Source organism: Rhodamnia argentea, chromosome 8 (assembly GCF_020921035.1).
Source record: "Rhodamnia argentea isolate NSW1041297 chromosome 8, ASM2092103v1, whole genome shotgun sequence".
NCBI classification, from domain to species: Eukaryota; Viridiplantae; Streptophyta; class Magnoliopsida; order Myrtales; family Myrtaceae; genus Rhodamnia; species Rhodamnia argentea.
The window spans coordinates 2,188,252-2,306,725 of record NC_063157.1 but is presented as its reverse complement, the minus strand read 5'-3'; the positions used below and the strand labels follow the sequence as shown (position 1 = coordinate 2,306,725).

The window sequence follows — 118,474 nt, the reverse complement described above, 5'->3', positions numbered from 1 at the left end:
AAGTCCACATTCGCTCAATTTTACATCATCAATCAGATTTTGCAGCCGGACGACGTCGAAGGTGCCATCTTCGTGTATGAATTGTACAGAAAGAGAGTCATCTAAGGGGAATACGAGAATAACTTATATGAGCGAGTTATGCAAGTACTTGAAGAAGGCGTAAAATCAAGTAATTGTTGAGGTTGATGTCTTGTATTCTGTTATTCAAGAGATTATGAGGCGGTTCCGAAAGGCCTCCTGCGATCGGACAGCACGGGGGTCCCGCTCTATATTATGAGTCATCTAGAAGGATTTCTATGGAAAAATTAAATATTTTAGGCTATGTGGGCAATTTTGTAATTTGTGCCATGTAGGGTTTCGCTATATATGTTTAGGGCGAAACAGGTCTCTATGATATAGAGAGGGTGTGAGAAAGAGCGGCAGTACACTTTTCTACGTTTTTAGTGAAACAGATCTCATCTCCCCGTGGACGTAGGTAGGCGGAACAACTCCGCTACCGAACCACGTAAATTCTTGTGTTGTGTGAATTTCCATTTCTTTCTTGCATCGTTGATAGGATCGAATTTAGATATTCGACAGTAATTACCCATGAGGATCGATCGAATGAGCGAGAGCGAGATACCGAGGAGACAGACTACGGAGATCGAGACACCGTGGGAGCGAATGATTCTCACCGGCTATGGGAAGTCACGGGAGCGATGAAAGCAGTCAAGCGCTTGAAGACTAGAGAGTGGAGTTCAAACCCTAAATGTTCATACCACATTTCGGCCGGCGCCGCTTTTTTCAGTTATTCAAAAAGCAAGGGTAGAAGGCGTTCAACATTATTAGTATAAAAATGATCCGCGAAATGGATTGGGTACACAAATTGTGTGACAAAGCTGATCCTTTTGCTTAATTGTTCAAAATATGAATCTCGGTTGTAATGAATATACACATTGTCGCCAATTGCTTTAATTGTCGAGTAACAGGGAACGTTTATGAAGTCAAACTTTAGTTGAATGAAGTATGACTACATTTCAACTCTCAACTGGTACAATCAAACCTTCGAAATATGATTCGAATCATGAGTGATACTCATTAGTATTGTCCTTAAACTCAGATTCCAAGATAAATGGATCTACTATTTCAAAATGGACCATTTCTTCTCTTGTCTACTGCAACCCGATTATTTTCTTAATTAAAATAAACTGCTTCTTTGACCGTCAGACACATTGGAAAAACGGAGAATCGATCATACGGGTTCCTCTACAACAACTTCCCGACGGCGCATATCGGAAAGCTGGTGTGTCGAGTCACGTGACAAAATCGTGCTGTTGTCACGTGGTTATCACGTGACAAGCAGAGAGGTTAAAAGGGACTGCGACGGCTGCTATTGTTATAGCAAAGTCCTTCCATCTTCAACTTCCATGGCAGATCGTGGATTACGCTCGACAAGTCTAACTAATAGTCATGTATAACACAGCAAATCAGAATAAGGACGTAAAGCATATGAGCATCAAGATGCCATCAACAAGCGAAAAGGCACAGTGAGTACGAATGGCAGGGAGAAGCTCTTATGGCGGTGATAATGTCTGCAGCTTCCACGAGAGAAAGAGCTAGGAAAGGAGAGAGAGAAAGAGAGAGAGGACGTGGTGAACCGTGTACAAAAGATGGTATTTTCGTTTATCTCCATCGTCTGATCAATTGCTGATCAACAAGTGCTTCCAGGCACTTGCTAAATATTTAAATGAAGAAAGATGGTTACTTTCAATGCTCTCTCAATTATGTACAGTAAATGCAGTAAAAATGGTTAACAAATATCTTCTCTACGCTTCTCAACAGGACCCTTTTTATTAATTTGCACACTTCCATTAAAATTCTTGAAAAAAAAAAATTCTTAATCACGCCCCTCATATTGACTACAATTTTTTCTTTTTCTATTTTTTTTATCTCGCCCCTTAGTATAAAAGTCTACATCCATCACATCCGACATACGCGACACCGTGTTCCCGACACGGCAAGTATTTGATCGGAAGCTTAATAAGCACGTCTAGAAAAACAAAATAGAGCGCTGAACCACGCCGAAACCGGAATCCACCAAGACTTGGTGAAATTTTCCATCCGGTTGGCCCCATGCTTGGCCATTTTTGTGAAAACAGATGATCTTCAGAAGAATCAGAACCATTCAAGGATAGACCGCGCCGTGGGCTGCTCAATGTCCATCCATCCTCTTACCTTGTCATCCTTACATAAATCGAAATAACCTTGCACATGCTTAGGAGCTAAATCACCACTCCTCTCGACTGCTCGTGCTAAGTCTGTCTTACTAACGCAAAATGACATTTTAAAAATAATAATAAGTCTACGTGGGCTGCCATGTGGACTTATACACTTTAAAATAATGTCATGTGGACTTCTATACTTTAAAATAAATTAAAATAAATCAAACTCAAGTTTAAAAATTGGCTAAAAATAAATTCGTTTAAAATATAAATTGTACTTAAAATAAATTTAAATTTAAAAAAAAAAACCTTAATTTTTTTTTAAAAGGAGAAGACCTTACTAGGCGGCGAGGGATGTAAGACCTACAGCCTAGCCGCCTATCTGCAACTTTTTTTTTTTAAAGTTTTATTTTATTTTGTTAATTTTTAACTGAATTTTTCAGTTCCAAATTTTAGGTTTTTATTTATTTTAATAAAATAATTAAGTTTGTATTTTTATTTTTAATATTGTTTTTTTAATTTTTACCTTTTTTAGTTGCTGATTGGACCTCACCGAAGCCGTATCGGCTTGAAATATTAGTAAAATAATGTCGCATTAGATTTCTAGCGGATCAAATCGAACTTGGAACTAAAATGAGTTTTTTTCAATAACTTAGTACTTAATTGATCCGAATGAAACTTTTAGCACCAAAGCAATTTTCATACATAACTTTTGGCCTAATAGTGTCCTTTTCCCTTCACTAACATTCAATGCCATCACTAATCACAAATAAAACACACTAGCAATGGAATTCAAGAAATCATACCTTCAAACATCACAGGAAGCTGAAACAGCATCCGGACCTTAATTCTTGCATTCAAGGTTGCAGACGTGGCAACTCCACATTCCTAGGGCCCTGAACCTCTCTCGTTTGAGATGCATTTAAGGTTGCAGACGTGGGCATTGTCGTCTGTGGAGATTTCTTGCAGTCCGATGAGTGTGTCCGATTAAAGTGCTAAAAAAACACGTCGCCATCTGGAGGAGGGGGGACACCCAGTTCCAATCACTACTCACAACGCACCATCCGTAATTTCATACTAATGAAGAAAATAAGAATATGTTATTATTTTTTCAAAAGTTCAGATGTCATATTGCACTTGTTGTAAATGTTTAAGGGACCACATTACATATGTTATGTCATTATTCTCTTAAAAGTTCTCACTGATTTTTTTTTTTCTTGGGAGAACGAGAATTAGGGTTAAGCAGGCTATATCACGAGTCCAATCCACCCACGATTCGTACAGCACCGTGGGATGGGTCTTGGCAATAGGGGTGATCGGTTCCCGGTCCGGTTCGATTCCCCTCAAGAATCGAGAACCGGACCGGTGGTTCCGGTTCTCAATTTTTCGGAATCGGACCACCGGTCCGGTCCAGCTTCCCGGCGGTTCCATTGAATTGAACACATGCCAAAAAAAAAAAATGTACCATTCTTGGACGGTCTCAATCTAGAAAATATAGAGACTGGACATTAAAAAATTTCGAGTTCATTTAAGGCAAAATTGAGAACTTTTTGCAAGATTGTTTCCAAAATGCATATGGGATTCAAGCAAAAACGTTCTCCCTTTAGATCAAAAACGGCCCGGGAACCGACTGAGGCAAGATCGAGATGGGGATTTTGTTTGGAGACTAAAAAGGCAAGATCGAGAAAACTCCATGCGCATGAAGTTTTCTTGATCAAAATATAAATAAATAAAAAAAATTGATCGGTCCGGTCCGGTCCGGTCCTGGCGGACCCTAGAACCGGGAACCGGACTGCTCCCTCTAGAACAAGGAAACCAGACCATCGGTCCCAGTTCGGGTGGTCCGATTTGCGCACCCCTACTTGACAAGGCTAAAGTAAAGCCCGACCTCGACCGAAGCTAGCCGTCCTCAAAATCTCATCTAGAGGACCTTTCCGCAGAATAAAGTACGTGTATCTCGTCTACTTGAGTAGACACTCGAGCTTTAGCAAGCGCAAGAAGGAAGAGAAGACAACTTCTGCTCTAGCAGCTAATATTTTTGGCTCGAAGTCACCGCGTACTTGGTCTTGAGCACTCACGTTGGAACGCAAGATTCAGAGCGGAGAAGATTAAAGTGGAAAGAATGATGAGGGGTGGTGACTGGTGAGGGCAACACCATTGTTGTGGACTAGGCAGAGAGAATGCAAATGCCGATTCGGAAGCGAAATGCATTCTGCTGGGGCCAGCCATCTTGTTCCTCGCGGAGGTCGGTGTGAAGAGCACAGCAGGGGAGAAAGTGACGCTTCTTCGTACGTGAAGCAAGCGCCGTCATCGTCCTTGGTGCTTTACTCTGCCCCCAACCATAATGGGCTCCTCGATTTCTGCGATTGTCTCCTCCAACGGTGCTGCTCAGTTGAACAATAAGGAGACGTCCACTCCCGCACCATCGTCTCCGCCACTTCCGGCTCCGCAAAGGGTTTGATAAAACGCCCGCCCAGTGTAAGTCAGATTTTCTTTTGTGGAACTCGATCTTCAGAGCTTATATCTCTCATAGGCATCGCGAAGAAGCTTGGGAGCTCTATGTTAGTATGTATATGTATGTGGGAAGCAAAGACAAATGAAAGATGCTAGTCAATTGTTCTTAGAAATGGACTTCTCCAATTACATCGAATGCAGAGTCTGGAATATGCAACTAGGCTTTTGAATCATTCTCCTAGCTCAAGAAATCAGATAGATGTTCATTGGTGAGGCCTAATGCGATTAGTTGGAGTGCTGTCATTGATGCATTTGCTGCTGCGGGGAGAGGGAGCCAGTCTTTGGAACTCTACAGACAAATGCAGCTTGCCAACATCGCTGGGAATGCTGTGACCGTTTCTAGTGCCTCATCAGTTTGTGCAGAGTTGGGGCACTAAATCTTGCTAGGAAAGTCCATGGCCATTAATCACAACCTCCTAGTGGCGGGCAGCTTGATCACAATGTGCATGAGATGTGGAAGCCATAATGAGGGGACCCTGGGGAGCAAGAAACTTCATGTCAACGACTTAATCTCTTGGAACCCAATGATTGCAGGGTGTGGAATGCACAGTTTAGGAAAAGATGCTGGGAGATATTTTTTGGAATGGTTGAAGCTGGATGTAAGCCAGATGAGGCCAGTTTTGTTGCTGTTCTTTCTGCTTGTAGTCATGCAGGGGTTGTTGTCGAGGGTCGAAATCTTTATGATCAAATGACTAGATAGTTTTGAATTGAGCCGGAGATGGAGCACTATGCATGTGTTGTCAATATGTCGAACTGATCTGGTTCCTTGCAGGAAGCTAGAGAGAAAGCAAAACCCATGCCATTGACACCTAATGCTTGTGTTTTGGGAGCTCTTCTTAATGCTTTGTAGGATATATAGAGATACCAATTTTGCGGAGGCAAATGCCTCGCACGGTTTTCAGCCAGAATTCAGAAACTATAGGAAGCTATATGCTTCTCTCTCTCATTATGCTGCTAATGTCCAGTGGGATGATTCTGCCCAAGTGCGGATTTCTGCCAAGGAGAAGGGTTTGAAGAAACTCCCAGGCCAGAGTTGGATTGAATTGAATAAAAAAGTCTCTATGTTTTCATCCAGGAGTGCCATGCAGTTGGGTATGGAGGATGTTTATGGCATTCTTGAAGGATTGACTTTTCAAATGGGAGCAGAAGACATTATTCCTGCATATTAATTAAGGACGAGCAGTAATACAAAGCTGATGATGCTTACTTAGTCTCTGTTCATGGAATTGCTAATTTCTTGACCCATATGGCCAACAGATTATTGGAAATTCGTCTGGAGTCTTTAACAGATTTAGCTGGAAGAAGACAAGAAAGGTTTCAATAACTAAACTCAGAATTCTATTCATCTAAACTCAGAATTCTACTCATCGTTTAGATGCTTCTCATGACCAGCAGTGATTGGTCTGTGGAAAAGGTTTCTCTGTACCGAGCTAACTGAGCATACAGTTCTGGTCACCTGTGATATCACTGTTATTGACCCTTAAAATCTAATTGAAAGTTTCAGCCGCATTGCTGCCTCATACTTTGGCAAGTCATGCTTGTCTTGGCCTTCTTGTTCTCTCGTGTTTATATTCTTCTCCGATCCTGCACGCTCTGCAATTTGTTCCAATTTGTTGCTGTTCCCCCTTTGAAACTCTTGCGGATCATGCATTCTGCATAACTTTGAATTGCTTTGCTCGATTCTCTGCACTGAATAATCGAGTTCATTTTGAGCACGTTTCAGTTACTGCGGTACCAGACAATGGTGATTTCACTTCTCTAGAGATTGCAAAGAACTTTGATTTCGCCTACTGTTATCATCTTCTTGGACGAAGTAGCCCTTTTATGCTTGGTGGAATTGATTGTTCCAGGCATTACTGCGTTAGTGTCCGAGCGTGTTTGTTTGTAAATTGGGAAATGTTCATGAGTGCCGCTAGGCAATTGCTGGGCTTTGCATTACCAGGCACGACACCTTGACTTTCTTCAGAGTCTGATTACTCTCCCTCAAGCACGTTGTTTGTCGTGGCTTGATTGCTTTTGGCTCTTAGAGGAAAGTGGCGTTTGATGCAATACCTATGCAAATTAGCAGACATCAGAGGCGATTGACGCAAATAAACTGGACAACTTTTAGGCAGCTTACTGTGGGCAGGTAGATAAATTCTTAGGCATTACTTGTGCTAGCGAAATTTGGGAGCTCCACCGAAGGTTTCTTTTTTTTCTCTTGGGAGGCACACGTCTTGTGTGATTGTCTCAGTGGTCATTGCTTTCTAATGCTGATTGCTAACTCCTTACCATTTTGCTGTTTGCCCGAAACTTAAGTGCACCTGTTAGTTTCTCGAATTTCTTACATTTCTAATTGATGAGGGCTTGAAATAAACTTGCTGTTGCCAATTGCTAGGCTGCCTGTCCATGCAACTTAGCCTGCTTGTTGTTCGGTACATGATATTCCCTGGAGAATGAAATTTACCCGCCCCCTAATGTTCAAGCTGAAGAATGGACAGCAGTAAAGCGATTGTTTTAGATGTAATGTGACGTTGTCCGTTCCTTGTTAGGTGGGAAGCTCAAGGATATTTTAAGCCACACTTTGATCGAGGTACTGGTCCTTTTGTCGTTTCAATCCCACCGCCTAATGTGACCGGTTTGCTGCACATGGGGCGTGCAATGTTTGTGACACTAGAGGTTGTCACTGCTTTTCTATTAGTTGTTGTTTGTTGATTGAGTATTCGTTGGGTATGCTAATCAGGCGAGACTTGCCCTCCACTTGCATTGATTTGACCGAAGCAAAATCATGGCATTTTCAATTTTATCTTATTTGCTTATAATATGTTCCAACCGTGGGTTTTGCTCATTGCTGCTCATACTCATATGAGGAGCCAAAATTTTGGCTTTTTGTCTTATAGTTCATATCACTTTGAATTTGTCGATTTAATACGAGAAAATAGAAAAGCTGACTATGATATAGTGGCTAAATTGCTTTTATGACTGACGTGTTTAGGATATCATGGTTACGTACCACCGGATGAAGACAGAACACTTTGGGTTCCTGGAACTGATCATGCCGAATCGCTATCCAAGTATGTCCCCAAGAATCTCCACGTCGGCAAGAGGATATTGCTGATGACATCTATGATCTCTTTTCCGTCAATATGCCATATTAGCCTTATCATCTTTGAATTTTAGTTAATTTCGAGACGATCCAAGTTCACATGGATATTCAAACTCATTTGCCAATTGGCTTTGGTACTATTGCAGTTGGTAGTTGAAAGAATGCTTGCATCTGAAGGAATAAAGAGGGCCGACTAGTGTAGTGGTGAGTTCACCAAATGTGTTTGGAGATGGAAAGTGAAGTATTTATGCTTTTTCGACTGGTATCTTCATGTTTTCGACCACCCAAAAAAAAAAAAAAAACCACACACACACACACTAGTTTCTTCTTGTTTAAAGGATTGCTTCTACTAAGAATTGCTATCGGTTTGTCTTTTCTTCAATTGATTAATTGCTCAGCAATCACTTACAATGATCGTATTTATGAGTTTGATAGAAGAATGTAAGCGATGACATTTACTAGCACAAGAAGAAGATAACAGGATTAGCTAACCTGGCAGCTAACGGGGAGTTTCTGTCCTTGGTCTTTGTGGATCTTGGTCAAGCTAATGTGTGAAACATTCCAAGTAGAAGTGTGGTCAAAAGACTGACACTCGAAGGAGTTAACGGGCACCTGCATAAGTGGTCGAGAATGTGTCTCATTTGACACGCCGTGCAAAACCTTACCAACTGTTGATATGTAACACTTATGGCTTGTTTATTTTAGTTGTTAAGGGATCTTGGTTTTATAGTGCTACATGTAACTAGTTAAAGGGGGAGTAGCTGGTCTTCGAAACTCCCTTTGCCCTAGCTTTCCAATTGAGAAGCTTAATCGATTAAGTGGAGGAGGATAAGTGTTGACAAGCACATCAATGAAGCTTGCAAACAAGAAAGATGAGATACTTTAACATCCTATCATGTGCAAAATGGATGGAGAATGACAATTCTAGTTGAAGAATCAGGAGTAGGACGAGGACGCTAAATTGTATTTCCAATGGCATGTGGCTTTGGCATCATGCTACAAATCCCAATAAAAAAGTTTTAGGTTACTTGGTGGAAGAGGATACACGCGTATAATTTCAGAATATAAACAGTCGACATGCTTTGACATTTGGATGTACGCCATGACTCTATCGTACCAGAAATTTCCTTGCGTCAAAAGAATTTACTGTTCTTTAAATTGATTGTAATGCCTCCCATGGAACCTCATTTAATCATTTTCACTCCATGGTTGTGAGACAAAAACTACTATTTTTGACAACTTTTAACTGTGGTGGTAGCCTGCATTTGCTATTTTCATAATTCAGCATTGCATTTTCCGTAATACTTAGAGATGAAGATGGGATCATGCGATTTCCATTTCATCTGTTTGAAGCCTATCTATGGCCAGCAAAAGTAACGGTGGACCTAGTTGGTGTTAAAATTAGTCAGTGTTCTGCGATTGGTAGTCCTGTTGTTGTTGTAGATGTTCTCTTCAAGCACCAATGCTGACATTAATGACGTGCACTTTTTCTATAGTTAAATTTTTATCACATCTTCCCGTAAGCAATTTTTTTACATCCTCGGGGGAACCATAACGAAGCAGATCAAGAGGCCCGGTGCCTCGTGTGATTAGTCCAGAGAACGCTTCACCCTTCACGAGCGGCTAAGTTGTAAGGCAGTTTTTAACCAAGTAGAATCGAAAGAGAGAAAAGTTCTGGATGCTTTTCTATGCTTGCTCATATCCTATGTAAACTATATGAGGTGTTAAGCTATGATGTTTGAGATGTGAATGAAAGTCCTTCTATAGTTGTTCTCTTATAACTCGTATTCTAAAGTACCGTCCTTCATAACATAACAATGGAATTATGTTATGACGTAATCACTGAACTGCAACAGAATTTCTCTTAAGTGCACTGAGTCCAGTTCAAATTATTGTGCGTTTCCCAATGTGATACTTATAGGAAACTGGCAACAAAAGATGATAAACTCAATAATAAACTGATGCAGATTGAAGTATACTTGTAGTAGTAGAAAGTTCTTTTTACCTGATGCCTCGACCGAGATAGATGATTCCTCAATAGGGTGCTTCAACCAGGTTAAACGATAGGCTCCCGGGTGGATGCTCTCCTCAATATCCATGATATTCAATTCTTGCTGAAAGTGAGGGCCATTACATCTGTTTCCATCTAATTCTTTTGCTCCTTGGTTAATCAGGTTCGCGCCCACGTTTTGATTTCTTTATTCTCAGGAAACTTGTCTCAAAAGCGTGTGTGTCAGTTTGTCCTAAGAAATCCAGCCAAGCAAAGAGAAATCAATATTCCAGCTATTGAAATGCAAAAAAAGGAAAAAAAAAAAGAAAGAAATATATATAATGCAGGTGAAAAGATCAGGCAGCAGCCCCAAAGCAGCAACCAATGTATAAAGTATTTTCTCTACTGAGGAGTTTTTATCTTTCTCCTATCTCTCGTGTTTGTCTCTTAGGCAGGTTCTCATACTTAAGAAGCAGCACCACCATCTCTCTCAACCCCTGCATAAAAACACATGTAAAGCGACGAAGACGAACACATTCTACAGCAGAAGAATTTTAAAAGTAAACTACCTCATAAGTTTCCGCATTTCATGATGCCCCAAAAGCAAAAACAGAACACATTCTCCAACAAGTTATTAGCTCCATCCGCTGCTTCCTGATAATTTTAATAGATAGCAAAAAATCAAAATATTGATAGTCTCAAACTGGCAAGCAAATCTTCTTTCCTTTCCTTTTTTGTTGTGTTAGTGTGCATGTGTTTGGGGTGGAGGGATGATGACATGGCATTTTAGTAACAATAATGTTGTTTGCACTACTAAACATCTTTCAAGATATTGCTATCGCACCAGAGCAGAAATTGCTCGGTTGACAATGTACTCAGTCTCCGTCATAAATTGACTCCACAATAATTTGCACTGAAGAGGTGTGATCAATGTCTCTGATGAAGGAACCTGCAATTAAACTGTGAATAAGTGCTCTCAGAGCAATAATACATTCTATGCAGTTTGAGGTCTGTACATTGGCCTATTTCTGCACAGCTGCAGCATCAATCAATAATCTGACATGTTTTTTTTTATTAGCACACGTAATCCAATTTTCACAAGTGCGGCAGATAACATTAATACTAGTATGCCCAATCGGGCCTAAACTCTTCCATCAATTTTCATGAGACAAAAGAAGGTGCAGATCTATATTAACTGAATCAGCACAATAAAAGCAAAACTCACCCCTTCCCATGTGCTTAAAGCCAAGGGATCTACTGTTGTAATGCTCCGGTCAGTGGCATTAGGCTTGGTGCTCAGCAACGCAGACAAACTTCTCTCGATGTTATCTGTCGCATCATCCAAACGCACTGCCGCCATCACTGACAGCAACTCTAATGACTGCAAGTGTCATTGAACCATTTCAGTATAAGATCCACAAGCAAGCAAAGAGAAGAAACATGCAAAATATTTGCCGCATATAAATTTTCCATACTTCCAAATGAGCAAGTTTTGTTGTTGCTCGAATTTCTTCTATCCCTGTCCAAACTCTTGGCATATTGCCAGCTTCATGGTTGAAAACTGTTACAAACCTGGATAGAAAATGAAGCACATAAGGATATGAAGAGGTATTGGATCCAACCGACGAGTAAATCACAAACTTAAAGAGAGTGCCTACCGGTCCCTCATGCAGATGAGGACTCTTCCAGCTTTTTCCCTGGCTTTCGCTTCAACCACACTCCTTGCATAATTTTGCATACCCGAAAGCACTGTTTTCTTCCTCTGTTCATCCATCTGGATATCAGAAAGGGCGCCAGAAAAAAACCCAGTTACTTCCGATTCGATCGCATCCGAAAGAATTCTCCTGATAGTCGACCAGGTTTCCCTCTTAGCTTCATCCAAAACAGCTTCCACTGATCCAGACAAAGCTTTATTCAGGTTTGCCTGCAAAAACATAATATAGTTTGTGCAGATCCCATCTGCCACCATTAAGTGAAAGGGGAAGAAACCCTAGAATCTCGAGAGAAGAAGAAATATCTCTGTTCATTATGCTACCTCATATGCTTTTGTCCGCTCAGAGAGCTTGGCAGCAAGGACTGAAGCAACATGGGCATCAATGTCACGCCAAAGCTTCTCCCGTACCCCAGATGTATCCCATTTGGCTTGTTCAATTAAGGCATCTGTTAAAAGTATGATATGAAACTTATCCATGCAGTCGATGGTAAAATTCCTCTAATAACAAGTCAAAAGTAAAGCATGGCATAAACCTACAAATAGTTTCCCAAATGCCCAGAGTGTTATTTACCAACAAGACCATATTTTCACATCAGCCTCCAGTCTCAGACACAAACCTTCATTTTTGACAGATAGAAGTAAAACAACTAATAGGCCACCAAGGGAGTGCAAATGTAGTAGAAGAATCAAAGAACCTAAAAGAGCTTAGTTACAAAACAAAGCACGACGACAAACCTTCATTCTTGGCCTACTTTTACAGAGCATTAAGTTTACAACACTAGGCCAGACAAAGGCATGACAAGTTCCCGTACCTGCGCATCCTTTGTCAAATAGAGTCATATAACACTGAGTGCATTCATGAGCAGCCACAAAAAACCCTTTCCCTTCATTCAAAGCCTTATCAAATGCTTCCTTGAACATGTGTAGATTTTCACACACAATGTGTCCAAGCATAGATTGGAAAGCTGGTCGTACAAGCTGACGATTCACACAAAACACAATAAGCAACATATGATAAGTTAACAGACGGTCTCCCTGTGTAAGCTAACCTCAAATGAAAGCATCATGACCGAAATAAAAATGTGTCAAAAGGGAAAAGTATTTCCACGTTCCAAGCAGCTTGAAGTGGTAAGTCATACGACCGAAAAATGATGCACTTTCAACAAGGTAAAATGTCCAATAAATGCTTACTTGAAGTAAATTTTCTTCAAGCGGCCCCCGCATCGAAGATCTAACATTCTCGTCATAATATGCAACCTCCCGGTCATACCTAATAAGCAGCACAAGAACCTTGATAAATAAAACGTGCTAAAAGGGATAGACAAATTTCTAACCCAACAGAACATAATCTTCGCCCACAAATAAAACAAGGAAACATCGCGCACATAGCAGGGTCCATAGCTATGACCAAATTAAGCTAAGCCGTCAGCTAGGCAACTGCTACAATGTAACTAGCCATTACTCTCCTACTATCAGGAAAACTGATCAGTTAAACGCGAAGATGATTGCTCAAAAGCAACCATTGAACAACCAGCTGAAATAATACTCAGATTGTGAATGAAGGGGGCCATTTCCAAACTGATCACTTGAACAGAATAGCAATCTCTCATCTACACAGGCTAGACCTGAACAGCTATATCTCACCTACTCAGGCTAGACCTCAACAACCAGATAGTATATATATATCACAGAAACAAACTTGTACAACGTAAAATTAAACAATATGTACTTCAAAAAAAAAAGCCGAGGAATCCTTTGTGTTCGCTCTTTAAAAAATGCACTTGTTCGGAGAAAAGAAAATGCTCCTAATGGCCCCACTTCATGTGAGCCAGGAAAAACTTAAAGAAACAACATTCACATAAGTAAGAACATGAAGCCGATTGCGCTGGATAACCTTAATGTACTTGCATTATTTAACAAACATAAAATCCAGTTGCTGCACCACCAAATGGAGTTCATCAGACAAAATTACTTATCTTACCCTGATAAACAAGCCTCAAGAATTGAACTAAGTTTCTTTCCAAAACCGGGAACTGGTACCGACTGCACAGCTTCTTCAATCAAACGCCAATCCTAACATGTTCGGAGGAGTTCGCCCAATCTTAATATGCGTAAAGATAAAATGCATCCGCTTGCATTTCAAAATAGCAAAACAGACGAGCAAGTTCAATGTCCAGCAAGAACCAGATCGATACCTCATTTTCAGTAAAACTGGAATATATTTCGTGGGCAGTTTCTTCACATAGTACGGTAGCAACCATGACCTTAACATGGATAGCATGATGCGTACATTAGCATTCTCATTATCAACAATATATCCAGTTGCCTTTCCATTAATTAACTCTCACATTGGGTGCAGGCAAGTCAAGGTCCTCATTTTCCTTAATGACCTTCCACAACTGCTGAGTACTCAAAGAAAATCCCGAACCAGGAACTACTCCCTTTCGATCTCCTACGAGCCCACCAGTTGCGCTAGGATGGAAGAACCGCTGTCTAAGGCTGGCCACCTTTTCGTCCAAGGGAATTCAACCACATGCAAAAAAATCAATACAGATAAAAGGCATAATCCATTCGGAAACCAATGCTCCAAATTCCACAAAAGAGCAAAGGAAGATGAAATGGAGTATAACATCAACATCAACATCACCTTTATCCCAAACTAGTTGGGTTCGGCGATCGATAAACCCAAAAATCAATAAAGTAAAAGCAAGACCGATTGAGAGAAAAGAAATAGTTATATAACAATAAATATATAAAAATAAAAATATATAGGAAAAAAAGACTAAAAAGGACAGTTTGGAACGTAGGACTTCTACCCCTCCACAATGGTAATTGCTTCCCTCCACTCCGTCCTAAGACAAACCGTACGTCAATCTTTTTCCCACTTCATTGAATCTTGTTTTACGACTTTCCCCCAGGTAAGTTTCAGCCGACCTCTTCCTTTCTTCATGTCATGCTCTCAATAACAAATTTCTGTTCTTAGCGGAGCATCTAACGATTATAAGAAAGAGTGAAATATAAGAAATAGCTGTCAATAACGAGAGGCATTTCCACAAATACTCCAAAACTTATCACTTATTAGGACTAAAGTTTTGTCTTAAACAATACTCAATAGCCGATTCGTTCTTTTTTCTTTTCATTTTTTTCATGAAAGAGCAAACCTGCTCTCTTAAAGAACATATCCATCTATTGGGTTTTATGGGACTATGGGAGTACTGTGGTCCACCAATGTAGGCTATCCCAGTCCTTTACCAAAGAAATAACTGCACTTGGCAGTTACTTGGAAGAAAACATCAAAGGAAAGTTACTTGGCAGTTTCGCACGTCTGTTCAATATGAGAAGAAGGCATGAAGTTTTCTTCTACGATGAAAGAAAAACCAGAAAAATGCTTCTCTCTCAACCGTCGTGAAGGAAAGGGCGCCCACTGCAGCATTTAAAAATATTGTCCAAACACAACAACAAAGCCAACATAAAAACTGGGCAATCGTACTCAATATCCAAATATTCTTCCATGTGATGCAAGGTAGGTATACCTCCTCTTTAAATTGCTCTTCCTCCCATTCATAACTAGAAAGAGCGACAACCTCAACCTGGAAAGCAGAAAAGAGTCATCAGGATGAACTTCATTATGACAATTAGAGGCAAAAACAAATTATAGAGAGGAACACATACAAGCATGGAACCACCTACATTAAAAAATTCACTGAGAGGAGTTTCCGCGTGCGCTTGTGGCTTAGGAACTGTGTCCCATATCTGCAGGCAAATACTAAATGAAACCAGGAAAAAACCTTACAAAGTCGATTTTTCAACAGGAAATGCAATAGCCCTCACCTTCTGCACACGCTCTCTCAATATAGGTTCCATTGTTTCCAGAGGAATCTGGATAAAAAGTAAAACCAGAGCGCATGTAAAGAGAATCAATTCAGATCGGTGAAACTTACCAGATGCAGCCAAAACAAGCAGATAAAAACCATCACAATCCAAAATGAAAACATGATTAAGTAGAGGTACCAACCCCTTCTTGATCCCGTATTACAAACACTAGAGTTGTTTTCCGAGAACTAAACAACTGCATCATGGCCTTCAAGAAGAGTCACAAATCATTGTTAACTCTTAGAACTTAACATTTAGCTTGTCCTAAACGCAAGAAGACAAGATATACCTGGAACACAGTTTCCAGAAGAGGCCAGTTGGCAGCTTGGTAAAGGCTAACTTCATGACACCACCTATGAAAACGATGCTTAAGGGGGCACTAGGAAAATACAAAAGCAACAACCTCGTAGAGAACATTGCAGAAACGGTATCTCACTAGAGCAAAGCAAAAGACTCACATGTTTATGAGCACTGTATCGGAGGCAGCAAAAGCGAAAAGAGCACTCTGCTTTTCAAAAGCAGTATCATCCTGAATAAAGATGAGACCGGTTAAGAAGCTGAGAGAATGCTAATTGTAAATTTCAACGAGCGTAAGCTACACAGAAATCGATCTTCTGGGTTAGTAAGATGGGCCAAGACATACAAATGTGGAAAAGGAAGATAAGATAATACGGGAGGTACCAAATAGAACTTATGGATGAAGCTAAGTCGCTGAACATGGACAAAATAAGCTATTATATCCCCATGTAAAATCATCTAGGAAATGTACTACTCACTTCTCTTTCCATTCCATCACTCCCCTCCAAGTCCATAACCAGAGTACACGGTTCAATGCCGGCAGCTTTGGCCAGCCACACACCTGTGGTGGTCCGGAACCTGGAAAAATTACGAAACTGGTTTTAGACTCTGGTAACCCAAATCCTTCATTAGAGAGAGTGAGCTACCAGATGGTTTATAGACATGCCTCCCTTGGGAGGCATCCATCTCTCTAAAGTTGGTGCCGAAGAGTTGGTTTAACAAGGTGCTCTTCCCTGTCAAACATGAAACAGGACAATAGAATAAGTTTGGCGCTTACAAAAACTTTTGATGTAGTCAATGTTATAGGGAAAAAAAGTACACACCGCTGCTCTGAGGACCCATTATGGACACTACGTTGTAAGAAAGGCCACATTCGCTCACGTTGAGATCATCGATCAGATTCTGTAGTGCCACGATGTCGAATGTCCCGTCGCCGTGTATGATTTGGGTAGGAGGAGAGCTATCTGAGGAATACACAGACGAGTTTGACACGCCAGCAAAGCATCGGAGGCATGGGATTCAAGAAAATACCGGTTGCTGATGGCTTGAATGATCGAGGGAGGCCCTCGGAAGCAGTCGAAGAGGAGGATGGAGCACCTGATTGAGAAGAAGCGTTGTGAAGAGCGAGTTCAGCAATACGAGTAACCTGATTAAACTCGAATCAAGCGACGATACTTGAAGAATCGAGCAATTACCCATGAAGATCGATGGAGATCGAGAGAGAGAGTGTGCGTGTGCGTGTGGGGAGCGAGCGAGGGCGCGAGGGAGTGTTTGAACGAGGGAGGAAAAGAAGCACAATGCGGCGGCGGATATGCCCATGGTATTTTTCATGGCATTCGAAATTAAGGAAAATAAAAATCCTTCCAAAATGAGATATCATCTGTTTTAAGCTAGGAAATTAGTTATCCAAAGTGATTCGACTCAAAGACATGGGGATCTCCACCCATCGATCGCGGACATTCTCGATCGCCACCTCCTCGAGCACTGCCTTCGACGCCGATTCTGATTGATTGGCATAAAGGCCAATCAAACGGATACATTCGTCTACGGAAACAACCAATCGAATGAAGAGTCGGTTCGAGAAATGCGACCTACTCGTGCAATGCGATTAAAACTCAAGACAGTCTAAATCGCCCGAGAAATTCATTAATGAAATTCAACCATGACTAGCCTAATTAATCTCTAATTGTCCTCCTAAGCTACACGTCAAAAGTTCGAATGCGTAAGTCATGCAATTAGGGCATAGAAAGCAATCAATAACTAAGAGCATAAGCATTAATTAGGTCCTTATTTATGAAAATGAGAACATTTGAGGTCCTTTTTTAAAATTTTTCCTAAAAAAAAGGCCCAAATGTCGCTCAGATTGGGCTTATTTAACACATTAATATTACTTTTAATTTTTAATTTTTATTTAATATTCGATGAGCCCAGTCCACACGAAACCCAAAACTATAAAATAACCAAAAGAAGGCCCAAACCCAAAACTATAAATAAACGAACGGAGCCCAAGTGAAAAAAGCTTTAATCTAAACACGCTTCAAAAGAGAGCAAATGCATTAAATGAGCAAGTGGATTAGAACCTTATCTGAACACACTTAAAGAAAGAAAGAGTAGATGCTTTAAATGAGTAAGTGGGATTAGGCAGAGAAAATTCCCATGCTCTTCATTGGTACGGTACTACGGATAGTGGGTAGTTAGTACTGAGTGGAACCGGGGTGATCCCCCCTTCCCCCAGAAAGCGACTTCGACGTGTTTGTCAGCACACTTTAATAAAGCGCCGACGTCAGACCAAGGACCGCAAGAGTACGACAATGCCCACGTTTACAACCTTGAATCCATCTCAAGTGGGGGAGGTTCATCCGGTGAACGAATATCACTCCACTGGTCAATCTCCTCCCCCACAAGAAATCGACCCCGATGGAAATACTGGGTCAGGCTTCATCGGTACTTAGTTTATATGCTCCTCTGAGAATCCATCAGAAAAGCAAACATTTACGCTACACGCAGAGCCTACAAGAGCCCCTCCAACTTCCTCTGACTTCTCCATCTGGGCGACAGCGAAGCAACAATGCTTGCAGCTTCAATCCATCAACCCGATCCATCTCCGGGTACGCCGAGTTCGCCTTCAACTTCCGTTTTTCTTGTGCTTTTTCGATGGTTTGATGGGCCGGAATCTTGAAAAAAAAAAAAAATTTCTGTGGGTGATTCTGTGTTTTGTGGCGAACCCCTTTTCAGATGCGCAGGCTCAAGAGCACTTGCTCGTCGTGGACGTGGACGACAACGTCAAGGATGACCGGGCCAAGTTCGAGATCCGAGGCCTGACCAAGGTTTCCGATGCTGAGGTCCCCATCCTGAGCGGGATCAACCTGGAGATCCCGCAAGGGAAGGTCGTGGGCATCATCGGGCCGAGCGGGAGTGGCAAGTCCACGCTCCTGAGGGCCCTGAACCGGCTGTGGGAGCCGCCGTCCGGCACCGTGTTCTTGGATGGCGAGGACATTAAGAATCTCGACGTGCTCAGCCTTCGGCGGAAAGTCGGGATGCTGTTTCAGCTTCCTGTGATGTTTGAAGGTATAATTTTGTGGAATTCCATTGCTGGTGTGTTGTATTTGTGACTAGTGATGGCATCGAATGTTAGTGGAGGAAAGAGTGAGAAAGTTGTAGTTTTTTTTGTTTCCTCTGCCTTCTCGGTGTTGTGAGGGATTCGGAAAGTTGAAGTCGATTCATTCATGTCATTCAGGATTTTGATTATCATTCTTTCAACATGTTGAGATTGATTGATAAAATTGGTATACAAATTGACATGGTAACTTGACTTCCTTCCGGAAATCATCAAGTGTTTCCTGGCCTGCATTTTGAAGTGATCATCTGTGAATCAAGGGATAGAAAAAAGGCCACACATGTATTATTTCCCAGGTGACTGTTGCTGTTTATATCAGGCGTTCTTGGTGTTGCTACTGGAAGAAAATCGGAGAGTTTCTACATCAATATAATTCAGACTTGTTATTGAGAACTATGATCTTAACAGGATAAATAGAGTTTGCTTTTGATGTAACTTTCTGCATTGAATAGTATTCTCTGCCTATAAGAATTCACAATCGAAACCAAAACGACTAGTTTGGCTGTCGTTGTGACGGGAGATTAATGTCAAAAGTGTTTGTCCCATCCTTTCTGTTTTGCCTTTTTGGATAAGCTTAAACACTGCAAATCCTTCACATGACTTCTAGGATTTGCAGCTCTCAAATGAGGGAAAATTAGAAGTTAAGAGGTGAATCCAATTGAGGCTCAACTAATCTATGCTGTTGCTGGTTCAACTTGTTATTTTTTTCTGGTCCTAAACAACATGCAAAAAAGAACCCAAAGTCCTCTATATGATTCAGAGGCATATTGATTCTATCTAGTACTCTTAATTTTATGCGAATGTGGTCGAGTGGTGTCAATCCAAGAGCAGAGATGGTATTTCCTCAACTGCATAGAGTTCTTAAATTACTTGATTTCGTCTTACTGATGTGAATTGAATATCTGTGGAGCGGAAGCTAATCTGTCTTTGGTGGTCATTTTTTGCCATGTTCCCATTCAGTAACACTACAAAGTCTTGTCTATTGCATCCCAAGTTAGCAATGTGAATTAGAATTCTTCTGGCTTACATTAGGTCTCTCGCTAAATTAATTTATGTCGACTTGAGACCTTCTGTGCACCGAAGCTTTATGGGCTTGAAAGGTGATGGTTCTTTATTCTTTTGGTGTTGGAGGGGTTCTCATTTTTAGGAAGAATAAAGCTAGACAACAGACAAATGCCAGATGAATAGATCTAGTGGATTAAGTGAAGACCAATTGTAGACGTACAATTCCATCGATATGATTCTTCTAGAATCGCGTTTTTATGCCGTGCCACTGTCTTAATATTCTCGAAAGCTTACATCAAGCCGCAAACTTTCAGGCACAGTTGCGGATAACGTCAGATATGGACCACAACTGAGGGGGAAGAAGCTGAGCGACGGTGAAGTGTACAAGTTGCTGAACCTTGCCGACCTCGATTCCTCTCTCTTCAGCAGAGGCGGCTCAGAGCTCTCTGTTGGCCAGGCCCAGAGAGTGGCACTCGCAAGGACACTAGCTAACGAACCCGAGGTGAGCCAGCATTTCCCATCTTGTCCATCGAAAGATCATGCATACTCTCATTGTCGATAACTAAAGGTGCTTTCTTCTCAAAAAAGGTTCTTCTGCTGGACGAGCCGACGAGCGCGTTGGACCCAATTTCAACCCAAAACATCGAGGACGTGATAGTGAAGCTGAAGAAGACTCGAGGATTGACTACCATAATAGTTTCGCACAGCATCAAGCAAATTCAGAGGATTGCCGACATAGTTTGCCTCCTAGTGAGCGGTGAGCTGGTCGAAGTTTTAACTCCCGATCGACTCTCTGAAGCCAAGCATCCCATGGCACAGAGATTCCTTCAACTCAGCAACTGATGTTTCCTGTTTCCGACGTATCCCATGGCGAACAAATCATCCAATGCAGATTCAGCATTCTACTTTCTGTGATTGGAGGTCGGTAGACTCGAAAAAGCTCGCTTTATGGAACTTGGTGGTGTAACTAAGTCGTCGTATTCTCAGTCTTGATTCTCTTTAATGTCATAAAGAGTTGTGGAATGCAAGGAAGATTGCGTGAAGTCGATTGACAGCCACTCGCGGATATGTTTGTCGCCCTCTCGGTTCAGGGAGGCGCTAATGTTCATCTTGCCGGACAGAGTCCTCGTGAGCACACAAAAGGAAGTGCATCCTGATCTGATGTAGCGTGCAATTCACAATAGTCGATGGGCCCTGAACTTGGGCTTGGAACCAAGCCCCGGCCCATTCTGACATCCTTTGTTCTTGAACGTCCATTCAAATACCCGAAAATGTAATTAGGATTCGATAATTAAGATTGCGTGAAGGTCCATTGTCCTTTCCTCTTCTAGGCTACTGCTCTGGCACTCGTCGAGGCGGACTCTGTCGACTGAGGCTCAAAGGTGGCCGTCATGCCTGTACAATTTCGGCGGCGTTGAGGCTGAAGCCATCAACTACAGAAATAGTGCACAGCGCTTCGTCAAGGTGGCCACAGCAAACACGAGTTGTGAGCTCATCAAGGACGCTCTTGCGAGGAAGCCGCAATTGAGGCAGGAGAGGGCGCGGAGGATGGTCCTCCAAGGCGTAGTGGGAGGAAGAAGGAAGAAGAAAAGAAAAAAAATGTTAACATAGACAAAGAAAGGAAGGGAAAAAAAAGAAAGGAAGAAGGAAAAAAAAATAAACAAAAAGGATTTTGGACGAAAGTGCCCCAGATCATATTAAGATTTACCTTTCGACCAAAAAATGCATATTAAAATTTAACTAGTAATTAAGCATGGGGCCTTATTTGAGACCAAATTTGTCGTTTCATACCTTTACTTGAGATAAGGTACACTATCCTTAGTTGAAATTTTCCCTAATTCAAAGTCTAGCATTATCATAACTAGCATCATTCTGCATTAAGGCTACATTTGGTTTGGCATTTTGGGAAAGCCTTCGAGGAAATGCTAAGACTTTATGTTAAATGATTTTTTTTCGAAATGAAAATAGTGTTTGATAGAGTATAATTGAAAAGTGCCTTAGTAATCAACTTTAGTCTAAATGTTGTTTGGGAAAAATTAGACATGTAAAATATTTTATGTATTTCATTTTAAATAGACCTATCAAAATGGGTTCTAAACCCATATAATAATCAACAAGCATTTAAATGGGTAATAAATGGGTCATAACAAACTTAGCAGACCAATATAAATGGGTTATAAATTGATCCATTATGAACCCATTTATAATCCACCTAAACAGCCAATTCAAAGGTTTCTATCCTTTTTTTGACTTTTTTTTCTTTCTTTTTCTCTTTTTTTTTCTTCTTTCACTTATCTTTTTACATTTTTTTTTTTTTTTGCTTTCTTTTTCCTTACGAAGCCGGCTAGGGTTGTCCCGTCGGCCGGTTGCCAATCACCTGCCGCTGTCAATTTATTATGTGGTTGTATTGGTCTATGATCTACACCTCTGAACCTTTAAACCAAGCACCACCATCGCTTGTTCTTCCCGTGGCTTTCCTCCTCCCCCTTTTCTTTTGATACATGCGATTCTCTCAACTCGAGGTGTTCGAGATTGGGACGGTTCGCCGTCAAATTCGGTGTTCTAATTGGCGAGAGAATGAATCAAAGCGTTTTGAATCGGGATCGTGCATGGTGCGACTATTCGTCGATTTTCTCTCCAAGTTGAACTGGGCATTCATCTAAAGAATGAGGGAGAGCAAAATAACAAAATAAAAAGAAAGTGAACGAGGAGAAGAAATAATTATTTTCCAATATCACCCTCTTGTTAGTGGAAAACCTGGAGCAAGCTCCTAGCATGACTCCCAGCGTGGATGGCTACTATACCAGCCTACCAAGTAGTCGTCTACCGAAGTCTACCTAGGGTCTACCTTCCCCGCCTACCGCCCCTAAGTTCCTTCCGAATGTTTTTCTTCTCTAGAGAGAGGGAATACATAAATAACTTACTGGGACATCACTCTACCATATCAGGGAGTACCTTCCCCTGTCTCTCTTTAAACCTTTTAAAGTCTTGCTTAGGACCTATTTTCCAATACTCCTACAAAGAGAGCTCTATGAAGGATCATATCAACCATGAACGATCTAATCTTTTCAAGAGTCATTGTACAATGATCTTCCTACGATCTCGAAAGTTAGTTCACAAGTACACGAGGAGATCCGAACCCGCTATGGCGGAGATGAGTCGTAGATGTTGGTTGAAGAGGGGCGGGCGGGTGGGCGGCGGAGGTGGGGGGCCCTCGCCCATGACATTGGACGTTGCCTATGGTTAGCAACCGCTGGGCGGCCGTCGCTGATCTTAGAAGAAAGAAAAGAAAAAAAATTAAAAGAAAAGAAATTACAAAAACTCGAATAAAACAAATAAAATCACATTTTTAAAAGAAATAAAAAGAAGAAAATTTATATTTTTATTTAAAATTAAATGTATAAAAGTATATGGGATGGGTCGGGTATGGGTCAAAAAATTCATACTATGCATAAATGAATCATAATGGGTCATTGGGTTAATTTGGGTCGGACTATTTATTACCCAACCCACCCATTTGTCAAGTGTAATTTTAAACAAAACAAATAAAAAAAATTACTTGTAACCACTAGATGCCGATAAATCGGATCTAGCGTCAGCGATTGTCGCTAAGATCGCACTACCTCAAGCAATCTCAATGAGGCCCGCTAGGGGTCATGCTACCTCATCCTTGGCGAGGCTCGGCATGGGGGCATGCGGGGGTAAACCAGAATTTCGAAAGTTTAGCGACGGTAAAGTAGCATTCCAAAAACGCTTAAAATCCAAGAACTTGCATTAGGCCAAGGGCATTCAAAGGAGTTTGGAAATGCCAAAAGCTCTAAAAAAAAAAGACAATTCCGAAATTTTAGAGCTCCAAAGGCACCATAACATAAGTAGGCGGACATGAGCATTTTGATTCCATTTCTTTTACAGCGTTAAACGGTACGGCGAGAAATGAGAAACCGAATGGAATCCGCCCCCACCGACACAGGCTTAAAGCCATCTCCACACTACAAAAAATTCATCAAACGCGTCGGACGGCGAAATCGAAGGTCGCACTTTCGAAAGTGACGATCCATTCGGACATCCAGCTTGTCGCGTTCCCATGCCACGCGTACGCCAATCATTGGACGTCTCCCCGAAAAATCACCATTCCAGTTTTTCAATAAATAATCCAAAACAGAAGATATAAAATAATAAAAGGTATCCAGAAATAAAGATAATCTTACCAACCTTTTTTTTTTACAATTTAAGAGAAAATCAATTTTTTTCCGTATATTTGGGCAAAGTGAACGAGACTCGAGGGCAAGATAAGAACAAATGCAATCGAGAACAAATCAATCTTTCAATCAGCCAGCTGTTTTCCCCCGCACAACCAAGAAGCAAGAACTAAGCTCCAAATCAGAACCCAAAAGGCAAAATATAAAAGACAAAACTTCTATTTACTCATTCAGTGCCCATTTTCCTTTCTCCTAACACCATCAATCGCCACGTCACCAACCACAAAAATGCACACACACAAAATAAATAAAAATGAACATCGTTTTTGGACAAGTTTTATATTCTGAGAAAAATATAACCACAGTAAACTTTTTTACTCTCCTAAAGCGTCCAGTGCCAGATCCTGACCCTCGTATCCACCTTGCACTTCGCGTTCCCCGTCGCCGCCGGCGTCCCGGCGGCCGGAGCGGTCGCCCTGATTCCGACGCATGTGACTCGGATTCCGAGTCTCGGCGTCTTCAGGCCTCCGATCTTCACCTTCACCTTCGTGTCCAGCCTGATCTTCAAAGCCAGCCCGTTCTTGCTCTTCAGACCCGACTTCAGCGAGCTCGCGGAACTGCTGTCCACTTCCTTGCCGTTGCTCCCGATCGACGCCTTCAGCACCGTCGTGTTCTTCTTCCCGTGCACGAAGGACGGGATCGTCGCGTCGCCCAAGGGGACGTCGCCGTCCCCGCCGAGGACCAAGACCGAAATCGGGCTGTAGATGTATACGAGCTTGCTGTTGGGGTTTCGTGCGGAGACTGTGAGGTCGAACTTGGAGTTGACAGTGGAGGACGAGGAGGTGACGTTTATGTAGGAGACCTTGAAGGAGGTGACGGTGAAAGTCGGGAGGTGAGGGCGGTAGAGGACGTAGAAGACGGCGGCGGCGACCGCAATTAGGAAGAGGAGGACGAGGAAGGCGACGGTGGTCCAGAGGCAGCACCGGCAGCAGCGGCCGCGGCGGTGGCTCCTCTTCTCAGGCTGGGGGCGGTAGGTGGAGCGGGCGGCGCCGCCGTAGAGCTGGCCTTTGGTGGTGGGGAACGAGCCGTTGGCCGTGGCGCCCGCGCCGTTGGCGGCGGTGGGTTTGGTGGAGGAGAAGACTCTGTCGGTCATGGCGTTTGAGAGAGAGAGAGGGGGGATGACGATCTCAAAAGAATGTGATTGGGAAGGAGACAAGAGGGAGGTAGAGGGAGAGAGAGGGAGAGATATAGCTGTAACCAGTGAGAAGGATTATACTTCACTCGACCAAGAGAGCGCGTGTAGACGCGTTGGCGTTTTCGTTTGGTGGATTCCTGCAATTTCAGAATTTTTTTTTTGTATATTCAGGGACGGAATGTATATGGTAAAAATAAAATTATAGGCACGGCTCATTTCACTTTTGTTTGTACTGCCAAAAATTTAATTCTCCCTGTAGAAATTATCTCCATAATCATACGGACGCATGGCGTTGAGTCAGCATTTTTCTTTCATGACGAAAGACTGTATCAACGGCCGGAACATTCCTTCAATAATGCCTAATTTAGCTAAATTTAAAAGCGGGCGGCATATTCGTAACTCGCCAATCGAACACGTGACGGGCGAAGGAAAGCTCGACCAACCCGTAAGATCAAAAAGAAAAATCAAGGTAAACTGTGAAGAACCTAAATAGTAATAATTAAGAAATCATTGCAAGTCCAAGTACAAAATTGGAAGAGAAGTCTCGATCTTTTTCCTTACCCCCGACGATGACTCTAATCTCAATTGGTTCCAACTCGGATGCTGATGAATTCGAAGGCTGTAAGCACCATTATATAAGCAAAACAAGGCACTAGATTGAGTGGATCAAGAGCGAATTTAGTTTGGTTTTCAAGATTAGAAGAAGACCCAACATTTTTTTTTTAATCAGCTTTGATTGCAGTCAAAGTCAAAAGGGTATTCGATTCAACGTCCCCAAGTCCTACCTCGAGCTATTGATAACCGACCCGTTTCCGGCAACAGAGCAATTACCTAACACCCGCCCCTAAGTTCGATTTAGGGCAAACGAGCGTGCATTTTCGGACCAAAACGTGCCTAAGTGTCCTAAGGCTTGTACTTTGCAGCATTAAGAATGTGGTAGCGGTGTGGAAGGTTTGATCTGCAATGGTCTACAAGTCAGAATCGTACTCGGAGTTACGTCATTTCCCACTTCGTGCCTAATGAATAACGGGCCTCGTAGATAGTAGAGTCTAGAGACAGCTTTATTGGAAGTGTAATCTAATGGCTAACCACCAAGATGGGTTGGTCAGGCGACAAAAGGGTCAATCTGCCTTCTGTAAGATCACAGGATTCCATTCACGAACCTCAAAAACGAGTCGGGCTGCGTTGTTAGCTGTTCGTGCGCAGAGATCTTCTTATAAATGCCGCGCAACTGCGCAAGCCAATTTCGGGACTTTTAAATTGCGGGCAGTGAGCAGTGAGCAACTAATATGGACTAAATTGAAGATGTTAAGTATTATACTTCCAGTACATAAACTAAATTGAACATATATCAAAAGTTCAGAAATCACATTGAACAAATTAAAAGTTTAGATACGACATTATATATTGAATTAAAGTTTAGGCATCAAATTGAATAAATTTAGAGTTTCAGGGATCACATTATATATTAATCAAATTTCAAAGATCATTTACTTCATTTAATTAATTTATTTGTTTCGCACATAGAAGACGGAAGATGATTACGGGGTGGGGGATGGTAACGCAACGAAGTTGCAATTGGGGAAATGCAGATTTGGGGCGAAAGGGAGGCAACATGTCACCCGGTGCACCTAATTTCCGAGTGGGAGTGGGACCCCTCAACTCTCTTTCTCTCTCTCTCTGTCTCTCTCGAGACACCAGCTGGTGACCATAAAACACGTGTGAAAGTGACGAGCGACCTTCCATCCTCATGAAGTGGGAAGCAGGCCCACGTCCTCCGCCTTTTGCATGGCCCTGTGGTGGGGGATCCCACAACTCGCTCGATCACCGCCGTACACCTGTCCTCCACGTCACACCCCCCGCCCGCATCGCACGTTTCAAAATCCGTGTCGGCTCCGCGGCCAAAGCGCAAGTAATGATCAATGATGGGGCTCTGAATTTTGTAGCGGCCAAAAGCGGGGACGGCGACGGCGACGGCGACGGCTGTCAATCGTCCCGTATCGGATTACGAGGATTGACGCCGGACGTACTCTACGGACTGGTTTTTGTACAGCGGTTTCAAAATTGAACTCCTAAACACTTTTTCCGTGGCCAAATTTCCTTAAAAAAAATCTCAATTTTAGGTCAAATCTCAAATTTATCCCGAATTTTACTTTTTACCTTAGAAAAAACTCTCAACTTTAGGTTCAATCCCAAATCTAACCCAAACTTTTTTTCGAATCGAAAAAAAACCATTAACTTTATTTCCAGTTTCAAATTTACCTCGAATTTTTTTGTCTAAAAAAAATCACCGATTTTAACTCTAATCTCAAATTTACTTTGTTATCCCTCTATCCAAAAACTGTCGTTAATCATCCTTAATTTTCATATTCTAGTATGGTTTTATTTTGGAGAATTTCTTTACCGGGATAAATTTAATATCTACGCGAAAATGTCACGTCACTCCATATGCATAGCCCCATTATTTTGCTAATGTGATTTTTTTTTATCAAAGTGAAAATGTCACGTCAAATTGGGAATGGACCACGGGGTAGATTTGAAAATACATTGAAAATTTATGGTTTTTTTTTAAGACAAAGCAAAATTCAGAATAGATTTGGGACTATATCTAAAGTTTGGAATTTTTTCGAGACAAAAAAAAAATTCGGGGGCAAATTTAAGACTGGACCTAAAGTTTAAGGTTTTTTACGAGATTAAAAAAAGTTTTAGATAAATTTGAGACTCAACTTAAAGTTGAGGTTTTTTGGGGAATTAAGCCCTTTCTCCATCCTCAAAGCTGCTCACTGAGTTTATAATGTTGCTGCATTACAAAAAGTATTAGTGCATGTTTCACTGTAAATCGAGATTGGTCCGAAAATGGCACAAATAATCTTTAAATTTTTATTAAATATATAATGTGACCCTAAATTTTTAATTTATTCAATATGATCTCTAGAGTTTTTGGATAATACTGAACATTTTCATACGATTCAAAGATTAAACTGAACATGTATCATAAGTCAAGGGATCACATTGAACAAATTAAAAGTTCAAGAACGAAATTGCGCATTGGGAAAAAGGACATCGAATAAAATTAAAAGTTCAAAAATCACATTGCATATTAAATCAGAGTTCAAAAGACAATTCTTGCAATTATTCCTAATCAAAAAGTTGATCTTTGGTATTTTATTAAATGGATTAAGTAGCCACTCGGATGGAATTCGAATTTGCGTAGCAAGGACAAAGGACAATGTAGCGTGAAGGAAAGAAGAACGCAAGTACTGGGAAAATGGAAATATATATTGATAAACTGAGAACACATGAGGAATTTCAGTTGATGCCGTAGATGCTTTTACAACAATTACATCATGTCGCCTTTTATAAACTGCAAAACATAACCGCTCATAAGCAGTTAATGCTCGGATGAGACCTCAACCGCACGCCCATATCTTCATATGTCATGATCGAACGTTGCCCTCGTCGAGGCGGTTGCAGCTCCATAAGTGCCGCTGGACTCAACCGCCAACCGGCATCTTTGTCTTCGGTCGGCATTTTCACTTCATCTCCTCCTTTTATTTCCCTGCAACGTTAGCCATGTATTGATTTTGTTGAAATTGTTGTTGTTGTTGTCCCACATTAATTGTAAATGAGTCCCATGTGCTTTTTTTATTTATGTAGTCTCCCTTTACCTATTAGCTTAATCTTTTAGAACAGTTGATTATGGTCCCATCAAATCTAACATGGTATCGAACCCAGCGTTATCTATTGTCGCGAATGTGCATTCACCCCCCATTAATCAATTTTCAATTCGATTTGCATGTGAGAAGGGATGTCGAAATTGTTATTGTTGTCCCATATCAATTATAAATAGGTCCTGTATACTCTTTATATCAATACGATCTTCCTTCACCTGTTAACTTAATCTTTTGGATTGAACTTACTAATAGATTTGATCATCCAATTAATGTGTTCGTCAACCATTTACTCATCGTGCACCGGTAACTGTTTTTTAATACCATCGAGAAGTGCTTCCGCTGTCAACAACTTGCCGATAACCACGTGGAACTTAACACCGAACTCTGTACTCAGTCGAATCGGTGTAATGTCGATTTCAAGATACTTTTTCGATTATTTTGTTGGCGGAAACACCGTAAATAGCGGATACATCACTTCATGGCACAGCGCAATCCAGCCACGGTTCACCCACCGATATAGCAAACAGGCCCCCTCGAGGAGGAAAGGAAAGAAAAGACAACTGTATATCTGAAAATGGTTGTCGGGGTCTGTAGTGCGCTCGTGCACGCAAGGATTACGAGTGAGGCGGAGCTAGTGGAGTGTCATGTCATTTCATCTTCATCCTAAGAAAATTACAACACGTTCGGATAATTTGTTTAGGAAAACCAAGTAATCTAATCTAATAAGGGAAATAATAGAAGTGACAAAATTAGTCTAGAATCCATATTTTAGTTTATCCCATGACTCTTGTTATTTCACTTTTGACCCTTAATAAAAGAACGAAGTCGAATTATTTAGGACCCTCGTAGTATGAATCGTTGGTCGAAATATCTTATCTATCTACTTCATCATTCTTCTTGCTTCATGTATAGTTCACATCCAACTGATATATGGGTATGTGCGACTCTTGAAAGTATGTATGTTCGTTGGTATGTTTTTTCTAAGGGATAATGACGCAAATAGTCCTTGAACTTTGGTGCACGCTCAATTTAATTCTTGCATGACATCTAATGTCGTCCTTCCATTAACTAGCTTGGCTTCTAATCTGGTATATTTGAAAGGTGGACAAAAAGAAGTTATAAGTAGATTATCCACGTAAGATAATCAGCTCAGACTAGAATATAATAATCCTTATAATTTACTTCATTTCGTCAATTTGGAAAAATGATTGTTCATATTATTGCGAATAATCTACATGTAGCGCTATAGTTTTGTCCAATGTGCAAACGTACCAGATTGAAAGCCAAATCATCAAATCCCGTTAACTTGAATTGATGGAAGGATTATTCATTGGATATTTTCATAAAGTTCGTAAACTAGATTAAACATTTATCAAAATTTTAAGGACCAAATTGAACAAATTAAAAGCCCAAGGACAATATTGCATATTGAACCAAAGTTCGAGGACCATTCGTGTCATTTTCCCTCTTACAAAAGAGAATTTTGTGGGAGAAAGAAAGAGAACATGGATGGTCTAAATGAATTCCTTTGACAAATAATATAGATTATCAAGAAAATCGTTTAACATCATATTAATTGTCATCCAAATTATTGATTTTCAAGATTGAATTTTTTTTTTCTCTATCATAAAGAGCGTAGGAAAGGGTAGGTATCGGTAACAACCTCCATATGTTCCCCACACTTGCTAAAGAATGTACGGTTTGAGGTATAACTACTTTGCACAACTCGCATTTAAAAATTTGAGGTGGGCGAACCCACCATTGCATCCTGACCGAGATGGTAGCAGTCAGGAAAATCTCTTTGTACAATCGCATATGTCTTGGTTAAACAATGAAGCACGAGCTATTCAAGGATTCCATGCAACGTAAATTGAACTCGTGAAAGACGGGCAATTCACTTTGCCCCCTAAATCAACATCTTGATGGTTTTAAGACGGAATGTGTTCGGTTGGTAGGCTGTAGAGCAAGTCTAATTCTCGAGGAGACTTTCTTTTGGTGCGTTACGATAAGAAAAAAAGCAAAACAAATAATGATATGCGTCGCCGAAATCAACGAGGGATTGACTTGATTTACTTTTTTTAATTAGGTAAGGGGGATTGACTCTATTTTTTTAGTTAAGAGGGATTGACCCTTCTTTTTTCATTTTGTTGCAGGTAAGAGAAATTAACCTTATAGGCTTCGTTTGTTTTACGTAAAATAATTTTAAGAAAAATATTTTCCGAATTTTTCGGCATTTGGTTCGCAAAAAAAAAAGCCGGTCAAGGAAAATATTTTCTGCCCATGAAAAAAACTCCTTAAAAAAAATGGAGAAAAAGTTTTCTTCTTTTTAAGAAAACAAAAATATTTTCGTCATCTTTTCTTCCTCTTTTTTTTTAATTATTTATTCTTTGTTTTTCATTTTTATTTATTGTTTAAAATTTGATTTTTCTTTTTCTTTTTTATTTTATTTTTTTCCCTTCATCTTTGGCTGGTCACCTTCCACGACCACTGCCGGCAATCGGTCACAGGTGATCGTGCCACATAGAAAGGCCCGCACACGTCACCCACCTCCCTCACCCCCTTGTCCTCGGTCCCTTTCGGCATCCCCTTCCTCATCAACTTCCCCGGCCAAGGCCACCGTGTCAAGGGCAAGCTCTTCTCCATCTCACCCCGCGGACTTGTCGGAGTCGACTAGCTGGAGGGCATCGGACGGGACCACAACGAGCGTTTGCTGATAAAGGTGGAGAGCGATGGCGACTTGGTGGAGATTGAGGCGTATTTTGCCCACGCTAGCTTCGGGAAGGGGCTGTGGCGGAGCAGAGGGGAGGCGGGTATGAGCGAGTACATGGGCGATTGCGCCGGCGAGTACGTGAAGAGGTCAGAGAGGCTGAAAGGTTGGAGCTTTGTGGTGGCTGTGAGAGAGCTCGTGTCTTCTCTTTTGATTGAGGTCTGATTTCGGTGATTATGTTTTGGTTAATTCCTTTTCCATTGCATATTGCTCTCATTTTTGTGAAGTCTTCATGCTGATTTTTTTCCTTCTTTGCCCTCTTGGCAACACGTGAATAGTGTTAAGATTTTACGTGAATAGTGTTAAAATTCGACGCACAATCGCAATGAAGTAAAATTTAAAAGCGAGAAAGAGAAATTGAGACATGAGATTTTATCCCGGTTCACCCTTAAACTTATACTACATTTAGCAGAAAATTTCACTATAATTAACACCTCACACCTCTCGTTACATCACTCAATTACAAGTGAAAAAAAAATATGAGCTTAAATCGTAAAAAGGAAATATGAACTACACCCCAACACATAGGAATGATTTATGTTAGTTTTTTTTTTTTTTTTTTTGCTGCTTAACAAATTTATCCCAGCTTGAACTCTGTAACTTTGGATTCTCATATCATAAGGTCGGGAGGTGAAAAAGTAGCTAGCGAGGCTCGGCCGAAGGAATATAGTGAGCTCGAGCCTCGCCACCTGATGGCATGGTTCGACGGCCGGTTGCCACGGTCGATCGCCGACCAAAGAAGAAAGGGAAAAGAAAATAAAATTAAATTAAAAAAAATAAAGGAGAAAAAGGATAAATAAAAAATAAAAAATTGACTTCTTTTAAAAATAAAAAAATAAAAGGCGTGTATGGTGGAAATTGATTTTTCTTACCAAATGGCGGAAAATATTTTCCAGTTCTTTTTCAGATTTCAGCCAAACACATGAAAATATCGTTATTTTCTTGAAAAAGGACTTTATGGAAAACATTTTCAGAAACGCCTCATTTTTCGCGAAACAAACGGAGCCTTAGTGCAAAAGATTTGGAGTTGCGTTGATTATCTGTTAATGATACAAGTTGTATTCCACTAATAGCCAATCTTTCTGCAATTTCGTTTCTTTTTCTTTTTCTCTTTTTGTTTTTTTTTAATCTTCCAATGGAGATGTTATCACTTATCACTTATATCTGTATATGCTGACACCATAAATGAAAAATTAAATTAAAAAAGTCAACATTCCGGTCCAATGGGGCCCCGAATTCGACCCGCATGTGAACCCACGAAATGGCCACAATCCGCCCAATCTCATCAGCGATCGACGACCACACGGGAAAGAAGATTTGCGAAGAAGAGGCTTTTTGAAGATCCTGCATCAATTTCCCTGTGAAACTTACTCTTCCGGCTCAGGCCCAAGAACCATCAGATCCATCCCCATCTAATGCCTCGAGGTCAACGCCCATTACACATTTTTTTTTAATTAAAAAAAGTCAACAACCAAACCAATGGGCCCCGAATTCGACCCGCATGTGAACCCCAGGCCGCCCAATCTCATCAGCGGGCGACGACCACACAGGAAAGAAGATTTGCGAGAAGAGGCTTTTTGAAGATCTTTCTGAGGTGTGCTCAATTTGAAACTTGATTTTAAATTTACAAGGGCGAACATGTAATTCCGCTTCCCAATCATTCTTTCTTATTAAAAAGTACAATAAGTAATTTTCCACACTAAGTTTTAAGGGCAAACAAATTTGAATATTCTACCCTCGCGAAATTTCGAAAAATAAAATACTAATTTCGGTGCTAGTAAATTATGAAAACTCTTTGAAGGACTTTGCACCTCAATAGTCTACCTACATGATTTTGAGATTGTTTAAGGTATTCGATGCTGAATAATAACTGAATGATGAACTGGATAAGAAAAGCCAAAATGACGAAATTACTCTCAATTATATGCCAGGTTCTAAAATCGATCGGAAAAATACTCGTATAAGAAATTATTTGCTCAATGTTATTTATTAAAACAAATAACGCCGATTCAAATTCAAGTTTGAGCTTTCACAAGAATCAATTCCGAGATGTTGATGATTATAATTAAGAGAGTACAATCTTAAAAATAGCCGTGACAATATGATGAAACAAATCAGACTATTATTGTTTTTTTTTTGTCAGAAAGTCTATTATTGTTCGGTAGACGAAAAAAAAAATAATGCGTTTCTTGATTACGGAACTATACTAATTTCCCTAGGTGATATTGTCCTAGAGAGCTCTGGAAAGCAGAGGAGGTTGAAATGCGACTTACCTCTGAGAGATCCTTTCCGTCTCCTCTCCTTCTTCGTTCTCTCTCTCTCTATCTCTCCCGATCGATCTCCATCTTGGCCGACTGAATCTCGCTAGGCTTCCTCATTCGATCGTCGGATCAACTTGCATCCATCAATCAAAGTGTTTTAGTTCTAAGCGTTATGATAAGCCAAATAGTTTTGCCCCCTAAAACAAACACCAGAGTTGTATTCCGCTCTTCTCGAAGGTCATGATGCAATTGTTTAGCCCTCGGAAAACAACTCTGCTGTTTGTCATACGGGATAAAACAAGGGCTGGTACCTGTTCTTAATCACGTTTTCATTTTGGACAGTGACGGTTTTTTATCTGCTCGTTTCGGTTGCATCTGGTAAGTTTTACCGATCTGAGTCGATTTTTTTTTTTTTTTCCTTGAAATGCTCTCTGGTTTTTCTTTTTATCCAGACTCCTATGGAAAATCTCGAACCTGTCTTGAGAGCAGATGTGCAGAAGATGAGGGTTGTTGCACTTTCTTTGTAGAATCGACACTGCCAAGTAGTTCCTGGTTTCATTTTAGTATTCTCCTGCAGATACGGGACAAAGTGTTCCTAAGCCACAAGCAGTAAGCACACAAGGAAACTCCTCTCAGTGATTTTGTCAATGTAGGTGCTTCGATGCTCGTATGAGTTTCTCTCAATGATTTGCTTTCGCCTCTAATTGTGGAAATGAAGCTCATCCTGATGACCCTGTCCTGCTGTACAGGTTGAGGTTGTTGCTCTTTCTCGTTATGAAGAGAAGGAAGAGCAATTTTTAAGAGCAGGTGGGTGAAGTCATTAGCATGGATGTTATGTTTGTAAAGGGCATGGATCTTTCACCGATAGCCAAATGAATGAGGGGTATTCCTTCACATGCAACCTGCGATCTATCTCTTGAAAGACACGTTAGGTTTCGGTCCAGCCAAGAGCTCTCCCTTTCATGGGTGTCACGCTAATTTGCAATTTTCTCTTTTGCCAGCATAAGATGATACGTATGTCGAGATTAGGCTAAGGCTCTTCTTGTTTCGCGAAAATCATTTTCCGGCGTTTGAAATGCTTAGGAAAATAAATTAACTAGAAATGCTTTTTTTTTTCCAACTAAAGTGTAAATTCAGGAAAATGATTTCCGAAAACATGATTAGGTAGCAGCGCGTGGATCAGAAACTTTGCGTTTGGGCATGAGAACCCTAATGCTCATTCTCGGGCTCTTGGCAGTAGAGGTAGGTCTCGGCGCCCGGGCCCGAGTCCGTCTAGGCTGCACCTGGGTCCATCTAGGTCGGGCCCAGGATACCGCATGCCCAAGATGACAAGCTTGGGTCCATGGAGGCTAAATATCTTCAAAAAAATCTATTTTTCTAAGTTCTTCTTTTCTTTCTTCTCCCTTTCATGATGATTTTTTAATTAAATCCATTAGTTTAAACAACATAGCAAGTCCCTTGGTGAGACACTTTTACATACAACATGTAAGACATTATAGGAGTATCTAGAATACACTAAAAACAAAGACGTGAAAAAGTTACGTAAATTGAGTGATCTTGATATATTCTTGTAAATACCTTATAAGGATTTGATTCGATGAGGACGGAGAGTGATCGTCGAGGCTAGATGGCTCAAACAAGGAGCGATTGATGATAGGTTTTTAAGATGGCGAAGGGGACATGATCAATCCATTTTCCGAGTTGGATCCAGATCGATGCACACCCCAAAAAATTATGATGTATCGTCGTATCTCATCTTTTTGAGGTTTGCTCGATGGAAACTTGACTTTCACTTCATGAATATTTGCAAGGGCTACCATGTAATTCCGCTTCCCAATCATTGTTTCTTACTAGAAAGTACAATATGTAATTTTCCCACGCTAAGTTTTAAGGGTAAACACATTTAAAAGCTTTTTAAAATACTTTTTTTTTTTTGGGTAAAGAGCTTTTTAAAATACTTTATTCTCACGAAATTTCAAAAAACAATATGCAAGATCTCAATTCCAGTAAATCATGAGAAAGTTTTGAAGGACTGTGCGGCTTGAAATACCATCTATGTTCAAGGTATTCGACATCACATAATAATTCAATATTGAGAGGGCATATCAACCAAATATTATCAACCAATTATAGAGCTATTGGTTTTGAAAGTTTTGGAATGTTTTCTTTAGAATTTTGGAGTATATTTCCTTTCTTTTGGGAGTAGATCTTCTGGAACGTATTCTTAGGTTATAAATACCCGCCTAAGCTTAATGTAAAATCCTTACCCGTCTCTCGTTGGTATCATCGGATCAACCCGATGGGTAATCGCTCGAGCCTTGCTCTTCACAATGCATCTTTTCAATATGATTCGAAGTATCTTATTCGAATAGTGTCTTGTGTCACTTTTTTGGAATCTCCGAATTGTTGGGTTTAATCGGGTATTCTTGTAACTGATGTTTGCTAATTTGCACGTGTTTCCTCGGATAATAACTTTGGTGGACGTTGTTCCACTCAAATTATTGATGAAGATGGGACATTCAGGTAACGCTCCAAAAAAAGTATTTATATTCCCAAAGTATTCTGAAAATATGTTTCTTTTCCGAAAGTGTTCTCGGAACACTTTGGGAACAGAAACGCGTATAATAAAAAAATGTTCTCAAAGTGTTCCGAGAACACTTTTGAGAAATAGAAACACTTTTGGAGCAGAAATAAGAAATAAGCAAGGGACAATTGCTCGCAGGTTTAAAAGATCATGCAAGGGGCGTGGTTGAAGTGGAAGCTGGAAGATTCCTCATATGCACGGAGGACCGGTAGGCAAATTCTTTAAGTTTGTGATTTACTCGTCGGTTGGATTCAATCCCTCTTGATATCCTCATGTGCTTCATTTTTTATCCGGGTTTGCAACATTGTTCAGCCATGATGCTGACTCTATGCCAAGAGTTTGGACTGTGGAGGAAGAAAAGTTGCTGTCTGTAATGGCGGCATTGTGTTTGGATGATGGGATAGATTACATGGAGTTCATGGCGTTGCTGTACACCAAGCCTATGGTGAGTTCTACTTTTATCGTGCTGATTCAATTAACGTAGATCTGCAATTTCTTTTGTTTCTTATTAAAATTTGTGGAAGAGTTTAGACCCCGCTGTCCATACTAGTTTCAATGTTATCATCTGCACTTGTGAAAATTGGATTATCTGTACTAAAAAAAGATGTCAGATTACTGATTGATGCTGCTCTATCTGAAAGTAATGCAGAAATAAGTCAATGTACAGCCCACAAACTGCATAGAAATATTATTGCAGTAGATATCCAAGGCTTTGGTCATTTGCTGCTGGAGCTATTTGAACCAAAGCCCATTCTAGACGAACATCTACGAAGTTCTTTCGCCGCTGGCGCCATTTGATTATTTACGCTCTTCTTTTGGGATTACCAGGAAGCGAACCGGTGGTGCAACTGGTTGACAATTGTTGTGTGTGTTCTTAAGGGGCTCAACAAGATTAGGGCACTTCTTAGGTATTTTACTTGTGCAATTATTTCTGTGTCCGCTATGTTTATCTTCGTTGGCTTTTGCTTGACAAGCGCGTTGGTTTATGTAGGGGTCAAGATAGGCGAGGAGCGTTAGAGTGATCATGCTGCTGCTTGCGTTAGAGTGATCGTGCTGCTGCTTCATCCTTTACAGAGGGAGAAAGACGTGCATGCATAAAACTTGATTTTCCCACGTTTGTAGTTTCTAAGCTGATCAAGTAACTGATATGGTTTTCACGGTCCAAAATATCAGCCAAAAAATCTGATGCACTGATTAGGTATCAAGCAAATCTCTTTGATAGAAGCAACCAAAACGTGCCATGAGAAGTTCAAGTGTTGCAAGAGAGAATGCGAGACTTGAATTTATCCAGCTCAGGCAGAACTTCTTCCTCAGGTCTCCAGTTCAAATCGATCATCCGCCATTTCTGCAGTAAACAAGCATATACGACAGTTCGAGATAACTTATGCTGACCGCTAGCATGGACTTAGTCTTTCTATGTGGATATATATCCTTATCTCAGAACAAAAGTACCGACCGTCACAAGCACAAAGAGTCTATTGTGAAGCGGTCACAGTGAAATGTGAATGAAGCTGGCAACATGCTTTTGAGGGTAAAACCAATGGTTTGCATGAATTGGAAGGTGTAAAAGTGAAACTACCTGCGGCCTACCACCTCCACCAGCACTTCCCACCATCATAAGAAACACTGACAATTGTCCAATGTCAGTCAACAACCTTGTCCCCAATAAGCAATGACAACATCAATTAAAGGTCAGAGTTGGACGAAATTTCGTCCTATCCAGTACCATGTACTCTGTTTGATGATTGAGAGCTGATAAGCTGCTAATCCAACTACTTACCGTAATCGAACATGATTGATGATTGACCGTCCCCAATAAGCAATGAGTTATATTTGTATGTTTTTATATATTGTCTGGATGGAGGATGTCGGGCGATTTTGCTTTTGATTTTATTTGAATTGGGGTTGATGGTCCAGTTCTCGTAGCAAGTTGGGGGGTGTCTGCATAATTTACCCAAATATGAGGGGCATTTGTGTCCGACAATAAAATAAAATAAAAAGGCTCTCAAAATTAACATTGAAAAGCTCTTGGGTGAGAGAGGGAGGGGAAGATACGCACTTATAATTCTTAACCGTAAAATACTTGCATAAATAGCTATATTAAATAAGAATTGTCTTTATATGATTTCTAATGAGATAAAAAAGAAAGAAAGAGGAAATTGTAAGGAATTCGTCAGAATATTTTAAATGGAGTTCGCTGGAGAATGAACTCCGGGAAGGTAGAGTAGAAATTAGTATGATAAAGAGATTATACGAGACAAATTTAAATAGATGAGGTAATTTACGAAATCAGCCTCAATTCTGGAGGCTGATTTTGAATTTTGCTTCATGTTGGGCATTTATTTTAAACCTACTTTACTTGAGCACAATCTTTGTTGGCACATGAGTTTAGCGACACGGCCCATCAGAGATATTGGGCCCCTACACCACCAATTCTAACGGGCTTTATCTTGGTGGGTTCCCCACCGATACATGTCCAATTTGGTCGCTGGCCCATGTGGGGGGCTACATTCGACTCAATGCTCATCACCAGGGCATTTGAGCCCACCTCTCTTTTGACAACTGCCTCCAACATCCTAGTCTCGAACGTCCCTTGTTTTTTTTTTTTACTTATTTTTATGTATTTTTATTGTAAGCTAAAATTAGAAGACAAAACTTTAAGAAAGTGATCGCGTAGCCCGGCAGAATCTCATACGTAGACCCACACATCATCGTCGCTTGTTTTGCACAAAAAAACTCATTAATTGGGTGATCGCATGGACATTTGATTTGCAACTTCTAAGATTGATTTGATTTGCAATCAAGAAAGAATAAGGTGTTTTCAATCATTGCCGATTCTTGTTATAATTCTATCTTCTAATTTTAACTTATAAGAAAAACACATAAAAGTAAAAAGAAAAAAATGGGGATGGTCATAAGTCGACCGTCCCCTAATTCTGACGGTGGGGACGGTCAGCTTAGCAAAGTCCAAATCCAAATCACTCAACATCATCCATCCAAATTAACATAAACAATGTATTCATATAAGTTATAGTGCCATATCAAGATTCAAACTCGGTCACAAAATCGGGGTCATCTCTTGCGAGTTAACTTGAGGTTCGATTATGGTAGTAGTTAGCTTAGCATCTTATTTAGCTCTCGATCAAGACGCACTTGAAGCAGCGTACTAACAAACTGCTAAGAAAAGTTCTCACTAAACTTGTCGTGTTTAGTGAGAACAATCAAAAGGACCTGGTAAAGTGAACTGAATAGCACCTTCTAAATATAAACACGCCATGCACCAAAGTTTTAGAAGTCAGAATACAATCGGTCGTTACCAATCTGCTCTTGCATACATTTAGTGCAAGTAGCTGGTCTAAGCCGATCCTGTCATCCATTTTCAGATGAACGTGGACACCAATAGTGCTCTTGGTAGGATATCGCTAATACCGGGAGACAATCCGAGGCGGAGCGGCGGAAGAAGCGGAGAGGCCCGGCGAGATTTGAGGGGAGGAGAGAGAGGCAAGGAGCGTCAGAGTGAGGGTGGCGGTACCGCTTCGCCGTCAACGGAGGGAGAGAGAAGAGCACATATAAAGTCTCGTTTTTCTCGGTTTGGGTTGACAATGGGTTCATTACTTAACCCACTAAAACCCATATTGTTTTGACATTTTTTCTTTGGAACCCCTTTTGATCTGTATCATAAGCTTAAGATAACACATTTATAATCTATATAGCATCGACACGACACGCGACACGATACGACACTTGATTTATAAAGAAAAATGGAGAATTCCGACACGTTGGGACACGTTGTATACAAAATGTATATTCTTCTATATACATGATAGATTATCATGCATATATAAAAACATTAGCGGTAAGTTTTTTTTTCTTTTTCTTCTGTTAGGGATTCACGATTATTTTTTTTTTTTTACTTGCTGGGTATATAACTTAAGCATATATATTTTTAATAAATTTACATTTCGACTCCTAATTTATTGAAAATGCTTAAAATTAATCTCGTGCGTATCAAAATGGCGTGTCGAGATGCTAGACTCGCGTGTTGCCGGCGTATCCGGAACGCCGATCACGTGTCGGTCACATGTCGGGAAGTGTCGGACACGACATAAAAACCTCCGAAGAATGTCGGCGCTACATAATTGATAACTTATTTTCATAAATATGAGTTAATACTTTAAGAGTCCTATTCTGTCAACACTTTTGCATAAACTCACCTAACCTACCTCGCTTGGGTCAAATGGTGGGGGACAACACATACGACTTGTTTAGGATCATTGAAAAATATTTAATTATTTTGGGAATGTTTTTTTTTTGTTTAATTTACCAAAAATGAGTTGGCTGCTTATTGTCTTCATGTCGTCCAAGAGATTGGTCTGGCTTTGAAATGACACATGACGTGACACGTCCGAAATCATTACATCATTTCTTATAAATCAATTAGGCGTAGTTATTTTTTAATTGACTGGATTTAATCCGAATAACGTGACGAGTAGCTTGCACTTGCCTTAATGACGTCATAATTGCCACGTGAATCTCCTTTGTGAAGGGGGGAACATGATTGCATCTCGATGTAATTCTTCCTCCAAGGTGGACAAAAAGGAGAAAAAGATATGAATGATAATCACGTCGAGAAGACAAAACGAAAGCAGACGATGGGGTTTTTCTTCTTTTTCTAAACTCTTTTACCTTTTCTTAATGGCACCAGAAAGGAAAAAAAAAAAAAATCGCTGCTTGTTGGAATAATATTTGCCTAACTCTTTGTTTTATTCTTCTTCTTCTTCTTTGGCTTCCCAACCTAACTCAATAATGTCGGTCTCAAAAAAAAAAAAAAAAAAAACCTAACTCAATAATGTCACACTTTCCTAGGACTACTGCAAAGATCTTTGCCCCCTAAAATTTTCCAGATCTTGATTTGACTAATGTGTGTGAGAGGGGTCTACAACATATCCTCAACATCCGTAGCTTCATTGAATTAATGTCCATGTGGGTCATTTGGTCCATACTATGTTATAGTAGGTGATGATTTTGTACGAGTAAATGATTGATTTTGTGTTGGATGTTGCATTTAATGGTTGCTTGAATGGGTTCATAGCTGCAATAAGCTAGAAGACGACTCGGTGAATTTACCTGGATGAGCTAGAGGAAAAAGAAGATAAAGAAGTAAAGCAAAAGCACCCATGAGAAAAGGACATCGCGTTGAGGAGCTAAGTTAGCTGACCAATCATATCCAAACGTTGAAAAGCAATCTTAGATCCCAGCATTCAATGGGGGGAGGATAGCTGATCTTTAATTAAGTAATGCAAAAAGTGCAGCTCATAATAAACTTTAGGGAATCATGCCTGAATCAGCTGAAAAGAGGCCAAGCAAATCAGACGTTGCACTGTTGAACCATTTGGGAGAGTTAAAGAATGTACGATATGAATTTGAAGACAACCGATTCGATATTTGAATCGCTCGTTGAGATTTTCACTTATATCTTACTTGAATTATGAGATGAATAGAATACTTTGTGGCTCGAGATTTATCTCGTCCAAAGGGGAAGAACGTCGCAATGTGGCCAAAGTCGAGAAATCAAATACTCGGCTTCGATAACTTCCGAGCCTAAACACGAAGACCCGACTACTTATAGGTACATAAAACATCCAAAATCAAGCAGTCAAAATAGTAGGAATCATGTGAAAAACACTGTCCCCACCAAGAATGTTCTTGTGAGCCCTTTTTGAGGCTTGTGCTGTCTTCTTTCTGCCTGATCAGTTGGTTCATCACGCTTCACTTTAGCCACGCATGTGAAAAGAAACCACACCATCAGGCATCAAGGACCTCCTTTTTTCTTTCTTGGTTCTTTCCTAAGTTCGACTATTATTATCTTCGTCGGTGTCTAGCTTCCAGACCTCTGCACATTTTAACAGAGCTCATAAGTTTGAAGAGAAAGAAGCAGTTGGCGCTTTTCTTTTAGCCACCTAACCACCTCTTCTTTTCTACTAAAAGAATCTTCTTCTTCTTCTCTACCCATTGCTTCTGTGATACTAAATGTGGGTCTTCTGCGTTTGCCAACACTCAGGTGTGATTCCTGTCACTTTGAGCAATACCCATGATTTGGTTCTTTGAAATGTTCCAGTTTCCAATACTTCCTCTTCACTTCTTTTTCTTTACTTTGAAGCTGGACACTCTTCTTGAACTGAGCTGAGCGATAAAAAAAAAAAAAATGGGTATGCTAATGCAGTTGATTTTCATGCTGATGGGAGTACTTGTGCTCTGCAATTTGCTGTCGGTTCACGGATCTGCAGGTAATGGTTTTGTTGATTGTGATCTTTGTCTCAATGTGCATTGAGATTGAACTTTGCATGATCCCATCGTGTTACCAATTGGATCAGATGCAGATCCCGGTAAAATTGTGTGTGTGAGCTGAGATTGAGCATTATCTAAATTGTCTATGCCTGAAGCTCACATTGTACCTCCTAATGGTTAGAATCACTCCCCGTGTGTAGGAAGCTAAATGTGGCTAAGCACACTGATAAATTGACAGAATTGGCTTGATATGGTGAAAATTAGAAGATTGGCTTAATATGGTGACTCAATGTTCTGCTTCAGAGAGTTCCACGCTGTTGCTGTATGGTTGAGTTTGCAGTTTGCTTCCACTGTCCCGTGACTCCATTATCATTTCAAACAAGAATGTGATTAGAAGTTAGAACTGCATCAAGAGAAACAAGTTAATGAAGAGCTATAGTATGATCATCGGAAAATGCAGCTTCAGCCATAGTTTATCAGTTGCTGTCTTATGAAATTCCGAGGCGATCCAAACTTTCTATACTTTTCTAAGAAATCGTGTATGACATATGTGCCATTAGTTGCAACCATCCATCACGAAATACCCCCTTCATCATCTTACTTACTGTTCCTTGTTTTTCTCCCATAAATATCTGTTGACTATGCAAAAAATATTCACACTTACCTTAATGATCTTTCGGTTGGATCTGCTCTACCATTCTCACAGACAATGCCTTCTTTCCGGTGGCTAGTCCTCTTACCAGCAGCGTGCAAAGACACAGGAAGCCAGTTGATTCACACTCAAACAGGCCATGGCATGTTCCAGCATTTATGCACGAACCACCAACCAAATGTAAGTTCAGAAGAAAATTATAAGCCAGAACGTGCAACATTTTATCATGACGAATTGATCTTCATGTGCCGCTGACCGTCAATAACTAAGACTTGAATCCTACTGTAGCACCTATTTTGCCGAAGGTCATGAAGCCTTCAAGTATTGCAGTTGCACCTTCTGTATCATCTTTCCAAGGGCCTGTGAATAAATGGATACACGACTATGCACATGCTCCTTCAGTATCATCTCATAGGCATCATCACCATGTCAGAAACCACTTCAAAGACTCTGCTCCACAGAGTACTCCGTTTCCACGGCATGTATACCACCGAACAGGTTGATTCCGACTTTGTAAGGTTGGCTTTTCAATGGATCATGTATACTTTAGTCGTTTTGGGTTTTATTTATTCTTTTGGCAAATCTTTTGTGATGTAGGCCCTTCTATTTCGCCAGTTCAATCTCCATTCCCTACTTCTAGAAGATCACATTCACCAGCGCCTGCACCATCACCCGCAATTCTGTCAAGTCAGTCTGATAGTATGTGAAGACAACCTTTTGCCCAGTTCTTGTGTTGGATTCGTCTGATATATGTCAATTATCCTAATGACTACCGTGATATGACCCTGTTTGATTTCTTGAAGAGCCTACTATTCCACCAAAACTCTCCCCTTTTGGATCAGCGGAGAAAATGAAGACTCCACCACCAAGGCCACTTCTGACATTACCTCCTCCACCTCCTAATGAAGGTACATAATATTGCTCCTTACATTAGACTTCATGCAGCGATAATTAGACTTGTTGCATAATTAGTTTCTTTGTTGTCGAGAAAGAACTGTAAAGCTGATTGTATTCTGCATCTGATGCTGCGTAGATTGCGCATCAGCAATATGCACAGACCCGTTAACGTACACGCCTCCTGGAACTCCCTGTGGCTGTGTGTGGCCAATTCAGGTGAAACTTCAGCTAGCAGTCGCGCTATACACATTCTTCCCTTTGGTTACAGAGCTTGCCAAGGAAATTGCTGTCAGTCTGTCCTTAGATCATAGCCAAGTGCGCATAATGGGAGCGAATTCAGCCAGTCCACAACTAGAAAAAACTACAGTTTTGATTAATTTGGTGCCCCGAGGGGCAAAATTCAGTAATGATTCTGCAGTGGCAATCTATCGAAAATTCATCCACAAGCAGGTTCAGATGGAGGCATCACTGTTCGGTGATTATGAAGTTCTCTATGTTGGCTATCCAGGTATTGTCATTGTGATGTCAGAATTTCTTGAGACCATATCAGGAAGATATGTTAATGCATATTCCTTCCTTCACATTTTACTCTCCTTTAGAATTTTCATGTACTTTTAGCTTGGTATACTGTACGGCTCAAGTATAACTTCTTTGAAGAATACAGCGTTTTCAAAAGTCTTTATTGTATCTCAGAGTATAGGTAGCAGTAGCACACATTGCTAAAATACGATAATAGGAAGTTGATCTTCTTCGGACACTTATTGTGGTTTTTTTCCAACCATGTCTCCACAGGTCTTCCACCTTCGCCACCTTCTAGCATCAGTACCACCGACAGTTCACCGTACACGGACAATGAGGACAAAGGCCCGGTGACAAAACCATTAGGAGTTAATGTGCCTAAGAGGAAAAGAGATGGCCCTAGTAGAAGCACGATTGCTGTACTTTGTCTATCATCTTTCATGGTATTAATCGTGTGTGCAGCAATCACGTGGATACTACTGAGAAAGTGCGAAGCTCGTCATCATCAATCTAAAAAGTCCCCACAGCCTCTCTCCCCAGCTAAACCTTCAGGTTCTACATTCTGCAGATTCTCAGCGTCGAGGCTTCACTTTTATTCTCATTGTTTTAAAAAAAAAACCAAAAAAAAGGTTCCTCCTCAATGCAGTGAAATTTAAAACTATAAACAAACGCATTGTTAATATACATTAATACATTCAGGACAATATTGCATATTGTGTTGCTTGGCAGTTGCTAGCAAAAAATTTCAGTCTTACCACTGTTTTCCCTCATTCTTCCCTTGACTGACCATGCATCTTCTTCTGAGATGTGTGGCATCTCATAATTTCTTCCCATCATAAACTTTCCACGTCCTCAGCAGGTTCTACTAAGCGTGTGATGCAGAGAAGTGTGTCCAAGTCGGCATCAACATCGTTCCGCTCTAATGGAATCTTATGTGCCGGATCTGCCAGAACATTCAGCTCAAACGACATCGAGAGATTCACCCACAACTTCGATTCTTCAAGAGTACTCGGAGAAGGCGGTTTCGGGATAGTCTATAGAGGCGTATTAGGCGACGGAGAGGAGGTGGCAGTGAAGGTTCTGAAGAGGGATGATCATCACGGAAGCCGTGAGTTCTTGTCAGAAGTGGAAATGCTGAGCCGTCTCCACCACAGAAACCTAGTCAAGCTAATCGGCATATGCATGGAAGAACACATCCGCTGCGTTGTGTATGAACTCATACCGAATGGAAGTGTTGATTCCCATTTACATGGTACATAGAACAAGTCTTTATATGCTTCAAACACAAAAGTTGACTGGTTGAAGTTGAACTACTTTTCTAATTGGCATTATGTTGTGGTTAGGCTGTGACAAGGAGAATGATCCGCTTGACTGGGGCGCTAGAATGAAGATCGCGCTTGGTGCGGCTCGAGGTTTGGCCTACCTGCATGAAGACTCGAGCCCTCGTGTTATACATCGAGATTTCAAGTCCAGCAACATCTTGTTGGAGCCTGACTTCACACCAAGAGTGTCTGACTTCGGATTGGCTAGAGCTGCAATGGATGAGGGGATCAACAGACAAGTTTCTACCCATGTCATGGGGACTTTTGGGTATGAAAATTTTCGCTTAAGTTCATGTTTTAACATACTGTCGAATAATTGCTAGTGAAAAGAAGATGACTTTAAAATAACTTATCGTACTAACTTACCTCTATCGCTTCCTAAGGAAACACAGCTATTAATCGAATATGACAAAAATGTCTGCAAAAATTTCTCAAATAGAAGTAGATGATTGCGTAGTTTGTCATATCTCACCTTGGTAAAGTTAAATCTCTACGGTGTCATCTTTCCAGCTACTTGGCACCAGAATATGCAATGACGGGTCATCTTCTAGTCAAAAGTGATGTTTATAGCTACGGGGTAGTCCTCCTCGAACTTTTAACCGGGAGGAAGCCGGTAGATCTATCGCAACCCCCTGGCCAAGAGAATCTCGTTTCCTGGGCCCGGCCGCTCCTCACTGACAGGGAGGGCTTGCAAACAATCATTGACCCATCTGTGAGATCGAGCATGTCGTTTGATAGTGTGGCCAAGGTGGCAGCAATAGCTTCAATGTGCGTGCAACCGGAGGCATCGCACCGTCCATTCATGGGTGAAGTGGTACAAGCCTTGAAGCTAGTTATTAACGAGTTTGATGAGACGAAGGAGCTAAGTCTTGGAAGTTGCATAGGCCAAGAATCCTCCAGTTGTGTTGATGGCAAAATCAGCAAAGTTCCGCATGAATTTGTTGAAGCTTTATTAACAGGCGACAGTACACCAGCAAAAGATTCTAACCATCTAGAGCAAATGGGAAGCTTCCGAGCATCAACTGGGATTGAGGATGAAGAGACCGGGTACGCTGCGAGGCATTGTAGCTCCGGCCCGTTGAGAATGGGAAAGAGAAGGCAATTTTGGCAGAGACTCAAGAGCTTATCCAGACGTAGCTTGAGCGAACATGAATTTGCCGTGAAGTTATGGCCAGATACATTTTGATTTAAGACCACGTAAGCTCACATTCGCACCTTTGACATTCTTGTTTTGTAATGAACATGACCAGGGGATATGTTGTTGCTAGAGTAACCTAGATTACCCAATTTCCGGATTTCGATTTTGATTTGGCAGGACAAAAGTATCGAACTCGGGATGCTCTCTCCTTGGCCACCATGCCTTTCGCCCCTAGACCCTTTTTGAAACCATGCACAAACGTAAATGAACTAAGCCAAGCTGCATTTTGTTGCTAGGAACCATATCATCTTGCTCCAAAGAAGACTGGCTTATATGGAAGCGCCTGTCGACCCTTGCGCAGAGGTGGCAAACAGGCCGTCGCTTGTGGCTGGACAAGAATCGTTGGCCAACTGAGCCAACCCCCTAGCAACTGATATCGCTCTCCACAGTTCTGAATCTAAATAAAAAAAACCCTTCTCATTCTTTAAATGCGATTCGAGCATCTTAATAGTTTGATCTCAAATGGAATAGTCATTTTTTGGTTCTCCACACGAGCACAATTCGAGTGTCTCGGTGGCTTGATCTCGAATCTATTTGATTCTTTTTTTTTAACGAAGAACTAGGATTTAGGGGCCTTGAAGGCTTGATCTTAAATGGGACATGGTCGTGGACTTGATGATCTAAAAGCTTGGTGAACTCTTGAGAACATGTATATGACGCGAGGGAAAGTGTTGTCTGAAAGAAGAAGAAAAAAAAGTGATAGGGGAAGGAAATGGACCACGTTTTGCTTTTTCATTGTGCAATTGATGTGCCAAAAAAAAAAACCATATTTTCTTTAAGTTTTAAAAGCTGGGAAGATTTAAAATACAACTTTACATATTATTCATTGACAGAGATTTCAAGTTTTCGAAATTGATAACTTTTTCACACGTATATGTGACGTGGACAACTTGGTAATAGCCTGAATTTTGTAACGAGAGGTGCGATATGCTGATATAGTAAAATTTTCTATTGGACATAGCTCTAGTTAAAAAGTGAAAGGGATAAAATCTCGTTTCTCAATTTTTCTCTTTCTTGCTTTTTTTACTTCGCTGCGATTATACACGATGTTCGATTCCTTGCACCAAACCAAACCCAAGCCTGAAGACATGGTAAGTGTAAGCATGGGCCACAAATTTTTTGCAGAACTCCATCCAAAAAGAAGCTTCAACAACAAATGAAATTATATCATCTTGTATTTACATGTAAGGAGATTGAAACCACAATCTTGAATAGAAAGTATACCCAAGCTCGTACTTGCTCCCGATGAACTTCGATAACCCAAAGCTCTTGTCGGCGCGGTCGCCCACCCCTCGGCCTCTGCATCTGCCTCGCTCCCTTTCGGGATCGCCGCCCCGTTCGGCTTCACTGTCCCCTCAGCCTTTGCTTCGTTGGTGATGGCAGCGCCGTCTGCTTGACGGAAGCCGGAGCAGCAAAATGTGAGAGAAAGAACGACAATCCAGCGCAAACACCAAACCACAAAGGCAAAGGGGTGGAAGACGAAGACCTAGGGGGAGTGAAACCGTTGCTTGCTATCTCTGGCTGGAGAACGTGTGAGAGAGAAATGAATTTTGTCGTTTTAAGGAGGCAACGGGGAACGAGAAGAGAAGAGTGTGATTCGACGTCGTTTTGTAACGGTCCGACCGACTTGGGTCCGCTCCAATTGGGTTGGCTTGGGCCCCGATTGAGTCGGATTCGGCTGCGTAAGTGAATAGCCTTGTCCGAAGCCGCCCAAAATTCGGCCCGCTCGAACCTAGGGTGCATTTGTTTAAAAGAAAATTCAAGACTTGGAAAATACTTGCATAAAAATGATTAATTATCGACAACAATTGATACATTATTATTTTCTTGAGTGATGAAAATATTTTTTATTCATTTAATTTTTATAAGCGACGCAAGCGATTATTTTTCCAAAATATGTTTTCCAAATCTTGAGTTCTCTGTAAAACAAGTGCACCCTAGTCACAATCGCATTGAAATTGTTTTAACAAATATTAGGCCTCAGTTAATCTCACATCGTCTTTGTCATCGAATGCGAAATTCAATGGCAATATACAGTGTACTGAGATTATATGGCTTCTAAGATGTTTATCAATCTTGTTTGTAGAGCAATTCTCAGTAAGAATGGCACGTCCGTTGTGAATGCTAAAGTTTAGCATCTACGTCCACTGAGTTGAAAAGCCAGCCCATCAAAGAAATATGTCCCAGGCTCACAGGGTCCTTGCCGGCATATATGTTGTAGAATAGCGGGTGAGTCATGTACAATATTTAGCCCGATGCATCTCTAGGTGTGGCTATTGTCGACGAATTGCAGCGGCCAGAAGTGAGCCACTTTCCTGTGCCCCTCCGCGAGGAAGCGGCCGCTCCCCATTTGTGTCGATCTATGGTGACTGCATGGCCCTGTATTACACGCCTTGTACTTGCAGCCACCAAATTGGCATCGCTTCATCCTGAAAGCGACCGCGGGATTTATCGGCGGGTTAAGATTAGTCCCTCTTAAGATTCAAGTCCTCTACAGAGTGGATATGAGTTTGACAGACATACACTACAATTATCAATGCTCTCGTAACCTTTCCGAGTAACGCCAACAAAGACAGTACAGCCACTGCTGAACATTTGCAATGCCAGTTCCCTTTTGACAAGGTACTAACAAGGGGACTTGCTATAACTGTATCATTAGCACTTACCATCACAAGTGCAGTGCCTGGGACGGAAATCCAGGACCCTCATAGTAGAAGTGGACTCCATATATACTTGTCCTCATCGATGTACAAATCATAGCGTTCAGGCCTTGTCACATACTTCACGACACTCTGCATCTCTCCCGTTATAACCGGCATTGATGAACTTAAGATTGCGGAAGAACGACGATTTTTGAAAGCCTTCAGAATGAAAATGGTCATTGCCCATTTGCGTTGCCATATGGTGACCATCTGGTTCTGTATTGATTATCTCCCCACCCCTAAATTATTCCAAAACCACCTCCGTATAGAGAAGTGAATATTTCTCCGGGCCAGCATCCCAAATCGACATTGGCGAAGCACAGCCACCAATCCCGATTGTCTTGATTCCACAATTTTTCTTTTGCCAAGTTTGTGTCCTGAATCTTGCAAGTTTTGAAATTATTAAGAACTCAGCATCATTGAGGTCCAAACGACTTAGATCCTATAGTTTTGGTAGTTTTCAATTTTCAGGAGCTTCTATATCTATTGCAACTGAACATACGGTCCCAAAATAAATACAGAAAACTCCTATTTATAAAGAGGATGGGAGGAGCTTTGATGGATTCCTCCTTTTCGACCAACATACTTTGATATGAATAAAAATCAAATCCATTTCAAATTTAAATGGGTGAATGTCAATTTAATTTAGCTCATCCAATTAACGGATATCTTCATCCAAGTTTAATTGTCCTACAATGAGTACATAACCTGATTTGACTGGAGAATTACACTCAAAAGAGGAAAATTGCAGGATATTGAAATATCTATGCAGAAATTTGTAATTGACCTAAGAGAACTGTGTAATTGGCCCAGAATTTTCGATGTTTACAAGTACATCCAGCCAACTACATAAAAAATAAGTCATGTTAGTGAAGAACGTAATCTAAAGTACCTTCTCTAATTTATCTTTTTTTCGTTTTCATGTTTAAGCTCAATAACGGGTCAAATATTGATATACTCTTTCTTTGTTAGTTTCTAAACATTGAAACACAATGTCAATAAGATACACAAATTGAGAGATAACAGGGTATGATTGAAAATACTCTCTAATACATCCTTCTTTTCAAGTTTAAGCTTAACAAGAGATAAAATCTTTACGTTCCACATAGGACATGGTGAAGTGTCACGTACCAATCACATAGACGAAGCATGCACTGCCTGCACATGGTCCATATATGAGACGAACTTGCGCGCACGTTGTTCTGAGCTCCATGAAACAAAAGCTCCCCTGCATTTTTATCCTTCTTGACAATCAATCACAGATGAGATTACCTTACACACACACATTCGCATTTTACGCCATCTTTTGAAAACGAAATTCAAGCACGCAGAATGCTCGCACAAATAATGTCTACGAGACTCACAATGGAGCATGATGAAATGAATAAAGATGAAAATGAGAAGCTATTACATGTTCTTTCTTTCTGGTCCATTATAATGAGTAGCGTCTCTGTGATACAAAACTGCACTCGTAGTCTTCAAACCAGCACGACCCTATCAAAGCCCCAAACGAGAAATGGAAGCAAAGAAAAATCGAAAACGAGAAATGCATCACTGCAACTTATCCATAGATTAATATCACGAGATTTAACTGGTGAATGGGGCTTGTTGCGAGACGCACAACCTCCTCCAAGCGGCACTCTCGACAAAAATCAATGCCATTCAATGATCGCAGTAAATATTCTTCGAGCATTCCATGCGATGCCTACCATTCTGGGAGTAGATTACAAGAATCTTCGATCTAACGCTAGTTACTCCAGCAGGACGACTTCCCGCCTACTCTTCTTTAGAAGGACTTGAATACTCAGCTTCTCGCTCTGACGTTACGTCGGAAGAAGCAGTGGAAGAAAAACCACTCGATGATCCAACTCCATTGCGGAAGCCCTTCGATGCGATAGCAGGATTCCCGTGAGGATTATTTGATGCAGGTACTTGCCCTTCTTCTGCCAGTCTTTTGAGAAGGTTCATAATAGTGGGAACGAACTTGCTTGACAAGGATATGAGCCCAGGAAGCTGCGACAGAGAAACCCAGTAAGACATCAGAGCCTAAGACAACCTTGGGAATCAACAAAAGCAAAAAGTATACCAATCTCTTTATCATAATGACATTAGTCAATCGAAGATAACAATGAGAGCCACGATCATTAGTGCATGCCAAAAATTGATGATTGGATATCATCCCTTTCCCGAACCTTTCAACTTGCAAGGGCCTAAGCATCCAATTTACATTACAACCCACTGATTGCAATCTCATGACTACCAGAGTTTTAACTCCCGATAATCCAAAATCACATGGCAGAAAAATAATCAAACTGAACTGTTAATACTTACAGCGCCATGACGGAATTCGCCTGATACGTCAAGCTGCACCCATAGCGCTTTAACGAGTAAAAAGCCAACAAAAATTACGGCCAAATAGAAAGGATTTCTGCAGCCGAAAAATATAGACTTTTGTCAAGCAAAAGCAAGAAAGATACCCATATTGCACCAAAGCAGAATTGCAGAAGTAAAATACCTAAGAAGTGTCATAAATTCATTGAACCCCAAAACAACTAACGCGACAATTGCCCACGGAGGTGGCAACCAGTTGTTGTTACGCCTGTTTGCTTCCTGATAATTCCAAAGGGAGAGCAAATAATCAAATAGCTCAGAGAAAGAACTTCGGAGATGTTCGTCTACGACGGTAAGCTGACCACACAGCATTTGAGTGAAATTCTTCAAATACACTAGTTACTCAACATAAGCAAGTACTTCTTTCTTTCGTGGAATTGAAAGTATTTCTCAGCGCTCTATCATTTCTTATATAAAGTCTCAAACTTGGATTCGATAGTCTTCTTTCTTTTTCTGTTCTTTTCTTTTTTGTTGTGTTGGTGGATGCATGTTGGGGTGGGGATGATGACATGGCATTTTAAGAACAATAATGACATTTGCACTACTAAACATATTTTAAGATATAGGTATCATGCCTGAGAAGAAATTGCTTGAGTGACTGTGTGCTCAGTCTCCGTCTTAAATTGCCTCCACAACGATTTGCACTGAACAGGTGTGATCAGTGTTTTTGATGTAGGAATCTGCAATTAAACAGTGAATAAGTGCTCCCAACAAATGAAAGACTATCATATATCGAGTTAAAAGGAGCAATAATATGTACTATGCAGTTCGTGGGCTGTACATTGGCTTATTTCTGCATTACCATCAGACAGTTGCAGCAACAATCAGTGATCTGACATCTTTTTTGGGCACAGATAATCCAATTTTCACAAGTGCAGATGATGACATTAAAACTAGCATGGACAATGGGGACTAAACTCTTCCATCCATTTTCATAAGAGAGAAAAGAAATTGAAACTCTGCAAACTAGTATGGCAATGGGGCCTAAAATCTTCCATCCATTTTTCATAAGAGACGAAATAAATTGAAAATCTGCATTAATTGAATCAGCATGATAAAAGCAAAGCTCACCTCTTCCCATTTGCTGGAAGCCAAGGGATCTACTGTTGTAATGCTCCTGTCAGTGGCATTAGGCTTGATGTCCAGCAAAGCAACGGTCAAAGTTTTCTCGATGTTGTCTTTCTCATTATCCAAACGCACTGCCGCCATTACAGACAGCAGCTTTAATGACTGCAAGTGGTCATTGAATCATTTCAATAAAAGATCCACAAGCAAGCAACATGGGAAACATGTAAAAAAATTTGCCGCATATAAATTTTGCATACTGCGGAACGAGCAAGTTTTGTGATTGCTCCAATATCTTCCTTCCCTGTCCAAACTCTTGGCATAGATTCAGCATCATAGCTGAACAATGTTGTAAACCTAGATAGAAAATGAAGCACATAAAGATATCATAAGATACTGAATCTAACTGACGAGTAAATCACAAACTTAAATAGTGTGTCTACCGGTCCTTCATGTGTGTGAGGACTCTTCCAGCCATTTCCCTTGCTTTCGCTTCAACCAAGCCCCTTGCATGATCTTTTATAGCTGCTAGCATTTTTTCCTTGATCTGTTCATCCAGGGAGAAACCAGAAAGGGCACCAGAGAACCCAGTTACAGCCGATTCGGTCTCACGCAATAGAATTTTCCTGATAGATGACCAGGTTTCATTATTAGCTCCATCCAAAAGAGCTTCCACTGGTCCAGACAATGCTTCATTCAGTTTTGCCTGTAAAAACATAACATAGTTTGTGCAGATCCCATCAACCACCATTAAGTGAAAGGCGAAGGAAACCCTCTCTGTAGAAAGAGAAGCTCTAGCACAGAAGAAATATCTCTGTCCATTATGCTACCTCATATGCTTTTGTAAGCTCAGAGAGCTTGGCATCACGGACAGAAGCAACATGGGCATCAATGTCACGCAGCAGCTTCTCCCGTACTCTAGATGTATCCCATTTGGCTTGTGCAATTATAGCATCTGTTCAAAGTATGGTACGAAACTTATCCATAAAGTCAGTGGTAAATCCCTCTAATAACAAGTCAAAAGTAAAGTATGGCATGAACCTACAAAAAGTTCCCTAAATGTGCAGAGTGTTATTTACCAACAAGACTATTTTTTCACATCAGCCTCCAGTCCCAGACACAAACCTTCATTTCTGATAGATATAAGTAAAACAACTAACAGGCCACCAAGGGAATGCAAGTGCACATACAAAAAGAGTCAAAGAACCAAAAAAGAGCTTAGTTACAAGACAAAGCACGAATACAAACCTTAATTCTCGGCATACTTTTTCAGAACATTAACTTTACAACAATAGGCCAAAACAAGGCATTACAAGTTGCCATACCTGCGCATCCTTTGTCAAATAGAGCCATATAAAACTGAGTGCAGTCATGAGCAGCCACAAAAAACCCTTCTCCTCCACTCAAAGCCTTATCAAATGCTTCCTTGAACTTATTTAGAGTTTCACACCGAATATGTCCAAGAATAGATTGGAAAGCTGGTTGTACAAGCTGACGACACACGAAAAATGCGATAAGCAACATATCATAAGATATCCTCAACAGACAATCTCTTTGTGTAAGCTAACTTCAAATGAAAACATCATGACTGAAATAAAGTGTGTCAAAAAGGAAAAACATTTCCATATTCCAAGCAGCTTGAAGTGGAAGTCATACAATACAACCCAAAGAATGATGCGCTTTAAACAAGGAAAAACGTCCGATAACTTCTTACTTGAAGTAATCTTTCTTCAAGCTGCTTCCGCTTCGAAGATCTAACACTCTCATCAAAATATACAGCCTCTGTATCATACCTAATAAGGAGCACAAGAAACTCTTCATAAATAAAATCTACTTAATAGTGATAGACAAATTTCTAGCAATGACAAAACATAATCTTCACCCAAAAATAACAGAACAGTTCTATAGCTATGGCCAAATTAAGCTAAGCCCTCAGCCAGGCAACTGCTACACTGTGGCCATTACTCTCCTACTATCAGGAAAACAGATCAATCAAACGAGAAGATGATTGCTCAAAAGCAACCATTAAACAACCAGTTGAAATAATACTCAGATTGTGAATGAAGGAGGCCATTTCCAAACTGGAATGATCACTTGAACAGATTAACCATATCTCATCTACACAGGCTAGACCTCAGCAGCTATATCTCATCTACTCCGGCTAGACCTCAACAACCAGAGAGTAGATATATCACAGAAGTAAACTTGTACAACCTAAAATTAAACAATAATAAACATAAAATTCAGTTGCTGCACCACCAACTGGAATGCATCAGATAAAATTACTTATCTTACCCTGATAAACAAGCCTCAAGAATTGAACTAAGTTTCTTTCCGAAATCAGGAACTGGTCCCGACTGCACAGCCTCTTCAATCAAACACCAATCCTAACATGTTCGGAAGAGTTCACCCGATCTTAATATGTGTAATATAAAATGCATCTGCCTGCATTTCAAAATAGCAAAACAGCCAAGCGAGTTTAATGCCCAGCAAGAACCAGATCAATACCTCATTTTCAGTAAAACTGGAATATTTTTCATGGGCAATTTCTTCACATCGTACGGTAGCAACCATGACCTTCACATGGATAGCATGAAGTGTACATTAGCATATTATCAACAATATATCCAATTGCCTTCCAATTAATTAACTCTCACCTTGTGTGCAGGCAAGTCAAGGTCCTTATTCTCCTTAATGACCTTCCACATCTGCTGAGCACTAAAAGAAAATCCTGAAGCAGGAACTACTCCCCTTCGATCTCCTGCGAGCCCACCAGGTGCAATGGAATGGAAGAACCGCTGTCTAAGGCTGGCCACCTTTTCGTCCAAGGAAATTCAACCATATCGAAAAAAAATTAGTAAAGATAAAAGGTATAATCTATTTGGCAGCAAATGCTCCAAATTCCTCAAAAGAGCAAAAGAAGAAAAAATGGAAACATATCACGTCTCCATCTACAATTGATTAAATGGGAACAAAAGAGTAGTGAAAATCGCCAAACTCAAAAAGGATGATTGAGCAATGATAAGCCCCAAAAATATAAGAAATAGCTGTCAATGATGAGTGGCATTTCCAAAGATAATCCAAAACTCACGCAAATGAGGACCAAAGTTTTGTTAAACAGTACTCAAGTATAGGATTTAGGTGAAGGAAAGGGCGCCCACTGCAGCATTTAAAAATCTTCTCCAAACACCGACATAAAATTGGCAATTGTACTCAAGATCCAAATATGCTTCCATATGATGCAAGGTAGAGGTATGTGTACCTGCTCTTTAAATTGCTCTTCCTTCTCTTCATAACTAGAAAGAGCAACAACCTCAACCTGGACAGCGAAGAGAGTCATTAGGAGGAGCTTCAGTATGACAATTAGAGGCAAAGAAAATTATAGAGAGGAACTGATACAAGCATGGAACCACCTACATTAAAAAACTCACTGAGAGGAGTTTCCTTGTGTGCTTTTGGCTTAGGAACACTGTCCCATATCTGCAGGAAAATACTAAATGAAACCAGGAGACACCTTAAAAGTCGATTTTCAACAGGAAATGCAATAACCCTCACCTTCTGCACATCTTCTCTCAACACAGGTTCTAGATTTTCCAGAGGAGTCTGTATAAAAAGAAAAACCAGAGAGCATATAAAAAAAATTAACTCAGATCGGTAAAACTTAACAGATGCAGCCAAAACAAGCAGATAAAAACCATCACAATCCAAAATGAAAACATGATTAAAGTATAGGTACCAACCTTTGTTTTATCCCGTATGACAAACAACAAAGTTGTTTTCCGAGGACTAAACAATCGCATCATGACCTTCAAGAAGAGTCACAATTTATCATTAACTCTTAGAACATAACATTTAGCTTATCTTAACCCAAGAATATAAGATATACCTGGAATACAGTTTTCAGAAGAGGCTTGTTGGCAGCTTGTTCTCGGCCAATATCATGACACCACCTATGTAAAAGATGCTTAAAAGGGTACTAGGAAAATACTAAAATGACAACCTCGTAGATAACATTGCAGAAACAATATCTCGCTAGAGCAAAGCAAAAGCCTCACATGTTTATGAGCACTATATCGGAGACAGCCAAAGCGAAAAGAGCACTCTGCTTTTCAAAAGCAGTATCATCCTGAATAAAAATGACACCAGTTAGGAAGCTGCGAGAATTCTAATTGCTGCTTATTCAAACCAAGTGTAAATCAGGTGAGTTTAATGAGCATAAGCTACACATAAATCAATCTTCTGGGTTAGTAAGATGGGTAAAGAGATGCCAAAGAGGAATAGAAAGATAAGATAATACAGCAGCTACCCGATGCACAAATTAATGTTTCCACATGTACAAAAAATAGAATTTATGATTCCTTGTGGATAAAAATGAGTAGTTGAACATGGACAAAATAAGCTGTTATATCTCCATGTAAAGTCATCTAATAAGTGTACCTCTCCTCTTTCTCTTCCATCAGTTCCCTCCAAGTCCATAACCAGAGTACACGGTTCAATGCCAGCACCTTTTGCGAGCCATATACCTTTGGTGGTTTGGGACCTGGGAAAATACAAAACTGGTTTTAGACTTTCTTAATTCAAATCCTTCATTAAAGTGAGCTAACAGTTGGTTTCTAGACATGCCTTCCTTTAAATGCATCCATCTCCCTAAAGTTGGTGCCAAATAGATGATTCAACAGTGTACTCTTCCCTGTCAGATATCATGAACAACAATAGAGTAAGTTTGAAACACTTGTGAAGACAAAAGAAAAGATACGTGAAGATGAAAACAAAAACGTAATTTTCCCCGTGGTGCCCTGAAGGTGATGGTTCTGCTGAAAGTACAAATTTAAGTAGAAGAACGGTGAACCAATGGGTTAGAATGAATTTGAGCAACTTGACATATCACATAATACATAAAAGAGAGGCAACGGTTCCCAGGAAAATTGTTCCTTTCACGAACATTTGACAGCCCTTACCAAACTTTAGGTTTAATCTACATTTAGCAAAAGAAGCAAAGTCCAAAGCAAATTATTGGGAGTAAATACACACCACTACTCTGAGGACCCATGATGGAGACAACAGCGTATGAAAGGCCACATTCCCTCAAATTGACCTCCTTGATGAAATTTTCCAGTCCATCGGCAATGAATGTTCCATCTCCATCAATAAGTTGAGTAGAACAACATTGACCAGAATTATCTGAGGAAACAGATGTCCAAATCAGCAAGTCGACAATAGAATGACATGATAAACGTATACACTGTGCCCAGAGTAGACAAGACGAAACTTACAACTCGTGATCGAGAACGAAAACCTCAGATCCTACATATCGCAAAAGTATCTAATTGGCGAGAAGTACTCGAGAGGTTGATTTCATTCTTTCAACAGTTTTATTAAGAACGCATTTCTCAAGGGAGTGAATTAATCCTAGTCAATATTTCAAAACATGGCTGTCAACAATAATCCAGAATCCATCATTGTAGTGCTTGGGACATGATTATATCGATATCCTGTTACACGAACACCTTCTGAGGGAGATAATTCATGTCATCAGCTCCCTTTGCAACATCTACAAAAAGGGTCCTAGCGAAGAAACTTCTTTATCTTCACAGTTACTCTTATAACCTCAAATAACTAAAGCCCTCTAACTACCGGTTTTCAAGACTGAAACAACCGTTGAGGAAAATGAAGCCTTAAACTTTTCAGCTCAGAGACGATCAAGATCCGAAATAGAGAGGAAATAGTAATGCCGCGCGATAGCATCAGGATCATAATCGAAGGCACACCCAAGCTGTTATATATTGGCCATTAGGTGAAAAAAAAAAAAAACCAACAGATGCATTAATTCGACATTACAAGCGAAGAAATTTAAGACCAAACAACAGTTACGAGAATACCTAATTAAACCTAAAACCAACGGCAATTCAGAGATTCCAAAAGCAACAAAAGATGCTATTGCAATCAGATACTTCGATCGTGAGAAGAAAGCAGTGCGAAGAGCGAGTTCAACACAGGAGCAAATGATCGGAGGCGTCGGATTCGAGCAAAATACCCATTGGCGACGGATCGAGCACGGGTGATCCGGCGATTGAACGAGGGAGCCCTCGCGAGATTCGGTCGGCGAAGATGGAGATCGATCGATCGGTCTATCGAAAGAGGGAGAAAGCGAAGAACGTCGGAGAAACAGTGAAAGGATCTCAGAGCTGCGTCGTATTTCAACCTCCTCTGCTCTCCAGAAAAGTAGACTCGACTGATGCTTTTGATGGGAGATTAACAGCACGGTAAAAGAAATTAGAATATTCCAGTAATAAAGTAACAAATTTTTTTTTTTTTGGTCGGTAAAAAAAGGGGGAGCTTCATTGGCACTAAGTAATTTTTGCCGTTCGAAATTTTAGCTCGTAATTAATTTATGTGAAATATCGAACTTGATTTTGGGATGGAGTGATTTGTTTTATCAAAAAAAAAAAATTTTGATTGACTCGAAGGTGAGTGTACAGAATATATTTGAGGGTAATTTCGTCATTTTAACTTTTCGTGTACCATATACTGAATACCTTAAACCATCTCAATATCACGTGGATGGTCCTACAAAACTTTTTCATAATTTGCAGGAATTGAAATTTCGCGAGAGTAGAGTATTTTGAAAAGCTTTAGAACGTGTCTACCCTAAAAACTTAGCGAGGAAAATTACTTATTGTGCTTTTTAGCAAGAAAGAATGATTGGGAAGCAAAATTACATTGTAGCCCATCCAAATTTTCATAAAGCGAAAATTAAGTTTCTATTCTACCCAAAAAAAAAAACTAAAGTTTCTATCGAGCAAGACTCACAAATGATAGTGAGGATACAATGATATATTGTAATCTATAAGGGTGTGCATGGCTTCCATTAAATTCGAAAATGGGATCCAACCGAACAATTTTTGATGGTTCTCGATTCCAAATTTTCAGAATAGAGAGTAACCGATCAAGTTCTCGATTTCCAAGAAAGAATTGGACGAATTGAACGGAATCGGCGAATCTGATCGGATCGAACCGGCAACCGACCTTACAGCATATTTATTCAATAAGGGCAAAAAGTACATATTATCCGTGAAAGTGATCTCTTCTTTTACTAATAATTTATCGTGAATAGTAATTTCATCTCATATTGAGATATTTAAAAGAAATAACACCACCGATTTTGGAATGAATAGGGTCGATTTCCAATTTCATATATCCATTAATCAGTCGTGTCCGCTCCGCTTTCCATCTCGAAACCCATTACTCCATATAATTTCTTCAGGACAAGGACGAGAAAGTCGAGAAAAATGAATGAATAAATAGCCGATTAGAGGAACCCCAAGCGTGGAGCATGGGCATCATCCTAAGTCTCGATGGAGTGGCTTGCACGTGAGCACTTTGGTAACGTGCCCATGTGACTCCTGTATTTCGTTATCTTCCCGTAGATAGATCGCGTAAGTTTTCTTACCAATTCATAAGTAGGGCTTTAATCCCGCAACGACATTAGCAAATTGTACCCTGTTTCGAATGACTTTTTTGTCTTTTTTTCCTTTTCGCATAATTTTTTTCCATGTGATGTTCTATTTACGTCTAAACTCTTGAGACTCATATCACATTCGTCCATCGACCCAAAATTTCAAAAAATATATATATTTATTTTGATTGAGTGTAAGTAAACAAACCTATATTAGAGAAAATGAAACGAATTGTGCTTGAATTTTTACTTTGTTCAATGTGGCATTTGAACTTCAATCCAATGTGAAATGTATTTTCTGAACTTTTAATTTGTTCAATACGATCGTTGAACTTCGATCTGATATTAGATGTGATCCCTAAACTTTTAAATATTTTTTATACGGTTTAGAGACCGTATTTGACATTTATCAATAGTTCGTGGATCACGCTGAATAAATTAGAAGTTTAGGGATGTCACCGCATATTGGGTCAAAATCAAAGGATGACATTGTTTAAATTAAAAGCTGACGTTAAATATTAGACCAAAATTTAGTAAAGAATTGTGCTATTGTCCATTCTGATTAAGTGTGAGTAAACAAGCCCTTAATTACTTATCAACCCCCCGAGTCAACTCAACTTTACGGGAGGTTTTTTTATTTTACCCGCAGAAGTGAATGGAGAAAGCAAGTCAAGTTGGATGGCTTGAATGATTTTCATTGGGTCGGTGACGACTCAAGCTGCCAAGCACGCGCAAGTCCCCAAAATTCCTCGTTAAAGCAAATTCATCATTAGCACAAATCACCATTTTTTTTATAAGCAATTTCCCATATAATTCCTATTCGGACACGTTTGAAAATGTGCATTAACCTTTTGATTAGCGTGATTATAACTTTGAACAATTACCGGCCGGCCGATTAAGTCTCGACTATTTAGCTGCAGGCGTTTTCGATTAAGTCCTGAATTTATCTTAAAGCATGATTTAGTCTCCGAAAAAGTCGCACTTGACTTGCCATATTAAATTTCAGAATCAACTATAAACGAAAATATTTAGGATTTTAATTTACTAAAAAGAAAACCGATGGACCCGACTCGATCGATGTGCAGAGTTGTCGTCGCACCTGCCCCGTCCCACCTTTTTTAACAAGCCGCTCGCCGCCGACTCCCGTCCAGTGGGCCCATCTCAGCCGTCCATCTACTTTATTTTCTTCGAAATTGATGCAAAAAAAAAGAAAAGGACGGTGTGATGCGATCCCGCCGGCCATAGAGTCACGGCGTCTCCACTTTTCAGCGCGTGGACCAAACGACTCGATCCTCGCCGTCCACGGCGCATCTCCTCCCCCCCACAGCAGGTGCTTTTTGATTCAAAGCGGATCCCACACGTGTGCTCTTTTTTTCCAATTTTCTTTGTCTGTTTTTCCTTTTAAATTTAATTCTTCACTGCCTATTTAATAACGAAAATAAGTCGAGACATTCCAAGCGCCCATCTCTGTCGGCGATTTAATTCCTCGTTCAAAAGTCGGCGAATAAATGAAGAATCGAGAGCTGTATAAAGTAAAGAATACTATGGATTAGCGTATGGTATTATATAAAGTAAATCAGTCCAATTATCGTATGGACAAAGACAGATTAAGACCACATTTTTTACCCGTTACGCTTGAAGTTGAGGTGGACAACTCTTGTCCCATGAGGTCCGCGTGGTCCTAACAACTTTACCAGAAAAAGGTTAAAATTAATTAGGATGCATTCGGCATAGTTTTGTCAATCGATTTCACCCTACAAAGATTCTAATTTTTTTTCCTTAAAATGCATGTGTTTGGCAAAAGGTTTTGAAAGCTCATTTGTGACTTGTGGTTTCCTCCCAGGATACCTTCAGTCAAGCATTGGCATTCTGGCTTTCTGGGAGCGTTGAAGGGTAAGTTGATGCGTTTTCACTAGTTCCCATCTTTAGCCCAGTTCAATAATTGTACTTTTAATTTCATACCTTTCTTTTTTTAACGCAAAATCCTCGCTCTACTGAAAAAATCCACGAACGCGGACCATCGCCGAGGTCAAGTGTCGTCTAAGGTCGACGGTCGCGGGTCGGTCAAGCGAGATCTAGAGGATCGAGGGTTGCGCCTACGCTTGCCAATGTCTCGAGATTCGGCTCACCGATATTCCACGCTTCGACATCTAAAGCTCGGCAGCCCGTCGCTTGGGGGTGAACTATGCTCACCTCTAGTCCAAATTTGGCTCGACGAGGTTGCAGAGGAAGTGGCTGAATTCCCGCGACGCTGGCGTCGAGGACTTTGCGGATCTGCGAGTCTGCGACTCCATGCTGGGCAATCGTCGCCGGAGCTTTCGGCTTTACTTGTCACTGTTGCAATTTTGTCTTTTGTTTTCATCCTAAAGTTGTTAATTGCAAACACTGTTTGCATTTCGCCCAAAAAAAAAAAAAAAAACCTTTACCATGCACTGTGTTCCGCAAATGACAAAAAGAGGGGGACGAAAGGATGACGCTAATGTTTGAATTAATAATCACTTATGGCAAGCTTATTAATTAATTAACAGCTAGTTGGCTAGTTGCTACTACCGAAGGTCTTTTCAATAGACAGCCTGCTGCCATGTCTAATTGGTATTCGGGCTTGGGCCATCATCGGACCGTATTATTTGGCCTACATTGTATTTTCATAGCTTAAATCGCCGACTTATGCTTTCTTTGCGGTCAAAAGAATAAGAAGAAGAAGAAGAAGAAGAAGAAGAAGAGCTAGATAGAGAAAAAGGAATAAACGGTGAAGAATGTGGACTGGGGAATGTCACTATACATGGTAAATTGTGGGTGTGACCGATTTATAGTTCTAATAGTCAATTGGACGGATTAGGACAACATTTTGAGATGCGAAATTTGACCCGAGTAAATTTATCAAAGCTAGTCGCGCTACATAAATTTGTCCAATCGGCTCCACTTAGCCATACAAGTTTAGGAAAGCAAAACTTTAGAATAATTTTAAGTCACGAGCAAGTTTGGAAGGGTCTTTGAGAGCAACATAAGCACTTGACCCGTCCCACTTTCTGTGATTTGAAATGGCAAAAAATGTGGATATATATTGCATGAATTTTATTGTATCATATCACATGTATAGAGTTAAAACAAGAATTGAGACCACGCTTGCTCTTGTTTGGGATTCGACGCATAATCAAATCAAATCAAAACGTAAAGCAAGAAAGATAAATCGATACACGAGATTTTATCCCAATTTACCCTTAAACTAGGGCTACGTCCAATAGATGATTTCACTATAATTAGTATATCGGACTTCTCGTTACATCACTCAATTACAAGCGAACAAGAGTATATCTATCAATAGTCATTCATGAGCCTAAACCCAAACTATTAATAAAAAATTACGGGCTTAAATCGTAAAATGAGGCGGCCTCGCCGGGGCGGCTCTCTTGGACCCCCACCAACTTAGCGTAGAGCGGGAACCCGTGTGCTTTTCTGTTGCATGAAAGTATGAACCACACAACTACGGCTCTCGGCACATAACACTTTAACTTGCCTCTAAAATTGACACGTGACATGATTGTGCCACATGGCCATCATTCAATCAATTAGCACTAGCTTGTCTTAATCTAACCTTCTATCACTTGTTATACTTGAATTTAACGTTGAATAAAAATGTATATTCAAACTTTTTGTTAAATATATTCGACCAATGAAAGTATACGATAATAATACTCAACGCTTCTACCGAAATTGAGAGTTTCCACTCCAGGGGTCTATTTTGGGGGGCCCAGTCACCTATGCCCACCAAGTTTTTTCTTACGTAACTTTTTTTTTTCCCTTGTAGATTTAAACTAGTCATTCGAACCTTACTCATTGGCCTACGCTATATCATCATGGCAACAAAGAAACTGATCTGAACCACTCAATAAGGCGGTCCATGACAATTTTTCAAGATCAGGATGCGAACTCAATGAGATAGAGAGAGAGGTGTGGGGGGTGAATGCTGAATAGTGTTGGGGGTTGAGTGAGGCAAGTCTCGAGAATGTTAGATTTCGAGGATGAAAAATAGTCGAAAGAAAGACGTGGAGGAATGGCAGTCTCTAAACAAGAGAAAAATGATATAGATATTTGAGATGCAAGCGAGAGTTGCGTTAAAAAATTTTTTCTGCTGGAGTACTCATGTCGTTTGGACTTTGAAGTAGGTCATATATTATAGTTAGCCCGTAACGTATTTGTTTAAACTCTCGAGTTAAACGCGGGTCCGACTGAATATGTCGAAAGGTTCGGACGTGGACTTTTTATCGATGATTCCATTGAGTGAAAGATATCGAGCTTTTGCTGAGCGTTCCCAATATAGATAGTGCAAGGAGAGAAAAGAAGCCAGATAGGCGAGAGACGTGTACGCTAATTGGACTAGCTGAGCTTAAGTTTTGCTTAGGCATCATTCATCTTAGAGATCTTTGAAGAACCCCGAAAGCGGGAAAAACAGATTCTAAGGAATCAAAAAAATTGAAAAATTAGACCTATGTCCAACGGATCACACCTACTAAGAAAAAGCATTTTGTTTTAGTTGGACCCGTAGTGATAGAGTAAAAATAAAACATAATAAACTTGCCTTATTAAAGTGAAACTCATGGCTAAAGTAAAAAAGTGAAATTGATATGTGGGCCCTATCTGGGCTTGAAATCTCTTGCGCAGGATGTGCCTAAGAATAAATTGGGCCCGCATAAAATAGAAAGCACCCCCTCTAAGCGGACCTACTTTATCGATCGGTCCTTAGGGTAGCCAAGCGAAGAGGGTGGAACTCCACGGTGGACATTGCGAGGTACCATCCACAAAGTCATCGTGACATCCACAGCAACATCGTATACCTTGTCTCCCTTTCGACTCGCCTGTATCGATCGATCGATCTCTGGTTCGAATACTTGTCTTTGCTTCCTCTTCTAGTTCACAAAAAATGAGAACCTCCAAATTTTGGTCAAAAGTGTCGGACAAAACTTTATCGGTAGCGGATTTCTTCATTGGACCCTAATCCAGTGGCGACCGATTCATGGGACTTGGGCCAGAACCGGGGATAAGCCTTCTGTCTGGACCCAGGCATGGATTCTAACAGAAATCACGGCCGTCGATGTGCGGGCCCACTGATCGAGCCCACGTAGATCCGGGTGCGGACGAAGGAATGTGGTCGGAACGAAGTGGTGGGTGTTCAGGTCACCGTCATCCATTTTGCCACTTCGCACACTCACTGTCCCGTTGAAGAGAGGCGGGAAAAGAGAAACAGAGAGCGGGAGATGAAGGAGAGAGGGAAAGGGACGGGGAGATCGGTGGACGAGAGGTACACGCAGTGGAAGTCGCTCGTCCCCGTCCTCTACGACTGGCTCGCCAACCACAACCTCGTCTGGCCCTCTCTCTCCTGCAGGTTGCTTTCTCTCTCTCTCCCTCTCCCCTAGGGTTTTTCGGCCGCTTCTTGGTTTTTTTTTTTTTTAGCTCCTGTCGTTTGGCATTGTCGTCTGCTTCACTTGTTTAGGAAGTGTAAATGGGTACTGTGTTTCAACCTCGGAGCCGCTTGATAATTCCTGCTCTCTCGTTTCGGCTGATGAACGTAGGTTGGCCCTAGCTGAGACAGTCTCCCGTTCCCACTTCACTTGGTTTCCGGGTTTTCCTCATTTGCAGTTCATGACCTAAGTGTGGACACGTGCACATTGGTCCCATGGCGGCGACTGACAGCTACTGTCCCAACTAAACATTTGTGCTGGGTTATGCATTTAGTCTTGTTTAAGAACCGAGCGTTTCGTTCTCGTCTTTTCCCATCGTGTCCTTCCCACATCTTCTCGGGTCCATCCCTTCTAGACAGATATTTTCTTTACCATGAGATGTGTATTTGCCTGGGGTTTGGAAGCTGGGAGATATCTCTAATGTGAATCATCACGGCACTGAATTAAGCCCCGTATATAATCTATCAGCACATGAATTTTAGTCGCTACATCGGAAGGTTTCATGAGAATTGGGAGAAAAATTGTAAAGCAGGACTTTGGGTAGTGCGATTGCTAGGTCATAATTTTGAAATCATACTAGTTTTCACCTGTAGCAACCTTTTCAATGGTGCTGACGGCTTAATACTAGCTATTATGGGCCTCGGGATTTCTGGTTGGTCGTTGGAGCTTGTAATTTTTCTCATTGTCTACCAGTCTTTTCAATGCTGCATAATATCGTTCATAAAGTATACTGCCTTGGCTGTTAACTGTTCAAATCTCATTTGTAGAATCTACCCTCAGGTGCTTCCATGGTTGTCAAATGTGTTTTTCTTTCTTTGTTTTTTTTTTCCTTGGAACATGTTTCTTGATAAAGTGGCTGTGCTCATTTTTGTATGACTGCTTGTATCTATAACAATGCTTTGTCACTTCATATCTGTTTGTTCTGTCTTTGCGTCTAATAATTGTCACGACTAAGTTTGAGTGGATGTGCTGCTTGCACACTGTTGCTTTTCTAGGGTTTATGGCATGTTTTGTGGTAGACCTTATTTGTTTGTTTGCCTGTTTGGGCTGTTTTGACTTTTACTTCCAACAGATGGGGTCCACAGCTTGAGCAAGCTACTTACAAAAATCGACAGCGTCTTTACCTATCTGAGCAGGCAAGATACTTCTTCAGATTGAAGGAAACGAAAGAATTTCTGATAGGGTCAATGTTTTTAACTTGATTTATATGTGGAAAGAAGTGGTTTTCTTATTGTTTCGTGGCATAAATGCATGAAACTTTAGTTTCAAGAAATTTGATTCTTGAATTTTTATACTACAATCTAGATTTTGGGCCGATTTCCACTGATTGATATTTGATAATTGTACAACACTATCCATCTCTTCCTTAGTCACATGTGCTTTATTTGATGTTTTACTTTTCGTATTCAGTGTTTTTTTACTATCGGTTGTCCTTTGAAGTCTAGATAGTCCAATACACACGATACAGATATGCATTGCTTTGAGCATAGATTCTGATGCCTCATCTTATTCTACACAGACAGATGGCAGTGTTCCAAATACGCTTGTTATTGCAAATGTCGAGGTTGTCAAACCGAGAGTTGCAGCTGCAGAGCATATCTCTCAGGTACTTGTTAATTGGGTTTTAGTGTCTCTTACCTTTGGCACTTGCAAAATTTATCTGTCTACATTAAATCATATGGTCATTCCCTTTCACGAAGTCATACTATTACTGGACTTGTAGCACTGATGGTTTGGTTTGGCAGTTCAATGAAGAAGCTCGCTCTCCCTTTGTCAAGAAGTACAAAACTATTATACATCCTGGCGAGGTAACTTATCATCTGTCCTTTTGTTGTTATAATTTGGGTGGCATTTGTTTGCTGATGAAATGCAATTGATGATTTCGAATTTTTGTTTTTTCCCCTTTCCCGATGGGGGTAATTGGATATCATGATATCTTGTCGAAACTAGGCACCTTTTTCATAATGGACTTTATTTCCTTCTTGATGGCAAGCTTTGGAACCATTGTAGCACAGCATAATCTCCACACGTGTTGATTGGAGAGGAATTTGGACTTTACATTCGTAATTGCTTAAGTAACTGCTAGCTTGCAGGCTATCCTACTCAGGTAGTGGCTAAGAGATGCATGCTACCTGAGTGGTTTATTAAGTTTGACATGCAATTGCCCAAAACTTTTGGTCCCCTCTAGGCTAGAAAGGGATGTTTTTTCAGCTTTGCAGTCCCTTCATTTCAAAAGAACAACCACACTTTGGCATTTTCTGTTTCACTATAAAGATGACTTTATGTGGTATGTTTTTATCTTTTATAATGAAGACTTGCTATTGAATACGGGCTCCATTTTATTATTATCCTGTTGAGAATTAATCTGAAAGTGGTCTTTTTGCTATTTCTTCTCACTCTGGACAGAATGCTTGGTGCAATGTTAAGCTATAGAAAGTTGGTTTGCTACTTGTCTCAAAACGTATCAATCTTTCTTAAGAAATCTGGCCAAGCAAGAGAAATCAATGTTCATCTTCATTTTTTGTGATTGACTGGTCTTAACCTTGTTTGTCTAGTGTGCACTAGACTTGCCTTGACAAATCGATCTTCACTCAGTGAATTTTGTTACTTCACTGCTTCTGAGTGAACCAAATCTTGTGGGCTATTGAAATGCAGGTGAACAGGATCAGGGAGCTGCCCCAAAACAGTAAGATTGTAGCAACTCACACCGACAGCCCTGATGTAAGCAGTACTTTTTGCGTGTTATCGTTTGACAAGGAGTTTTTGATCTTCTCCTATCCCGCGTTTTAATATCAGGCCAGTTAAAGACATGAACGTTTCTCTGTTAATGCAGGTTCTCATATGGGATGTCGAGGCACAACCTAATCGCCATGCTGTTTTAGGTGCTTCAACTTCACATCCAGATCTGGTGTGTTGAATGGAAACAAACTTGTGGAACATGACCAGTGAATGACAGTGTTGATCATAATCATATAGAATTGTGGTCTTGTCAATCAATCTTCAGATTACCACTGGAAATTGTTAGTTTCCTATTGATCAATCTAAGACCAGTGACAATTTGTTCTGCAGATACTCACAGGGCATAAAGATAATGCTGAGTTTGCTCTTGCAATGTCCCCAACCGAACCCTTCGTTCTTTCTGGCGGTTAGTAGTTGCGATTGACAAATTCCTTTTTCCTTTCAGCTTTATGATGGCTCAATCTATCCCCAACTGAACCAATCATTCTTTGTCTAGCTCTAGCTATGTCTCTTGATGAACCCTTGATTATTTCTCTGGCTGTGTATTCATTGCAACAGGTTCAATTATTTTGAGCGTGAAGATACGACATGTCTTAGTATAATGGTACCATGTGAGGGTTAAACAGACTCAATTTGTTTGTTCCTTATGGAGTGAAGAATGATAATCAGATAGTTAGGCTGGTGATGTTCGAACTAGCTAGAACTATGAGCTTCAATGTTGTTTGATTCGCTTATGGCTGAAAAATGGCCACTTGCGCAAATTGTGGGGCTCATTTGTTTATCACTAAGTTGTACTGACAGATTGCTCCATATGTAGCCGAGTTTAGTACCTTCTTGGACATTGGAGATGGGGCTTTCACATTGTAGTAAGATATATGCAGATACTAGATTGGAAATGGTTCACTCGAATGTGACTAATGTGCGTTTTCAGTGACTAAAAGAGCTGAATTTCACTGGGCATTGTACTGTACTGAATGTGGCCCATCAGTTATTAGTGGATGAAAGGTCGTCAAAAAATTTATTCTTCTATTTGACCATTATTCACTGTTAGTTTGAGTTGATTCACTAGGGGTGCCTCTTTCAATGATAAATTGAATCACGATGCATATTCCACCATAATTAATTATGCTGTGTTGCTCTGGTGTCGCTGGTGGTTGTTCTCCTTAGAGGTTTTGAAGTTCTTATAAGGGCTCTCATTGGGTTTTTGGCAGGCAAAGACAGATATGTAGTTTTATGGAGCATTCAAGATCATATCTCTACTTTGGCTGCAGATCCCGGGGCTGCAAAGTCTCCTGGGTCTGCTGGCGCCAACAATAAGCAGTCTTCTAAGGCTGCCGGTGGCAATGATAAACCTATGGACAGCCCTTCAATTGAACCTCGTGGAGTCTACCTGGGGCATGGGGACACTGTTGAGGATGTGACGTTCTGCCCATCGAGGTAGCTCATTATAAATTCAAACGTCATTTATAGAATGGAATATGATTCACGAACACTTCTGTTAGTAGTATAAGTGCTTTCCTGTCAATATCGCCTAGTGTGAATCTAATTATTGCTATTTACATCTTAAGAAGGCAAAGATGAAAAATTGTTGCAAATTTTGGTCATTTAGATCTGGCAGTTCGCGCTCAACTCTTTATTATGTTTTCTGCATTTGTTGCAGCGCACAGGAGTTCTGTAGTGTAGGGGATGATTCTTGTCTCATACTATGGGATGCAAGAACTGGCGCTTCCCCAGCTATCAAGGTTAGGGTTGTAAGCAAATCAAACTACCTGTAGCTACTTGAGCTCGACTAGCAGATTACTCATGTCCAGCTTTCTTGCTAATTATTTTGTTGATCCCTAAACGTTGATTCCTTTGAAGTCTTTGGTTTGATTATGGTTTGCCTTAGTTTACTCAGTGGACTTCTGGTTGTCTATTTTTCAGGTTGAAAAAGCTCATCATGCTGATCTTCATTGTGTTGATTGGAATCCTCATGATGTAAACCTGATTCTAACCGGGTACTGGAATTATGCAGAATTTTGCATTTATTTATTTGCTAATTGCTTCTGGATAAGCTCATATCTTGCTAGCCGTGTGACCTTGATTCTAGTTTTTATGGAATACCCCCTGTTCAGGTCAGCTGATACTACAGTTCGCATGTTTGACCGCCGAAACCTCACTTCTGGGGGAGTTGGATCACCTGTCCATACTTTTGAGGGTCACAATGCTGCTGTGCTCTGTGTTCAGGTCTGCTGCTGGCTTCCATAATCACTAACGTAGAAAAATCACTTCAAATATCATTGGTTTGTTAAGTTTGGAACAGGATCTCCTCGCTTTTCTTTTCAAGTTTAGAGAAAAATCATCATGACTTAGACTATTTATTTGTTTCCAGTGGTCTCCAGACAAGTCATCTGTCTTTGGAAGTTCTGCTGAGGATGGCATTTTAAATATCTGGGATCATGAAAAGGTGTGAAGTTCTTGAGTATCCCGAATGATAGCGCATCTCTCTTGTCTCCCTGTAATATTTTTGTTTTATAGGAGTATTGTGGTAACAGAAAGGCGGAATGATACTTCTGCTTTCCTTTTCTGGCATTATGCAGTAGCTCTCTACAGTTGGTTCTATCTGCAATTTTTTTCATATTTTTTCTGACTTCTGGATTGTAAATGCGATGCACCTCTTGGTCTCTTTATATACTCAATAATTTATTTAAAGGAAAAAAAACGAAAACAGAAAAGGGAAGTTTATCCGGGAAATGAGTGTGCTGCTTTAAGTACTTGATTGAACTAAGATATTTACAGGGCAGATATGGTACTGGATAGGATGAAATTGTACAAAAGAGATCTAGTGTTGAACACAGCGCAGCCTAAATGCTGAAGTTATCTGCTGTTTTCATGAACTGATGTTGTTTGCAATACTTCGTACACATTTTTTGTGTTATTTGTCAGTAAATCTTTCTCCGTTTTCCAGATTGGCAAAAAGCCAGAGACCGTGGGTCCAAAAGTGCCCAATTCTCCTCCAGGGTTATTCTTCCGTCATGCTGGGCACAGGTACCAAATTTGCTTGCTTCTCTTAGGTTGATCAATAGTTCTTCCAACTTTGACCTTTAATTGATGCTCTCATTTCTTATAGGGACAAGGTTGTTGACTTCCATTGGAATACGTCCGATCCCTGGACAATTGTTAGTGTTTCTGATGATGGTGAAAGTACTGGCGGAGGTGGTACATTGCAGGTAGTTTCCCTTTCACGTGTTTCGCATTTATGCGAACCATTGGTTTTGCCCTTAAATGCATATTGGCAGCTTCATTCATATTTCACTGTCACGAGTTCATTTTACACTCTTGCGATAGTTGTAAATGAGGTTCTGAAATAAGGATATGTTTGTTGACTTTTATGTTGACAGATAGCATCGATTTAGCCTTTTGATTTGAATAGATCTGCATTACTAGTAAGTTATCATTAACTATCATATGTTTGATTGGGTCCAAATTGCTAAGTGCAGATATGGCGGATGATCGATTTGATCTACAGACCCGAGGAAGAAGTTCTGTCTGAGCTGGATAAATTCAAGTCTCACATTCTCTCTTGCACCTCTTGAGCTTCTCACGGAAAGAAGAAAGATCTGCAAGGTTGATGACTAACTCGAAGTGGGAAGCAAGTTAACCACGTTCGACTGTTTCGTGTGAAAAGGAGCTCGTCATCCTCAACTTTCATCCTTTTTATGATGCTAGGGATTATTTAGTGCATTTGCTTGAGGTTGAGTTTTTGTCTCCGTGTGGAGTGGAGATGGAGTCTGACAAACATGTTCTCCAGCATTGTTTCAGGCCATGGCTGAGAGCCACGTTTTGGGTGCTTCATTAGATTATCAAGAGATTGCTCGTTACTTGACCGGTGCATCTGTTATGTTTGCTGGTGTTGAACCGTGAAAACTAGATCAGTTAGTTGATAAGCTTACACACTACAATGGGTGAAACCTTCTGTGGTTGAAATGGGCCTGGTTACTTCATAGATGATTCGATTCAGCCCGTAACACACCCAGTCACACATTCTCTCTCGCTTAAATACACAGTTGGGAACTAAGGTGTCGGATGCATAGATAATGTTCATTTTGGCCTTTAATACTGAGAATGTGCAACGTGTGCCGCAGCTAAGGATGATTAAGGATGGTGTTCTCTTGTAGATTAGGTTTTGCACAGATTCCATTAGTCTGGATTGGAATTTCTGGTTGGTTTTTTCCGTGTAGGTAGGGACTCCTTCCTTAGGGATCAAGTGACGAACCAGGCACCTCTTTGCTGACGTCAAATGAATAATCTACCTAATGCAGGCACTAATTTTTGGAATATTTGTCTCAGCCTCACATGGCATGAAAGTGAGATTCTTCAAGCATACTCTCAACATAATTACTTCTTTCTTTCGTGGAATTTAATGTAATTCTTAGCGCTCTAGTATTTCGTATATTTATAGTCTCAAACTCAAGTGGCAAGTAAATCTCCATCCAAAAACCGGCTGTACAAAAGCCTCATTGAAATCTTTCCCCGGATTCACACTATGTGGCCGGGGAATTCACGTCAACGATATGAAGCTAAAAAGAAAATGCCACAAAGAAATTGCTCAATTATATTTTTCTTATTATAGTGCCTGCTCGAGTGCAAATATCTTATTTATTCGCCTGACCTCAGCTTCAGTGATCTTCTCGTGTGCCGATTTGTTTTCCTTCTTATTTTTAGGTTCTGTTTATTTTTGCGAGATATGAGTAATTTGGCAAACATTTTCTCAAAAAATGATCGCATGCATGGCTTGAAATAATTAATAAATAAAAATATATCAATTAACGATAACAATTTGTGTCTAAACATTCGTGTCAACCATGAAAATATTTTTTCTCGGATCGTAATCGATGGAGAGTCGCCGCCCTCCACCGACGCGTTCGAGGAGGAAGTTTCGATGGGAGTTCCTAAGAAGGTCACCAACTGTCAATGGGGCCCATCGCACCCCTACCAATTCCTAGTCCCCCCACGAAGGCTTTGAAAAGTCGGAAATTGCATGGAGGCAAGGTGGGTCACGGAAAAAATAATCAAGCCAAGTGGAGAGTGGGGAGACAAAAAAAAAGCAAAGACAGGTGATTTTTCAAACAATGTGTCATTTTATACCCGTGAATTAGGCTTAGTTCCCTTTCAGCATGTAAAGCAAATGTCTGAAAGATATCCATTGTTTAAGATGTAATGACGTTTATAAAAAATGGTAGTCTAGATTTTGTTAAATTCAAGGTGTCGTCGTTGTCACTAGCACTGAGCTCCTCCTGAAGCGTTGTCCTAATTAATGTTACAAGGGTTAGCAATCTCTAGTGCGGACTCTTTGGGGATAAATCATTTCGGTTAACAATACTATCTTAAGCGAAAGTGAGACTTTTTCAACTTTCATAAACTAAACTTCAGAAGGGCAATACCGTTAAATAGTGCAAAACAATGCGGGAATTACTTGAAACATCGCAAGTCAATTGTTAGAATCTCTTGACATCTCGGAAAAGATTATTGTACATGCTCACCAAATAAATCAGCCTTCGTTCCATTCAATGAGGATGTTAGAGTTAGCGAATACTTCGGGTACCCTTGTTTCTCACACCGGGCACGCCCACGTGAGCTTAGGGAAACCGAAGTATGATCCGATGATATATGACTCTTTTTGGCTTTTGCTTAAATTAGCCCATTTGTTGAGGGATTAAAGGAGTTTCGGATAGATTATGCTTTGGGCCCAATTATGGCATATATATATTTGCTCGTTTTTGACTGATTATTGTAACGAGTTGTGCGTCTGTAAACCAAAATCATAGTAAAATCTCTTTGCGGGACGTAGCCCTATTCTAGGGTGAACCTAGGTGAACCGTGCGTCGCCTATTTTTCTTCTATTATCTATGCGAACATTCTGAATCGGTTTACGATAATTCTCTTCAAAGGATCTAACACCAGGGCATGGGGTTCATATACTACTGCCGAGCTAATTAGTGAAGAAAATATGCATTCACAAAAGTCAGTGAGCCCATCATCGAGATGAGGATTTCGAAAACCAAGTAGTTTTTAACATTGAATAAAAGAGGATGGCAGCTAAAGAGGTGCCACGTGACAATGCTCCAAATTTGTTGGCTTCGAGGTGCTTAGAATTGATCTTGATAATCCAGAAAAATCTAGTGCATTGAATTCAATAGAGCCTTCCTTCTCCTGTATTTCTTATCTTTTTTATCGTGTTAATATATGCGTGCGGTGCTGTGTTTTTATATGAAGGAATCTGCAATTAAATAGTGAGCAAGTGTTGTCGGCAAATGAAGGACTTATATATCAAGTTAAAAGGAGCAATAATATTCTATGCAATTTCACTTTTAGAATGTTTTATATTGCTCAAGTGTTAGATGATACAAGAGACCTCTCGGTGAATACTATTGATCGACTCTAAGTCTAATGATCGAGATTGCATCTCCTCATCTGCTAACTATTGACATTAAGGACAAGAATACTCTAGAACACGGTAAATTTACCGAATTGCTTGCCCCAAAAATATTGTAGAGAATTCAAGAAAATCCTGCATCAAGACACTCCGAACTTATCATCCGGACTATATCGTTGGTCGGGAACCCGCCGCCGTGACATGACACTTACCTATGACAATCACATGACGCCCATGAACGGCCAAAAGGGCTTCAGATTTTACGACAAAAACATTTATATCTGGCTCTAAGGCATTGTCGGTGTGCAACATCTTCTTGGTCACAGCAATCGATTAGGAGTTCTGAACCACCAATGTGACATTATCCTAGGAGACACAAAAGCTGCTTGAAATGGGGAGAAATGTGTAGTTTCGTCCAGATATATTCCAAAACAAAACTTGTGCTTTTTCTATGTTCTTTAAGGCCATTGAGCAAAGTTTCGCTTGTCTTTGGGCCAACGAGAGACAGGAAAGTTTTGTTTTCTCACGAGTTCAGAATCCTAAACCAAATTCTATTCCATTGCTGCATACACATCGACATTGCAAGATCAACTCTAACTAAAAAACATTCACAGAGAGAAGCGATGACCAAAACTCGGATCGCCTACCCGCAATTGCCCTATCACTCGTTAATCGGACAGGCTTCAGATTCAAATGTACCCCTAGTCAGCAAAAGGCTTCGACAACGTCAGAAGATCACCCGCATTTCTCCTTCCCCAAACTCACTCGGACTCGCATCCATATCTCCATGCCAACATTGAAGTTGGTCAGAACAAGCTAAGTGTTCACGCCTCACGCCCTGAAGCATGGCATCAGAAACCATATGTGGCCTTGACGAAGTGCGAATCCAAGGAATATACACAGAAGAGGCGCTACTCTCTGTACTTGGTTAGCAAAGGAAGCGTTTTAATTAGTTTGAGCCTGATTTTGATTTCTTCGTTTTCTGCCTGCAAGGCGTCAAGAAGGGAGAAAATGTTAGCAAATCACCAAAGGAAAGGAAAGCTGGCCTTAAAGGTACTTGACAAGGAACCAACCAAAAAGAATCTTTCTTTTCTTGCGCTAGTAGCTCTTCAAATGAAATATCCGGGACATCCGAATCTTCAGCTTCCATCAGTTCACCAGATTTAGCCTTCAACTCCATGCAGGCACCAACTTCAAGCATCTAGAGAGAGAGAGAGAGAGATCAAAATATAGCCCCTATAAATAAACACAAGCAACTGATTGAAACAGGGAGAGAGAGAGAGAGAGAGGAGGAGGGGAGGATATCAGGCTTAGGTAATTTATGATCCAATTATTGCGATATATTTCAAAAGAAGATAGTCTCGAAAAATGTGTAGTAAATGCAGCTCTAAAATAACAGACTTCACCCAGAATTATATATGTGCATCTCGCAATTCTACTACAAATAGCACAATTGCTAGCAGAAACGTTACCTTCTTGTAGGCTGGCGAGAGTTTGAGCTGCTGTTGGAGCCAGTTATAAACAAATGCGTCTTCTTCAAGTCTCTTCTGTTCCAACTCTAACTTGTATATCTGGGTTTAAACAATTTATGAGCATGAAGATTATACAATCTACTTCCTACTAAAAGAATCACATTGGATTTCATTACAAACCTGCTGACGAAGTCGATCAAAGGAGGATCTATCTGCCTTAAAAAGCAGGGCTTTTGCTATTGTAAACCTGCGCTGTATAACCTCCGACCTGCTTATGATGTTCAACTGTTAAGAGTCCGTCACTATACACAGATCTCGAGATAATGCAAAAAGGTAGATCCAGGAAATTGAAATTCTAAGAGACGGCAAAATTTCAAAGGCTCAGCTCCTAGGAAAGGATGATTGAGACTACTCAAAATATGCAGACAACAGGGCTTCCAAAGCAACCACAAGTCAAACATAAAAATGTCGAATTACACCCTAATTTCTGGGACAATAAGTTGGCAAACACTACAATAAGTTGGCAAACACTGTTTTTATTTGGCGATCAGTCGTAAGTTCAAAATTTCATTGAGGAGTAACCAGGGCATCCAAAAAGAGCTCAAGACTGAACAAAGGGCTCACTTACAGAGAAACTATAGACCTTCAAAGGTGTGAAGAATAAAATGTAAGGATATGAACTTTTTTCAGCTAGCAATAGATGACATTACACTTACTTGTGTTGTAGCTCACTTCTAGCCTCAACCAAGCAATTTGCAAACTGGCTGACCTGTGAAATGGTAGAAGATGCAAAACATAAAGCTCTGTAGCAAATGCAAATGAGCCCAAATAACCAGAGATTCCTTAAACACAAAAATGAGCATTTTGGGATGTGCAAAGCTTTACCAAGTACGAATACGAACTTCTTAACTGTGTGAAAAAAAAAAATATTTTGACTGGGGAAGAAGATTGACCTACAGAGTGTGCTAAACATAAAAGCAAATAAAAAAGGCCCTGAAAAACAAATTCACACAAACCATCTCAAAAGATAAGAACTACATTGTTGTGATAAATCATTAGAAGAAACCAACAAGTCATTTCCAACACATCTAGAAAATCTCTAGTACCAGCCAATTGCCATTGAAATATAAAAAATACGTGTAGCACAATCAAAGGCCGTTTCCCAATTCCAAAAGACTAATTTGCAATTGCTTTGTCATGGAACTACAAAAGGTTTTGAAACAAGACATTCATATAATTTAAAGCAGAAGAAATTCAACATTGATATCATGATGCAGCATCTCTATCGTGCCTACATGCAAAAGGAAAGGGAAAAGGGAATCGTTGGTGCCTTGCGTTTATCAAATACTTTCCCTCAACAGAATTTCTAATTATTGTTAACGCCAATGGTTATACTATTCCAAAAGACTAACTTGCAATTCCTTTTTCAGGGAACTATAAAAGGTTTTGAAACAAGACATTCATATAATTTAAAGCAGAAGAAATTCAACATAGATGTCGTGATGCAGCATCACTATCATGCCTACATGCAAAAGCAAAGGGAAAAGGGAATCATTGGTGCCCTGCGTTTATCAAATACTTTCCCTCAAAACAGAGTTCCTAATTATTGATGACCCTGATGGTATGCCTATTCCAAAAGAATAATTTGCAATTGCTTTTTCAGGGAATTACAAAAGGTTTTGAACCAAGACATTCATATAACTTAAAGCAGAAGAAATTCAACATCGAAATCGTGATGCAGCATCTCCATCATGCCTACATGCAAAAGCAAAGGGAAAAGGGAATCGTTTTGTGCCTTGCACTTATCAAATACTTTCCCTCAACAGAATTCCTAATTATTAATAACCCCGATGGTAATGGCCAAATGTCATATGAATGCCCACCACTTTATAATTTTACTTGCATAAGCTCAGGAGACTGCCAATTCAATTGATTTGAAAAAGACTAAGACATTTCTCCATCCCATAAACTGATTTAACCGTGGAAACCTGTTGAAAGTCACACCGCAAAAGTCTTCTAAAAATATGGAATATGCATCGCAAATACATCCTGAGTCGCACGTAAATGACACAGACAAGAGCTTCATCATCCAAATTCAGCATTCCAATTTCACGATACATCATGAATATCAAATTGAATTAATGCAGACATTATCACCCAAAAGCACTCAACAACTTATTAACATAGAAATTCAACCTAAAACATATCTGCATCTAATACACAAACAATAAAAAAACGAAGTAAAGAAATATTGAAGAACGAACCTGAGCAAGGGTCAATCCTTTGGACTCATGGCACTTGACGAGCTCATCATAGTGCTGCTTTATCCTCCTCTGCGTGGCACTGCCAGAAGAAGTAAACGGGTACAGGCAAATCAATTCGGGCTTCTCCGATATAGGCCGACCCGAATCCGACTTCTCCTCCCTCTCCTCCTCAGCGACCTTCGCATCCGACCTCTTGCTCTTCTTCTTGGCCCGCTTCTTCTTCCTCTTCCCAATCTGGGTAGGCCCGGGACAGTGCTCCGAGCCGGAGACCGACTCGTCCGCGTCGCTGCACAGGCTCGCGGAATCGGAGGGCAAGATCTCGAGGAGCAGCGAATGGGTCAACTGGGTCGGGTCGGGGTCGGGGTCTGGCTCTCGGGCCTCATCGTTCTCGCTGATGGGCGTCGATGGGTCGTCTTGCTTGGGGCTCTCGGTGCGGGTTTCGTGGAGCTTCTTGAACAAGGAGAAGGAGACGAAGAAGAAGGAGAGGAGGGAGAGAGTGAAGAAGGCGGAGTAGAGGAGGGAGAACATGAATCTGTCGTGAGGGGGGTCGCAAGAGGACTGCGACGGCCGCGAGAATGGAGGATCAAACGCGAGGTGAAAAGCCAGAGCCTCCATTAAAACGCGTCATTCATGGAGAGAGAGAAAGACCACAGTTCTTGGGCTCGCTTTCTGGTGAGGTAAAGGTAAAGTAAAGTGGCGTTGTGTAGAGAGAGAGAGGGAAGGGTGCCGGTGGGGGGTGTGGGGCGAGGGGAGTGAAGGCTGCTTTGAAACTTCTAAAATCTTCGGATGCTACTGAGGTTTTTTCCTCGTACCGGCGGCGCAGCTCGTCTAAGAAAGACGGAAAATGTGGTATTTTTATAGAATTATTACTATGTTGTATATGATTGACATGTTGAAGCTTTATCAATTCCTAATCAAACATGCTTAACAAATGATAAGGGAGACACTCATTAGCTTGACCGTTTATATTTTCTCGTGACATCAATAAAAATGGAATTCTTTCCATAGATGGGTGGCGAATTGTGATCATAACATATTATAAATATCTATGCAAATGTGAATGTTTACTGTCCATAAGAGTCATTTGGATTAATACATATAAAGTAATGAAAATCTTCAATGCATAATAACGTTTTTAAACAAACGCGTAGGTTAATAACTTCATTTTGTTTGTCATGTCTTTTGATGGAAAAGGTTGAATTTTTTCTTATAAATAAACTTATAAAAAATCCTTCAAATTTTGAAATGTATATTTTCTTTCTACAAATTGAATGTTTTTTTTTTCAATAATTAGTAATTGAAACGTTTCGTAATGAGATTATGCAAATCTTTATTCTGCGACTGAAATTTTGCAAAGTCTTTTTTTGACATATACGCAATGCGTCCACAATTTCAATAGCGTGAATTCGAATTTCATTATTTGCATCCACAATGTTATGATTTTTATGAGATTATTTGGACCAAGACAGCGTGACAATGACTTTTGTACTAGACTAGGCATATGACTTTGCTTGCTCTCAATGATCCCAACTGAAGGAACGTGGTCAACTAAAATGAAGATGGCTCATGATTTCTCAAAAAGATATATATTTTTTTGGGGGGCAAACTCTATTTTAGGAAACTTTCCATTCGAATTAAAGGATTTGCGATGAATTACTTGCCCGTGATCTCATTCTAAGAGAATGAATCAATCGAGAATTAAATTTGATTTCTTCGCTCCATTTCTAAACATAAAAGTCTCCATTGTTTTCATGCTCGACAATATGACTTGAAATCAGAAAGAAATTCACGAGGTTTTTATCTGGACCTATTCAATTCTCATTTTAGTGTGCACCCTTCCCATCTTGACCCACCTTTCAGGGAAAAAGAAGATGATATCATGGTGTCAAAACCTGCTAGATATGGACCACCCAATGCAATTCCTTCCCTCCCCAAGTAGACAAAGATATTTTACATCTGTCGACTGATAGAGACATCCACGACCCAAGAGTCCTTGCATGGCTCAGAGACATCCAAGGGACAAAATAACATTGGCTGAGAGACTATAAAAAGGAAAGTATCATATGATAGTATTCTACAGAGAGAGAGAGAGAGAGAGAGAGAGAAGTGTCTGAGATGGTCATTGATGAAAATGTTGCTTAAGGTTAGTATTTATCTAAAGAGCCGAGCCCATGTTTGAATGGGCTTGATACTTCTAGGCCTGGTTCATCATGAGGGTCAACGAGCCATTTCCATGCTCTTCTCCTTCTCCAGAATCTTTGCTTCTTGTGCTGCAGATAGTTTCAACTTTGAGCATCACAGGACACTTCCTTCGATTTTCTCTTCGGTTTTTGGCATTAATGCGCGCGATATATCGCTGAACTCGAGGGTTATCGAGCTTATCTGTTTCCCTTTTTCTTAAATGAGAACTTCCCGAGCCATCGAAACTAATGGCCTCACGCCAGTAGTTGCCGGTTTACTGGCTTATATACATGAACAGACATGGCAAGTAGGAGCCAGGTAAAAATAAACGGACGAGCCATCACTCAAATGATTCAAACACCCAACTTGAGAATGAATTCATTAAGGTAAGCCCCCAGAAATGAACCCGCAACACAATCTCGGACTATGTAATGTGCATCACATGATTGACCATTCGAAGCATTTGTTACAAATTTTGCTTCCAGGAAGTCGAATCCAATGGCAAGTACATAAAAAAGAAAAGTTGGAAGCCAGAGGCTTCCATCTTCTGAAAAAAGAAACCAGAAAGCACATGGACTCAATTGATTGTGGTCTCGATGTGCTCTCTCTCACTTCTCTATAACTTGCAGGGAAACAAAGCTAAGAGAAGCTGGATATGTACATAGGGATAAAGCTTATAGCAATCATCTCCAGGAATCTAGGCAGGGGTTTTCGCTGATTGTGTTGTCATGTATTTGCACAACTTCATCTTGGAAAAGCCGAGACAGATCGTTCTAGGGATTATGGACACCTCAAACTTAATTTCCCAAAATGTGGAACCTTCGTTCCATAGGATTCAGACTTCTTTGTAGGCAATCAGGAGCAAATTGCCTCGACAGACAGTTTCTTCATGACACTAGGGCACGGATCTCCGCCGAATATCTCAGGAGTGACAGGAACTGTGCAAGAGTTTTGTCCGACACAAGTCTGAGAAAGAGGCAGTACTCATGGTCAATAAAGCCCAAAAGTATGTATGAAAATGTAGCAAAACCGGGAAAGAAGGAACTCAAGAATGTGCAATTGTAGCATACCTTTTGGAATACGTCATACGAATGGAAGGCATGGCAACTTCCCTCGCGGAAGCTTCCACAAATGCCTTCTGGTGTTCCGAAGCTGGCAAACTTGATCGATGAGATTTTCTGTCCCAGTGAGCACGATAAATGGGCTTTAGGCCTCAGCGGCTTGTTGACTTTACCAGATGCTTGCATTTGATAGTTCATGAGAGTAGGCTGCCATTCATAAATAATAGCGCACACGCTGTCAATGTCTCTCCTAACCAAGGAAATCCCATTCGGGTTCCCACCCCATTCTTCAAAAATAACTAACAAGTTCCCTGTCGGATTCAGCCACGAACGAGGAACGTGATACCTGAAATTTTCAGTCACGAGTCAGTTGAAAATTTTCTGTGGAGGCTGCTTATAGAAAGAGATTGAAATGAGTTATAGCACTCCTCTCACCATCTCTGTGAAGCTTCACCACAATTGCTTAGACATTTCTTCTCGCCGTATGTTCCAGCGTAGTTACAACCGCCACATGCACCGGCTGCTTTATACGCAGGCCAGTACCGTCCGATGCTCTGTCCATTAATCCAAATTTGACCTTTGCCCATGCTATTCATATCCAGAGCCAGTGGAGCACTACCAGCGGGAGCGCTGAAAGTAGTCTGGAACATTATACGATGATGTTAATTCTTTTTTTTGTTTTGGTTGTAATGAGGATGTTAATTGACGTTTAAGTTTATAACTTTTTTATCCAGACCAAAATTTTTTTTTTTAGCTTTTTTACAAGAATGAAGAACGGTCAAAGCTTCTGCAAAATTCACTGCTCTGATACAAAAAGTATCGATGGTTTTGCACTGGCTTTATGTCAAGACACTTACTTTGTACCATGTCAGTGGCTGCTTCCTTGCCACTAAAGATCCCTCAGCCCACTCAACCGAGGAACTCCCAGTGAGCGAATGAAGTCTCAAGGCTTCTCCTTTAAGACCAATCTATACCAGAAAAAACGGCTCCTTTAGAAATATTGAGCATTTCAAAATGACAAAAGAAGACATGGTGGGATGTCAAAGACAAACCTTATAAGACCATTTCTGCCATGACAAGTCTCTCTTCCCTTCGTCGAGACCGTACAATGTTACAGGACCAAGGACACCTGCATTCCATCTCTCAAAATGCGGACCAACATTCTGGTGAAAGTGAAAAAAAAGGCGAGTGTAATAAATTAAGTCCACAAGCTAAAAACATATTGAGGTTGATATTGACGCAAGAAAGGCAGGAAGAATGCCCACCGGTAGCCCAACGGCAATACTTAACAACGCAATTCTATTAGCACCGGCTCTCAGCTTGACACCTTGGTTGAAAGAAAGTTTCGGAAATTCCAGACTTCCGTATGCAGTTCCTGTGTGAAAATGATGTCTAAAGTTATAAGACAGAAACTATCATCTGACTACACTACCTATGCGCACATATAAGGAAAAGACTGGATGCACTGATAAAGGGTAATATGTTGTCTGATTTTAGCTATTATTTTTGCATTCAACCTCTTACTCGGACCTTCTTTTCCCAATTTAGTTGACATTACAAAACAAGGATGATAATCCTGCTCTGCTCGAAGTGTGCTACTGTTAAAGTTTGGAACTTTTCACGTTGAAATTGCATGGCTGTTCATGAGGAGCTCTTTTAGATTTCCTTTCCACCGAATGCTACTGAACAGGGCACAAGAGTGATACAACTAAGATAGGGCAGAAATACAGTAAAGATAAGAAGTGCTCCACACCTGAGGGTTGGCCGTTGACAAAAACATGCAAGGCATGACCAGCTGATTGGACGGTGAGAGTCGGATATTTACCGCTTCTTAAGAACCCTTCCTTGGAATTGATGTTTACACTGGAAAGAGACGAAAAACAGATGGAAATCTTTAGGATAGAGCATTACTTCGATGTGAAGTGAACTTCAATGAGCACAATTTGTTGCTCCTCCGCTAGCAGGTTATGTAGTGTTGGTTATTCCTCACTTACTCTGTAATGTACCACAGATAATCAGAGACATCTCTTGTAGTATTTATCTGCTCTAACAAACCGGCCATTGTAAATGAATTGTCTTCATATCCAGCGGGCTCTTCATTGTACGCCTGCCAAGAGAATCCTCCATGAATAGGAACAGGAGTCATCTTCATCCTTGCACTCTGAGCACCAACCTGCGCAGCAATTTCAACATGTATTCAGTTTTGCCCTCGCAAGATTTTATTTTTATGAGAATTCTGGTTCTCATACCAGTGACTATAACTGAAGACAAAAACATAAGATAAAGTGCAACTCCACCACATGCTAATTACACAATGATGTGAGAAAAATATAAAATATTGGATCAAAGCAATTAATTTAGAATATTGATACATTGTCCACATGCCTTACTTTCGTTCTGTCCTTTTAACCTTTCCTGGTCATGGCTTACCATGTCTTGAGGATGTAAATATGATATGATAATCACAATGACATCTACAGAGTCGATAATATATTAAAGAGGTTCTGTAACTCACCCTAGCGGTGTTATATACAGTGTTCTTGCAGTCAGGTAATACGCTGATCGACCACGGAGGAAGGTTATAATGCATATTCCCCCAAGAAACTTTTGCAAAAGCATTTGAATGGTAATTTGTAAGGAATGCAGCACATGACCCGGACTTTGATCTGAATACATGAGCCTGCATTTAAGTAGAGGGGATCATGAACTCACCAGCTCAAATTCAATCCAATCGGAAATAGAATAATGGTCAAAGCTGAAGCTAACCTCTTCATAATTCCCAAGTTTTGTCACAGTAGGATTGCCAGATACCAAAGCTGGTTCACAAAGCTTTATTGCTCTGTGCAAATCTTTTAGATGGCCCCATTTGGGTTGCCTCAATAATCCTGAAAAGAGAAGAGAGAAGAGATCCTCTCATTCACATAAACTTACAAATCCACTGACGTTATCAATCTTGTTCTATCATTTGTAAAACTTTAGCAAAATAAATGACATGAAGATGGCACGGTCCAGACGGATTGATAGGTTAATTGCCAAAGGTAATTTTATTCATTTCTATCTTTAAACTGAACGTTATTATTCAGGGTGGACTTGTACAATGGTCTATACAATAAGACAGGTTTTTTTTTTTTTTGGTAAAGATAAGACAGAGGTTTATTCCAAGTAAGGACAACATTTTATGCAGAGGAAAGCAATGTTAATGCAACAAAGTAGGGTAAAATATTACAGAAGTTCGAGAGCAAAAGACCAAAGGAGGTGACAATCAATTTCCGGAACAGAGCTTTCACATATGAAGTGTCAGTAATCGAGTGACAATATGAACCTAGTATGTCTACAAGGTTATCACCACAATTCCATCAAAGAGTCGCCATCTAGTCTTTGTCAGTCTTAACACCCAACAACACTACTTATTACTCAATGATGTGCCACTTCGAATAGGCCATCCATTTAAACTCCATTTGAAAAGAAGTGAACTTGAGGCAGGAAGCTTCCTTCTAAAAATAACAAGAATGAACCTAATATTTAGTGGTTGATAAACACTCATATCACAGAAACCACGTACCGTATTCATCAAGGGGAGCATCATAGTCATAGCTAGTAGTAATGAAAGGACCACCAGCTGTTCGGCCAAAATTTGTTCCTCCATGGTACTGATATTGCAAAGAGAGCCTCAGTTCAGTTTGATAAAAACTAACTCCATTTATGAATTTGAGGAAGCTGTCATATTACCATATAGTAGTTGATGAACGCTCCACCCTTCTGTATAAATCTTGCAACCGAGAAGGCCAGATCTTCAACTGGACGGTTAGGAACTGGACCTCCAAACTCAGTGTACCTGCATCAAAGGAAAACAGAGGAATCACAAAAGGAGAACACCATGACTGGTAAGACTTGCACAGCATTGAACTTCAAGAAAGGATGTAAGAATTTACCAGCCTGTCCATGCTTCTGTCCACATCTTGGGCTTATAAGCCTTGTTGGGAGAGAAATAGTCACAGTAGAAGCCATTGCAAGTATTGATCTATCGCAAACAATAAGATGCAAGCATTACCCAAACAGACACAACAGTAACTTAAACAACAGAAATCCATCCTCCAATTGACCATCTCTAGAAAGCACGAGTTAGATTGTGCTTTGAGCCAATTGCATATTAGCGAGATGATTTCTTTTATGTTTCTAAACAGATAAAATAAATATTTACTTGCAGCTGACATTACCGAAACTGAAGTTTGAACTATTACTAATACTTAACAGCGACATGGGTCCCGCTAACATTATGAGAAGATACTAGGATAAAGGAAGTTAAGACTGTAGTGCAAAAATCTGATTTTAGAAAGTGCAAGAGTGAGCCGGGTGCAATGTGAACTAATGATACAAACTAGCCATGACTTGTCTGGAGACAACATTCTGTGTTGTTGCAACCCCACCAAAGGATGAAGGATTGGGTCAGGAGAAACATCTATCTCGACAATAAGATCAGAAACATTAATGCTTCTAGAACCAAGAACTTCAAGAGGGTGCTCACAATAGGATCAGGGGCATCATCTTGCTTGCACATGACCCACGGGACACCAGTGCCTAGACCCACTGCCATTTTGGCTGCCCATTTGATGTAAGCTCGACCTGATGCACCAGTTTCGTACTCCATGGGTTCATATTCATTCTCGATCTGAATCACAGACAATAACACTCAGACGGTTGCCCAAAAAAGATATCTCAGTGAATTGTTTCATCCAATGATTAACAAAGCAATGTCGCTGGAACAGTGAATTATGAACCTGGGACAAGATTATTGGTCCGCCCTGCGACTCAAACAGCCGTTCTGCTTTCATCATGTTGACAATCTTTGTTGTGAACTTTTGCATGTGATACTTCAAGATGGGAAAAAAAAATCAGTTAATATAACAAATTCATGTTTAAGAGCAAGAAAAAGGAAGATGATAAAAAAAGGGCTAACCTTGAATGGTCCATTATCTGTTCTGAAGTTAATACCACGGACGTATTTCAGCCAAACAGGGAACCCACTGGAAGCAGAAACAAGTTTAAAAAAGACTTCACAAAATCCTCACATGAAAAATAGAAATTCTCTTCTATTTCTAGGACTAGGATAAATCATGTACATTACCCGAAATTCCACTCAGCACAGACATAAGGTCCAACTCTGAGATGAACGAAGAGGCCTGCTTGTTGCGCGAGCTTGACAAATTTCACGAGATCATAATTTCCCTCAAAGTTGTACTAATAAAGCAAATTTAATCAAAATTAGACCTTTTTTTCCTTTTGTAACCAACCCAGATATGAAAAGAAAAATAATTGACTAGTTCTGTTACTTTGCCAGGCGAAGGCTCATGGCCATTCCAGAAAACATAAGTCTGAATGACATCCAAACCTCCTTCTTTTGCCTTCTGAATGAGATCTGGCCACATCTGCAACCAAGTAAAGTTGAAGGCCATAAATTTACCAGAGACAAAAGCTTAAAGCTGACCAGCAAAAAAGAACCTATTTTTTCAAATTAAAGGTGCTTTTGCTAAGATAAGAGAAAAGATACTATACTGACAAAAAGCTCAATGTAGAGAAGCCCATTTACAACATGATAGTGAAAGGTAGGGGGGAAGATCAATCAGCAGATAATGGAGATACATTTAACCAAAAATAAGGGGAAAAAAGAAGCTACCTCAGGAGTGCTTCTGGGGTAGTGAATGGACCCAGAAATGAGGATCCTTCTCTGCCCATTGATCTTAATGGCCTTAGCATCATAAGACACAGAGGCCCTCACAGAACCACAGAAAACCCATAAAGCCAGTACCACCACAGCCACATTCCACATTACATTCACCGCCCTCAACGCCATGGTCCAATGGATGAAAAAGGAAGAAGGCCCTTGTCTCAAAAAAGTGCCTTTCTTCTTATTCTTGCTTGCGCCCACTTTATTCTGTTCTTGATCAGAGGAGGAAGCACAAGCAGTGATGGGCGAGGACATGAAAATGAGGTGCTTCTGGATTTCTTGTTGCTAGAGCCGCTCTCTCTTTTGTTTTATTGTCCAGAAGGCAGAACGAAAAAAAAAGGTTTAAAATGTGAGAATGGGCATGAAAGAGGGAAAAGGAATGAGGCTCACACTACACAGAGCTTGCAGAGACCACTGAGTGTGGATCAGTTTGTGTTGCTTGCTGCTGAAATGGAGCTCGTTGCTGCTTATAAACACAGAAGCATGGAGGGTTTGAAAGGGTAGGCGGGTCCCAACCATGAGGACTTTGGGCCCCACCCTCGATGCTCTGGCTCACACCGACTGCCTTGGAGCTTCATCCAACAAAAATTAAATTTTCTTTCCTCCAATAAATTAGAGAAAATTCAAAAGCCTGGATCGATTTTGCATCACCAAGAACGGAAGCGGCAGCAGGTGGTTCAGAAGGCCATAATGGCTGTAAGAGGTTTAAATGAATGTGTACTATTTGCATGCCGGAACAGGAAACATCTTGCAAGTCAAAAGTAGTTATTCATTTTCTGGACAAAACAAAACAAAACAAAACAAAAAAATTGTATTTTTAAGAATATTAAAAAAAAAAAGTTCTAAGCTTTATTTTACCTCAGATGCCAGTAAACATCTACAATTTGATGTGTCCTAGTATTTTGGAAGCTACACAAAACCAAAAATCTATTGAAAAAAAAAATCCACAAATCTATTGAAAATATTTCCTCATTCCCATTTTTTTTTTTGAAAAGAAGTGAAGTTTCTTTTGTCCGTTTCAATTTTCAATGGACGAGAATGCAGGCGACAACAAATTCGATCTTCTAATTTACTATCTTTGCTATCACGCCTTCACATTTCAATCTCTCTTCAAAGACTCGCTGAAACTCTCGACCTACGGCCCATCATTTAGATGGATGGAGGTAAGAACCAAAAACTAAGTTACATGATGTAATATTTTGCTTCAAGAGGAGAGCGTGCCAAATAGAATTTTTTATTCAATTGTTAGTTTTCCGCAAAACTCGTTTCTTCCCTCTATAAACAAATACACAGCAAATCTTGGGTAAATTATATTACTTGCCGTGGCCATGCGATTGGCGCAACACTTTGGCGGGCTTGCCAGCTAAAACGACATGGTTTTGAGTTTGGAGGTGATATTTTAATTGATTATGAACCCAAGAATAATTCCCATTTTTTTTAAAATTCGGCAAGTAATATGATTTTTTTTTTTTTTGGGTCAAAAAGTATTATGATTTCTTCTTACAGAGATTCTCTATTTTCTCCCAACATAGAATCGTACGGCTCCGACTCTTCTGTCCGCTTTCTGATGTTGCTCTGTACGAGCCACTACTACCGCGCGCACCAAAGAGCGTGGATGCATTACGAATTTATGATCGCCAGCGGCCCATCCTAGGCTTCGCCGGTGACATGCACGTGCGACCAAAAGCGCGTGCGTTTGTGGTCGGTTAGATCTCGTGATTTTACTAATGTCTGTCACCCCCCTCACGGGGTCAAAGTCAGGCCTCCCTAAAACGACGCCGTTTGAGCTAAAAAGTGGCATTGGATAAACTAATCATGTTTCAGTAGAAGACAATTATCTTCCGTCAGAAAGATTCCGAAGTACTAAACTCCAATCACGACAATGTCCTTTTAGAAGCTGTTCGGATTTAGGATACAATTAGGTAAAATCACCGACACGTCGGGCGATTTATATTTTGTGTATCGATTTTGTTATTAAAAGCCGTTTATGAAGCACGCGAATGGCTAGATAACATAGATGCAAACTTTGTAAGCACGCGATAAACGCGCGTCGGAACTAATTTTAATTAATGGGTAGATCCAAACCAATATCGCTAGCCTTTCTCTAACTTCACATGATTGTTTTCCGCCCTTTCTAAGTATAGCCTGTAAAACCATAAGTGCAAGGGGATTATTAAGGGCCATAGGTTGGTACAGATGGGACCAAATGTTGCTACTCACTTATCGATCATGGGCTAAGGATTGAATCCGTATTATCATTCCTTTAACCGAAAAGGAAGGATGGCGATGGAAGTTCAGTTGGTCGAGGAAATCGCTTCCTTCACAACCTTTCTCTCCTACAATGAATTAATGGCACTTATCTCAAACTAGAACAAGACAGTTTTTGATTGGAAGAGGGAAATGGATAGGTAGTTGGAGTTGATCAACGGATTAATGAAAAAATGGGAAGGTAAATCTGATCTAAATGCACTCGTTTAAGTCCACTTAATATACTAGAAGCGTCGTCCCAACACGGGGGATGTGTAACTCGACCCATACATTGATCGATACCTCCATTGCACCGTTTCACATTAGCGAGGGTAGGCAGCTTGACCTTACAAGTGTATTGGTAGTTTGAGCTTGTGCGTAGCTTCTTATTTACCAATATGAGCTGCGGGATCATATACATATTTGGGCACCTGGCATCCTCCCCTAGATCTAGCACTGCTATAGGCATCTCATTTGGGCATGTCGCCAGCATGAGATTATTGTTGGGGCGTAGTTCATACTCCCCAATGATAGGAAAGCACGTGACGGGGATATGGAGGAATCGCCCCGCCGAGGGTCTCAAGGGACTAGTGCCCCTTGGACACTAAAGGGCTTTTACGATTTAAGATCATAATTTTTAATTAGTAGTTTGGGTTTGAGCTTATGAATAACTACTGCTATATATGCTCTTTTTTCGCTTGTAATTGAGTGATGTAATGAGAGGTGCAATGTGTTAATTATAGTGGAATCCTCTACTGGACGTAGCCCTAATTTAAGAGTGAACCAGAATAATATCTCGTGTCTTGATTTATCCTTCTTGTTTTTACGTTTTACTTCGTTGCGATTGTACGCCGAATTCTAACAATCATCCCATTCTAGTCTTAGATCACTCGTGCCCGCACGATTTTAAAACGCGTCTCGCTAATTTAAAGTCACAAGAAACGTATTTACCGGGAGGACAACCTAGGTCCGAAACAATGTGGGGTCGGGGATATATTGACGCCCAATAGCGAAGAATTAAGTTAACACCCTAAATGATTGATTAGGGAGCTTTCATGATTCAATGAATACTCGTTTCTCGAAAGGATTGGCAGTCATTGGATCAAACAAGAACAAAACTCACCCCGTTGATTGGAAAATCAAAAGGATTGGCGGTCATTGGATCAAATAAGAATAAATCTCACCCATCGGTTGGTAAACTTTTTTAAAGATTTTGTGTGTTACGGTACCAAAAGAATAACAGTTTACAACTAGGGGGATCAATCTCCGTCGATCGATCAATTACAACTTCTGGACTCTTTCTTCTCTCTCTCTTTCTCTCTGTGCACATGTAAGATTGATGCCATGAATGAGCATGAGAAGCTTTAACTTTGAGAAACGGGGAACGAAGGGATTACTTGGCGGGGGGAGCAAGAGAAATCGGAATGAAGGGATGACTTTTTCAGTGGGATTTGGTCGTTCAGTGTTCTTGTTAGGACTCTCATAAACCAAGCGATATAGCAAGAACGATTGCATGCACTTGCCACCCCCAATGCATAATTGGAAACACCAACTTCCCTCACCTTCCAATGCAAGTTTTCTAGGATTAGGAATTGCAAAGCTTGTTAGGTAGTTCCCCTCCGCCTCCGGTGCACATGGGTTCTTCAGAATAGATACGAGACTTCCTTTTCACGCGAAAGGAGCGTGCGTATTAGTTGACAGAAAACCCTAACCCGATAGGAAATTATGTATCTTTTTTATTTATTTTTAAGGTTTTTACATCTCCTTCTATTTCGAGAGAGTTCGAGTTTGAAATTATTTACGATGATTTATATCTCAACTAGCCATTTTTTTTGTTGGGAACGGGGTTGAGACGTTGGAGAAAATCACATCCATTTTTAAAAATATACGGCGCCGGTTGACATTATAAAATTCGGTAAACACCAATCATCGTCACTTGCGTTATCCACAATTTCTTTTTCTAAATTTGGTCTAATTTGTGAACTTGTGGGACTGGAGTGAAAGTTTAGACTAGGGTCCAGTCCACTCCAGTCCATTATTCTAGAATTTAATCAAAGTTTCCATAAACTAAGAAGTAATAATTGAGATTAACAAACAAGAAGGAAATTTGAAGGAGAAAGGAGGGGAATCAAAGATGGGGTCTTCATATTGAAGGGCTCAATATCAAGTCTCTTTGATTGAACTAAAATTTTAACTTTATAATGCTGATGTCATAATAAATTGGGGATTTTTTTTTTTTTTTGGGTCAATAATAAATTGGGGATTAGGAGGGCTAAGAAATTAGCTGTAAGGGTCACGGTTTGCTGCCTCGTAGAGTAGCATACAGCTCATATGGATTGAATTCTTCAACCGCACCTGGACCCACCTCTCTCCTCAATTGTGGGCTCATGGAGTTGGGAGGCCAACTTGCTTGTTCCATCAATCAGTCAAAGGATCGAATGAACACAACTTCACCTTCCGACCAAAAAAAAAAAAAAAAGAACACAACTTCACCTTACGTTTCATTCTTTAAACAAACAAAACCATACCGTAAATTTAGGGAAAAATACACTAAAAGTGCTATAATTTGTGTACGGCGTTCACTTGAGTGCCACGACTTTCAAAACATTCACTCAAGTATCATAACTTTCAAAAATCGTTCACTTGAGTGTTACGTGGGAGCAAAATCGTTCACTTGAGTGCTACGTCGGAGCAAAATCATTTACTTGAGTGCTACAGCAACTTTTCCGACGTGCCATGTCATCTTTCCGGCGTGCTACAGTAACTTTTCCGACCGCCACGTCGGTTTTTCCTATTGCCACGTCAACATGGCACCCAAGTAAACGATTTTTAAAAGTTATGACACTTAAATGAATGTTTTAAAAGTTATGGCACTCAAGTGAACGCCGTATAAAAGTTATGGCACTTCTAGTATACTTTTCCTCCTAAATTTACTAGAACAACAATCGATGCCTCGTGCTGCATCGAACCCGTTAACTGTTAGATCATTGAGGTGATCGCAAATTTCGTTTAGGCTCATTCTCACGGTCCGACTTGTCTTAGATGAAGAAACCTATAATTTGATGCGACATTCGATATGTATCGTGCTCTTTGGAGTTAACGAAGATCTCGACATGTCATCTCAATGCTAAATCAGAATGCTAAATCTCATTTAATGCTCTTTAAACTAGACTGCTAGCTAAGGGACCCTGCAGCCGCATGACATCTTATTGAATTGTACTGTAATGTGGTTGTTCAATTGAACGAGCTCTTCAAAATGCACTGACCCTTTTGACCCGCTGACCCCTCTTAAGGTAGCACGTTGGTCTTGGCCTTGGGGAAGCAATGATGACACAAAAGTGGAAAGGGCATTTGGTTAATTCATGGAGCTATAGTCCCACCTACAAAAACTAAGGAAATGTACAAATGTGGCATTTAAGTAGATCAGGAGATCAATTCCTACATATTCTCTTGGGGTGTTACGTGAATTGAGGTGGACATGTGACGTAGGTGAGGATTAGGACGACACATCGGCTGAGGAGCAGGTCCGTGCGGACGTGGCGGGACGGGCCGTTACACGCCCGCAAGTGGGCCCCACGGGACAACGGGGATCGAGAGGATTGAGTGAGAACTATCGTTCCTGTAGCGGATGAGATTGCCACATAGCACTCCTCTTCTTTTGTTCTGTGCTTGGCCAGTGAAGTCCACACCTTTTGATCATTTCAGTGGATGGATATAGGCGGGCCACAATTTCTTCCGATCCGTTTGAACAGGGATGATTTGGCTCAAGGCGGACCCTGCTCTTTTGCACTTTCGGGGTAGGAGAGGAAGGCAAAGTGCAAGTTGTTTAAATCCAAGAGAGCCAAATAGTTGCATGTACATACGTACATACGTACGTATGTATATATATGTATGTATGTGTTTGTGGGGGTGTGATGGATCCACTTGCCATTAATGATTATCATGCGATGGAGATACCATGATGTTGTGGGGTGAGCAGTGGTAAGCCCACCTTCCCTCCGAGTGTCAAATCGCAACCTACCCTAAGAACTATTGTCCACTCCGACGTGCTTTAAGTTTTTAGCGGATTGCCCATTTTCGAATTCGAATGGTCAACTTTAATGAATGTGAATAGACTAAACCATCCAGATGTAATGGGAAGATCGTTTACCGTTTGATTTTCTCACGCCACATAAGATGATTCTATCAAAATAAAAATAAATAAATAAAAAAGAGAAATGATCAACTTGGCAGGGGAGATTAAAAAGTGCTTTTTTTCTAATCCGGAGCTTCCAAATTTTGACCTATTTTGGTCTAGATCCTTACAAGCTAGCCCAATCACAAAGGCAGACAAATTGCACACGACTGTCATGATGCTTGATGCTTGCCACCTCTAGTCCATTTCTCTCTGTCTTTGACTTGCAGTCTCTAATTAAAAGATGATCTTGGGTGGCTGATTAAGATAATCAAAAGATGATTACGACTGTTCAGACGTCAACGTTTGTCTAGATTTTATTGTTTTCTTGCATCGATTCTTCTTTGTTTTTTTTTTTTAATGTTTAATTAAGGAATGGTGGTTGAAGTGTCTTAAGTATTCTATTCCCACGATTCTTTAGTTATGCATGGAGCCATGCAATTTGAGTCAAGATTGCGGTGGAAGAGAATCAAGAAGCCTTTGGTGCCATGAAAGGTATGTGGATGCACTTATTAGGGCAGGGTGCACAAAACCAACTCGAGGAGAGAAGATCAAAGAGGTCTTTCCACACACTAACCCAAGTTCCATGCAAGGATTGGCTGAGCGAATAAGCCAATTTGAATGCAACCGGTTCGTGTTCGATTCACGGCGTTTTTCGCTCATTGTAATCTTGACGCTTTGCCTGCCGCACCGTGAGCGAGCTTTGCCTAATCCATGTCGACGGAGCTGCTTGCTTGCATTCACAAAGTTCCAAAGCATCCTCAACATTCTTCCCTTGGGAAACGGCATAGGAGAAATCATTCTCCAAGAACCGTTCTCGTAAATGAATGATAAATTTGAAAAGAAAAAGAGAAAGAAAGAAAGACAAAACGAGAGAAGCTCTAAAAAATCACGCACTTTCTTTGCATTTCTACATGGAGATGGATTGGATAATCGATGTATCCATCTAGTGAATTTGTCGACTTGGATTCACTCGATCTTTTTGCGGGTTATTGGCTTGAGTACGATTCATCCGTTCAACATAGCCAATGTCCAACTAGAACATTAACCGACGAAAACTAAGTATAGATACATCTTGATTTTTCAATAATTTTTTTTTTCTATTATGGCTCGAGAACGTACATGATTATGTCTTATTTGATTACGGACAAGTACCGACTAATCATACTTTGGACTTTGCTTATGAATTATTAGGCTGGCTATGATGCATTAATAATTAAGGGGAATAATTCAAGTTGACCTCCAGACAAAATTAGCTGAACCACCACCCACTACTCACTTGACTTTAAATGCATTCCCCTTCCTCTCCCAACATCTTTGGTGGGCTCAAAGGAGGGCCGACCTCCATGTTCTATTCCAAGCGGTGCTTGCGCTTTGGTAAATGTCTCCATCGCTCGCTCACGACCATCTGCTGAATCGGCACGTATCGAGCTCAATCTTTATTGGAAAAATCCCCAAGAAAAAATGCAAATCTTCTTCCTTTTCCCCACCCTTTTCTTTAGAACCAAACATTAATCACGAGCAAGGGACTTGAACGGGTTAGAAATTCGTGTCGTTTTATCGAAAGGTTATCGCTACCGTGCTTTCGGTTCGTGTTAATTTCAAAGCGCCGTGACGTTATTCAGCAAAATAAATGACCGGCATGCAGCATATCACATTGATTTGTTGTCGTGCCTTGTCGTGTTCGGATTTTTCTCTCTGTGTTTTGGTGTTCTTATTGGCTTATGTGCATCGATCGCGTCCGATATGATCGGCCTAGACCCAATCGAGCAAAAACGAGAATCCGGGGCGGCCCCATGTTGGTCATTTGCATTTTGTACACTCTACTATACAATAAAGGAGGTGATGGGCATGGCTTTCATTGTCACACATGTATCACATCGGCTCATTCACGTGAAGTCCATTGCTCCTTCATCCTTTTTTCTTGGCTTTTCCATTACTCTGCTTTTTTGTGAAATTTTTTTTTTTTGCCCTCTGTTTATTTAGGAGGAGGGCCAATCATTTTTATTTTTATTTTTGTTCCCTTTTTACTCGTAATTAAAATAAACGAGAAGGTATCAAGATTTGGCACCGGAGACAATAGATGAGCATAGAGTAAAAAGTATAGAAGAGTGAATCCAGCCTAGAAGTGTAAACTAATTGGTACAGGAAAACGATATATATATATATATATATATATATATATATATATATATATATAAAGAGTATATAAACCTCGTGGACAAATGATGTGCGATATTTTAACACCCCTCTCACGTGTAAACCGGATTAGAACTGACGAGTGGAATTTAGACGAATCGATCGACCTGAATGAACCCATCTAAAATGTTGCGACGTCCATGCAATTGGAGGATGAGGATGACACATGTGCCGCCTCCACGTCACCATTTCCACACTGGATAATTCATGGTCCTCTTCTGTTCTTTTGTTTGTTTTTTTAATAATATATTATCATGCTTCATTTTAATAGATATTTTATTAGGACACTGCCCAATATTATAGGCTGAAAAAAAAAAAAGTGGATAAGCTTTTATGTGATCCTAGTCAGGCGGGAAAATTAAATCTTTCTATTTCGTTCATGCCTCCCTTTATCTTGAATTTGTCTCTTCAAGAGAAAAAGCTTCTCGTTGGGGTAATGCATAATATCGTTTATCTGGTCTATTCGCTAGGGACTTAATTGAAATTTTATCCTTCGACGGTGGACAAAACTAAAAAGAGGAAAAAAATCGATTGATTTACCGTGGATTGCCGTTAATTCTAGGGCGAGGTAGCCGAGGAAAAATTGGGATTTAACCACTGATTCAGAACAAGTAGCGTTGGATCAAATGAATGCTAAAAGAAGATCGTGAGCCGAATTGGTCCAAATCAAAGTATAATAAGGTAGCAAAACATTAGCTGGAGTGAGTGATCTATAAATCGGCCATTGGACAATCTGTACCATTGGGGCCATGTTGACAGACAGAATTGTTGGTTGAATTCTTGATCGGTGGGCTCCTGTTGGGCCTCCAGTCAAGCAAATAGGGGCCCATCAAATTGGGTTTTTGAGAGGAAAAGTGTTAAAAAAGTCTTAAACCTATTGCATTAATACCAATTCAGTCATAAACCTTTTTTTGGTACCAATTCAGTCATGAACCTTTTATATTTTTGCCAATTAAGTCCTAAACCTTTTATTAGTGACAATTCAGTCATAAACCTTTTACAATAATGCCAATTTAATCCTAAAAATTTTGCATTTATGCCAATTGAGTCAATTTGTTCAATTTTGATTGAAAATCACTAGCATGGACGTCGGTTATCCTGCATGGCACGATTGACACTAACGCGGATATTTTTTAATTTTTTTTTGATATTTTAAATAATTTTTAAAAAACCAAAAAAATGCTTAAAAAATTATTTAAAATATTAAAAAAAATGTCCTAGTCAGCACTAGCAGTGTCATGTAGGACAATCGATGTCCATGTCAGCGATTTTAGGTCAAAATTGGCTGGATTAACTCAATTGGTATAAATATAAAATATTTAAGACTGAATTGGCAACAATGCAGAAGGTTTAGAACTAAATTAGCATCAACAAAAAGGTATAGGACTTAATTGGCATCAATACAAAAGATTTAAGACTGAATTGACGCCAAAAAAAGGTTTAAGACTGAATTAACACTAATGCAATAGGTTTAGGACTTTTTTGACACTTCTCCCGATTTTTGAGTACTTCATTTTGGTCATTTTAGTATTCATTATTTTTGAGGAAATAAAAAAGTGCGATCAAGATCTAAACCCCGGCCGTTGTGGAGTTCTCAAGAAAACCCTACGACGCCAATTTGGCTCGTTTATATGCCGCCATGTGACGTTTGAATTCATGACGGATGGTGCTAGGGGTGAGCATGGTTCTAGGGTAGAACCGAGAACCCGGAACCGGAACCCGTAGGATCCGCTCTGGTTCTAGGTTCCAAGGTATGCGAGGTAGGTTCCGGGTTCCAAAAATTAAGGAACCTGTTCCAACGGGTAGGTTCCAGGTTCCACTACCTGGAACCTGGACCCTAGATTCTAAAATAAATTTTTATATTTTTTTTTGTATATATTTTTGCACAATCATACAATGTTTTATGGCATCCGATGATGAGTGTATAATTTGGAGCCAAACAATTTTTTAGGTTTCAAGTTCCAAAAAATGATAAACGTGTTCCAATGGATTGGTTTCGGGTTCTAAATGTAACTCGTGCAGAGCTTAAAATCACTCACCTTCACTTTCTTTTAGATGTTGTAGCGTTCACTTTCATTTTGCTTAACTAAAAATGAAAAAAATAAAAGAAATTGATAGGTTCTCGGGTATCCTGGAACCGACCTTACAACCCGTGACGAGGTAGGTTTCAGGTTCCAAGATGTGACGGGTAGGTTTCAGATTCTAAAAAATGAGGAACCTGTTTCGACGAGTAGGTTCCGGGTTTCGGGTGGAACCCGTAAGGAACCTGGAACCGCTCATCCCTAGATGGTGCAGCTCTCTCTTCCTAAAATGACGCCCTCAGGACCTTCATTTCGAAATCCCTTAAAAAAAAATCAGCCTGAAAATGGTGGACTGAATTGAATTCGGATAAGCCTTATCATCCTAGTCAGGCGGGAGGACATTCCTTGATATCGAGCCTGTCCGTCAACAAAAGCCAACGTCTAACCTTTTCATGTCCAAAATTATTTCAACTTCCGGCGATATCTTGACTAGTAAATAATTAGCACGATTTGGAGATCTTACTCATAAAGACCAGCAATTTTTGGTTTCACCCGGTTTTCGTTATCGAACGGATTCAAACATTTTCGCACGCTTACACGAGTGAAAATTCGATAATTATCACATCAAAATGAGGGCTACAAAGCACAAATTTTCAGTCCTTTAAAGAGGAAAAATATGGGGATAACAGCATTGGAAGTCCTAAAACTTATCAAGAAAGTGCAATTGAGTCCTAAAACTATCAAAAAGGGCAAATGAGTCATAAATTTATCGGAAAGTGTAATTCAGTCCTAAAACTTTCAAAAAATATAATCAAGTCCTAAAACTTGTTAAATTAGTGAAATCAAGTCCTTCCGTTAATTGCGCTTTTTGAAATTTTGAGAACTCGATTGCACTTTCATGATAAGTTCTAGGACTTGATTACACATTTTGAAAGTTTTAGGATTTAATTGCACTTTTTAAAAGTTTTGGGACTCAATTGCACTTTCGCGACGAGTTTTAGGACTTCCGATGCACTTATCCCAAAAATAAAATGGGGCTTGTGGATAAGTATTCGATTTGGCATTGAAGACAAAACAAAATCTTGAGGGCCATGAAAAATTTCTTCAATAAGAAAAACGTGGCCATGGCAAAAATGTTATCAACTATCATAAAATGGGAAGGAGATTGCCACAAATTGGAGAGAGAGAGCTATCCAAAATGTGGTATTAGCTTTGGTCCTACCGGGTCCTTTAGAATATGCATCGCCTGCACTTTTTGCAGATAAGATGTTCAGACATTGTTTCCATTTGTTTGTACTCAACTGCCTTATCTGCCTCTGCTCAATATGATCCTTGTGGGTGTGGATTGGAAGACAATTGCCATGTCATTCAATGAATGAATGGAACAATTTCTCAAGAGCTCATGCCCAAATTAATCACCTACAAAACATGGGATTGAATGGGTTCATAGCGCACGTGACAAATGCAAATCGCGGATCGCGTAGTTAGCAGTCAAAATCAGAGGTAAGCGCAAAGTCAGCTGACGTCTAGTGGAGCTCAAAACCCTCCTATGCGCTAGAACACGTTTGAAAGCTGAATTAGGAGCGGCGCGTGAAGTTTGATTAATTGACCCCGATAATATGTTAGAAAGTGCAATTCAAAATCCTAAACTATTAAATGGTGGGAGACCACATGTTTATAGAAGTGACTTGGGATATGTTGATGACACACGAATTCCTTATTTAAGCGTCATTTGTAAGTTGGATTTTCAGACCTAGAAGGACTTTGTAGAAAAAGAGTATGAAAATAAGACATCAATCTTTTGAGGATACTACCACATCTTGGACATGTCAACTGTGGATAGAGTTGGTCTAAAATGGCCCATCAGAATCTCCATTGATGCAAGTTTAGCTTATGACGGAACTGGTAAGAACAAGAACGAAGTAACCACATACGGCCACAGTTCCTGAAAGGCACGTTTTGCTTGTAGGATGAAACATAACATTTGACTTCATAAATGATCCAAAACACCTGCACGAACTTTTGCCCGATCAACAAACATACTCACCATGAAATTGCTAGACTCGACGTTCGAACTCGAAATATAAAAAATTATAATGTTAGGATGTACGTATGAATTGTGTTAGAAAAGTTTCACTTCGAAAAACTGATGTGGTCTTGAACAATTATTATATCATTGTCGGCTCATAACTCATTGACTTATGCTTTTCAAGACAGGTGAGTCCAATTGAATGTGTTGACGGGCTCGGACTTAGGCTCCCTCTTGACTTTCTTTAAAAAAAAATTGAAATTTGATTTATTTTTTCTTTCTTTTTCTCCTTTTATTTTGGCCAGCACCATGATCCGGCAAAGGCCATGATCCTTGATGGCGCTCATCCAATGGATGGCAAGGGATTGCTGGCCCTCGCCGGCCAAAAGGAAAAGAAGAAAAAAAAAATGAAAATTCATCTTTTTAAAAATCATTAAAAATGTCCACGTCGGCGGCGCCACAGGCTAGTTGTCCGCATTAGCGATATCCTCAAAATTGATTGAATTGACTCAATTGGCACAAATACAAAAAATTTGAAATTAATTCGGCACAAATGTAATAGGTTCATGACTTTTTTGGTACTTTTTCCAATCCCGTTGATCACGTCACATGCCACATTGGTTTGCATGGACGCAAATCTAAAGGTGGGTATTTTGTCCTCCGGTCAAATCTCGTGGAATTTTTTGAATCGTCTGAAAATTGGAGGTATTTTTTATCCCATGTTGAAAGTTCACGAGTCTTTCTGGAATATTACCCACAGAATCCAGTTACTCAGTGGATGCTAGATACTTACGAACCAGGCAGATGTATATATGACAACTTTTATTTTTATTTTCCCTTTTGAGGTGAAGACCAGATGTTTCGGTTCAGTTCTTCATGATACGCGGCCTTGATCTGTGTGTGCTTCTTGTTAGGACAGAACATTCACGATTCCTCTTGCTGAACAAATTTACAGGTACAGCTAGCGAAACCGTACGTTAAGGGAGTTCCCACTTAGTCACCTATACATTGCTTATGCCCCGCCAGTGCTAAAGCCCATCTAAATCGTCGAATTCGTATTCATCGTAAGAGAAAGGCAGAGATTCTCATCCTGATATAGGCCAACCAAGAATCCTGTCCTTCACGTGATGAGCCTTCGGCTACGCATGGTAACCATTATGTTCCGGAAAATTGATTCCGATTAAAATGACTTTTTCCGATTCCGTTTCCGGATGAGTTTTGGAGAATCAAAACGCGTTTGATAACTGCCCAAAATTTCTGTTCCTGGAATAGAAACGCATTTGATAACTGCACAAAATTTTTATTTCAAAAAACTGTTTCTCTTCCTAATTTTTTTCATTTAAGTCAAATAACTATGTAATTACTTTATAAAATTTCATTCTAAATTGAAGACTAATTTTCAATGCACACTAAAATAATTTAAAATACATTATTTTTTTAGCATGTTATAAATGAAACACAAAATTTAATACATTACATTTGAAGTTCGATTGAAGCATGAGAAAGTTCCCATATTAAGAACTCATTTTTTCTTTAAATATTGCGTTATCCAAAATACATACAAACATAACAACCGAATAATCAAATTATTCAACGACAAAAAAAAAAAAAATTATCCTCCTTGATACGAAGTACAAGTTCTTCACTATCATTTGGCAGCTTCTATCCTAAATCCAAGTGGGTGTTTAGCTTCAGCTCTACGTGCAAATGCTTACATTTTGTGACGCACCATTACGAGTATATATGTTATCATCCACATGTTGGATGCCATCATCTTCTGTGACATTTTTTCCGGAAGAGTGAAATCTATGAAATCTAGGAAATTTAGGCCCAAATTTATGAAAATGAGGTCAACTAGCCTAATATAAGCTTATTCTATTTTTAGGAATTTTCTAAATTTTTGGTGATTTTTTAAAAAATTTCCAATTTTTTTAATTTTTTTAATTTTTTTTATTAGTTTAAGAAAAAAGTGACCAGAAATCTGAAAGGGAAAAGTAAGAAATGTAAGACTTCATTTTGTTTTGTGATTCTCAAAAGTGTTTCTTTTTCCGTAACCAATTTTTTTTTTTGTTCTGGATTTTACTTTAAAACCGATTCCGATTCTTTAAAACTAATTCTGAGAACATAATCAAAATCAAATTTATTTGCGTTACCAAACGCGATTCTCATCCTTTTTTGTTCTTAGAATCAGAATCAGAGAATGAGAATGGTTACCATGCAGGCCCTTACTTACGTTACATTGTCCACCGACTGAAATCGAAGTGATGAACACTGACCGAAAGCACAAAAAAGGATGAGTAAGTGTTGATTTAAGGAACCTGTTTTGCACTCAGGTGTTAAGTTCGGTCACACAATTCATCAACATCATACACGATTCGATCACCCAATTCGATGTATGTACAGAACTACCATTGTGACGAAAAATAAGAAGAGTTTTCCGACGTCCTGCATTCTGGAAATTCAGCCAGAGCTCTCTCAAATTAAGGTACGGAGCAAGGGCTTTCCCCCCGTCTTATTGTTTTGGTTACCGGATTGCAAAGAAGTGGGATAGTCATTGAGGATCAATGTAAATTGCTTGCCATAGAAAAAGAAGACCCTACCTTCAAGGAATTGGGTTAAGTCCTGTCACGATTCCCACAAAGAAACAAAGTTCAGCAAAATTTGAAAACAGGTTGCGAATAGGGACTATAGGAGGAGAGGAGAGGAGAGGAGAGGAGAGGAGAGGTGAATTCTATTCTACTGCTATTAATAGTTTTCCAAACACTGCTGACAAGGTAAAGCAACACGGATACAAATTATCACCGAAGGTACTTTTTTGTAACATACATCTGTGCTAGAAGCCTTGACTCCGGTTTTTCAGCTCCAGGGCCGTCCCGTACCGTAACCTCTACCACGATCTCTGAATCCTCCATGACCTGTGCAGCGGGGTTGCAAGAGAAGCCGCACTCAGCAACAAAACCATAGTACAACTTGCATGAGTTTTTCTTTTCTTCTTTTTTTTCTTTTGCAAAACCAGAGGTGTTTTTGAGGGGGTTGGTTTAATTTGCATGCACATTTGTACATGTATTTGCGACCTTCTGGCTGGTTTTTCCAACATACCCATAAAAAATACAACAAGAAGCTCAGAAAGAGAGGCATCATTTTATGACAGAAGCCATCGACTCTCTATGGAGGAACCACTAGACAGTAGTTTGCTCTAATGCCTCAACACTGACATCATGTATCGCCTGTGGAACCGGGGAAAGATTACCCCAGAGACTTGGTTCTCGATATTAACCCAGAGACTTGGTTCTCGATGACTGCAGGCTTAGTCTAACTGGCCATCGAGCAACAACCTGAAAGAGTACCAACCACGCTTTTCCCCCATCTACCTTCCCTTAATAGGAACCATCTAGCTTGGAGTTGCAAATTGCACATCCCAATCTTCTAACAGCATTGAGTTGCTCTGCTCTCACCAAGATTGCAGCCCATTCAAGAGAACCACCTCTAAAGGAGCCTAAGAACAATCTCTCTTGCCCTCACTCTCCCTCACAGACAAACATGCAAAAAAGGAAAACAAAGGGAAACAGGGATTTCACAGTAACAAACCTGGAGGGGGAGGCGCAGCACGCCCCATGGCTGCCAAATCAGGACTGACCTTCTGCCCAGCTTCCTCAAGGATGGAAATCAATTCTTTTGCAAACCTCGCATTTGCAGCTGTGAAGAAAGTATATGCTGTCCCTTTGGCCCCCGCCCTTCCAGTACGACCAATGCGGTGGACATAATCCTCAAGTGAGCCAGGAAAATCATAATTGATCACGTACTTCACATCCTTTACATCTGCAAGGTAGAAGATAACAGTAAGCTACTGCTTATCTATAGGCAACCTACCTATCCATACAAGATCGTGAGGAAAAGCACAGCAACGCGCACATCCTATCAGAAGGCTTAACTATCAAATGGCCGTGATCAATGACTATGTGCCATTATTTCCACAATAGAAAGAAAAAAGTAAAAAGACGAGCAAATATGCAAGTAATGCTAAACAGACAGTTGTATGTATTAGTAATGAACAAAGATGGCATCCCTGTGTCTGAAATAAACAAAAGGAGAGGATTTGAGAAAATAACTAGTGAAAACTAACATTCAAGATGAAGAGAAGAGATTAAAGTTAAATAGATAACACAAAGATGCTTACTAAAGTGGGAATCATTTAATGTCAAAGTGTCTTCACCCCATCAACTAGGTGAAAAGCACCAGAGTATGCAAAGCTAGCATGAAGATATCCATACATTGTGAAAAAAATGTCCATGTCACAACCAAATACTTGCAAATCAGGATAACCAACAAAGTGTGGGGACCAAACAGCTACTGCAGATTCAGGTACCGTGGTAACTCTTTGCACTAGGTATTGAACAAGAACACAAACCTAGACCACGCGCAGCGACATCGGTTGCAGTCATTATAGGACTTTTGCCTGCTTTGAACTCAGAGAGGACCCAATCCCTTTCTGCTTGACTTTTATCCCCATGGATTGAGAGAGCTGGCCAACCATCCATACGCAGTTGCCGAGTTATCTGATCACACCCTTTCTTCGTATCCATGAATATAAGTATTCGGCTTCCATCCATAATATCCTCCAGCAAATTTACCAATCTGTGTACGAGACAAATAGCTTTTGCATCAATTAATCTTAGGTGATGTAATCGAGTACATAATAATATTAACTGGTAAATTGCATTCCCTACTTGTTATATTTTTTATTTTCAGGGACAATATCAACAATCTGGCGTATTGCATGGTTGGCCTTCAAATCTTCAGAACCTATTATCACCTGCGAAGGGGAAAAATAATGGGACGTTCAATCCAACTAAAGTCGACAACCCGAAAAAAGAGGTCGGGGTAAGATTGTCGTAACCTTCTGGTATCAAGTGACCAACTATTTCACCACCGTTCCAATTGGAAAATTGATTCAGATATGCTATATTAGGTGAAGCAGTTACATCGCACTGAACATATGCTGAGAAATCTCACCTTGTATGGATTATAGAGGAACTGCCTTGCTAATTGTTCGACCTCCTTTGGCCAGGTAGCACTCCAATACAAAGTCTGACGATCCAGGCGAATCTGCATGAATGGCCAAACCAATAAAACAACATCATAGTTTAGTCTCTGTGTAGGCGTTTGTATGTGCCATTGTGCCTGAAGAAGGAGAAGAGTAAGATTATGCAAAACACAACACTGCCAAAATAGTGACAGCAGATAAACCTGCGAAATAAGTTTCCTTATTTGAGGCTCGAATCCCATGTCTAGCATCCGATCAGCTTCATCCAACACGAGGTAGGTTACTCTTCTCAGGTTTGTATGATGTGACTCCAGCATATCAATCAACCTTCCTGGTGTAGCAATCACTATTTCGACGCCTGTGACACAGAGACAAATTACAAGTAGAATTGCTTTAGGACGCAGGAGACTCCCGCTCTTGGAAAATGGGGAAAAAGAGAACAAATTTAAATTCAATTACCAAATGATGTACAGTTTATGAAAGCCCCGCCTCTTCAGATCAGCATAACTTTAATCTAATCACCACCTACCTTTCTGGAGATCACGCACTTGAGGACCCTTTGGAACCCCACCATATATGCATGTATTTTTTATCCTTGATGATGCACCAAATTTTGTAGCTTCCTGCTGTATTTGAACAGCCAGTTCACGAGTTGGGGCCAACACTAACACAATGGGGCCATCTCCTGGGGCTGATAAGAAAGAGAAGTTATGTGAGCTAGGTTGGGATTAAAGAGGGTTAACAAAACAGAAGTCTTCACTAAAATACTCACCCAAAATTGGTTGTGCATTAACATGGACAATTGCAGGCAATAGGTAGGCAAGTGTCTTTCCCGACCCTGTTTCGGCAATACCAATTAGGTCACGGCCCTTAAGAGCCATTGGCCATCCTTGAGATTGAATTGGTGTAGGTTCGACAAAGCCAGCTTTTGCAATTTCTTGCATGACATAATCTGGAGTATATGAAGAGAAAGTAGCAAATAAAAAGCTGTACCGGGTCTTTCAAAGTACAAGATTGCTTAGTAGACAAATTAAGTGCTTCTATGGGACTTGAAAGATGCGGAATGGAAGAGCCCACGGAAGCCCTGCATTCTCTCCTTTAGTGTCATCAATGAATATGATAGAATTTCTTCATATCCAGAAGTATTGCAAACAGAACATTGAGACCAGAGACAGCACCAGGACATTGTCCACAGTTTATTTCTCAACCAACGTTATGAACTTTTTTCGAATAATTTGGTGTGAAAGAGATCTCAAATCAACAATTTGACCAATCCAGTGTTCATTTTGAAAGTGTTCATGAATAGATGAGAAATAAAAACATTTCACTGTCTCTCCTTCAAACCAATTCTGAAATTCTCCATGGAACAAAAAACAAAAGTTATACGAACAATCCACTGAATTAGAAGGTTCCCTAATAATATGAATGCTTTGCCCCATGCTCCCCCCTTCTTTCTTCCACACACACACACACACACACAAAATTCTAAAAGCTCCATGCTAACATTAAAATAACCCTCCAACGAATCACCTTGTGGAATTCACGTGATCAATTGCCATCGAAATCCAAATTTTAGACAACTAAGAAAACTTACCTGGAAAGCCAACATCTTCAAAACTTTTAACAGGCTTTGGGACATCTTGGCCTTCCACAGTAATTTCCCTTCTTTTCCTGTAATCCTCAACATCTCTATCTGACATAGCAGCCACAGATGGAGACTCGACATAGAAGTTCTTCTCGAAAGGAGTCAAACCATCCAAATCTGTCCTCCTCGGTGACTCAACACCATCGTAATCCTTTCTACCTGCTGAAGACCGGAGTGGGGCACCATAGCTAGGAGCTCCACCAAACCCAGAATCACTACAAAAACACAGACAACCACAGTAAACAAATGTCTATCACAACATCTGATTAATTAACTTGTTGTTGTAGCCTGCTAAAGTCCTACTGCAATAACCGTAATCTAAAGCAAACTGCTCATCGATCGATCATGGTCTTCAAAAAGGCTCGAAAATCATACCACCGATAAAATTTCAGCAAGGCTATGTATAGAACATAGAAGTGCAATTCACTATCCGCAAAAAGTACACTTTAATAGACTGTTAACCAGAACAGTTCAATCGTAGCGCGAAGTCACGGGAGCAAAGTTCCAAACTCTGCCAAGCGAGCTCAACTCCACGGGGGACCGAGAGTCGCCCAAGCCATAGGATAAAGTCAAACTAACAACTACGCACGGGCAGAGCTCGGCGGCAACTCCTAATCAAGTCAAAAACCGGCCGAGACTAAAATAATCGCAGCACACCCGCCAGCGAGCGGCATATGAAAGGCGAACGCAATGTAGAACCAATAGAAATGCTTTCGAAGCGAACGGGGGAAGTGACTTATCGTTACCTTTTCCGGTCGCGGTAGGAGGTGGGGTCGCCGGACCGACTGTCGTAGCGGCTCATCCTGCGTCGCAATCCGAGGAGGCGCCCGCCGGAAGAGGCTGCGGAATTAGGGTTTGCGAACAGGGCGAGGGACAGGGGGGATGAGACTTTCCGGGAGAGAGAAGCGAAATGGAAGGAATCAGAGCGAGCGTGAAGAAGAAGATGATGAATTCGCCCTCCTCTTCTCTCTCTCTCTCTCTGACCTCGAATAGTTAAGCCGTGGTTAGCAAGCGACGAGTGGCTGCGGCCGCAAGTCGGTGGTTCCGAAGCCCCCACCTCCGAAGTGCGATCGTTAGGACTCGAAGCGACCTGATGTCTGAAATTTTATCATTTGAACCTAAAAAAAAAAAAAAAATTATAAAAACTATAAGCTCAGAAGCATCTATATAAATACACGACACGACGCGTCGACATATTATTTTTTAAAATAATAAAAAATTTTGATACACTGACACATTTATATTAAATAAAGTGGTGAGTTTCTTCGTCTTCTGTTGAGGATTCATGATTAGCTTTTTTTTTTTTATGGCAAGGTATATTAATTTTGGGATAGTTAGGTATACGATCGAAGTGTAGATATTTTTTTTTATAAATTTATATTTAAATTTATCATTTATTGAAAATGTTTAAAATTAATTACGTGCATGACGAAATAACTGTCGGGATGCTAGATTCACGCGTCGTTGGCGTGTCTAGAGAGCTAACCATGTGTCGGTGGTATGTCGAAGAGTGTCGGGATATCGGAGAGTGTCAGACACTATTTGACACAGAGACCCTCGGAGAGTATTGGTGCTTCATAGCCAATAAGCTAAAAATAATAATTTCTTTCTCATTTTCCCACCAAAATTTAAAATTACTGCTTATTTTGAAAAAAAAAATAATTATATGTGAAGCTCGATTTGTGGGGTCGAATTAAAAAAAAAGTCGAAGTGTGTGAACTATAAGATTTCGATTAAATGGAATAGAAGAATCGAAAATCAAATTCTTATTTATTTTTTCTTGGGTTTTTGACAAGCGGGTCCATCGGGTTGGGGGACCCGAACCCATCTTCCAGTGTTAGCTTCCAAACTTTATTTTCCATGCAAATAACAATCCTTCGAAAACTATCATGCATGCAAAAAGAAGAGTTCCGTCTTTCTTGATTGCACTGCAACTTTTGTCGTAAGTAATTACATATAATGTTGTACCACATCTTTCATAAAAAAGATGACATATATTCGGTAGATATGAGAGTAATACGCGTTTCGATAAGTATTAAGGATAACCCATTTTCGCTGGAGATACGTCTTACCAATGCAAAACTTTAGAATCCTTACAAAAAGAATATTTTCTTAGAGAAATTGATACGGAATCTTAAATTTTGTCAATACCACTAAGTCGCATTTTAAATGGCAATTACATGTATGATAAATTGACAGTGGATGATATAGCCCATAAAAAAGAAGAGAAACAACATGGACGAAATCGAAACAACATGGTCAAAATCGAAACAATTTGTGCTAAAGTAAAAATAAGAAGAGGATTAATCATTTTTCTCGATCGAGACAATGTATAGCCTATGTTGTGCACGTGCATCGCACTAGGTTGGATGGTCGGGCATAGAAGAAAATGTAATGGTATTATTACCTAGTTATTCAATAGGATATATTGATAATATTAATCGCTTGTTGATAACGATAGAATCTATCACCTGTCATGTTTTTTTTTTATTCATTCTCGTGTTGCCATAGATTATCAAAAGCACATGTTAATAAAATTGATCTATAAACGTAAAATTGATATATAAATGGTACTTCTTAAGCTATGTAAATAACATTAAACGAGCAATGTAAGTTGAAAAGCTTGATATAAAATATATGCATAATCTCAACATAAACTTCTTTTGTCGCGGAGTAAATGCTGGAGCTCAAAAGTTGCATGCATTCATATTAGAGGCGATCAATTAGGTTACGCCGAACTTATTGCATAGGATTGCCCATATTAAAAGCTTAAATGTAAAAAACATTAAGTAGTTATGAAATCCACCCCAAAGTTTTTATGTCGCCAAGTTCACACAATCGCATCTATTTTATATATGCGAATTAAAGAAATAACAATGTGTTATATTATTGGCTAATGAGATTATCACACGTTACAAGACCAAAAAAAAAGAGGGTGAAATTATGCAAAGGAAAGTAGAAGCCACGGTGATCAATGGATTAAATAGTTATGAAAACTATTCTTATTTGAATTTGTTAATTCATGCATTCGTTCTCAAATCGTTGCGTTTAAGAATGTGTAGTTAAATGACTTTTGGGAAAGAAAGGTGAGAGGTCAATCGAAAACACATGCATCCTTTTTGCATTAAGTGGAAGAAAGTAAACTTTGCTAATATGAGTTATTTATTCAATAGAAATTACGAGATATGATTAACACGTGAACATGCAAATAAACAATAAGTTTTCGTCGGAAATTTACGAAGCTCATATCTCGCCGTATTATTATTAATACCGATAATCGAGAATTTAAAATAGCATTTTCTTCTCTCGGAAAAACAGTTCAACAAAAAATTTCTAAACACTTTTAAGTAGGGAAAATTCTAAATAAAGAACTGAAATATCATTATTTTCTCAAATAAAGATTTAAAGTGCCATTATTTTGTCAAATAATAACATGAAGTGAATATTATTTCAAGTAAGGTTTGAAGTGACCATATGAGTCCGAAAAATGGGACTCACTTTACCGGCTAGTCAAGGGCATTTTAATAATTTACTTTGTTTTCTTTTTCTATTTTCAATAAATTAAGAAAGCTCAAAGTTCAAAATTTTTTTATTACTTCTTTAACTTTTAATATTTATTTTAATTTAGCTAAAAATTAATTTAAAATTATGTTTTGACGAAAATGCCTTTATCGATCGGAATATTCAACCGGCCGACAAGGTGAGACATTTGTTTGAAACAACTATGGTAATTTCAGGTAATTATTTGCAATTATCATGCTGTTTCAGGTCTTTATTTGAAATAAAATTTATTTTAAATTTTTATTTAAGAAAATAAAGGCATTAAAATATTTTTGGAAAAAAAATTATTAATTGAAAATTTTCCATTTAAAGAATTTTCACGATTATTTTTGCTGACCATATCCAAGTCCGGTTTTCGACGATTTCTCCAAAAGGAATTGCACTTCCTCCTCAGAGAAAAGCACGCAGCTTTTTTTAACAACGAAGTCGTCATCCTCTTCCTCTGCCTCGAGCTAGGGTTCCGAATCGGTTGCTTGCATCTCGTCCTTCGCCGGTTCTTCATCATCTTCTTCATCTTTTTCCTCGACCAGTTTCCTTGGTCCTCCATGTGGAACGTGCGTTCGAGATCGCAAATCGCAGGCTGACGAGCGATCTTGGTAAACCCCGAGCGAAAGTAGGTGTACAGAACCGAACCGACCTGCGTTTCCTTTGTCATGAGCTGTACATTCTTCCAATTGCGATGTCTTAAATCTTCGAGGAGATCATTGGATTCGAGCTATTCGATTGCCTCACTGTTCTATTTGTCCGACACATCAACAATATATAAAATTGTTGCAGGTTGAAAATGGCAGGGAGGAATCGAGTGTTGCGCGAGCCGTTTAGTAGCCGGCGTGGTTACCCTCCTGAAGGCCCTTATGTCCGTGGTCCGCCTCTGCCTCGGCCGCCTCCTCCCCCTGCTTTGTTGGAGGAGGAGCTCGAGATGCAACACGCCGAGCTTCGGAGGGTGTTGGCGGATAACCGCAGGCTGGTTGAAGATCGGATTGCGCTGCAGCGGGAGCTTGGTGCTGCCAAGGAGGAGATTCATCGGATGAACCTTGTTATCGGAGATATCCGCGCAGAGCACGACATTCACTCGAGGGAGTTCATCGAGAAAGGTTTGAAGCTTGAAGCCGATCTTCGCGCGGCCGAGCCTTTGAAAAAGGAAGCTGGGCAGCTTCGTGCCGAAGTTCAGAAGCTGAATAACGTGAAGCAGGATCTTGCTGGGCAAGTTCAAAATCTGACGCAGGACGTTGCTAGATTGAAGGCTGAAAACAAGCAGATTTCTCTCTTGAGGGCGGAAATCGATGGTCTCAACCAGGAGCTCATGCATGCTAGGTTTGTATGCCTTCACTTATGGCGTTCTGGCTGATACCTACTCTAGTATGCAGTATATGGCTTGAAGTTCATTTGCTAGGTCGAACTTTATCAGATAGATATTGACGCTCAGAGTATTAAGAGAAGAATGTATTTCTGTAGATCTACTGTCGAATATGAGAGGAAAGCAAACATTGAATTGGTGGAACAAAGACAGGCAATGGAGAATACTTTGGTTTCTATGGCGCGGGAGGTCGAGAAGTTGCGTGCTGAACTCGCTGCTGGTGATGTCAGATCATGGGGTGCTGGTATGGCATCCTTCCCTCCCATTTGAGCGTCTTCTTAGAAATGAGAATGTTTTTCTTCTTTGATTTTCCTTGGCATAATTGTATTTATCTATGAATTCAAAAGTTTCCTAACAAAGTCAATTTGGTGCATTCCTTCGGTTGTATGTTGCCACTTCTGCTTTTGCCGTTGCGTTTTAGTAGGACTGCAATGCTGAAATTTATCTCGTGGCCTTACGGTGGACTATTGGTTTCGGTTTTTATCCAACATATTCCAACTATCTCAGTTTGTGGTGCCTTCAGGTGGAGGACCATATGGGAGGAAATTTAACACTGGGGAAGGGAGTTTCGCTGCACCATATGGGGATGGCTATGGTGTTCACCTGGTTTGTGCCCAATAAATTGTCGTTGCCCCCACGCATAATTGAACTTGTGAAGATTACCTTGTGGATATGGACAAGAAATTTCTGCATTTTGTAGGGTCAAAGGGTAATTATGTTTGCATCATTTAACATACCCTCCCTCTTTGGCAGGGTTCTGGTAACGGTCCTCTCTATGGTCCTGGATCTGCTTCACGGGGAGGACATGACAAGCCTCGCATTAATCGTCGTTGAGAGTTGGACGGTGATTGTTGTAACTGAATATGCACCACATGTCGTTTGCTGAGCAGTTGAAGGAGTTAATGGGAGGGAAGGCACAAATTTGTCAATTGGCACACCCCATGAGTAGTCTATTATCTGAATGCATCGTTAGTATCTTTAACTTCTTATCTAGGCATATCATGTTACTGTTTATAGTCTCAAAGGACATCAGTTATTGTTCTCTGTGTGTTTATGAGATTAATATGAATTCTCTAGAATCCATGTAAACTCAACAATCGTTCAGTTTTAATGTTGCTTTTTTTCAAACATTGGATATGCATCTTGGGTCTTTATGTACTACTTTTGCAGTCGAGGTCCAAGGTCTGATAAGCTGTGTACTTGCAAACTCGTTAGCTTGAAGAGTCTTATTGGTTGGTTGGTTTCTATTGGGAGCCTGTGTCTCACAACTCAGTCAAGTGGGTGTGTATCGAGGTTGCTGGATTTGGACATCCATAAGAAAAGGTGTCACAGAAATTGAAGACTGTTTCATCCAATGGTATACCACTAAGTTGATAACGAAGGAGGCAAAGTTTTCTCACCAAAGGCATTATTGTCCAAGATGCTGCAATCAGGGTCTCTGAAGATTCAAAATTTTGCTGGAGGCCCATTTGTGTTTCTTATTGGGGATCTATCCATTTAATTGCATACTTGACTGGCTAACAGTCTGACTTCTGTCTAAAGAGGACGACTTTAGCTCTCTGTGGTGATGTTTTTCTTGCGATGAAGTGCTTGCAGTCAATTAGCTAATAGGTTCTGGAGATTGCAGGTTAAGAATGGCTTCAAGCACCGCTCTGTGTATGATATAAGCATAAAAGCTTTTGGGATGTGCTTGTACTCGAATTCAGCTTTTTAAGGGAGTTTATTTGGAATTCTGTTGCTAGCAGTGGAGACTCTTTGCAGTTGAAAATTGTGATAGTTCGGAGTTTTATCAAATGTTATCATTGTTAGGAGATGCATCTCTGCATCTTTTAATGCAAGTTTTGTACTAGCGGTTTACAAGTATGAGGTCACAGCGTAAACTACCCCATTTGGTAAGACACAAGTGGAAAGGCCAAATGGGAAGGTTAGAACATGTTAAAGTGAAAGAATACGTCAAGGTCTCTTGCCTTGATTTGAAGTGTTTTCCTCTGACCATTTTTTAGGTAGCTATTGGAATATGCTTGGTGCACATTGGTGCATAGCATGCTTACTGGAGATGACTGTATTATGATAGACTATAGCGCAGAAGTTGCCAACTTGTTTTATTTGTAATATCTACGAAAAGGAAGCTTAGTAAGCTCCAATTGAAGTTGGTACAAGAAGGGGTGGTGCCCCATTAAGCATGTGAACGTTTTGGTACCTAAGTTGTCGGGGTTGTGCTGAATTGTTAATAGATTGGAATGCTGCTCCTTTGGTCAATTCATCTTTAGTTGCATGAAGTTGGCTAGGATGCTTGTCAGGAACTGGCACATTTTGAGTTTTTCTCTCCTCATTTTGTACATTGGAGATAGTGAAATAGATAATAGCACCTTCCACTGGAGATGTTGAAGAGACAATGGTCCAGGTTTCTAGTTAGGATTTCTGCTAGAGTTAGTTCATAGTGGGTTATGGTGGAGTTGTGAGAGTTCCACTTGAGAAGCGAAGCTGGAGCATGCTATGGTCCAATGGGAGAAACAGGCAAGGATGGTCCGATACCCTGTGTATGCTTCTGTGCATTCTGAGCACAGGAGGAGCTTCCTTAGTAGATTTTGGTGCTCTGGACACTGGAGAAGAGCATCTAATGCCATTATCTTCCCCTTAGGATGTTTGGGCCACATTTATTGTGGCACCCCATCTGATTTGATTGCGCCGTATTCTTGTTCTTTCTTTTTCCCAAGACACTACCTCGGGATCAAAAGTTACTTCTTTGTGGATTGAGGTGAACCTGCATTATCTTCCGAAATGCTACAAACTGGATTGGGTTCCACCTCCTATAGGCAAGTATTCTCTTTCGAACATGGATGCCACAGACATGGATTTCGTACCCTAATGTTTTCAGATGATTTATTTTAGCTATCCATCTGCTGCTGCTTTGTCATCCTATGAGCTGTGTAGTCCATTCTCTTTTTTTGGTTGTGCGCCATATTTGATATGCTCCTGCTGGTCAGTTGTCATTGTACCAATGTTTCAATGACATATGGACAGAAATAGGAACTTTCAAGATTGCATTTCCTTGTAGGACGGTGCTTGGATAGTAGAGTGGGAGTTATACATTTCGGGATGGTCCTAAGATGATGATACTGGTCCGTTAGGCATATAGAGTTTCTAAATTTGGCATTCGGCAGATAGGCTCAATAGTTTTCTTGTTTGAACCGTGTTAGAAATTCTTTCAGTGTCATCACTGTACTAGACACTGAATGCTGAAATATCCTCTGCCTCACCACTTAATACTTTGCAATAAATGGAGGCCCTTGAGTGATTAACAAATATTATAGTGGATGGTGCATATTTGTGGAACTTTCAAAAAGGTTTTCATGATTATCTTTGGGAAGGAATTGTTCATAATCTGGCAGAAGCAAGACTTTTCTTTTGGCCAGCAGCCACGAGCAAGATGAATAGAATCTTTTATACAGTAGGTTATGGCTTTAGGTTGAAATAGGCGATGCTCCTTTGGTTCTCCATGTGGGTTTCTTTTTTAATTGAGCGGATTGCATGGAAAATTGTTTCCAGCTACAAGGACAAAATATCTAGAACTCCAATAATTCTAGTCTATATATGCCCATCTTTTGAGCAATGGAGCCTCATGTAATTCTTGATTTGTGTTTGGAACCTCTGGAGAACAAGAGCTTTCTTGCATTTAGGAACACGCCTACAGGTGCTGCTTAGTCTGTCGTTTTACTTTGGTATAAGATTGTTGCCTTTTTGGTGAGCTTGTAAACAGCTTGTAGTAAGTTTTGCATTCTAAGTGTGTCAGAAAATTTGTCCTATTCAGTATGGCTAGTAGTTTCAGTATAAAATGAATGTGATCAGGTAGATGAAGCTGCATGGTTTCATTGTTTCAGTCTCATCGAGGATACTGAGGACTGCAGTTATCGGGGTTTTGCAGCAGTCTTGTGTGCTTGTGGCTAAATGTCTGGACAAATACATTTTTCATGAGAATAGTCTGGATGTCCCCTCATCCTATTGACACCTGTTGATGGTGTATCTTTAGAAACGAAAGGTCATCGAGTATTTTGTTTTGGTAGACACTTTACTGGGTAATACTGAAAGGCCTTTTGGTTTGATTATGAGAGGTGAATTTTCCCTAAATGCAATTGGAAGCATTAGCTCAGTGGCCTGTGGTCCGTGGAGAACTATCTACATATTAAGTTTGGAAGCAGGGGCAGTTTTATCTTTGTTTGGCAAAAGCGTTGTAGTTTACTGCTGCTATCACCCAGTAATAAGCACACAAGCACCTCACTTAAGCAGCATGATCTAAGCTACTGCGGCACCTGAATTGATTCGTCCAATTCAGGCTAGGGTTGCTAGATCACTTTGTAGTTACAATTTTGCACATGGTCTCCAATTCAATTCCTTTTTGTTGATACTTTCTTCTCTCTTTGGGTGGTATCTATACCAGATATTTCTGTTATACTGGATGTGTTAATGATCTATTTGCTTATCTCTCATTTCTCTTAAAACTTTCTTGTGCGTATTTGCAGATGGAGATACTTTCTTGCGATGCCCGACCTGGAGGATGTCACATTTTTCTGTTGGGGAGCCAAATGGGTTGGATGTCCATCCAATGACTATAGGTTAGACCTGAACCAACTGAACTTGTAATAATTCTTTTTGACTGTACGTGCACCATTTACAATAATAGGAAAATCCCATCTGACCTACAAACACAAAGAAGTTGGTTAAGGGCCTGCTAGTTTTTCAATATATTTTCTATTCATAGGAGCAGTGAAACTAGATACATTTTTTTGTCGACCCTCCCGCCGTCTCTTTCTCTCTCCTGATACGCATAGAAGATAGATGAGTTTTGCCTGAATGTGTGATGAAGACATTCCTATATGATGATTTGCGTTCTTTAACTCGAATCTGTATGATATCATTCTGGTGCCTTTCCTTAACATCTCAAATTTGCTCCTATAGTTGCCATATACTAATTACCTTGTTCTTTTTTGAAACCGTCACCTAAGGCAAAATTCTATGGCTGATATCTTTTTGGTGCCTTTCCTCATTATCTGTCTTCTTGTAAGAGTTGATATGTGGCAATTGCAAAGGTTTGTCATTGAGATGCATCCTGATGTCTATTTCGTTTGCTATCTTTTCTAAGTCCAGATTTTTTTTGTTGTTGTTCAACACAGTGGAAGAGTTCATTGGAACACAGTTGCTCTGCTTGTAGACTGCATACACACTTAAAAAGTTGTTCATACTAGCAGAGGGCATCATATATTCAGATTCTTCACAGCTGAAATTGCCAGATGATTACTGTTAGGATTGAGGCACAATAAGGTGCCTCTATGGAGGCAGTTTGATGAGGTGATGTATTTTTGGTCTTAGTTGCGAGATTGCAGTGACTGTTATTTTGGCTGATGCTTTCTCCTTGGTCACTGTCTATTTGTTCTCATTTTTCAAATCGGAGAAATTCAGGATGTGAAACTGTAAGAGGAGTTACTTGTACCTTACAAAGGTGGCCACATGAGAATAGATATGAAGTATTTAGTGATATATGATCTCTAGGAGAGGACCTTTGCTGTTGGCTGATCGAGCGAGAAATTCTCGTACTGTTATTCGGCTCTGCAAACAGTCAGGTACCAATCTTCATCACATAAAATACTGAGTCTTATGGTACTTTAGGGCAATCAACATTTGAGGTGCCTAGATATGCATTGTCCATTAAAAACAAAACAAAAGCGTAGGAATGTCGTAGAGATGTTGTCATCCCCATGGTTGTTCCGTGTGGGAGTTGCTGCTGTTGAGTGATAAAGAGGCAATGAGGTTGGTCACATGTTGTTCAATAATGTAATGGGACGGGTGATGTAAGATAAGTATAGCCATATGAAGAACTTTACTTGATTTTGGACAAAGTGTAAGCTGAGTTATATTA

General features: G+C 40.2%; 10 protein-coding genes and 1 pseudogene across 20 annotated transcripts; 5 read left to right on the top strand and 6 right to left on the bottom strand.

Annotated features, from left to right (window-relative positions):
* The first annotated feature begins 4,545 nt into the window (after positions 1-4,545).
* Positions 4,546-6,056, top strand: LOC125316159 (annotated as a pseudogene).
* Positions 6,057-10,046: 3,990 nt separating this feature from the next.
* Positions 10,047-16,711, bottom strand: LOC115737915 (protein ROOT HAIR DEFECTIVE 3-like). Its single transcript, XM_030670329.2, has 21 exons — positions 16,707-16,711; positions 16,499-16,639; positions 16,342-16,408; positions 16,154-16,253; positions 15,836-15,906; positions 15,667-15,730; positions 15,520-15,585; positions 15,336-15,383; positions 15,195-15,257; positions 15,038-15,094; positions 13,853-14,011; positions 13,700-13,768; positions 13,486-13,577; positions 12,696-12,774; positions 12,317-12,482; positions 11,826-11,950; positions 11,449-11,714; positions 11,266-11,362; positions 11,016-11,171; positions 10,360-10,739; positions 10,047-10,287 (listed from the first exon to the last, which is right to left on the bottom strand). Exons 2-20 carry the CDS (start codon positions 16,515-16,517, stop codon positions 10,626-10,628), a joined length of 1,878 nt encoding a protein of 625 aa, XP_030526189.2. The 5' UTR covers positions 16,518-16,639; positions 16,707-16,711; the 3' UTR covers positions 10,047-10,287; positions 10,360-10,625.
* Positions 16,712-18,071: 1,360 nt separating this feature from the next.
* Positions 18,072-20,840, top strand: LOC115737918 (ABC transporter I family member 17). 2 transcript variants are annotated; one of them, XM_048283507.1, is made up of 5 exons: positions 18,072-18,283; positions 18,411-18,492; positions 18,526-18,743; positions 20,112-20,299; positions 20,386-20,840. In XM_048283507.1, exons 1-5 carry the CDS (start codon positions 18,244-18,246, stop codon positions 20,638-20,640), a joined length of 783 nt encoding a protein of 260 aa, XP_048139464.1. In that variant the 5' UTR covers positions 18,072-18,243; the 3' UTR covers positions 20,641-20,840. The 2 variants fall into 2 exon arrangements, with proteins under 2 accessions (XP_048139464.1, XP_030526192.1); XM_030670332.2 differs by having other exon boundaries at positions 18,087-18,283; positions 18,411-18,743.
* Positions 20,841-24,225: 3,385 nt separating this feature from the next.
* LOC115737919 (NDR1/HIN1-like protein 6) lies at positions 24,226-25,218 on the bottom strand. Its single transcript, XM_030670333.2, has one exon. The coding sequence runs from the start codon at positions 25,147-25,149 to the stop codon at positions 24,379-24,381; it is 771 nt and encodes a 256-aa protein (XP_030526193.1). The 5' UTR covers positions 25,150-25,218; the 3' UTR covers positions 24,226-24,378.
* A 17,013-nt stretch (positions 25,219-42,231) lies between these two features.
* LOC115737912 (receptor-like serine/threonine-protein kinase ALE2) lies at positions 42,232-47,464 on the top strand. Of its 2 annotated transcripts, none has more exons than XM_030670323.2 (10): positions 42,232-42,764; positions 43,472-43,597; positions 43,706-43,915; positions 44,015-44,116; positions 44,221-44,325; positions 44,451-44,822; positions 45,107-45,385; positions 45,690-46,085; positions 46,177-46,423; positions 46,666-47,464. In XM_030670323.2, the coding sequence occupies exons 1-10, from the start codon at positions 42,683-42,685 to the stop codon at positions 47,339-47,341; spliced, it is 2,595 nt and encodes an 864-aa protein (XP_030526183.1). In that variant the 5' UTR covers positions 42,232-42,682; the 3' UTR covers positions 47,342-47,464. The 2 variants fall into 2 exon arrangements, with proteins under 2 accessions (XP_030526183.1, XP_048139462.1); XM_048283505.1 differs by having other exon boundaries at positions 42,233-42,764; positions 43,497-43,597.
* A 3,953-nt stretch (positions 47,465-51,417) lies between these two features.
* On the bottom strand, positions 51,418-59,755 carry LOC115737914 (protein ROOT HAIR DEFECTIVE 3-like). 2 transcript variants are annotated; one of them, XM_030670325.2, is made up of 23 exons: positions 59,546-59,755; positions 58,543-58,692; positions 58,135-58,201; positions 57,949-58,051; positions 57,567-57,637; positions 57,398-57,461; positions 57,252-57,317; positions 57,067-57,114; positions 56,929-56,991; positions 56,774-56,830; positions 56,169-56,327; positions 56,020-56,088; positions 55,807-55,898; positions 55,226-55,304; positions 54,837-55,002; positions 54,342-54,466; positions 53,955-54,217; positions 53,772-53,868; positions 53,518-53,676; positions 53,022-53,126; positions 52,571-52,665; positions 52,387-52,483; positions 51,418-52,068 (listed from the first exon to the last, which is right to left on the bottom strand). In XM_030670325.2, the coding sequence occupies exons 1-23, from the start codon at positions 59,547-59,549 to the stop codon at positions 51,832-51,834; spliced, it is 2,436 nt and encodes an 811-aa protein (XP_030526185.1). In that variant the 5' UTR covers positions 59,550-59,755; the 3' UTR covers positions 51,418-51,831. The 2 variants fall into 2 exon arrangements, with proteins under 2 accessions (XP_030526185.1, XP_048139463.1); XM_048283506.1 differs by having other exon boundaries at positions 57,952-58,051.
* Positions 59,756-66,150: 6,395 nt separating this feature from the next.
* LOC115737916 (WD-40 repeat-containing protein MSI4-like) lies at positions 66,151-73,054 on the top strand. Its single transcript, XM_030670330.2, has 15 exons — positions 66,151-66,350; positions 67,499-67,562; positions 67,946-68,032; positions 68,172-68,234; positions 69,082-69,147; positions 69,260-69,334; positions 69,496-69,571; positions 70,377-70,602; positions 70,826-70,907; positions 71,089-71,162; positions 71,280-71,391; positions 71,537-71,611; positions 72,113-72,192; positions 72,275-72,374; positions 72,645-73,054. Exons 1-15 carry the CDS (start codon positions 66,223-66,225, stop codon positions 72,738-72,740), a joined length of 1,404 nt encoding a protein of 467 aa, XP_030526190.1. The 5' UTR covers positions 66,151-66,222; the 3' UTR covers positions 72,741-73,054.
* Positions 73,055-76,000: 2,946 nt separating this feature from the next.
* Positions 76,001-80,043, bottom strand: LOC115737917. The gene is made up of 6 exons (XM_030670331.2): positions 79,317-80,043; positions 77,769-77,821; positions 77,233-77,320; positions 77,053-77,151; positions 76,654-76,781; positions 76,001-76,566 (listed from the first exon to the last, which is right to left on the bottom strand). The coding sequence occupies exons 1-6, from the start codon at positions 79,929-79,931 to the stop codon at positions 76,530-76,532; spliced, it is 1,020 nt and encodes a 339-aa protein (XP_030526191.1). The 5' UTR covers positions 79,932-80,043; the 3' UTR covers positions 76,001-76,529.
* A 1,873-nt stretch (positions 80,044-81,916) lies between these two features.
* On the bottom strand, positions 81,917-88,853 carry LOC115737911 (beta-galactosidase 1-like). 2 transcript variants are annotated; one of them, XM_030670322.2, is made up of 19 exons: positions 88,233-88,853; positions 87,889-87,984; positions 87,684-87,796; positions 87,516-87,582; positions 87,337-87,429; positions 87,084-87,227; positions 86,491-86,579; positions 86,288-86,393; positions 86,121-86,208; positions 85,325-85,443; positions 85,074-85,238; positions 84,553-84,731; positions 84,312-84,421; positions 83,824-83,933; positions 83,611-83,721; positions 83,416-83,526; positions 82,994-83,199; positions 82,568-82,904; positions 81,917-82,463 (listed from the first exon to the last, which is right to left on the bottom strand). In XM_030670322.2, the coding sequence occupies exons 1-19, from the start codon at positions 88,536-88,538 to the stop codon at positions 82,353-82,355; spliced, it is 2,661 nt and encodes an 886-aa protein (XP_030526182.1). In that variant the 5' UTR covers positions 88,539-88,853; the 3' UTR covers positions 81,917-82,352. The 2 variants fall into 2 exon arrangements, with proteins under 2 accessions (XP_030526182.1, XP_048139461.1); XM_048283504.1 differs by lacking the exon at positions 88,233-88,853 and adding an exon at positions 88,112-88,156.
* A 14,636-nt stretch (positions 88,854-103,489) lies between these two features.
* Positions 103,490-108,726, bottom strand: LOC115738048 (DEAD-box ATP-dependent RNA helicase 20). The gene is made up of 10 exons (XM_030670534.2): positions 108,389-108,726; positions 107,592-107,857; positions 106,770-106,949; positions 106,527-106,688; positions 106,201-106,355; positions 105,967-106,059; positions 105,681-105,766; positions 105,362-105,588; positions 104,542-104,772; positions 103,490-103,868 (listed from the first exon to the last, which is right to left on the bottom strand). Exons 1-10 carry the CDS (start codon positions 108,442-108,444, stop codon positions 103,810-103,812), a joined length of 1,515 nt encoding a protein of 504 aa, XP_030526394.1. The 5' UTR covers positions 108,445-108,726; the 3' UTR covers positions 103,490-103,809.
* Positions 108,727-111,558: 2,832 nt separating this feature from the next.
* LOC115737946 (protein FLX-like 3) lies at positions 111,559-118,137 on the top strand. Of its 7 annotated transcripts, none has more exons than XR_007199449.1 (7): positions 111,566-111,861; positions 111,981-112,517; positions 112,659-112,804; positions 113,084-113,166; positions 113,314-113,528; positions 117,081-117,173; positions 117,738-118,137. XR_007199449.1 is itself a non-coding variant. In XM_030670386.2 (5 exons), the coding sequence occupies exons 1-5, from the start codon at positions 111,857-111,859 to the stop codon at positions 113,392-113,394; spliced, it is 852 nt and encodes a 283-aa protein (XP_030526246.1). In that variant the 5' UTR covers positions 111,559-111,856; the 3' UTR covers positions 113,395-113,738. The 7 variants fall into 7 exon arrangements, 4 of the variants coding, with proteins under 4 accessions (XP_030526246.1, XP_048139398.1, XP_030526247.1 ...); XR_007199450.1 differs by having other exon boundaries at positions 117,706-118,137; XR_007199448.1 differs by having other exon boundaries at positions 117,081-118,137.
* Positions 118,138-118,474: the final 337 nt, after the last annotated feature.

Excerpts from the sequence above, each read along its gene's own strand:
- LOC115737915 (XM_030670329.2), bottom strand. Across the intron at positions 16,254-16,341 it reads ATGGATGCCTCCCAAGGGAG|GTTCCGGACCACCACAGGTG; the intron begins GCATGTCTATAA and ends TAATTTTTCCAG. Across the intron at positions 15,586-15,666 it reads TTCTGGAAACTGTGTTCCAG|GCCATGATGCAGTTGTTTAG; the intron begins GTATATCTTGTC and ends CTCTTCTTGAAG.
- LOC115737918 (XM_030670332.2), top strand. The coding sequence starts at position 18,244 with ATGCTTGCAGCTTCAATCCATCAACCCGATCCATCTCCGG. Across the intron at positions 18,744-20,111 it reads GCTTCCTGTGATGTTTGAAG|GCACAGTTGCGGATAACGTC; the intron begins GTATAATTTTGT and ends GCAAACTTTCAG. Across the intron at positions 20,300-20,385 it reads CACTAGCTAACGAACCCGAG|GTTCTTCTGCTGGACGAGCC; the intron begins GTGAGCCAGCAT and ends TTCTCAAAAAAG.
- LOC115737919 (XM_030670333.2), bottom strand. The coding sequence starts at position 25,149 with ATGACCGACAGAGTCTTCTCCTCCACCAAACCCACCGCCGCCAACGGC.
- LOC115737912 (XM_030670323.2), top strand. The coding sequence starts at position 42,683 with ATGGGTATGCTAATGCAGTTGATTTTCATGCTGATGGGAGTACTTGTG. Across the intron at positions 44,326-44,450 it reads TCCTCCACCTCCTAATGAAG|ATTGCGCATCAGCAATATGC; the intron begins GTACATAATATT and ends GATGCTGCGTAG. Across the intron at positions 46,424-46,665 it reads CATGTCATGGGGACTTTTGG|CTACTTGGCACCAGAATATG; the intron begins GTATGAAAATTT and ends TCATCTTTCCAG.
- LOC115737914 (XM_030670325.2), bottom strand. Across the intron at positions 53,869-53,954 it reads CTCACACACATGAAGGACCG|GTTTACAACATTGTTCAGCT; the intron begins GTAGACACACTA and ends TTTTCTATCTAG. Across the intron at positions 53,127-53,517 it reads CTTCCAGCAAATGGGAAGAG|ATTCCTACATCAAAAACACT; the intron begins GTGAGCTTTGCT and ends GTTTAATTGCAG.
- LOC115737916 (XM_030670330.2), top strand. The coding sequence starts at position 66,223 with ATGAAGGAGAGAGGGAAAGGGACGGGGAGATCGGTGGACGAGAGGTAC. Across the intron at positions 66,351-67,498 it reads TGGCCCTCTCTCTCCTGCAG|ATGGGGTCCACAGCTTGAGC; the intron begins GTTGCTTTCTCT and ends TACTTCCAACAG. Across the intron at positions 69,148-69,259 it reads CTCACACCGACAGCCCTGAT|GTTCTCATATGGGATGTCGA; the intron begins GTAAGCAGTACT and ends CTGTTAATGCAG.
- LOC115737917 (XM_030670331.2), bottom strand. The coding sequence starts at position 79,931 with ATGGAGGCTCTGGCTTTTCACCTCGCGTTTGATCCTCCATTCTCGCGG. Across the intron at positions 77,321-77,768 it reads AGAAGTGAGCTACAACACAA|GTCGGAGGTTATACAGCGCA; the intron begins GTAAGTGTAATG and ends CATCATAAGCAG. Across the intron at positions 77,152-77,232 it reads TTGATCGACTTCGTCAGCAG|ATATACAAGTTAGAGTTGGA; the intron begins GTTTGTAATGAA and ends GTTTAAACCCAG.
- LOC115737911 (XM_030670322.2), bottom strand. The coding sequence starts at position 88,538 with ATGTCCTCGCCCATCACTGCTTGTGCTTCCTCCTCTGATCAAGAACAG. Across the intron at positions 87,797-87,888 it reads ATGAGCCTTCGCCTGGCAAA|TACAACTTTGAGGGAAATTA; the intron begins GTAACAGAACTA and ends TTGCTTTATTAG. Across the intron at positions 82,464-82,567 it reads CGTATGACGTATTCCAAAAG|ACTTGTGTCGGACAAAACTC; the intron begins GTATGCTACAAT and ends CCTCTTTCTCAG.
- LOC115738048 (XM_030670534.2), bottom strand. The coding sequence starts at position 108,444 with ATGAGCCGCTACGACAGTCGGTCCGGCGACCCCACCTCCTACCGCGAC. Across the intron at positions 107,858-108,388 it reads TCCTACCGCGACCGGAAAAG|TGATTCTGGGTTTGGTGGAG; the intron begins GTAACGATAAGT and ends GTGTTTTTGTAG. Across the intron at positions 106,356-106,526 it reads AGTGCGTGATCTCCAGAAAG|GCGTCGAAATAGTGATTGCT; the intron begins GTAGGTGGTGAT and ends TCTGTGTCACAG.
- LOC115737946 (XM_030670386.2), top strand. Across the intron at positions 112,518-112,658 it reads CAGGAGCTCATGCATGCTAG|ATCTACTGTCGAATATGAGA; the intron begins GTTTGTATGCCT and ends GTATTTCTGTAG. Across the intron at positions 112,805-113,083 it reads TGTCAGATCATGGGGTGCTG|GTGGAGGACCATATGGGAGG; the intron begins GTATGGCATCCT and ends TGGTGCCTTCAG.